At 48.4% G+C, this 143,533-nt stretch overlaps 2 protein-coding genes across 4 annotated transcripts; one reads left to right on the forward strand and one right to left on the reverse strand.

Moving 5' to 3' along the window:
- Positions 1-2,646: 2,646 nt before the first annotated feature.
- On the forward strand, positions 2,647-26,911 carry RSPH9 (radial spoke head component 9). Of its 3 annotated transcripts, none has more exons than XM_074949054.1 (6): positions 2,647-2,985; positions 4,057-4,219; positions 5,143-5,272; positions 6,259-6,405; positions 24,555-24,680; positions 25,812-26,911. In XM_074949054.1, exons 1-6 carry the CDS (start codon positions 2,759-2,761, stop codon positions 25,835-25,837), a joined length of 819 nt encoding a protein of 272 aa, XP_074805155.1. In that variant the 5' UTR covers positions 2,647-2,758; the 3' UTR covers positions 25,838-26,911. The 3 variants fall into 3 exon arrangements, 2 of the variants coding, with proteins under 2 accessions (XP_074805155.1, XP_074805154.1); XR_012638883.1 differs by lacking the exon at positions 25,812-26,911 and adding an exon at positions 10,608-10,704 and having other exon boundaries at positions 2,648-2,985; positions 24,555-24,693; XM_074949053.1 differs by lacking the exon at positions 25,812-26,911 and having other exon boundaries at positions 2,649-2,985; positions 24,555-24,795.
- Positions 26,007-56,730, reverse strand: MRPS18A (mitochondrial ribosomal protein S18A). The gene is made up of 6 exons (XM_074949056.1): positions 56,581-56,730; positions 55,380-55,411; positions 52,256-52,360; positions 40,036-40,159; positions 37,353-37,419; positions 26,007-26,742 (listed from the first exon to the last, which is right to left on the reverse strand). Exons 1-6 carry the CDS (start codon positions 56,684-56,686, stop codon positions 26,598-26,600), a joined length of 579 nt encoding a protein of 192 aa, XP_074805157.1. The 5' UTR covers positions 56,687-56,730; the 3' UTR covers positions 26,007-26,597.
- Between the last annotated feature and the right edge of the window lie 86,803 nt (positions 56,731-143,533).

A 143,533-nucleotide genomic window follows, 5' to 3' on the forward strand; every position in this document is an offset into this window, starting at 1 on the left:
TCCTGGAACAGCCACTGATGGGAGAGGTTGCTTTCAAATTGTTTAATAACAGTGATGGTAACCTTTGACCTTGCTGAATGGCAGTGCTTTTGACCTTTCATTTGTTAAATAATACAGCCACTTACTTCCCGATCCTTATCAGTATTTAGTAATTGGGGTCAGGACAAAGCAAGGCAGAGTACAGTTACCCACCAGGCTTTATTGAACCTGGAAGAATTTCCTTAAGCTATAGATTTCCTTTTCGATAATCTTCAGTCAAGACAGGCAGAGACTGGAGACTGGGTGGCTTAGGGGATCAGTAATGGGATAAAGAGCCTTTCAGCTGTTGGCATCTGGTTTGAATCCAACTGTGGATGATAGTGATAGAAAGTCATTACCACGTTAGGGTGGCTGGCTGACCTAGGTAAACTGAGTTGGAGGTCTCAGTCCAGTTCCTAGTGGACAGGTGTCCATATCATAAAAATCACCATAACAATGGGTGTAGCTGGCAGTCTCAGCATAGAAACCAAAGACTAAATGGACTATGGAGACTGAACTCCCCTCTTACACCTACAGGTAATCTCTCCTGATCGGAATGAGGTGCAATGAGGTAGGCGACAATGTATGTGGAAAACTTGAGTTGCTAGTGTCTGTGATGATCTGAGGTTAAATAGAGGCTGTCTCCAGGGTTAGCAATCTGACCCCTTTCACCAGAATTAACTAAAAATAATAGACCAGATTCTGTGCTGTGCCTCTCAGAAAGCGTATCCCAGAGCTAACACTAAATTTAATAATGCTTGGTAGAGGGACAACTGCGAATACTTTATTTATATAGAAGGGGGAGACCAACCAAACATAAAAGTTATAGGCAGCAATCCCTGGATCACTTTTTTCCCCAGATGTGAGTGTGAGGGGAAATGTGCAAAGAACCCAGGAAGTTAGATTTGATAAGGAATTTTTATATATAATTAAAAAATCTTTAAGTGACTTAGAGCTGTCAAGCTGTGGACGTTACAGCTGTGGACTCATCAATCAGAACCACTGGATCTGATTACCTTTGCCCTCATCTTTCACTCTCTGCATCTTGCCTTAAAACTACAATGTAAGCACTATGGGGCAAGAACTGTTTCCTCTGTCTGCAGAGTGCCCAACACAATGGGGACCCAATCCTGACTGCTGCCTTCAAATGTTGCCATAATATACTAGATAAACAACAATAATATCAGTAAAAATTATACCAGAGGGGGTGGGATTCATGGGTTTTGTTTTTGGAAATGGGGAGGAAGCAGGATGGCACGCCAAACAAGATACATACAACAGTTAGCTATCTTGCAGGTTCACAGACTTACCTTGAGGGTGTACAGCCTCCTGAGGAGGAGATCTGATGTGTATCCATGCAGCGCAACCTGCTCCAACCACCTTCTTAAGAGACTGCTTGTCCCCGATTGCTCAGGGAGTGCTCCACTTTACACAGGAACAGCACACAGGGGTCTGTTTGGCCAGGCTGCCATCTCCAAACTCTCTTACAATCCTTGCTCTCTCCTCCATCACAAGGTGGAGCTACAGGAGAAGCACAGGGCTGCCTCTTAAAACTGCCCTGATTACAGGTGATTACAGGTGTCTGGATTTCTCCTCTCACTGGATCTCCTGGTAGCATTCACTCCCTGCCTGTAAATGGGGGGGGGGGGGGGGGAGTGAGGCTGCAGAGGGAATTCTACTCCTGCCAAGGATTCACCCCACACAAGACAAGAGGGTGCTAGTATAGCCAGTGCTTGGGAGCCCTTGAGATAGCTACCCAAATACACATTGATCCCCTCAGGCTCTCTGAGTGCTCCCCAGCCCCTTGCCATCCTTTGGGGTCTTGGACTCCTGCCCTTGCCTGGGGACCTGCCCAGGCCAGTCATGCTTGTCAGTGCAACTAAGCAGATTGGCCATTTTGTCCCTTGAGCCAGGATGACGACCCTGGTGTTTCACAGAATATCAGGGTTGGAAGGGACCTCAGGAGGTCATCTAGTCCAACCCCCTGCTCAAAGCAGGACCAATCCCCAACTAAATCATCCAATTTCCCCCCTAAATGGCCCCCTCAAGGATTGAACTCACAATGCTGGGTTTAGCAGGCCAATGCTCAAACCAGTGAGCTATCCCTCCCCCCAGTGACAGAGGCCGTCCCCAGTGCAATTCACTGTGTGGCAATGCCCGTTCCCACCCCAATGCTCTCTCTCCAAGTGGGAAGGCCGGGGCAGAGGGGTGTCAGGATTGGGTGGGACAGGCTCTAGGGGGGCTGCCCCTGGCTGAGGTGAAGGAGGGAAGCCACATTATGTCCTGTATGTGTTTCTTCAGGTCAGCTATTCTGGGCAGAAACTGGGGCTGCAATTGATCTGGTGTTGCCATTGCCCAGGTGTCCTTTAGTCCCATGTGTGTTGCTGTTGCCATGGCATCATAGGTGTTGTGGTTGCCATGGCATCATGGGTCTTGCTCTTGCCATGGTGCCACCATCTGCCTCTGCACTGTTTCCATGTGACTGAATTTGATTAATTTTCAGTTTTGACCAAAAATTGCGAACCCCTCCCCGCCCCGAAGTAAAGGGTTAACAAGGGAAGTTCAATTTCTGCTCGCCCGTGACCTCTGACCCCAGCACCCTGTGCCCTCTGACCTCCGAGCCGCAGCAACGGCTCGACTCCGCCCGCTGCGAGAGACGCGTTTCCATGGAGGCGGTTGCCAGGTAACGGGACGCGGCTTCCTGCGCAGCCGGCACCACCCGCCCCCCGGGAGCCCCGCCATGGACGCCGAGTCGCTGACCTACGCGCTGGACCTGGTGGCCGGGGGCGGCGGGGGGCTGAGCTCGGAGAAGCGGGCGGCGCTGCGGGCCTCGCTGCTGCTGCTGCGCCGGGACTATCGCTTCGAGCAGGTCCGGTTCTGGGGCCGCATCCAGGGCATCCGCGGGCCCTATTACATCGCCGAGGGGCTGGGGAGAGACCGCGCCGGGCCCAGGAGCCGCCTCTACAGGTGTGTGGGTGGGTGTGGGTGTGTGCGGGGGGAGGGGCAGGAGCTGTTCATACAGGTCGGGGGGAGGCTGGATCCAGGAACAGCCCATAGAGAGGTGTTGGGAGGGCAGGCAGGGCTCAGGAACTATCCATGCAGGTGATGGGGACATGGGAGGCTGGACTCAGGAGCTGTCCATACAGGGGGGAGGGCAGACTGTCCAGGAACTGTCCATATAGTCCCTGGAGGGGCAGCTTCTTTCCAAGATTTGTCCATGCAGGACACAGCAACGGGTTGTGGGGTAGCCTGGGCGGAAGAGTTACTTCTGCAGCTGAGAGGGGCTGCGGGCGGGGATGAGCTGGTTTCTGTCTTTGCCTCTTACTGTGACAAGACTTTATTATGGTGTTTTATGGTGCTCATCACCATAACATCTGAGCACCCTACAAACCCTTCATGGTTTTCTCTGCACAATTTCCCTATGGGAAGGGGATTTTACAGAGAAGGAACTGAGACACAGAAAAGTGTGGAAGCTTGCCTAAGAGTACGTCTACACTGTGATGAAAGACCCACGGCACAGCCATATCTGGCCTGGGTCAGTTAACTTAGACTCACGGGACTCGGGCTGTGGTGAGTCTAGGGTGACCAGATGTCCCAATTTTATAGGGACAGTCCTGATATTGGGGGCTTTTTCTTATATAGGCTCCTATTACTCCCACCCCTGTCCCAATTTTTTACACTTGCTATCTGGTCACCCTAGGTGGGTCTTTTATTGCAGTGTAGACATACCCTTAAGTTCACACAGAGAAGTCTGTGGCAGAGCTCGGAATAGAACCCAGACCTCCTAGTTCTTTAACCACAAGACTTTTAAAAATGTCTGTGTGATGCTGGCTGTACAATGTAGTATTGAACAGCAGCTTCCATCCTTGCTTTAAGAAGGCAATCAGTTTCTATCAATGCACACCATTGAGTCTCTCTGCATGTCACCTGTTTCTCCAATGGTTCTTGCAAGGTTCCCAGTGGGCTGCATACATCTGAAAAGGAGGGTCCCTGTGTTTCAATAAGCATTGCCCTTTGTTGTGTTTGTGTGGCTGACAGCTTGAACTGTGTGGAGTGGAGTCTTCTGCCACCAGCTACTGAGGAAATGATCACACAGACTGCAGGGCTAAAGGGCCGTTTCCAGGGGGATCCATCTTATGAGTATGATCCCACTGAGAAGAAGGCGGAAGAGAATGAGAGAATATATGAGGAGGAAGGTGGGGTAAGTACAACATTTTCCAGACCTGTCTTCTAAGATGTCCCCTGACACAGTTGTTCCCAGCTTGAACTGAACAAACTTTAAATTGATACTTCTTCCTGGTAATAAACCTATACCGGTTCCCAGTCTGCTGCCCTTCCCAACCAGCTGTGAATGCTTTAATCATCAAGGGAGTTCAGGCTGCTCCAGTACAAAGTGTTACACTTGCGAGGATCCCATCATTCATAACCAATACATGTGTGAGTGGGTGCCATGGAATGGGAGGAGTTGTAGAGAAGCAGGCAGCGCTAACTGGTGCCCCCAAAATATTGGGTACTGTTGCCTTAGGAGAAGAGGGATAGTAGTATTTCAGTCTCAACAGGAGCTCAACATAGCTCACATTTCCTTTAAGGAAATCCCTGTTCATATTGGGATGAACATGCATTTCCCTGATTTCTGTCTCTATGGAACAGCAGCAACTTTCACTGACCACTTCAGCTAACCTTGGAGTTATAAATGGCTTGGAAACATCCTCACTTCTTCTTTCTGTTTATATGAATTAGTTGGATTCATTTCAGATATTTTTATGTAGCATTATTTAACATTTGCATCTTGTCTCATAGCTGTGCCTGACACTTTATATAGAAACTGAACACACAATTGCTGTTGCTTATAATCAAATGGCCAAATTCGGATCTCAGTTATGTCTGGGTTAATCCAGAGGGAAGGAATAATAGCTACTGCCCCAGTGGGTTTGACATGTCTACTCTTAACAATGTTCCATGTTATATTGTTTCACTAAGAATATGTGAGGTATGATCATTCTCATAATCCCATCAAACTCAAGATGATGACTGTATTGTGGTTCCTACATGCACCCTGAGTTTATTTCCAATAAAAGAAACAATGAAAGCTGTGATTTAATATTTGCTTATTTTTCTTTAAAGCCCATGATCAAGGAGGAAATCCGTCTTGTAGCTACGATAGATCAGATAGATAAGGCAGTGGGTATCATCCCACGGGGTGCATTTGTGAAGACCCCGCTTGGCCCTGTCCATGAAAACAGGAATTTTGAAGGTAAATCCACATAATCTATATCAGGATTCAGGTGCATGTCTGTACTTTGAATACAAAAGCAGTAAGAGAGGTTTACTTTCTCCTTTTAGCTGGTATTCTGGTTATTGGCTTGTTCCTCTCCCTTGACTTGGTGAACAGAGACTAGGGAATCCAGTACTGCTGAATCCATTTTGGTTCATCTTATGGAACTGTTAACAGAGTTAACAAAATCACTAATACAGAGTGCATAATTCTGAGAGATGGGAGGAGAAGGACTCCAAATCACCAATGGATTTGATTTGGCTCTGAGTCTCTAAAGTTACTGAGCATAGTTTCCTTTATGCAGGGGTTCCCAAACTTGGTTCGCGGCTTGTTCAGGGTAAGCCCGTGGCGGACTGTGAGACACTTTGTTTACCTGAGCATCTGCTGGTACGGCTGCTCGCAGCTCCCAGTGGCCATGGTTCGCTGTTCCCGGCCAATGGGAGCTGCGGGAAGCGGTGGCCCGGCCCGTGCTGCTTCCCGCAGCTCCCATTGCCCAGGAACGGCGAACTGCGGCCACTGGGAGCTGCGAGCGGCCGTACCTGCGGACGCTCAGGTAAACAAAGTGTCTCATGGTCCGCCAGGGGCTTACCCTGAACAAGCCGTGAACCAATCTTGGGAACCCCTGCCTTTATGCTATGGTCCATGAAGTGTCTAGCAGCATTTGGTAGTTGTAGGGCTAGAGGAATTCTCCCTCTGATTGCAGGGCTCACAGAGAGATTTGTCTTGTTCAGCACCCATTGCTAATCTGGGACTGAAATTTGCATTGCCTGCAAAATCTCCCCCAACACTGTGAGGTCATCCATTTCCAGCAGCTCTCTGATCTTTCTGTGGAGCCCATGGGACAAAGCAGGAGAGAGGCTGTGGTTCTGCTGTGCACTCTGGATTATGAACAAGCAGAGAGATCTTGATATAATGAGTATTTGATCAGGTATAGTGCTAATGGTCTCCAACTGTTCATACTACAGGTCTGTCTCTGACTGAGGCAAAAAAGTTAAATTCCTATTTCCACTTCACTGAGCCTGTTAACCTGAAGAACAGAACACTCCTGCAAAAGGCTGACCTGGACCCATCCATTGACTTCCTGGACTCTCTGGAGCATGATATCCCAACAGGTAAACAGACTTTCTTAAGAGATTAGAGTCAAAGGATGGAAGGAAAGGGATAACCTCCTAGTGGCCTTCCAGATCCGAAGTGGACTAGGCCCAGGAGTTCTGTGGAGCTGGTATGCTCAGAAGGAGCCTTTTGTCTGTAATAATGGTCTCAGTTGAGCCACATTGATTTTCAAAGGAGCTCTGTCCAGCACACAGGAATATTGTGTTTTGACCCTCGCTCAAGAAATCTTAAACATTTACAGTGCCAAGATTCTCCTGATAAATATAAACTGCAGTAGGATTGTCACATCCTTAATAGAGGTAACTTCTCCTGACCCCTATGTCAGCACTCTCCTCTGCTAGAGCTCTGCATTCTCTTCTGATTAGGAAGGGGTCTGTAGCAGCTGGTGCCCTGCTGGGGCAGATAACACTGCTAGCGATAGAGGGTAGTTTATGGGGTTTGAAGTATTTCACACCTCCCATCCCACCCTATATTGCTCTCCTTATCTAAATGGGCTCTCATTAACTCTAAACTCATATCTTTGAGAGGCTGAGTTCAAACTTTCCTTTGATAAACTGTAGTAGAAATGCTGCAGTGTGTAATAATCTGTTACACTGGCAGGATAAAACAAACTACAAGGAGAAAGAGGGACTACACGCATGTGTATATTACAGTGTAGGTGTAGTTCAGATCCCATCAGTCTGGTGGACAGTCTTTATTTGTTTTCTTTAATGTCCCCCAGAAGACTCATTTGGCAGAATCTTTCTCTAAAAAGATGCCAGCAGGTTGGATTTATGAAAATCTTCTGTCTCTGAAACTCTGGCCAGGATCTAGTTCATAGCTTAAAGGGAGAGTGAATCTTTATAAGTCCCACGTGCTCTGCAGATACATTCCTTGTTGCTGTATTAGGTTTGGAAGTTCACCTAGATCTACAAACATGCACTGGTTTCAGAGTAGCAGCTGTGTTAGTCTGTATCCGCAAAAAGAAAAGGAGGACTTGTGGCACCTTAGAGACTAACAAATTTAACATGCACTGTAATCCTTATAAAACATTAACTGCTTCCAGTTTCTCACTCTTTATTTCTGCCTGTGTTTTGCTGGCTTGCTAAATGCTTCTGGCTGGGGCCAAGGATTCCAGTGTGGGATATTCCCTTGTCCTGATGTCAAAAGCTCTTGTTGCCCCAAAAGCCTGGATTTTGGCTTGCCATTTTATCTCCCTTCTAGAGTAGCTATCTGTGTAAGCCTCCCTCCATGGCTGGCAGAGCTGAGAAGTGCCAAGGATGTAAATAGTTTCCCAGACTTTGCCCAAATATATTTTTTACTCAGACTTTCTCTGTCAAAATGTAACTTTTGAGCAGAGAATGATGACATTTCAGCTGAAATTCTGTAAGTTTCAGGAAGTACTGAGTGAGTGTAAACAGGAGTAAACTGTCATTCAACTTTATTGGGAGTGCTGCTACTTGTGCCATGATCCAGAGGTGTAGCCTGAAGACACTGCAAGGGCTTGTCTACATGGCCCAGCAAAGCACACCAGAGGGGTGAGATCTGTCAAGTACACTAATGTGCTGTGCACTGTGACTGCCTTGTGTTGACCTGCTGGTTCTAAAAAGTACCTAGTTTGCATTAAGGTACTCCTGTTTGAAACAGAACTACATCAACGCAAACTAGGTACCTTTCAGAGTGCACCAGCTGGGTCTACATGGGGCAGTTAGAGTGAAACACATTAGAGCACCCTACAAATCAGACCCCTCTAGTGCGCTTTGCCAGTGCCGGGTAGAGAAGCCCTATGTCTGTCTCTGCATGTAGGTCTCCATTGATTTGATAAGCCTATCCTCTCAAATGAAAAAAGGAACAGTGTATGTAGAGATCTGTAGTGTCCACATGTTGTACCTTCTTATTAAAGATCAGGAATATTGTGGATCACCATCCTGAACAATGCTCGAGGGCTGCAATCCCTGCTCACCCTGTGTCTTTCCCACTGGGGACAGTAATCTCTTCTTCTGAGGCTCTAGAGAGTATACCTCTTAATGCTGAGCTTCAAGACATCTTAAATGGCCTGGCGTTGGCTGCACTGCTATATTTGCCCATTTGTCTCAGGTTTTTACTTACATATCTATTTCTCTTCACAGAAGGTCAGGGTTGGAAGGGACCTCAGGAGGTCATCTAGTCCAACCCCCTGCTCAAAGCAGGACCAATCCCCAATTTTTGGCCCAGATCCCTAAATGGCCCCCTCAAGGATTGAACTCACAACCCTGGGTTTAGCAGGCCAATGTTCAAACCACTGAGCTATCCCACCTAGTTCTCTCCTACATCCATTCTTCATTGAGCTGTATGGCTTCATGTTTACAAAGCTTGGCTCCTAGATGCCTCTGAAGAAAGGTAATGAGGAGTCCTTGTGCGACAAGGACTCCTCGTTGTTTTTGCGGATACAGACTAACACGGCTACCACTCTGAAATCTGAAGAAAGGTGTTAATCTTATCCTAGTGTTGTAGCAGCAATACTGTACTGTAGTTCAGGTTCTGTCTGGGTTTCTCTTATAGACCCTTCTCTTCTGGGGTTCATGTTCCAGCTCTTTCTGAATCCCAGGGTACAAGTTTGTAACCTGATGGTGAAACAGTTAGATTTTAATGTAGTGGTTTATATGATATGCTACTTTCTTCCCTAGTGCACCATTTGGAGATCCTTAATGTTAATGTGGGGATTATAATTCAGATTCCCAGTATAGTGTTCACACCATTATATCACATCTCTCTTGCACTGCTGTTGCTGACCCTGTTCAGTGAACACAGGTCCTTCAAGCTCAGTGCTGTCAATGAAGCTGGTACCTTTCACCAGCACTCCAGAGTATGTCATTCCAGGTTGTGAGAACCCAATCTTCATGACTTGCCTATTGCTTCACTGATATGTGTTGTTGCCACCAGTCCAGGAGAGAACACCCTCTGCAGAGGTAACAAAGACGCTCGCATGCAATTCAGCTCATCATCTCTATCAACAGCAGAGTTTGTGAGGATTGAGGTCAAACCAGGAACTGACTGAAGGAGACAGAGTTTAAATCTGGGGCACTGCTTGAAAATGTATCCAGGGTCAGGCCTGTAGTTGTTCTGTGAAGGCCAAGAAATCCAGTACAGTATAACTGCAAACAGGCCCAAGGCAAAGCTGAACAGAATTCTTTACTCATTCTAGAACTGAAACTATAGAGCCAATGCAGGAGGCTGTGCATCCTTAGAGCCTTCCATGCTCCACTAGAACAGAGGCAGCAAGGGCATTGGCGGTTGGCTGAGAGCCTGAGGGCTAATTTGCATAACATATAGCTGATTGCAGCTATCTTCATCTGTAATATGCAATGGCAGCCTGAGACTACAGGTCCCACCATGCAGCTCCTCTTCTGGTTCTTCAGGACTAGGCCATTTGTTGGTCACACCTCTGTGTTAGACATGAAGGTGGCTGCTTTGTAGAGCTCTGGTAGCTACATTTGACCACAGGCTGCATTTTAGCCAGCCCTGGGCTAGAATGTGGGGGTCAAAGAGGGGAGAGGCAAATAACACATTTAGTTAACTGTAGCTACCTGAGGTTACTGTAAATGTGAGTTGTTGCTGTCTCTTCTGGGAAGGCTGTTGTTGCAAATCTAAATGCCTTTAGTGGAGGTGATTCTCAAAGGCAACTCCAGCCCAGGTGCAGCTGAGCACTTCCTAACAGAAGAGTTGGCCATTGTAGGACTTTGTGTGGTTCCTGCACAAATCCATCTTATGTTGCCTGTATAAATCCAGTCACATTCCCCTGCCACTGCTTAGACTATACAGATGATTCTTATAGGATGAGCCCATCAGGATATGGGAACAAGGCAAATGTTGCTGACAGGGTCAACAAGGCATGCAGCCTCTCTAACTGCTTCCCACAGCATGCAGACCAGTCCCAAATAGGAGCTTTGAAAGTTAAAAAGACCAGCTCATGCCCTGGATGAGCATGCAGTTTGCAGAGTTTTTTTCCCCCATCTAAAACTTGGAATGGGTGCTTATTAAAATGAGGGGACAGATAGCACAGGGCAGAGCCAGACATAGTGCAGGTAGATAGTATGCAAGTTTCCTCTGCACAAATCTACCAAAGTCCTTCAATTTTGGCTGCACCCCCCTGCTGTTCCAGTCTTGGGTTCTCCTTCTCCACTCAGCTCTGCCAATGCACCTCAGTCCTGACCTACAGTAACTATGGCCATTCCTGTCCTAGACTCCTTCCACACTGCTCAGCCAACCCTCCCAACCTGAAGCATCGCTGCCTTTCCAGGGCAGGGTCTCTCTTGAGCAGAGATTGTCAAAGCTCAGAGGTGGGTAACCTCAAAATGTATTTTTGTTGCATTAAAAACTGTGATTGGGGTTAAGGTTACCCTCTTTCCCTTGATTTGAAACTAAATAAAACTCCATCCTTGCTCTGCCCACCCTCCACTTTACTGCAGACCAGACCTTTCCCCTCCCAAGATGGAACAAAACCTGTGTTAGCTAATTAGTCAGGTTTCCATGTTTGGTTCCTCTTTGTTTCTCTGGCAGGTGCTCATGCAGCTCTCATACCACTAGTTTATTTTCTAGTGTTTCAGATTGGTCTTCTTTATTCCATTTGAAGCCATCTGATCAGAATAAGGTACATGCTATGTGGTACTTGGCTTCCTGCTCTGCCTCAGTCAGGTACGTTGAAAAGTGGATCAGCTGAGTGGGAGCTGTATGAGTAGTACCCCCAGCCTGCATTGACCCTAAAAACTATAAGAGCTGCTTAAAGACAAAGGAACTGGACCAGGGGATTAAAGTATGAGTTTCCATGTCTAAAAGCAGGCAAGTAACAAGTGTAATTGGAGCAGTCTTATTTTTCATTGAATGCTGAGAATTTATGATGGCTTCCAAATGGATTCCATTTATAAAATGTTTGAGAATCGCTGTAGTGGGAAAGAAGCTAGACAGATATGGGAGACTGGAAAGTTGGAGGCAGAGTGAGGTTTCTATATGAAGTCTAGGAGGTGGAAGGAAAAGCAGCTAACACCAGATTAATAAAACACACAGCGGTAAGAGCAGGGAACCAATTGCAGGGGTGCAGCAAGCAGAGTTCTATAATGGGGTCCCTTGCTGCCCTTATCTTTAGTATAAAGGTGATACCTAAGGAGACTACAGGTCCCAGCATGCTGTATTATCTATCTGTCTAGTTATATGTATATTTCCATAGCTTAGCCAGCGATGCTAATTCTCATGAATGTATTGTGAGTCTCATGATATTTGATGCTTTTCTCAAAGCCCCACCTGTTAGAGGAAAGTGATCGTGTGAGAATCTCATCTCGCTTTTAAAAAAAAAAGTAATTTCTGGCCTTAATGATCATAAAGAAAAGTATGAAAATGTGAACCCTACAGTCTCAAAAAACAGAAAGCAAATAACAAGCCCCAATATGTATTATTTTTTTAAATCTTACAATATTTAAATGAACCTCTTGAATTTTGGAGGCCTCTTTCATGATTTCTGAGCGTGTGGTGGTGATGATACTGATAACCACCATCATGGCCGTCCCTAGGGGGTTGCGGGGCCCGGGACATAGGGACCGAGTTTCTAATCTGCCGGGGGGTGGTCCCCCTGGCTCCGCCCAGGCCCTGCCCCCACTCCACCCCTTCCCCCAAAGCCCCACCCCACTTCTTCCCACCCCCACTCCGCTCCACCCCACCTCTTCCCCACCCAGTTCTGCTCCCTGCCCCGTGCGCTCTGTGTCCTCGCTCCTCCCGCCAGCGCCTCCTGATGCCGCGAAACATTGGATCCGCAGCAGGCAGTAGGTGCTGGGAGGGCGGGGGAGGCACTGATCTGCAGGGCCCACCAGCAGGCAGGAGGCGCTGGGGGGAGGGGGAGGTTCTGGTAGGGGGGCTCCTCCTCGCCCCTCCCACCCACCTGCCTGCCAGCCACTCGCCTCCCCATTTGCCTGCTCACCCTGCTCGTCCACCCACCTTCTGCCTCACCTCCCCGTCCTCAGGGCCCCCCAAAGCACGGGGCCTGGGGTGGTCGCCCCGATTCGCCATACCCAAGGGACGGCTCTGGCCATCATAGTATCTGATCATGCAATTCTCCATTTAGATCCAAATGGCTATGCTGCTGGAGCATTGCATGCTGGGACCTGTAATTTTTGCTGCCATATCTCTGTATTAAAGGATAAGGTTGTCTGGTCCAGTCTAAGCAGAAAATTTGCTCAATTTTATGCATGTTAGGTGTAGCCTTTGAGATTCTGGCAAGACGTCAACGTTGGGCAAAGCTTGGGTATCCTGGGTAACAGCATTTCAGAAACTAGTGCTGAAACAGTTTTTCACATAGCAGGAGGCAAAGGAAAGAAGTTTGGAAAGAGAATGATGATAATTCTTAACATATCTATCGAACTTTCAGTTGACCTAATACTGTACAGATATGAACTAATAGTCACATCGAGGAAAGGAGAAATGTGTGAGCAGATTTCAACTTCATGGGCACGACTGAGAAGTGAAAATTAATGGGGGCTAACTACTGATGGACAGAGACTGTGTACACAAGTGATTGGAGAGGACAGGAAGGGGCATGAGTATCTGATGTGCAAAGAAGGCTTAGGAGGAAGTGAAACAGGAGATCCTGGGGATGGGGAATACAGTTATTTTATGGCTCAACCCCAAGGAAGTAAGTTGACACTAAGAATTTGCTACTGATCACTGGATCAGCTAGAGGAGAGCTGTGAAATTAATGGACATCAGAAAAGGCTGTGACAAAAACCAGTGGGGCAAATGAGGGTGTTCAGCTCCATATCCCTTCGCTGGAGTTCAGCAACAGGAAGTGGTAAATGCAGTGAAAGACTTGTAGAGACGGTGTAGTCTGGCTTTCCTTGCACAAAATGCAGTCTGCTAAAGATGGAGGGGTGTGGGGAAAAGAATCAGTGACACTTGACTAGTCTCTTGGTGAGAGTGAAAGGGGACCCAGTTGAGATGCAGTTCCTTGCAACCTGACCTAAACCCAACATGATCCAACTACAAGTGTTGGGTTTGTGTCAGGTCTTGTCTGAAAACAACCCAAACATCTTGGGCTCAGGTTGTCTCTGATCACCTCCTCCTGCCCAAGCGATCAGTGTGGCAGGGGCTGTGTGTCCTGCTCCGCCCAACTGCTGGCTCTTTGCTGTGCTTTCTGTTTGCTGTGGAGTGTGTGCGCCAATGAGTCGCAGTGCCTCTCACACTGCAGCACACACAGCGCAGCAAGGCAGCAACTGCCAGCAGCAGTAGGGCACAAGGCTGCCACTGCCAACCCCATGGGGAAGAGATGGCCAGAGACAGATCATGGGCATTGAATGTGGGGTGTGGGGAAGCACCCATCGGGCCTAGCCACTGCTGTCTCAGCACATGGGGGGATGAACTGAGATAAGACTCCCTGTGGTTTAACTGCAGAACATATATTAGAGAGTGGTTTTTGAGGAGGCTCCCTGCTGGCTCTATATAGGCAGGATGGACCAAGATGGGGCTCCTTGGCCTCTTTCTATTTCAAGATTCACCAGGGGGATGGGGAGAAGGAGATTACTTAATGGAATCCACATAAACAGAAACTGTTCCAGCTCCTTTCCAAAGTAAGTGTTGGGGGAGCTGGCAGCTACTCGTCCCCAGGCACCACCGCTTCACAAGGAAGTGTTGCTGCCCCATAGTATTCCTGATGCAGCACTGCACATGAAGTGGTTTGTGACCACCACTTGGCCCCACGCTTGTGCGTTACCCTATCCTTAAACTCTCCTGACAATAGCCTGGTGAAATCAGGGATGTAATTGCCTCTGAACTTGGCTTGCACACACTTTATCTGCACACTGAAAGCCAGGACTTAATGGGCTTTGCACACGGAGGAACTGCATTCTTGAGCGGGAGATAGAGCCTCTCTGTGCGTTTGCATCGGCCACGCTCATAACACCATTTTGGTGGTGGTTTCATGGCGGCCTGGAAAGCCCCAGGTGCTGGGAGTGACAGAGCCAAGAGACATGAACCTGCTTTATCTCCAGGCATTAACACAGCTAATTAACTCCCTTTCAAAGGCCCCCCTGGGGTGATTAATCCCTATCAGCCTCCATCTCCAGCCATTCAAAGAGTCTGTGTCTGCTGAGGCATTTACGGCCCCCAGCTAGCCTGCAGAGTGCAAGACAGCCTGTTATCGGGGCTCTAAGACAAATGGCTGCCTATCTCCCCAGTGGCCTTGCAAAATCCAGCAAAGTGCTATGCTGTGCTGGCCACCTACTTTCACCCAGCCTCCCTTCTCTGCTAACGTTTCACAGATGTGACCTGAGCCCACCCCTTTCATTGCTTAACAATAAGCAGCACCACCCTAGCCCTGTGAAAGCTGAGTGAGAGCACTTTACTTTTCAGCCTGCCAAGAGCCACACAGGGACAAGGCTTTTCAAGCTGCTTCACTGAAATCCAAACTAAAAGGCCCATAATGAATGAGGGGGGCAGTGCTAGAAAGAAAAGGATGCTTTAAAGCAGGAGTGGCCAAAGTATGGCCCAAGTTCTCCAATGCGGCCCATAGCCATCCTTATCCCCAGAATAGAAGGGCGATCCTTGGAGACTATGTCTGACAGCCTGAGATACTGCAGCCCATGGGGTTACTTGCCAGTTAGAAGGCTATTTTGGTTAGGGTGACCAGATAGCAAGTGTAAAAAATCAGGATGGGGGTGGGGGGTAATAGGTATCTACATAAGAAAAAGCCCCCAAAATCGGGACTGTCCCTATAAAATCGGGACATCTGGACACCCTAATTTTGGTAAACAAGCAATAACATGACGACACTGGTCAGTACAGCTGATGAGTGTGCCCAGAACTTTTGGGAGCCTCCAGAGCTGGGAATTGGACCCAAACAGCTGGAGCAGTGGGTTACAGGACTTGACCAAGGCACTAGTTTTGGCTGTACTGTACCTGGTTTCCTCTGTTTAACAAAAATCAAGCATCCATGGGGTAAACTGCTACACCTCAGGTCTTCCAGCAGGGGACAGTATGGCATCAGTATCAGTGCTGAGTACATTATAAAAGGAAACCATCGAAAAGTAAGGTTTCAGAGTAGCAGCCGTGTTAGCTATATCCGCAAAAAGAAAAGGAGTACTCGTGGCACCTTAGAGACTAACAAATTTACTTGAGCATAAGCTTTCGTGAGCTACAGCTAGCTCACGAAAGCTTATGCTCAAATAAATTCGTTAGTCTCTGAGGTGCCACAAGTACTCCTTTTCTTTTATCAAAAAGTAAAATGAGCAAGTCTAGTATTGAAGAGAGCTTCAGACTTTTTGTGAAGAAGGTGAGAACAGAGAGACCAGACTGCGTCTGATATATTGACCTGTCAGAGAAGAGCTTTATCTGTCCCCCTTCGGATTAGACAACTTCCAAGAAGGGCTGTTGGGATTTTGCACTAGTGTGCACATGTGAGTGAGAGCATGCATATGTTCAGTTCCTCCATAATTTTCCCCTTCAAAGGCTCCACATCAGCCCTACCCATCCTTCTTGCCAAGTGGAGAGGAGTCTGGAGTCGCTTCAGACTTGTCAGTGCCACTCCCAAGGGAGCTGCTCAAGAGTGACACAAGATGTTCCCTCCTCCTGGAGCTGGGCAGTGCCAGCTGAGGAGTTCCGGACTGGACTGGAATCCCTCATGTGGCAGCGCAGCAGGAGAACTCCAGAGGCAGCTAGCATTACAGTTTTGGACTTGCTGTCCACAGTCTGCTCTGATTTCTGGAATGATGTCTGTTTTCCTTGGGCTTGGGTTCTATGCATAAAGCAGTGTATTTACTATCTTTGGGTCCCAACTCTACATCACTTCAGGGGGCTTGTTTAGCCAAAGGCCTTGGCTGAGTTTATACTGGAGCAGGGTTGTCCATCAACCTTTGGGCTGTGGTGGAGGCTTTCACCGTCCCGATTGCTACAAGGCGATGATGAAGCCAGAGACAAAGAGTCTTTGCAGCAACTTTCCAGGGATTGTATTTAAAGTTCTTTCTTCCTCAAAAAAAAAAAAAAAAAAAAAAAAAAAAAATCCCCACTCAGTCTCCATTTTGGTTCCTGGTCTCTTGTTCATTCCACTTTTGCTAATGCCTTTTTTGTTGACCTGACAGGAAATGCAGGAATAGCCTCTTAGATAGAACCATGTGTTCTGGTTTATCGCCACATAAATCAGTAGCGGAATAAACCTTATTCTGGGGAATGATGAGACATTATATGAAGGTGAAGCGCTAGGGCAGTAACAGTGTTACTGGACGTTAGAGAAAGCTTAACCAAGACAGCTTTTGCTAGGAACAATCTGCATCTGATGCGGCTTCACGTGAGATGTGGCAAACTGTGCCTGCTCCCAGGTTGGCATTGACGTCAGCTGCATTTATATTGTCTCCTAGCTATTTATTGTTTTAATGGCTGCTCAGGGTAGCAGAGCTGTGCTGCATGCCCCACAGACTGCTCGTGCACAGTTAAATTCTCTCTTCCCATCCCTGACCTATGGAATTATCGTTCATTAGTTTGACTTCCCCGCAGTTCCCATCATAGGTGACTGTTAATGCCACAGACTACGGAAGAATAGCTGAAGATTTATCGTGCAAAAATAATCTGGAAGCAATGGGACATATCTTCCCCCTCTGGGGCATGATGCAGAAGGGATGGAAGGAACAGAAATCCTACTTCTTTGGCTGTAGGACTTGTGGAAGAAGGGGAGTCAACATGACGCTGACCTGTCCCTTCATACCCTAGAAACGCTTCTATACAAACATCATGTGGGTTGGGGCTTTGAGGGTTTACAGGATATGTGGCTGCATGGAGAGTGGAGAAGTTTAGGGACGTCACCTTGTGACACAATTCCCTGTTAAACTGGCAAACCTACAGGGAAATTCCCACTAAAGTTAATGCAGAGTCTGTTAGCATGAAAACTCCCAGATTCTGACCCATGACCTCTATTCCTACTAGGAAGGGGAGGGAATAGTCTGGGTGTGTGAGTTGGGGGCGGGGGGAACTTCTGAGCTCCTCTTCTAGTCCTGCTAACTGGATGAGTTGGGAGCTGTGTGAGTGGCTGCCTCTGTGTAACTCTTCCCATCCTACGGGTTTTTTCACAGAGCTGTGAATGGGATATGCAGCGAGTGCACTGAGTCTGGATCACAGTTTGTGCTGGTGCGTGCTAGCACAGAAGCCAACACACAGTCCTTTACTGTAGGATAATTTCCAACATTTGCCCCTAATCCATCCCCTACTTGTCATAACTACATCCTAACAGTGGCCAGCACTTTTTGATCAAGTGAGGTAGAGACTTACAAGGCAGCCATAATCTCCTCTGAGTCAGACAAATATTCTCCGTTGGTTAAGAAAGAGACAGTGACCGAAAATTCTGAGGGGAAGAAGGATCCTAAGGCTGGAACAAAGCTGCCCATTGAGCCTTTTCATCGAACTGTTAATCTTTCTTTCAAAAACGTCACATTTGTTCAGTAACAAAAGCTTAAAAGAAGCTGAATTGAGCCTGAAAACCAGCAGCAAGATTTAGAGGAAGTGTCTTTCATTCAGAGCAAGGAGGGGTGAGAGACTCCTTTTTCTTGCCTGTAACCAATGGGATCACAGGAATCCACGAAGGTGACGGATTAATGCAGGGGCTCCCCAGGTAGATGCTACGTGACTTCTGGCACGCTCCAAAAACGTTTCCACAGCGACCAGCTGAGCAAGAAATATGGAGTGTGACGGAATCCAACGGAAGCCTGCACTTGAGGAGGAGGGTGCTTTGCAACTCTAAAAGATTCCTAAACCCACCATACAGGGCCCACGATGAAGTGACGGGTTGTAGTAATCAAAATCACAGCAGCTAGGAAGAGACTGGCATTGTAAACATCCTACCCCCTCAGCTTTAAGTCTGCTGTTTCCCAGTGCAAGGCTCCATTCCAGATCCCTGTTCCTGAGCCTTTCTGTGCAAAGTCTGCATCCTTCTCTTTGGCAGAAATTCAGCTAGTGGGGGAATTTTAGCCCCTTCCTGAAGAACAGATGGTGTTAGACCAGTAGGTCTAGCTGGGCTGGGTGTGAATCTCACAGGCACCTGAGCAATGTGATTCTGGGAAGCAGGGGCTCCTCCTTGCCATAAGAAAGCAGATACCTTGTTTTTAACTGAAATGCTTTATCTTTTGTAATGAAAAATAGTTCACAATAGGAGAGAAAAATGTAGAGAGAAGGCCGTGAAGTGAAAACTTTTCCCCTAGAACTTTTGGGTGTAATTGCATTTAGGTAACAGGGATGTTGCAGGCATTAGGAACAGGCAAGAACCCTTTTTGGTAACATTCTACTCTTTGTAGGCTCCGCTTTCCTGCCTCTGGTGGGTTTTTTAATAGCATTGAACCTCTGACCAGGCTGTGTTTTAGTTTAGTTTTTATTAAGAAATTTAAACAGGGAATTTTAAATGTTTGACTATAGCTGAACATGTGGAATGCAGGTGGCACGTTGGGCAAGTGGGAGAGATTCAGCTTGCAGCCGGTGAGTGGCATGATGGGGCTAAGCCCCACAGGGAGTAGTAAGGATTTGCTCTACAAAGCTAGTGTGCAATGTGAGAATGCTCGTGGGCATAGAATTCCACCAAGAGCTACAGCGGGGAGCCCTTTCCTTTCCTTATGGCCCACTTCTTTGCAGTTAGCGACAGTGAAGTAGGAGTGTGAAACTCTCCCCAGTGTAGGTTTTTTTGTCACTGGTAGAAGTGGAAGCTAAGGGTGATGTAGGTGTGGATGATGCACTATCAGAGCTAAATGCTTGTGGCTATGAAGGATGTGCGGTTGCTTTAGAAAGGGAACCTGGCCATGCTGTCATGTGTATGGATATTAACATTTGTGCTGTTGACCATGTCCTCAGTTTTCCCCCCAGAAGTGGCAGAATTGCAGTGGTGTAAGGTCGTCTTATGTGTGATGTTAGTGGTGAATGCAGCCACGCTGTTCCCTCTCTAGCCCTAGGACCTTTCCTCCTTTTAAGAGGAGCTGGTGCTGTCATTTTTATTACCCTGTAGGGACCTTTTAGGACATGACGCCTCTGTATCAGAGACGCGTTCCGTATAAAGCTGCCTTTTCTCAGCATCACCCCCAAATGAGGAGCACTGAACCACTTCCAAAGTAGCTGTGCAATTGGAGGTTAGCTTGAAAGTGGCCCATACACTGGGGGAAGCTCTTCTGCAAACAGCATTGTTTAAAAAGCCTCTCCCTCTACAGTTACCGTTGCACACTCCCTGTTGCTCTGTGAACAAGGTTCAGCCCAGAGCTGAGACAGACACGGAGGATGAGACAGGGATTTCTATCTGTGATCGGAAAGTAAGAAGCTGAGAGGGAGGTTGACTTTTGAAATGCAGCCCAGGTATCCTGGCAGCTCTCAAAGGGCCATAAAAGAGGCAGTGGTTTAATACTGGTTGGTTGAGCTTCAAAACATTTTATTGTTTGGAAAGATGTAAGGAACTCCTCAACATTCCTGCCTGTGTTTGGAGGGGCGGAGGCTGTAGTCTGCTCCAAAGAGGGAATAGGAAGCTCCAGATCTTCATCCAGAGGATATTTTTCCCATGCTCTTTCCTCCCACACAGCAGCGCCCTCCCTTCCCTTCTGGAGCTGCGACAGGCAATAGTTTCAGCACACAGACAGCGCTTGGCTTATTTACCTTTGGCGGATGCAACTTAAAATGTAAATTGTCCTTTTTTCCCCCCTTCATTTTACAGAACAGAAACTTAAACTGAGCAGCATTATTGTGGGAAGCTTCTGCCACAAGCCCAGTGATTCTCCAGGCCCCTGCTTCTTGGGGAACCACTGCCTAGTTACTGCCAAACTGTGGGGTCAACCCCAGGTGTATGTGAGATTTAGTTACAGCACAGGCCACATCTGACACAGAACTGTGGCTTACAAACAGTAGTACTTAATGCTAGTAAAAGCCACTTCTTACTATTAATTCTTACTATTAATTCTATTTACATTTCCCCTGCAGTACAAATGATTTTTGTATTTCCCTAGTACCTTCCATCTGAGAACCTCAAAGCACTTATCAGACTAATGAATTAAACCTCAATCTTCCCATGAGGTAGGCTTTAGCTCTATTTTACAGAGAAGGAAACTGAATGAAGTACTGAGTGGAATAACTCACATAGGCTCGTGCTGAGTCAGTGGCAGGAATAGAACCTAGGAGTTCTACCTCTTTCTTCATCTTATACTTTAACACAAGACCAGCCTTCCTCCCAGATGTGACCTCAGTGGAGGGTCGGTTCACAGCACTAGGAAAGACCCCAGCATGGTGTGAATGAAGCATTTAATTTTCTTAATTCTCAGGAGCTGTTGTAATACCTTCTCTCAAAGGGGAAAGAAAGGGATATTCTTCCCATTCGACTGCTCTCTGATCGTGCTCAGATGCTGGTGATTGACTTCTAAAAGAGCAGGCTTAGGGTGATCTATGACACGCTTATTTGGAAAACTCCTGCATGAAAAGGTGGGTTTTGCACTGTTGTATCAAGATGGTGAGATGTGAGCTCAGCCTGCTCTCTGGTGAATGAGAGCTCCATAGTTACAAATCCTCCACGGAGAACACTCCAGCCCCGTGCTTTCTGAGTTCAAACCTGCTCTCTCTCACCGGAAGCATCCTTTTTTGAGTGCATCTCACACAGTGGGCTATGGAAAGTCAGGCTCTAAGATAGCGGAGCCCCAAATCCACTTAAAGCTAAGGACCAAGATGTCAATATGATCTGAAGTTTGATTAGCAGGTAGGGTAGAGCGCAGAGCTCTGTTTTGATGTCCTCTCCTCAAAAGGCAGACAGCCACACAGTTGACCAGTTTCAGTTTCTGAATGGGCCTTTAGCATCAGTCCCAAGTAGAGAGCATTGCAGAAATCCAGTTGGGAGGAGATAGATGCATAATGCACCGGCTTGGGCTGTATAAGGGCGGAATGGCTACAGCTGTCTGACCATCAGAAGATGAAAGAAAGCATTTCTGGCCACATCTATTCTGGCATTTAAAATACATAACAGTGGTAAGCCTGCTCACCACTTTGTGCATGGGTGAAGAGATAATCGTAGTGGATGGTGAGACCATAGTTCCAGGAAATGCATCCTCCCACCAACCAACATCTCCTCTGTCTCGTTAGGCTTGATCTTGAGTCATCTACTTTTTGTCCTGAGCTGCATTTCACAGGGGTCTGAATCATTAGGGGCACTGCATTGTCTGCATTTGTCAAGGCGTAGGTGAAGTGGGGGATCAGCTGCACAGTGGTGAGATGGAAGAGTACAGCATCTCAATTCCTCCAGTGGCCACACAGACATGAAATAACAAGACTGAGTCCTGTAAGACTTTCCAGATGTGAGGGATCTCAGGAAGGAGGAGCAGCTGCCCATCACAGCCCTCAGGGATCTAGCGGAAAGAAGTGAACCAAGCCACCCATTAGGTACAGACTGGGGCTTTTTGCTTGTTCTGGAAGCAGCAATAACCGATAGACTCTCAGTCTAGCTGAACTATGGGCCAGTAGGAGCCTGACAGTTCCAGCTGCTGTCTTTCTGATTTGGGCCTGATGCCTTATAGCTGCTTCTTGTTTGGATCGGGGAGATTTACCAGTAGCCCTTCTCCCCATGCATTTTACCTCTCTCTAGCCCAGGGGTGGGCAAACTCTTTGGCCTGAGGGCCACATCAGGGTTCCGAAACTGTATGGAGGGCTAGGTAGGGAAGGCTGTACCTCCCCAAACAGCTTGACCCTGCCCCCTCCCACTTCCTGCCCCGACTGCCCCGCTCAGAACCCCTGACCCATCCAACCCCCCGACCCATCCAACCCCCCCTGCTCCTTGTCCCCTGACTGCCCCCTCCCAGGATCCCCCCACCCCTAACTGCCCCCCTAGGACCCCACCCCCATCTAACCCCCTCTGCTCCCTGTCCCTTGACTGCCCTGACCCCTATCCACACCCCCACCCCCTGACAGGCCCCCTGGGACTCCCACACCTATCCAACTGCCCCCTGTACCCTGACTTCCCCCTGGGATGCTGGTGGCATGGCAAGCTGAGGCTGCAGGGAAGGAGGAACAGCATGGGAGGGGCCAGGGGCTAGCCTCCCCAGCCGGGAGCTCAAGGGCCAGGCAGGACAGTCCCATGGGCTGTAGTTTGCCCACCTCTGCTCTAGCCATTGCAGATTTGGTGTCGCAACCCATGTTTTCTTCTCCAGGCAGTTCCTGGCCCCTAGCGCTGAATCCTAGTTAACACTCCTGCCACCTCCTCTCTGGTGGGTTGTTCCCAGAATGTCCTGTCAAGTATAAAACAAATAGCAGCTCAGAGCTTCTCACTTCCAGGAGAAACTGCATTTTCACACTGGCTCCTAACCTTCTCAGCAAAGCCAAAGCACAATTAACATTGCAACTAATCCCCACTCTAAAGGTGGAGCCAAGAAAGGCTCAGGAAAATTAACCTTTTCTATAAATCACTCAGAGCTTGGAGGCAGCTCTGAAAAGTGTCCCTGCCTTTCACTTTTCTCTTCTTTCCTCTCACTCAGGACCTACAACAGGGCAAATCTTCCATCTTGGAGCTGGAAATCTTTTCTCTGTCTTCACGCAGCATTCTGGGAAAAGAGTCTAGCTCTTGACCAGTTGCAGATTCCTGTTCCCAAGGCTGCTAGAGGCTTGGATCCAAGGATTGAGATGAGCAGAGCAAATTGCTCCAGGGCTTAGTACTCCACTCCAAGTTAGCCTCCTGAGATCAGCTATATAGCTAGCTCAGGTACCATATAATAGCAGCAGAATGCCAGTGCTGCTTTAGTTAAGGTTGAGAACTGCTTTCTGTTTAAAGGTCGACTTAACTGGATTGCCTTGAAATCTGATGTGCTTCATGGAGACGAGGGGTAGAGTCAGTTATCCAAATTTGGGGTCAGTTGTGTAAGAGGTTCTCAAGAAATAGCCCACTGGAGAGAAAAAAGAAGCAGCTATTTTTAAAGTTGACAGAGTCTACCAACTTTTTTGTGTGCAGACATAGGATCAAACCAGGCCTGTGATCGTGGCCAAAATGGTGTCAATCACTCATCGTTTACCCCGACTAGTGCAAGGCACCCACTAAGCCCTTTGCAGGAACACAACTGAAAACAGTATTTGAAAGAGAGTTTGGCATCTAGATACGCACATACCTAACACTCGTGAGCCAACCAGATTACACTTTGAAGACAGACAGCCCAAGACAGTTGCTAGCCCGCCATAGGTCATCAGACCTGTGTGACTCAAGGGGACATCAAACTTGAACAACTCTGAGGCACTGTAAATTCAAATCTGACACTTGCCAGAAATCTTGGGGGGGGGGGGGGGGGGGGGGGAGGAATAGGCATTGCTACGATCTGCCTCTGTCAAAGGTTTTTTTTTTTTAGTTTGGGGAAATGTAATCTGCATACAGCAGAAAACCCAGAAGGCATTCAAATTATTTTTGAAAAGAAAATAAATGACAGGTGAATGCTTGGGGGAGGACGGGAGGGAGGGTAGGCTGCAGAAATAGAAGAGGAAAATGGGAATGAGTGGGAGGGGAGGGGAGAGGGGTTGAGATGCTCAGGTCATGGGGGAGGTAGGTATTGGGAGGGCTGCTACAGAGGTGCATGTTATGGGTTTAAAGTTGCACAGCTGTGTACCTTACCTCTGTATTTCCTGGTTTTCAGAACTTTACATTCTGGAAGGACACAAAATACCAGCATGCAACCGTAACTTTGCATTAACCTTTTTTTTTTTTTTTTTTGGGGGGGGGGGGGGGGAGTCAGTGGATACACAGACCAAGCAGGCTACAGAGCCCCACGTTAGAATATCTGCTGCCTCCCTTAGCAAATAGAGCCAATAATAGAATCTGCTGACTCTTAGGCTCAGATCACACACCGGTACCTCTCATCACACCATAGCTGTGGGAAAATGCTGAGTGAAACTAGAGGGGAGTGCCTGGAAATAGAAAGGCAGCCTGGAGTGCTAGGGTGAGTGGTGTGGAAGGGTTCAGAATTCTTTGTCCTCCTGGTATGGCAGATCCTTTGATATCCCCAACACCCATAAGGTAGCAGAGTCCCCACTGTGCTAGCTCAGCCTTGTGTACCATTTAATTCACCTCCCTGTGCTAGCCAGGCAGCAACCCATTGGGATCGCTCCTTGATCTTAGCACATATCACTGCAGGAAGGGTGTCTTGCATTTGTGCTGACTCTCAGCAGCCACATTGTTGTTATGTAGGATCCTGGAGCATCCAGCTGGAGAGGGGAGGCAGCCTGGTGGTTCTGAGGAGCTTGCTGTGGCCAGGATTGACATTCTACCACATCCCCATGACTAAACAATATGGCTATATCTACCTTGGCACAGGTGAGAAGAACATAGACCTGCCCTTCATGCTGTGAATTGCCCGCCCAAGCTGAGGATTCAAGGGAAGAGGGGTCACATTTAGATTTTATACTTGGGGATTTGCAGTTATTGTTTGTTCTAATAAACCTGTGTGAAATTCCTGCACCTGTCAGCAGTTTTCTGTGCCCCAAAAAGAGTCCTGAGGATTTCCCTAATGCCTCACTGTGTGTATTCTTAAACCTAGGCCCCATCTGAGCGCTCAGGCATTGTGTGCCAGATCTTATTCCTAGGCAGCGTGAGCGAAGGTTGATTGTAGCATGTGAATGTAAATAGAAAATAAGGCTTCTGTCTTAGTATCAGAAGGAAAAGCTGCTGCATTCTAGGTCTTGCCTACACTCAGGGCTCCACACTCCATCTTGTGCTCGGTGTGGGTGTTGGGGAGAGAAGGGGGTCTCTTTTGTTAAAAGTAGAGGTCCACCCTGCTCACTGCTGGCAGAAGTGAAAGACCCAACTGTACAAGAATCAGTCTGTTGTGCTGGTAAATACTGTGCTCTCAGGTTCTGCCATTCAGGGTCCACATGGCGTACCACTGCACTTGTCTCACCAAGTCATTCTCCCACTATCACACTGATGGCTGATTTGGGTTACCCGCCATAGAAAAGATGCCATGGAAGTGTGTTTGTTCTAGACACAATGTGAGTAGCGATCGTTCAAAGAGAGCGGAAAGGGACAGAATAGGGCGATAGAGCTCCTAGCCTCCATTTTCTGAGAGGCTCAGCTAGAGATTTTACCTAAGGATTCAACACACTTAGAGTCAACACTTACATTTTCCCTAAAGCCAAGGATCCAGGCATCTTGCACTCTGCCTGGCCTGAATCTAGAGCTTCCTTTTCACAGACTCAAGCCCAAAAGGATCATTTTGGTCATCTAGTCTGACCTGCTACACAACACAGGTCATTGACTCTCCCCCACTTCTCTTGTCGATGGTGGTAGATGGTAACAGACGGTCCTGCCTAAGCTAACACAGCACTCACCAGCACAACAGAAGATAATAAAAAAGGGCTACACAGCCTGGGGCCTCAGAGGTATGTTGGATAGAGGGAGACATAGCAGCAATGAACCCTAGTAAATTTAATCTTGCTTTTGCATCAGGTCCATACCTAACATTTTGGAAGTAGGATTGCTCACTAAGGTGAAAGCCAGCTGTGTGTATGAACTGTACAGGAACAGAGCTACAGGACAGACAATGATATATAAGCTCCAACCACACACCGTTCCAGGCAGCAGCTGCAACCTTCACAAGAGTGGCTCTCAGCAAGTTTACATGGAAGGAGAAGAAAGACCAAGGATGTCAATGTGTTTTGTATTTGTCAGGAACAGGAGTTACAGCGAGCCAGTAAATAATGCTAACAGGCACACAGTGAGACACAATCATCATGCCAAATGCCTGCCTGCCACTGTCATGTGTTTTCTGCCTCAGACTAAAGTCATTACACACTACACAAATATTCCACTTCAGCACTGATTAACACAATTTCCATCACTCCTGATGTGGTAGTAGGGAGCAGAGAACTTTTCTTCAAACGTTGTAGGGCTTGGGCCAGTGACAGATCAGATCTGAGAGGTATTCTCCTTCTAAAGCTTCCTGCTGCAAAAACCCTCTTGGGTCGTCACGAAGCAATGATCCGATCCTTTCCTGCTTTTAAATGATAATCAAATGTCAGCCCTTGTTCTACCTGCACAGGAAGGCAATGATGACGAATCCTGCATGCCCCCAGAGGAGCAGATGGTTGCTTGCTCGCTGGAGACAATACAGAATGCTAAAAGGAGAGATGCTTGGAATCAGGGTGTCGCTGGGGCTGAGAAACTCAGAACAAGGAGGCAGGCAGAGTGGCCTGAAGAGCTGTGATCCATTGGCTGTGCAAGTTCCGCTGTGCCTCAGTGATTTAAATAAACAGGCTTCTGCCCATAGTTGATGTTATCCATTAGCAAGGGGTGTCCAACACGGAAGGGGACTCTGCACCACTTAGGACCCCTCTTCCAGATGGGCTTAGCAGATCTGACTGACCAGCGGGTAAGATACCTGTAAAAACAGAAGCAGAAAAGCACCTCAAATTTGAGACTGATAACTGAGAAAAGGCTTTGGCTAAAGCATGGGTGGCCACTGCCACCTTTTTATTACAGAGGCAAGGACTATGAACACCAGAGGACACAGTAAGCAAAGCTCCCCACTGGATCAAGAAGGATCACTGAAAGGGAACACTGCATCCTGGGACTCATAGGCTGTACCTCTCTGTATGGAAGACAATGGCAACTGCCATGAGCTCCATTCTGTGTAAATTAGGTGCAGGCTCCTGGCAAGTTATCCATCTGATCCTGTTTGGCTAAGTTTGAGCATCCAGTTCCTTACTGTATCAAAAGCCAACTCTAAATTCACCCCCCCCATGCCATCTTATTGGGAAGATACCAGCTCCACAGCCAACCTGAATAAGGCAGGCCCAACTCAGTTGAAAGTCTCCAAAGATGTTAGTCTATTTTCATTAGGTAGGCAGCTATTTCTCCTGGGATTCTGGCCAATTAATTACACATAACACACGTTAGTTGTGATGTGCTTGTATAACTGTGTTCCAACATGCTGGTGCAGGAAACCAGAACTTGCAATGCAAAAAGCGCTGGGAGTGGAATTACAACTGCAAATATATCACAAGAGCAACTCCTAATGATTTAACGGACTACACTGGATTTTTACCATTGAACTTTACATCTGGCCACCTTGAACACAAGATGGAATTTCATGCCCAGTGTCAGCTAGCAGGGATCTAATTCCATGTCTGGGAAGCCTGGAGTTTTGTTGCCCTTCAAATCTTTTGCTACTGGTAGGGAGGGAATAGAAGTCCTTGAAGAAATAAGTTCTGTCAGGCAAGATCTGAAGCAAAACTCTGATGTAAACCATACTTGGACAAATTAAAATTTGTAACAGACTGGTAAGCTTTTTGCCCAACAATGTTGTTTGCCCATCTCTGCTGAGTAATCATGTGATCTTAGTACGACCCCCAATCTGTTCCCCACACCCCCGCAAAACAAACAAACAAAAGGTTTTGTTACCTCTTATTTGCATCATGTGTGAATTTAAAGGTTAAGTGCTTTGGGCAGAGGCCATGTGCAATTTATATGTATAGTAAGGCATTTACTACATGCTTGGGAACTGTAAAATAAATCTCACAGTGCTGGGTGGTTATGGACTATATGAAAACAGCACACATTTTGCCAGCACTTTTCTTCCTCAAGGATCCCGAAGAAATTTACAAACAAATTGTGTCTAAAGATCTCTGCTACTGAAACAAAGTTGCCTCTCAGCTGCTTTACAGACAAATAAAGAGATTTAGGCTTTTCGTCCAGGAGCTTACAACTAGAGCAGACATGAACATGTCCAGAGGAGACAACAGGAAGGGGGTGAGAATGGGAGGGAGAGTTGCACATCATAGAATCAACTCACTTGTTCTCATTTGCATACATTGTATTAGTCCCTTTCTATGGTTAATCTTAGGCCTGGTCTACACTGAGGGGGGGGAAGGGGTAAATCGACCTAAGATACACAACTTCAGCTACGAGAATAGCGTAGCTGAAGTCGACGTATCTTAGGTCGAATTACCTCGTGTCCTCATGGCGCAGGGTTGACTGCCGCTGCTCCCCCGTCAACTCCGCTTCCGCTTCCTCACCGCAGTGAAGTACAGGAGTCGACGGCAGAGCGATCGGGGATCGATTTATCGATCCCTGATAGATCGATCACTACCCGCTAATCCGGTGGGTAGTGTAGCTGTACCCTTATACTGGTGCATTAATGGAGTCTTTAGGACAGGAAATGAAGGAGACTCCCATATTCAACTGAAAATGCAGGCAGGATTTAGAGAGACCAAAAGCAATGACCAATTTGGAATTTGGCCAGAAACTGGGGTTAATGCTATTTCTTTTGGGAGAAGTTCTATGGGATCTTTAATGAGCACAAGGGGACAGGGTCCTTATTTTTACATTTCATCTGAACTGCAGCCATCCACCTACAGTGAGCTCTGATGGAGAGGAACTTAACTACAGGGAAAGAGGAGGAAAATCCAAAATTGTTTCAATGCATCACAATGTGCCAAGTGCAGTTTTGGTCACGTGACCATCCACTTACGGGAAAGAGCTCCCGTGATAACAAATGATCTCACTAGAAGAGGGAAGCACAGTGAATGTCGGAGATATACATCAATGCTGTGTGCACGTTTAGACAGCCAGTGGCTTTAAGAAATCCCTGTCTGTTTCCATGTGGGCGCTGGAAGCGCACACCCCAAATCGGCATAGGAAAAAGGATTTAGTAATGGCCTGTTTTTAGAGCTTTTGTTATTTCTCCTTTGAGCAGGTCTAATCCAGCCCTCTGCTCCAGCCCTTTGGCTTCCTTTGGGGACAGCAGGCTGGGGCTTTTCATTTTTAGTTGAAACAGACATTTGGACGCTCTCCCTTCCTGGAGCATAGTTTGCTTTTACTGTTTCTAATGCTTACTTTGTCCAAAACTCAATTTTGACCTATTTTGCTTGCTGCCTTTTACTTTGATGATCCTGCAATGGCAAAAAGCAAGCATCGCCCTGAGGCCCAAGACCTGCCACTCTGGTGCAAAGCACCTTTCCTACTCTCTGCCTAACCCCTTCTTCCCACTGTTTGATGCTAGAATGCACTCATTTTCTATCTGGAAGGAACACAGAGAGGAAGGCCATGGAACCTGTCCAGCACCTGGAGTTTTCAGGCTAATTCTGGTTTCCAAGCACACTGCTTCGTTTAATAATTTGTGCATCCCATTCCACTCAAGTTTCCTTATTTCCCATTACCATTGTATCCAAGCACTAGGGTCCATTGTAGAGGGGTCTTTGCTTTCTCCTACACTTCACACGGTCGCATTTTCTTAAGCACGTCGGTGCTGCCAGGGCAGAGCTTAGAGCCTGACGTGCCTTGGAGTATGGATGGACAAAGCATTCTGCATTCTAAGAGTATTCACAAACTTTTAGCCACACGGGTGCCAAAGGGGGCCATGGCTACCCGTCCTGGGGAAAGAGGTTTGGGAGAGGTGCATGCGGCTAGCCCCACGTCACAATCATCACTACGTAACAATGTATGGTGGGAGTGAGCAGCATGCAAAGCTATTTTCAACCCTGCTAGGTAGTGGCAAGAATGAGAAGTACAAAAACAGCTGCAGTTGGTCACCTGTGGTCTTTGGAGTACCCTGGGCCATCCCAAAGTTCTATGGCGTGTGGAAGTCAGGTTCCAGGGTTCACTTTGTGAGAGGGAAGAGCCTACAAGTTACGTTATCCAGACACTGCTGCTAACACTAAGGAGTGTGCTAGGGTGAGGGAAATGACTTGCACATGGGGCAGCTGTGGACCTGCGTGCAGCTCAAGCAGGAGCCATCCTGGTGCAGCTCAAGGCTGAACTTCTGAACCCTGACTGAACTTTTTCAATCTGGCTCTTGTTTGGATTAAGAGCAGAGGGCTTGAGCCTATGCAGGAAACCCTCTATCAAAGTGCTGGCAGGGTTGCCTCCTCCTTGCCATGCCCCCTTCCCAGGACGCCTCTTAGCTTCCACTCACCTGAGGCTGCTCTGGTTCTTTGTTTTTGAATTAATAGGAAACAGGGCTACAGGCTTTCAATGCAGGTGAGAAGCCACATGCCACATAAGTTAAGTACTGATAACAGCTCCCAGCAAGTGGAAAGCGGTGTCAGCAGGAGACACACTAATCCCAGCGAAAACTTCCTTCTAGGAGTTTAGCAGCCAGTTGCTACTAAGTAATCTCCTTCTTACCTAACCCAGGGTAACTTCTCCTTTCTCCAAGAGACAAAGAAGGGCTAAGACTAGGGAAGAATAAACTGGGAGCTATCTGCACCCAATACTCTGACTCCAAGCCTTATAATGCCTCCTTCTGGCAGGAAGGTGGAAATGGAGTAGTTGTGAGCTCTCCAAATCCAGCGTTTCTACCCCATAATTCCACAGCATCTCCCACTGGCAGAGAGCAGGCCCTGAGAAGCTACGACCTACATTCACAACTGTAATCCCCGTAATAGTTTATGGAAGGGATAATTTCATGGAGTTTTGCTTTAACCAATATTTTGGTCCCGACCAAATGAGCAGCCCGTGCAGCATCCACATAAAAGTGACTCCAGACTCTGCCTCTGGGATGGCCACTGAGCTCAGAACAGCGATCTCCCACACTTGGCCTCTAACAACTTAGATACTAGAAAGGAAGCTGCCAAATTAGTGCGGTTTCTGATCTTGAAAGCAAGGAGGGCGGTTTGGTCTGCAGCTGCTCATGACAGCTTCCCAGATTGTTCTGGTGTGTGTGGCCTGCACACACATGGCTCTGGAATTTTTGAATGCAGACTGAAGTTGCACATGGTACTGGAAAAGCCTCACAAAATCCCACTCTCTCAAGCTGGCCGTTGAAAAGATTGTGTTGCTGTGGCATGTAACTGCTCAGCACATACCCGGTGAAAGCATAACAGAGGCATAACTAGGTGTAATGTGATGAAATTAAGAAAAGAAAAATGCAGGCTGAAGATCAGGGAACAATCCCTGACAGTGAGGGATCATCTCCGTAGCCTGTGGAATCATCTCAAGGAGGCGGCAGAAGCCCTAAACTGGGCAAAACACTAGAAAGTGCCATGTAGGGAACAATTCTGCATTGCCAAGAGGTGGAGTCGAAGGCTTTTCTACAAACATGATACCATGGGCAGAGGCATCTCTCCAATGCGCATTGAGGAGGGGCACAACAGCTAACACACCCTGTTACACTCTGGCCACCAAAACGTGGATACCCAACAGTATTGCTACAATGGGCCCTCAGCTGGTAAAACAGCTAACAGATGGCACTAACAAGCTACTGGCACTAACAAGCTACTACCGTCAAGAACAGTAGCAAACAGGAAGCAAAGGAGATATGAGAAATACAGTGAGAGGTCTCTCACCTGGGCAGTATCCTGCTAACAGGGAGGAGACCACATTCAGCCAAGAGTGCTGCTTAGACCCGGATCTCCTCTCTCTGGCTAGCTGCTAACCACAAGCTATCACAGCCTCAGTAGGTGTATCACACTCTTGCACTAGACCTGCTTCTACTACTGTCACTTCTCAAATGCCTCCTTAGTGTTAAAGCACAGAGGGCTCTTCCAATCCTGGATGCAGACTCCTTCTTATGCAGGGTAGCGTGTGTAACCAAAAACAAACCAGGGCGTGCGGGTAAGGAATGGTGTCCCTAGCCTCTGTTTGTCAGAGAGTGGAGATGGATGGCAGGAGAGAGATCACTTGATCATTACTGGTTAGGTTCACTCCCTCTGGGGCACCTGGCATTGGCCAAGGTCGGCAGACAGGATACTGGGCTGGATGGACCTTTGGTCTGACCCAGTATGGCCATTCTTATGTTCTTACCATTTCCCAATGACCCAATCCTCAGTGCTTGCCCTGCCACACACAAAATGAGGGCAGCAAGAATGGCAACAGTTAGAGCCAACCACATTACTGGGAGCACCTTGAGTGGGAAACGGGGATGCTGCAAGTGACCTGATGGAAAAAAGAGCTCAGATCAGGGAGGGACTCTTATCACTCTTCAGGGAAGGGACCAGTGAGGAGAGGTTCACACATCAGGTAACACCATGGGACCACTTCACAGTCAAGAGGAAACAGGGCTTTTGTTTCCCTGAAGAACAACAGATATGAGAGACACGGCACCATGTATGTGCAGGGAGCATACTTGTGAAACATTTTATGGAGGGACAAAGGGGACAAGGCAGACTGGGGTCGCTGGGTGCTCAACACACAAGTTAGACTCACTGGGCCAAGAGGCCAGTGGTTGGGCAGCAACTCCCACTGCCCTACAACAGAGGTCATCTTGCTTGACTGCATTCCTTACAGTGGCACTCGGCAAGCACAGTCAGAGCGATCACCCAGATAAGATCAGAGGGCAAACCCTGCGCTATGAAACAGGGTCACTTAAATTGACAGGACGAGTGGAATTTGGGCACAGCACGTTGGGAGACAGAACATCCTTTGTGAGATGACCTTAAGTGTAGCAGAGGAAAAGTTCAGGGGCTGCTGCTGTGCAGTCCCCAAAGTTAGTTTGTGAGAAGCCAGAGTCTGACAAGTACCCAATAAACTGTCCTTTGCTCATTGCCTCAGGAACCCTACAACCCATCCCAAGAGCTGGTCTTCCACGCCATCTCAGCAGGTAAGGAAAGAAGGAGCTGCAGATGCCTCAGGAACAAAGACTATCTGTTGGGACTGTTTGTGCAGCTGGCTTTTCACGGGAAAGTCCTTTAATGAACAGCCCTTTGAGAGGCTCCATGAAGCCACTTGGCCAGGGCCTCGATGTAGTAGGTCACTTCAGGGGAGGGAGGGAGAAACAAGGGAGTCTTACATTGGTCCCTCCAGCTGATGCTGCTCTGAGCAGCACTGTTGGGACTCTGGAAGGAACCATGCGTTAAACCTCCTCTGCTTCCCTCAAATGAAGCCATTTGCCTGATTCCTGCCAGTCACACATTGAAGCTAAAGTCCAACTCTTGGAAATAGGATTTAGAGCCTCAGTCCAACCTTTAGCAAAGATGTTGGGCTGTGACTCCTACTTGGGGAGCAGAAAGTCCATGGGGATGGAATGAAACCATTGTTATGCTGATCAGCAAGGTTGCCTTGTTTTTGACTTAATGACCTGCCAGAGGTAGGTCTACTACGAATAGTGACTCTCTTCTGACCCTAGGGAAGGTGGATGGGAATCTAACACCAACCTTCTCATCTCAGGCAGCAGTCCTGAGCCCGTCAGTCCAGCAGCCAATGAGAGCACTTATTCAGTCTAAGCGTCAAGATGACCTACACTGGCTGTTTGAGAAGAGGTTCAAAACACCAAACACCTTCACATCCAGCTCAAGATAACTTTTCCCCTCCTCCCACATGAGCCCAGGTCATCTTCCCTGACACCCTCTTATGGAGCTCTCTGGTGGCCATGTCCAGAGCTAGATAGTCTCTTCCCAGCTCTTTTGTCTAGGGCAAAGAGCCAGACAGACAAGAGGTGGCTGAATGGGCTGCTTATCTTTCAGCACAGGGGAGCAAGGAGAGGAATTTCAGGAGCAGAGGGGGGTGAGCACATATACCTGCAGATAAGATGCTAATATAGACACACTGTCACTCAGCTTAAGGCAAACTACTATCCGCCCCATGGAGAGGAGACTTCACTCCCCACAGAACCACAAAGCTCTGCATCCCTATCGTCCTGCCTCCTGTTCAGGAGATCCACAGAAGGAACTACCATATGCAAGTTCCTGAGACAGAAGTGTGTGTTTCAGGGGAAGGGGGATGAGGGGAAATGACCTGCAACAGGGCAACCATGTGGTGGGAAGGGGATGAGAATCAGGGAGAGCTTGACATAGCTAGGCATCTGAGCAAGCTGTTCTTCTCCAAAAGTCTGCAGCCCTGGTACCCCCCAGGAGTTAGGCATCGCATCACTCCTCACCTCCCTTCCTCTTGGCTTTACTTCCTCATGTCTTCCAGGTCCCATCCACCTACCATCTTCCTTCAGCTAAAGGCCAGAAAGACTCTCTACAGAGCCCAGCAAGTGATCCCCCTCTAGCCAGAGAGAGAGGTCATTGCAGAGTAATGCAAGGTGCTCTGCCTTCCTGGCTGTCCCATGTAGTGCTAAGAGGCCAGCCACGCCCAGCTGAAAGCATTTCAATAGCACAGTCAATATGCTGCAGCAGTGACAGGCAGGGAGAATGTTGTTTTTAACACCATTCACACAGCAGTCTCACTGGGAGGAGTGGGCAGGGAGAGACAGCCAGCACTACAGGAAGAGCTGGTTGAGTTCAGTGGCTACACAGGCTGGTTTTAAGATTCCTGGAACTCGTTCACTTGTTTCCCTCTCTTTGGAAGAGGAACTGCAGGGCTTTAATAACTGGACAGAAAAGTTGCCCGGTGTCATTGCAGAAAAGTTGCCTGTCGGGGTCTCTGTAGAAACTTTTTGCAAGGACACCCCTCAGCGAATCCCCACAGATGTCTCCAAGGCTATAGCAGCAATGCCAAAGGAAACTACAGGATCTCATTCAAGTAGGGAGGCACCTGGAGAAGCCAGGAGGCTGTGCTAGTAAGGACCAGAGCACTCAACACAGCAGTCCCCACAGGGGAAGATGGGAGTGGGGGCTACTGCTCTTGGGGAACTGGTAAATACACCATTGAGCTGTGTGAGACAGTGTCTGCTGAGAGAGGCCAGACCCTTCTGCTCTGCCTCTCACTGCAGAGACCCCCTCCACCCAGTCTCAGGCCCCTCTCAAAGCACAACTGACCCCTCCCCAAGTTGGCACTTTGAAATCCAATAGGCTCAAAGGCAGCAAAGTGACAAGTCAGATGACCTGAGGGGTCCTAATGTTACACCTTAAAGGCCTTGTGGGGAAACTGGTAAAAACTCCTCAACTCTCACTGCACTGAATGGAGGTACGTGAGTTTGCTCAAAGGTCCCGGCCACCTAACTCACTATGGACAGGATCTTAGGTCCCCCATCGCCACAGGATCTGAGCACCACCTACATACTTGTGGATATTTAAGGAACTTCACAGATGTGGGGAAATCAAGGCAGAGAAATGAAATGAGTTGTCCAAAGTCATGCAGGGAGCCCGTGGTTGAGCCTGGAACTGAACCCTGGTCTCCCAAGTCCCAGTACAGCATCTTAACCACAAGCCCATCTTTTAACACTGCTGTGTACCATGAAGGGAAAGGGAGGTGGTGATTTGGGCAGGAGGAAGGAAGTGGTTAAAGTTTTTTGCCCTGTGCAGTGCTGGCTGCTGTTCCACAGAGCAATGTGGGAGGCACAGGTGGGAGTAGGCATGGGGCCAAAGCTCTCACAGTGCTGCAGCAGCCGAGACATGGCAAGGCTCCAAAAATGCAGAGCTTTTTACCTCCAGCAGTTAGAGGAGACAATATCTAAGCAGCATTCCTGAAATGCCCTCATTGCAGTCCCCCAGCTCCTGGCCTGCCTCCCTCAGCTTCATCCCCATCTTCCCCAATCCCCAGCCTGATCTCTCAACCCCAATCCTGCCTCCTTCACAAACTGCCAGCTCCCTCTCAAATCCCAGCCTGCTGTGGCCCAGCTCTGTTCCCTGCCTTCTCTAACTTAATCACAGCCCCAGCTCTGATACCTTTCTCCTCCCACTGAGAGGAAACAAGGGTACTGCAGAGTGAAGCGATAGTGATCCAGTAGAGAACACTCAGATACCAAGTCCCAAGCTTGGTTCTCAGGGGTGCTGTGCTGCCAGATGTATATGGAGGTACCCAACTGAAGAGCCCACAGCATAATTAGCAGAAGTCAGGGTGCTAGCCCTAGAGCCTTGGTCCCTGCAGTGAGTTCTAGGATTCTCTATTTCCTGTCCTAACCAGCTGGGCAGAGTTGCTGTGTGTGATAAACAATCGCTGCACTCCACCCCAGATGTGCTGGATAAAGGGGTTTAAGATATGGAAATGTGAGGTATTATTTCAGAGCCCAATATCTGAGGAGCCTGGGGCCGTATCCTGTACAGTCTCCCACTGTGGAGACCCTGAATGCACACAATATGATCCCTGCTGACAGCACAGCGTGGGTATGTCTACACTGCAATTAGACACCCGCAGCTGGCCCGTGCCAGCTGACTCAGGCTCGTGGGGCTCGGCTGTTTAATTGCGGTACAGACATATGGGTTTGGGCTGCAGCCTGAGCTCTGGGACCCTCCCACCTCGCAGGGTCTTAGCGCCCAGGCTCCAGCCCAAGCCTGAATGTCTACACCACAATGAAACAGCCCCTTAGCCCGAGTCAGCTGTCATGGGCCAGCTGGGGTTTTTTAACTGCAGTATAGGCACACCCCCAGTGGCCTGGCAAACCCCAAAGAGCTGCTCACCAAGTCTCAGCTATAAAGCCAGGCCCAAACCCCAGGAGTCCCAAGCCACCCTGAGATTTGGAGTCTAAACTCTCCCAGCAACAGGCCCATGGCCTCTGGTAACCCCACAACTCTCTAATGAAGGTTCATAAACCGCTCTGACATCTCCATGGAAACAGAGTGTGAGGTCATAAACAGGGGATTAGCACCTCCCAACAGTGAGCGAGGCACAAGAGGTGACAGGGGGTTTTCAGTTCTCCCATCAAAGGTCAGGGGGCTGGGCAGGGGGAGAAGAAGGAAGAGAAGAGAGCTTGTTACACAAGACGGGCAAGCTGAGGGTGAATGACAAACTACAGTCAAAAGGGGAAAACACGGAAAGGGCAAAGAGTGCAGCATGCCTGTAACAAGCTCCTTCTGCCTGCCCTCCTCCACCCACTGTTATTGCCCACCGTGGGCTTCTCCGCATCCTATCTAGCTCAGGGATTTGTACCAGCAGTCCTCACCGCAGTATCTTCCCTGTATTATTGCCAATTATGGGGAAGCCGATGGATTTGAGGGAAGGAGAACGTATCTGATGTGTCCAGCAGTTTCTAAACTCTGTGTGGATGGCTTGGATCAGGGTATGGTTAGTTGTGGAGTGCCTTGAAGTACTGGCAGGCCAGAGCATAGTGACAGAACCTCACTCGTTACAGGTCCTGAATGCAGGCTGACTTCACTGCCTTAGGCTTGTTTGGAGGCAGAAATGCCCTCCCACCTCCAGTCCCCTTAAAGGCAAGAGAAGACTATTTACCTGTTGAGCTTGGGTTTCTTGGAAACATGCCCTTCAGGAATCAGTGGCCTGTGGTTTGGCAGCAAACCTGAGATGGAAAAGGAAAGATGTGAGATTTTGCATTGTTCCCTTGCTAATAGCTACAGTTATACCACTCTGAGATCCCATTACAACTCATAAGATAAGCAGACCGTATTTGGATAGGAGATCTCTGGAGAGAGCCCAAGGGGCTAAAATGGAAAAGGTATTCTTCCCGTTGAGTCAGTATTGAACCAATGCCCTAACACAGGCAGGGGTGCAGTACTGCTGGAGGTGCTGTATTTGAGATGAAACATATAACTGAAGACTTGACCACTTGTGGTCACTAAAGAGCCCATGGTGCTGTTTATCAAAGAAAGAACACTGACATTTAGCCAAATTCCAGCACAAGGATTACAATCTGCCTCTTCGAATTCTCTCTGCATTTTAATTTGGATATAGCATGGGAAAGCAGGCATAATGGCAAGAGCAAGGAACCACTCAGGGGACCTGGGATCCATTCCTGACTGACACCTTGCTGTGTGACCTTGGGCAAGTCACTTTCCCATCTCTGTAAATTAATTTGAAATCCTCAGATGAGTGGGGCTATATGCCAAATATTACATTCACTTCCTATCCTGAACACTTGTGTGTGCTGCTATGCACAAATTATTGCTTTGTTCCATCTCAAAGATCACTGAGACATGAAAGAATAGTTACTTATTGGATCCCACTGACTACATGTTCAGCTCCCTTGCAATTCAAAACCCACAGTAGCTGAGAACTCCTAAGAGCAGGCTTGGAGGGGCAGTTGTGGGACCCACGCTGGCTACATCATCTCGAAGAACCACTATTACGGTAGGGTAAATAACCACTCTCTTTTCGAGAGCGTGTCAATGTGGAGCCCACTGCAGGCAAGAAGTATCTCCTATGGATGGTCGAAATAAAATATATATACTTATGGCATTTCATCAGTAGATTTCACAGTGCTTTACAAAAGGGTTTTTCCCCATTTTACAGAAGGGGGAACTGAAGCAGAGAGAGGTGACACAACTTGCCCAAGGTCACCCAGTATACCAGTGGGAATAGAACCCCGGCTTCCTGAATCCCAGTTTGTTACTGTATCCACTAGGCAACACTGCCCCCATAGAGTTCCAGCTGCAACAATGATTCTAGTGCTGCTCTGCTGAACTTGGCATCTGACCTAGCCGCTAAGTCCAAGGCACAGCGCTTGACAAAGGTCAAGTGGATTACTCTACATGAGATCTCGGACACTGGCACATGTCTGAAGCAGGCAAAACAAGTCATTTAAGCCCTGGTGGAGTGAGCCTTGATATTCAGTGGGAAAGGTTCAGCAGCCAGTGATGGCGGCAAGCGTTACCATCCTGAATCTGAGATAACATATGTATTTGTTCAGTCTCTTCAGGTCTAGGACAAAGATCAGCTGTCCCTTCCCTCTTTGTGATAAAGATGCACTGCAAGTAGAAGCCTCTACCCCTGTACTCCCATGGAACTTCTTCTATGGTGCCTAGATAAACCAACACCACTTCTTTCTGTAATAGGCTCTCATGAGATAGGTCCCTGAAGAGGGATGGGGAAGTGAGTGGGATAACCACGGACATGGTTCCCAGCACCCATTTGTCCAAGGTGATATCAGACCAAGACCAACAAAGTGGGGCAAGCTGGCTCCTGAAAGTAGTTGTCAGCACCTGATCGATTCTGATATGGCCCATGACATTCCCATCAAATTTGCTATTGGACTGAGGAGGAAGAGTGGATGCTGGAGGAGGTAGATGAAGGGCACCTTCTCTGGTACTGTGAACATTTCTATTGTTGGAAGTCCGGTTGTCTGCTCTGGGAGTAAAGGTAAGCCCACTGCCTTTGTTGGGGTTATTTGTAGGAATTCCCACTGGTGAATGGTGTGTAAATCCTCTGGAATCCCAGGGTGGCCTGATTCCTTTAGGGAGGTAGTGCCTAGTCCTCAAACTGAAGAGCTCCATTTCCTCGAATGGGAGATCTTGAATGGTATCCTACACCTATCTTGGTACCCTCCAGGATGATAGCCATGAAGTTAGTCTCCTGATCACAAATGTAGCCATCAACCTTGTGGCTATGTCCAAAGTCTGTGTGGGCACCACCTGCAGAGCTCTCCTGGCAACTGTCTGGCCTTCCTGTATAATTTCCTTCAGCTCCTTCTTAGTGTCTTGAAGCAATTTGGGCAAAAATGGATCACTCTCTTCCAAGTCAGGAAATTGTTTTTGGCAAATTATGCCTGGTAATTTGCCATATGTAGTTGCAGTGAAGCCAACAACAGGCTTTTTGCCTGAACAGATCCAATGTTTTGGGCTCTTTGTCGTCAGGAGTTCCTTTCACTGACTTGGATTTTTCTTATACTGCTGTGACTACTAATGACTCATAGTTTAGGTGGAAGGAAGAAGACTCAGAATTCTTTAGGGCCACTGGGTAGCGTTTCATCACCCTTTTGGAGGTTGGTAGAATGATGGCCAGATTTTACCGAAGGGCTTTGGGCACTTGGTAGTAAGGGGTCCCAAAACAATAAGAGCTCACTGGCAGCTGTTATTCTGGTGGCTGCGGTGGTGCGGAGGGAGGAAGGTGTGTTCCCTCCCCAAAGTGGTTACTACTAAATAAAGGGGTCAGGGGCTTGTTCCCAGAGAGGACTCATTACCTGCTCGGTGAGCCATTTGTATGCACACTGCAACCTTCTTATGCTCCTCCAGACAAAGACCTGTGATCCTACGGGGCAGCATCCCTCCATCAGAACGGATGAACTGACTCAGCAATAAGACATCCTAAGGAAGCAAGGAAAGAAGGTAGAATGATCAGTGCCAGAGCTGTACCAACAGCTACAATTCTTAGGTGCTGACACTGCCCCAGTGCAACGTATGAGAAGTTCAAAATTATTCCTTCAAGTGTATATTACCTGGCATTTTGTCAGCAATGAATTTCACCTGCCATTGTGTAGCCCAGAGGTTCTCAAACTGGGGGTTGGGACCCCTCAGGAGGTCGCAAAGTTATTACATGGGGGGGTCGCGAACTGTCAGCCTCCACCCCAAACCCTGCGCCTCACCTCCAGCATTTATAATGGTGTTAAATATATAAAAATGTGTTTTTAATTTATAAGGGGGGGGTTGCACTCAGAGGCTTGCTACGTGAAAGAGGTCACCAGTACAAAAGTTTGAGAACCACTAGTGTAGCCTATTGGCTTAGCTTTGTTAGGTCCTCTGAAGTTCACAGCCTTTTATAGATTAATTAATGTAAATCATTGTGTCATCTGCCATTTTTGCCATCTCACCATTCGCTGCCGTTTTCAGACTACGTACCTAATATAATCTGTCGAACATCTAGATATACAAAGATACAGTTTTACAAATCATGCAGGAAGATATAATTTTACACAATGTTTTTGACTGAGTGGAGAGCTGATTTTTAGCTCATCAGTATCTGCGTACACAGATGTTAGCGCTCACACATTAGGCCACATCTGGGTTTTCCCCTATAAACTGAGTGCAGGATTGTCCTCTACTGTCTATTCCTCAATTCTTTATCCAATTTCCCAAGGTGAAGCTTCTATCATGTCCCTTTGGGATGCCCAAAGGGGGATTAGTCCAAAATCTAGTAGATTTTGTCAGCAGTAAGCGCCTCATAAGAGAACTGTACTGTAACTGGGGAAGTCCTAATAGAACAAACCTTCAGCCCTTTGGCTGCGTGCACATTAGGAGGGACTGTTAGAGCAATGTCAAGGAAAGGAAGTCTTGTTACCAGAGAGCACCGAGAGCAGGTTGTGTGTTCAGCCAGAGTTCAGAGATCTTTGTAGACTTCACTGCTGTTGACCTTTCAGATTAAAAGCTACAGAAGTGCAAAGCATTATTTATAAAACACAATTTAAGTGGTGTATCTTCCGGATCTGGTAACACCACATAACTGCGATGACAGAACTTTAGACACAGCAGCGGCAGCTGCTGCACTGGGGTCCATTAGCTGTGCAAAGAGCACAGCCCAGCATTCAGATATCTTTTCCATTTCCACACGCAGCACAACAAATTCCAGCACACCGCTCAGACCAATGCAGACACACCCCTTTCACATGCTGATATCATGTTATCCCAAGAGTCCACTGGAAATGCTTGGCTTGTTTTTCCCAATCTGCTGGAAGTTTCCCACTGCCAGACTCACCATGCTAGTTGGGAGTTTATGTCTCTGTTGCTGCTGTAAGTATTTCCATATTTTGGATGGAAGGCACGTGTGCATGCGGCTCGCAGCCTGGAAAAGACCTGTCAGTAGGCATTCCCCATGCCCAGCCTGAGAGAAATCAGGGCCAGATGGAGAAGCACAATACACACCCCCATACCTGCTGGTGCAGGCAAACAAGACCTCTGCTATTGGCTGAGCCAATGCAAAAGCCAGGATATCCAGCTACCAAGGTCTATATCCCACACCCATCACTACGGTATTGGAGAGACTTGATTCTGAAATAAATGGACTGTAGCACTGTGTTCTGGGAGCTATTGCTCATGCTAGACCCTCTCACAAGCCCTGTTGACATCAACAGAAACTGAGTCTAGAGCTTTTTTCAGTCGCACTTTCTTTACTACATAAGGGCACTTGTGCCAGACTATTCAAGGTGCCTGCCACTGACTCCTCCTCATCTACAATTCCTCTTCTCTGGCTCCATTCTAACCCTTTTTTTCAGATTCAGTGCCTTTTAAAATTAAACATTTAGGCAACTTAATGCTGATACAAGGGGCCTGACCAATAACTGTGGAGCGATGATTTATCCAGACAACAGGGACAACATCCGGAGAGACCACCTAAGGACAAAAGGAAAGCTCAGTGTCCATGTCCCAGCCAATCTCTGGCCTTGGCACTGAGGCCACTACAAGAGGGCTAATAACTGTCAGCTGGATTGGTGGAAATTGGACTGAGATCTGCCAAACAGTCAAAGGGCAATGACTTTTGGTCACTGCTGATGTGAGCTGGATTTGATCGACTGACCCAGAATGAGACTCCACATCCCTTTCCCCAGCTCTTTCAGCTATCCAGTTCTCCATGTTGCCAACACCTTGGCTCCCCCACCCAATACTGAAAGAGCTCACTTCCCAAAGGGAGAAGAAGGGTTCAGGTAGGGTGCGTTTGGTCCAAGGGCCTTCTCACATTACCACCACGCCCTGTGGGGTCACCGGGCTGATATCAAACGTTTCCATGCAAAGAAAGAAAAAAGGGGAGGGGGAGATGGATGCTCTTTATCTATTGTGCTGCCAATCAGGAGAGCCCATGCCCCAGTGTTATCTCTGCCCAATGCTGTCAGTACCAATCAGCTTCTCTCTTGTGACGGTTATTTCTTTACTGAAATCTACGTCCCACCTTTTCTGCCTTACAAATTATGCTCAAGATCATTTGGCTTGAAGTGCTGCACACTGGCGAGAATCTTACGACGACTTCAGAAGGGTCCTAAGTGTAACGTGCTAGGTGCCTCTCCCAGAATTCTTACCCAGATGCATCTCACCCCTAAGAAGAGGTCGGACAGAGACAGCCAGTTTTGGGAGGATGGGGAGGAAAGCTGAACAAAAACGTAAGGGGGTTAAAGAAGAAAGGAAGTCTGGCAAGGTTACATGTTGCCGTCATGTTCCATGAAATTAACTTTCTGTGCTAGTGGGCAGCCAAGACTGTAACCACAGATTTGCTTTAATCACTGGACAGCTCTCAGGAGAGGTTGGACCCAGATTCCCACCCCTGTAATCTGTAGCATCTGATGAAAACAATTTGGACGGAATTAATCTGGGGCTAATGGACAAAGGCTGCAATTCGGTCTCCCCTGTGTGCTGCCAAAGTACAATGACATTTACTGCCTGCTCAGACTAATGGTATTCAAAGCAGAGAAGGGGAAAAAGGAAATACGAATTTACTTTTCCCTACAAAGGGTGGATAAACTAGATAAAAAATATAAAACCAAGTTTGAACAGCGCATTCCCTTCATTGGGTGGCCTGCTGAAATGCAGCACAGACCCAACAACTGCAACACCCTTGAGAACTAAGACTGATTGCTAGTTATGCACATTTCATGAAAATCTTAATTCACTCTGAGAACAGTTCTGTTTGTACAACAAAACAAGTATGGGTCTGTACCAGACATATCTGCCAGTTGTTACTTTGAGATACGTAAGAATCAGTTTTCTTTCTTCTATTATTCCTGGGAGCTTTACACCATTCTCCAAGCATTATATATCAGGTATATTTGGGGGCTGAGACTTCTAGGTTGCAGGTTCTAATCTAGCCTAAGGTTGATAGTAACTGAAATTGGTTTTCATCTCTAATGGCCATTAGGTGACCTAGGTGAAATGAACTAGGGTGTCAGTCAATTTCCTAGTGGAGAAGGGTCCGCATCACTAGAGCCCTGCGCGAACACAAAATTTGTATCTGCATCTGATCCACAAAAATGGTTCATGGATATAAAGGGGATATCTGCAGATTTGCAGGGCTTTACAAACAAAATCTGTATCCGCAGCCAATCTGCAAAATTGGTCTGCGAATATCCGCGAATTTGCAGGGCGCTACCCATCACATAAACCACTATCATAATTGGCACTAACTGGCCCAATTGCAGGGAACCTCAGTAGAATCCAAGGAATGAATGATCAATGGAGGCTGTCCCCCTCCGGGGCAGGGTTGAGGAACACTGGTGAGGAGGCCAGATAGAAGCTTGACCTGCCACTGCCCGCAATGCCATTTTCTGATTCATTAAGAATCTGTTTATCTGACACCAAAACTAAAATCACTCATTGTACCACTGCCTCGGGCTCCACTATCAGAGTTGTTAGAGAAGTAGTAGTCCTGAGGTCATCTCTTCCATCCCCCCCAGGGACTAATGGAAGACTCCCCTGTATTATAGTGCTTTATCCAGTCCAATCGTGTGTGCCCCCAGCAATGGGGCTCACATGCTTTCCTTTGCTTTACAGCTGAGTGGTATTTCATATATCCCTAAACTGTAAGGCCAGAAGGGACCATCATGATCATCTAGTCTGACCTCCTGCACACTGCTGGCCACAGAATCTCACCCACCCACTCCCGTAACAGACCCCTAACCTCTGGCTGAGTTACTGAAGTCCTCAAATCATGATTTAAAAAGACTTCAAGTAACAGAGGCCACAAGACTTCCCTGAAACAATTCCTGTTTGAACTAGAATCTCTCTTTTAGAAAAAACATTCAGTATTGATTTCAAAATTCCCAGTGATGGAAAATCCACCAGAACCCTTGGTAAATCATTCCAATGGTTAATTACCCTCACTGTTAAAAATTTCAAATTCTTTATTTCTCAAGCACTCACTACTGCTTTGGCTAGGAAGCATAACTGAGATTTTTCTGGGGGCGAAAGAAACATTTATTCCACCCAAACACTTCAAAATTTGAAAAACCATGACTGATACAAAGTCTAGACACATAAGAGACATACTGAAAAAAGAGACTATTTACAACAGAACTCACGTTACTCTTCACAACTCCAATCAGTCCCACTGGAGTAAGGCACACCTCCAGCTGTGGATTTGTCATGATCCGCTACTGCTCTGATTTACCAATCCACACCATCCCCTTTATCTCTTTCTCCAGCCTCTCCTTTGATTTGCAGCAAGAGAACTGGTTATATAATCTAAGTTCAAAGGCCAAAATGACTGCCATGATGGCCTACATTTCCCAGCCTGCTTCCTGAGACCACGAATGCAAACTTTCACACGATGGCTCCTGAGATTCCAGCCACGCTTCTTAAAACAAGGTGAGCTCCCCTGGTGTTTAGTTTTTACCTCCTTCCAGAAGATCAGCATCTAAGGGCCAAACTGAATGCTAGTATGGGGCAAACTGAATAGCTCAACTACAAGCACACTGACCAGCCGAGCTGAATTACAGCCAAAATCTTAAAAGAGGATCATACCTTTCATCCAGTGATGGGACCTACAGTCAACTCTGATACTAGAACTCTACTCTCAGGCTCTAAAGCCACAAACAGCACAACGGACTTACCTACAAGTACCTCTGTGCTTCCAAGAAGCCCTTTTATTCCCACCAGTGGCAGAACCTCCCACCACAGAGAGCACTAGAAAGTGATTCCTAATATTCATCTTAAATTTCCCTCTGCTTAATGAGGTCTCACTGCTCCTTGTTCTACCCCTTGCTGACAATACATGTTTGTCCCCCTCCCTTAGTGATCGAAGTGTTTTGGATTACTACCTATCCAGACTTGGGTTAGAGTGTGGGTGCTGGGGGTACTGGTGGCCTGTGCTATACAGGAGATGAAACTAGATAATCCTAGTGGTCCCTTCTGCTCTTAAACTCTAAAACCCCATTTTATTGCTGCATTTGATAGGCTGAATCTTTGTTATTTTCCACTGAATGCATCCGATGAAGTGAGCTGTAGCTCATGAAAGCTTATGCTCAAATAAATTGGTTAGTCTCTAAGGTGCCACTAGTCCTCCTCTTCTTTTTGTTATTTCCTGGCTCTCTTTCCAATACCCACAGACTACAGGGCTGAGGACATTAGAAGTCTACTGATTTTTAATTTCTCAAGGCTCTTAAACTTCGGTCCATGAAACACTTGCTGGTGATCTGATGAAAGCTAGTTGGTGCTGGCTCCTTGTTTCCAGTTGCTCAGAGTCACATTAAAAAACTAAAACCACATTACATTCTTTCCTAATGTTACTTTTCTGTGTAAGCAATTGCTGCAGTTATATATTCTGTAATAATGAACTGGAGAAGAGTTCCTTCAAGACAATCTTTGCATTAAAGTGTGGGCAGCACTATGAACTAGATAAGTTCATGGAGGATAGGTCCATGAGTGGCTATTAGCCAGGATGGTGTCCCTAGCCTCTATTTGCCAGAAGCTGGGAATGGGTGACAGGGGATGGATTACTTGAAGATTACCTGTTCTGTTCATTCCCTCTGGGGCACCTGGCATTGGCCACTGTTGGAAGACGGGACACTGGGCTAAATGGACCCAGTATGCCGCTCTTATATTCTTATGAAAAAATCTGATCCCCATTATGGATAGTATTTTTCTATCCTTGGTGTTTGCAACTCCTCCCAATTTAGAATGATAAATTTGCAGATGATACTATTTCCTGATTCTTCTAGATAATTACAAAGACCAGACCAGCCACTGGACACTTCTCGCAATCATTTCTTATTGCACTCTGCTCATTGTGTGTTCAATCCATTGATAATGCTCCCACCCTAGCCAATTTAATTTCTACAATATTTCACTAGACACGATTAAATATTTTATTGAAGTTTAAATCTCCCACTTACTGTGTCACCTGCTCGGAATAAGTTTTCGTTTGACATGATTCTTCATAACCCCTCAACACTACTTGTTGCTCCTGCTTTGAGCAGGGGGTTGGACTAGATGACCTCCTGAGGTCCCTTCCAACCCTGATATTCTATTCTATTCTAAGTTCCATTATCTGGTGAGTGCTCAGTGTGGTTCTCCCCCTTTGTTTGTTATATAACTAGGAATAGAGGTTAGACTTCCCAAAGAGCAATTGCCAGGACCATACTTCCATTTCTCGGATGTTTAGTAACTCATTCATTATTTTCAAATCCTTTGGTATCTCCCCAGTTTTTTATGCCTTCTCAAAAATAACAGCTAACAAACCAACTGCTCCATTAGCAAATTCAAGACCCTGGAGAGTTGCATGTGATCCTGGCATGCTGGTGTGTGTATAAGTCAATGTCTCTAAGAATTTCCTTACCTACTTTTTTGCAAAAGCTTATTCACAGGATTGTCATCACTACCCAATTATTCAAACTTCTTTTCCTTATTTTTCTTGTTATGGATACATGTGAGTAGTTCAGCCATATTAGAATCATTCTGGCTTTCAACCCCCTCATCATTAGTGGGCCTACTTTCTCACAAGTATTTATTTTCCTCCAGATGTATTTGTATCTATATCCCCCTAATCCCACTGGCATTAACTTATTCTGCATTTTTGGTTGCCTTATCTTTTAACTGTGCATTCTTGTCTGGTTCCCTTCCTTTCTATTTCTAGTACAGATTTTTTTGTTTGGTTGTGGGGTTTTTGGCTTTATTTTTTAAATAGATTCATAGATATTTAGGTCAGAAGGGACCATTATGATAATCTAGTCTGACCTCCTGCACAACGCAGGCCACAGAATTTCACCCACCACTCCTGCAAAAGACCTCTCACCTATGTCTGAGCTATTGAAGTCCTCAAATCGTGGTTTAAAGACTTCAAGGAGCAGAGAATCCTCCAGCAAGTGACCCGTGCCCCATGCTATAGAGGAAGGCGAAAAACCTCCAGGGCCTCTTCCAATCTGCCCTGGAGGAAAATTCCTTCCCGACGCCAAATATGGCGATCAGCTAAACCCTGAGCATATGGACAAGATTCACCAGCCAGATACTACAGAAAATTCTTTCCTGGGTAACTCAGATCCCACCCCATCTAATATCCCATCACAGGCCATTGGGCCTATTTACCATGAATATTTAATTACCAAAACCATGTTACCCCATCATACCATCTCCTCCATAAACTTATCGAGTTTAATCTTAAAGCCAGATAGATCTTTTGTCCCCACTGCTTCCCTTGGAAGGCTATTCCAAAACTTCACTCCTCTGATGGTTAGAAACTTTCATCTAATTTCAAGACTAAACTTCCTGGTGGCCAGTTTATATCCATTTGTTCTTGTGTCCACATTGGTACTGAGCTTAACTAATTCCTCTCCCTCTCCGGTATTTATCCCTCTGATATATTTATAGAGAGCAATCATATCTCCCCTCAACCTTCTTTTAGTTAGGCTAAACAAGCCAAGCTCCTTGAGTCTCCTTTCATAAGACAAGTTTTCCATTCCTCGGATCATCCTAGTAGCCCTTCTCTGTACCTGTTCCAGTTTGAATTCATCCTTCTTAAACACTGGAGACCAGAACTGCACACACTATTCCAGGTGAGGTCTCACCAGTGCCTTGTATAACGGTACTAAAACCTCCTTATCCCTACTGGAAATACCTCTCCTGATGCATCCCAAGACCGCATTAGCTTTTTTCACAGCCATATCACACTGGCAGCTCATAGTCATCCTATGATCAACCAATACTCCAAGGTCCTTCTCCTCCTCCGTTACTTCTAATTGATGCGTCCCCAGCTTATAACTAAAATTCTTGTTATTAATCCCTAAATGCATGACCTTACACTTCTCACTATTAAATTTCATCCTATTACTATTACTCCAGTTTACAAGGTCATCCAGATCCTCCTGTAGGATATCCCTGTCCTTCTCTAAATTGGCAATACCTCCCAGCTTTGTATCATCCGCAAACTTTATTAGCACACTCCCACTTTTTGTGCCAAGGTCAGTAATAAAAAGATTAAATAAGATTGGTCCCAAAACCGATCCTTGAGGAACTCCACTGGTAACCTCCTCCAGCCTGACAGTTCACCTTTCAGTAGGACCCGCTGTAGTCTCCCCTTTAACCAATTCCTTATCCACCTTTCAATTTTCCTATTGATCCCCATCTTTTCCAATTTAAATAATAATTCCCCATTTGGCACGGTATCAAACGCCTTACTGAAATCTAGGTAAATTAGATCCACTGCGTTTCCTTTGTCTAAAAAATCTGTTACTTTCTCAGGTTGGTTTGGCACAATCTACCTTTTGTAAAACCATGTTGTATTTTGTCCCATTTACCATTTACTTCAATGTCCTTAACTACCTTCTCCTTCAAAATTTTTTCCAAGACCTTGCATACTACAGATGTCAAACTAACAGGCCTATAGTTACCCGGATCACATTTTTCCCTTTCTTAAAAATAGGAACTATGTTAGCAATTCTCCAATCATACGGTACAACCCCTGAGTTTACGGATTCATTAAAAATTCTTGCTAATGGGCTTGCAATTTCATGTGCCAATTCCTTTAATATTCTTGGATGAAGATTATCTGGGCCCCCCCGATTTAGTCCCATTAAGCTGTCTGAGTTTTGCTTCTACCTCAGATATGGTAATATCTACCTCCATATCCTCATTCCCATTTGTCATGCTACCATTATCCCTAAGATCCTCTTTAGTCTTATTAAAGACTGAGGCAAAGTATTTGTTTAGATATTGGGCCATGCCTAGATTATCCTTGACCTCCACTCCATCCTCAGTGTTTAGCGGTCCCACTACTTCTTTCTTTGTTTTCTTCTTATTTATATGGCTATAGAATCTTTTACTATTGGTTTTAATTCCCTTTGCAAGGTCCAACTCTTCTTGACTTTTAGCCTGTCTCACTTTATCCCTACATGTTCTGACCTCAATAAGGTAGCTTTCCTTGCTGATCCCTCCCTTCTTCCACTCCCTGTATGCTTTCTGTTTTTTCTTAATCACCTCTCTGAGATGCTTGCTCTTCCAGCTTGGTCTTCACCTCCTGCCTATGAATTTTTCCCCCTTTCTTGGGATGCAGGCTTCCGATAGCTTCTGCAGCTTTGATTTAAAATAATCCCAGGCCTCCTCTACCTTTAGATCCATAAATTCTTCAGTCCAATCCACTTCCCTAACTAATTTCCTTAATTTTTGAAAGTCAGCCCTTTTGAAATCAAAAACCTTAGTTGCAGATTTATTTTTGTTAATCCTTCCGTTCAGTTTGAACTGAATTAGCTCATGATCACTTGAGCCAAGATTATCCCCTACAACCATTTCTTCCATGAGGTCCTCACTACTCACCAAAACCAAATCTAAAATGGCATCCCCTCTTGTCAGTTCAGCAACTACTTGATGAAGGAATCCATCAGCTACCACATCTTGGAAAATCTGAGCCCTATTATTATTACTAGCACTCGTCCTCCAGTCTATATCTGGGAAGTTAAAGTCTCCCATGATCACACAGTTTCCATTAGTATTTACTTTATTAAAAACATTAAAAAGGGCTCTATCCATATCCAAATTAGATCCCGGCGGTCTATAGCACACCCCAAGCACTATCCCAGGGGAGGCTCTAATAGTTTTCTTCCCCAATGTAATTTTTGCCCAGACGGACTCTGTCTTATCCATTCCATCGCTTCTTATTTCTTTACATTCTACCTCATCATTGATATACAATGCTACTCCACCACCTTTACCTTTATTTCGGTCTTTCCTAAACAGCACATACCCTTCAATACCTGTAGTCCAGTCATGACTACTATTCCACCATGTTTCTGTTACCCCTATAATATCGGTTTCACTTCCTGCACCAGTAGCTCTAGTTCCTCCATTTTGTTACCTAGGCTCCTCACATTGGTGTACAAACATCTTAATTTTTGCTGTTTGGCCTCACTGCAGTTTTTGAAAAGCCCCTTGTAATACTACATTCTCCAAGTCTTATTTACCATATTATGGATTTTCAAAGGCACTTTTGGGCCTCTATTATAGGATTCTCTACTGTCTTCCCCCGGTGTATTTTAAAAATTCCTCTCTAACCTTCTCACACTAGATTTCCCCCCAAAATACTTGCTGGAAATCCATCTCCTTCTACTGACAGGAAAGGGGTTTCAGACACAGAAAGGCTCTTTTTGCGGACACTTCCATATCCAGGCACAACTTTGTGTAAAACAATTATTGGTCATTTGTCATGTTTCTAAACACCTTCCCCTGCCCACTTCCCATTCTCCACCATCCAGTTATAAAGATAACTGATGACAATGAGAAGCCTGCAGTGTTTGGAGACATTACATCTAATTCCTCTTTGGGAACAACTCAAGCTTTCTGAGCTACCAGGAATCAGGAATAGGCTTGAACAAGCTGACTAGCAGCGGGTTTACTACCTAGAGTCCAGTTGGAAGACTGATTCAATGTTAGATACTGGGGCTCATTAAAAAGATAAATCTATTCCAGATCATATACTGGATGGCAAGAGATGCATGTTTCCAAAGTTCTGACATGTCCTATCCCTTCCTTCCCACTGCACACAAACTACTCCAGACCAGATATGAACAATCCAAAGAAGGGCTGTGTGGTAGGCAATGTTCCCTAACCTGTGCATATGCGCAGTCACACAGCAATCTTCCACGTACCACACATCACAAACCATGCTACTCAGACCTTTAACTCTGCCCTCCCCCACCAACCAGCTCCAGTTACTGCCTCCCATTGGCTGATTGTTTGAGAGCTGAGAGCCAATAAGGTTCTGGCCAAGGCTCCCAGCAGTAGGCAGGGCACACCTCCACCAATGGGGAAGAAGTAACCAAAGCTGAGTGTCTGGCTCTGGAGCCCATGCGACAGGGCACACCACTACTCTGTCACTCATGCAGGGCAATGCCCCATGCCACCTGGCTCTGGTTACTGCCTTCCCATTGGCTGTGGGAACTTGGAGCTTATCTGACTGTGGCCGGCCTTGCGCCCCCCTCCCCCCGCCGGCCCACAGGTCAGGACACACCTCTACCAATGGGGAAGCAGCTACCAGAGCTGGGTGGTGTAATGGTTGAGTCCCTTCCCTGCTGGCATGATGGAGGAGCAGCCTGCCAAATTCGAATGGCGTTGCGACCCGATGCACACGTTCCAGCTGCTCCCAGTCTCTGCCTCCTCTCTGTTCCCCCATGGATGCAGGCTCCATCATGTGAGGCTCTGTGGAGTTTGTAAACCGCTCAGTACAACGAAAATTTAGAGGACACATTGGTAATAGGACAGTAGTTAGCACAGGACTAGCCAGCTGTGCTTAGATGCTGTTCATCTAGGCTAGTTGTGGCTTTGTAGGAACTGCTCTCGCACAAGGGGGTTTTCACTAAACCTTAAGGAGGAGGAGATAGAGCTGTGAATCTTTATTCTGCTCAGGAAGCTAAAAGAATGTCAGGCTGTGCAGTTTAGTAGCAGCATAATGACTACAGCTTTGAGAATAACATTCAACTAGCTAAGTGTCACCACACTTACCTCATAATTGTATTTGTGCTTCAGGTTCCAGCGACAAATGGGACACTGACCAGAAGGGTTAGGAGGAGCTGGGGTTTTGACATCTTCTATAATTTTGCCCTCAATCTGGGAAACAAGTCAGAGGATACACTGATCAGATGAAGAGCCCAGAGTTCAGGCCTATATAGACTTATCGCTCAAGTTCCAACAGCTTACTCAGCCCTGTATAAACATAAGAGAGTCCCTGTACTTGAGCTGTTTATAGTCAGGTACATACAGAACAAGCATTTCAGATGTACATAGGAGCTGGTACAAGTCCAAAGAGTCATTAGGGCCTGGTAAGTCTTGATCAGTGGATTTGTGTTGAGTAGTGGAGAGCTCGATTAATTTGAATCCCTCCTATTTTGCAGATGTTTCATATTACTTTGTAGGTAAAAATCTAGAGAATTCAGACTGAGCTCTCTGCTTCTGCAAGTGCAAGGTAGTGTGTGATGGGGACAAATACTTAGAGTTCTCTGTTTGAGTTTGGTCTGGTGTCACACAGTGAGGTACTAGCTGTTGGGAATATTTCATGCCACAGCCTGTGTTTTGGACCCATGTCCTTCTTGCCCGGTGAAGTACTGTTAAACCACTGTGGGCAGATTCTCTCAGTACACCCAACTTTTATTAAGGAAGCTGTTGTACAGGTGGCTGTCTCTCAAAAATCATTGCTTGATATTAACAATCTAGCCAAACATAGGCCAGCATCTAGTATTCTGTTCTTTGTCAGTCTGGGTGTAGACCTGGTGACATTAAACACTGCACTGGCTGCTTTGATAAATGATTCCATCCTGGTAATAGATAAAGATGCATCATCCATGTTGATATTATTATATCTATCAGCTGCCTTTGATATTGCTGACCACAAGGTGTTGTTGACTTGTCTGTGAACCCTAGAAAAAGAGCCACATGCCTTTCAGTAGCTTCAGTTTCATCTCTTGGAGAAATTTCAGAATGTATTTTTTGGCTCCTCTACACCTGATTACTCTTATGTGGGTTTCTATGTGGTCACACCATGTGTTCATTGTGTGTACTGGGCCTGCAGAAGGGCTAATAAGGAGGCATATGAGTTTATGTTTTCACGGGCTCATGAGACCCAGCACATTCTCATCCATACATGGTAAATACCTTTCTCAATGTTTGATAAAGATTGGCATACAGATAAGGGCTAGCTGTCTGAGGCGGAATCCAGAAGAGACTGAAGTGATGTTGGTAGGATGGGTGGAGCAATCAGAAGATATGAGGAGGACTAGGTCTGCCCCTTAATTGATGCTGTGTGCCCACCACTTGTTGTGAGTTTCCATTCTGTGGATATTGATGATCTTCAGTTGCTGTTAAGAAATTATGTAGCAGAAATTCTCTCTTTTCCCCCCCACCATCTACCTCTCGCCAGGAGTTTGTGACCATTTCTTTCAAATAAGGATCTTGCTACTGTGATCTACGCTATTACCACCTCAAGTCTAGTTTATTGAGAAGTGCTCTGGATGGAGCTTGCAGATTTCATTAATCCACTTACATGAAAGTCCCTTGTTTTTGAATGGAGACACTATTAATAGGGTGTTCTCCCTGAGGGGCTTCCAACGTTGGAATTCGTTTCTCCATTTGGGCTGAAATAGCATTAATCTTTTGACCTTCTGGGCTTGGTGCTAGTTCATCTTTTTCTCCAGATTTTTGCAGAAAGGCATGCTGAGTGCTGGTGCATATGGACTTGAGGGTAGGAAAGAGAGAGACTGTCATCCATCCCCCAATTCCATGGCTACTGATCGGTTTTACTCTTGTTGGTACAAATATGTTAAAAATACAATCAATCAGTTTCATATCAAGGACAGAGAGACCTGGATAGACCGTTTATGTTATATAATGAAACAAATCTAAAAACTCTGACCCAGTAAGGTGCTCAGATTTCAGTCAATACATGATATCTAATGTAAAAATAACCAGAAAAAAACCCCAAACTTTTTAGGGAACACACTTTTTGGTAAGTGCTATCTTGCCAAACTTGTCTATACATCAATAGCAAGCAAAGAAAGGACAGTTGTAGGCCACCTTTGATTTCATCCAGTCACTCCTACTTATACCTGCTGGTAATATAACAAATTGCTCTCCTTTTTGGTGTTTGCCTTCATCCTGATCTAGAAAACGGACATGATCTCAAGTCCACTGAGGGCCCCAATGCTTAGGGATGAGCTGGAAGGATTTTGGCCTGCTAAGACCACATAAGCCTGTGTTCTTGTTCTAAGAAAAGGGTGTAATGAACTTGAAACCAAAGAAAAATCCCTGTCTGGGGTTCGAAGGACTGCTCACCTGCCAGAGTCCATTTTGGAGTTAGAATGATTTCTGGTAAGCTTATTAGTATGCATGTAGGTTCTTCTATGGTTTTTAATGTTTTTGCTGTATTGCTTTTACCTTAAGAATAAACTGTGCTTGCTTAGAAAGAGCTGTGTAGTATATTAACTGTGGTAATTACACTGTTAACCACCTCTAAAGAGAATGCAAAAAAAGCCTGTCTTCTGTTGGGGATATCAGAGTTTAAACTGTTCAGCCTGGAAATACCCCAGTCAGAAGGGAGAGAGATGAATGCCTCCACTGAAAAGACAAGGCTGGGGAACCAGAAGCCAAGAGTGCTACAGGTGCTGAGTTGCGATAACATTGGAAGTCCCCCCCCCAGCCAGGACTTCCAATGTTATCAGTCACATTGCTGGACCATAACATGGGAGCATTTACAGCTACATGTGATTCTGACCATCAGAGCTTAGGATCTCATGCTGCTTTCATCCATGCGAGAGAGGAAGACCCAGAACTTTAACAACCCAACTACCCACCTGGGTTGCCCGAATTCTTAATACACGGTTACATTTGCATTGCATTCGAGCCACAGAACATTTACTAAGAGTAAACTGCAGTAAGCAGAAAGAAATCATGTACTGTATGTCCCACCTCCAGACAAAATAAGCCAATGTGACCAAAAAACCTCCCAACAACTTCATCCCTGAAGTTTCTAAAGAAAATGTATTTCTCCCCATGCAAGAAAAACAAACAAACAAACCCAAACTATGTGGCTTTAGAAGTAGTGTGTATTGTGACTTGGAAAAAAGTAGTAACTTACAACGGTTGTACTTCCTTCCGTAACTTCCACAACTGTAGAAATAAAAGATGGAAAACCAGGTCAGACATGTTCAAGCTGGAACTAGTGACTTTCTTTTAATCAATAAACTGAAATTATGTACAAACAAAACGTGGTGGACAGAAGTCTGGGATGCAAGAGAAGAGTGTGACTCCCCAACAAAGCAAACCCGAGGTACGAAGACTGTCAAAAGTAATGTTTACTGGTGGGCAGTGGGAGGCAGAGCAGAGGGCAGGCCTTTCAAACTGGGGACCTCTCATTGCTTAATTTTTACTGTTTTGAGTATATCTGTGGTGTGTTCAAAAGTTTTATGATTTCCGTATCATCTGTGGCTAATTGTGTTCAAGGAAGTCAAGAGACCCTCTTAAGTAAAAGCAATCTGAAAATGTCAAGCATTTAGGCTGCCTCCAGAGTTTTTAGTTCCTCTATGGTTAAAGTCTGTGTAGAGAGGAAAGAAACTTCCTTGCCCTTCTGGCTGTGACAATCTTCAGACAGAAAACAAATACCTTGCTTTGAATCTGTGAAACTAAAAGTGCAGAACTGGGATTTTGGAAGGTCTCCCATTCATAGCGATGGGAAATTAAACCTGAACCGTAATTACTGCAACTTTAATGGCAACACAATTATTTCTATTTGTTTTAGATGTCGCATCTCATTGCAGTAACTCAGTGGTGGACAATCATCAGTGGAGCGTATCTGCACCCCACCCTTTTGAAGAAGGGAAGCACTATCCCCATCACACATCTGGGGAACCAAGGCAGACAATGTGACTTCTCCAAAGCCACGCAGAAAGCCTATGTCTAAGCAAGCACCTAGCTCGGGTCTCTAGAATCCCTATCGCTAGCCCCACCCCTCGCTGCTCGCTCGCTCGCTCACAAGCCGACCTTTGCCAAGCAGCTCGGAGGGGAACAGCCCCCTACAGGTGCCAAATCGGGCTAGCTGGTGTGGCCGATGGGCGCCTCCCGGCTCTGGGCCCAGACGCGCTGCCAGCAGCAGCAGCGGTAGATTTCACCCTGACAGCCAGGAGCCTGCAGCCCTTCCCCGCCCGTTGCTCCCCCCGCGCGAGACCCGCACCCCTCGCTCCGACCAGGGCCGGCAACGGAGCGCCGGTTCCCCCCGGCTCGCGTCTCCCGGCGGCGGCGGCAGCAGCAGCGCGGCGCCCCCAGCCGCCCCCCGGACTCACCCTGCCGGAGCGCGCGGGCCGGAGGCCGGGCCCAGCCGCCCCCCAGCCCCAGGAGACCGGAGACCAGCCGGCTCCAGCCACCGCGCAGCAAGCCGGGGGCCGCCATCTTGGGAATCGGACTCGACACCCCCCCTCCCGGCGCCGCGCGCCACTTCCGCTTCCGGGGCGCGCAGGCGGGAAGAGGGCGGGGAGCAGCTTGCGACGCCGCCATCTTGGAGCCAGGCCCAGGCGCAGGGCCGCTCCCCAGCCCCCACAGAAGGGACGGGCCCGGAGCCGCGGCTCTCATTTGGGAACCTTAGAGCCAGGGGCGCATCCCGGCCATGGGGGCCGCAGCACCATCAGCCCTCGCTGGGGCTAGCAGAGAGCTGGGGCCACCCCTACCGCGGGGCCCTGCCAGGAGGAGCTGGGTCTCCAGCTCCATACACGCGCCCCGCTCCGCGCTAGGGCTGCCCCTGGCTGGGTGTGCCCAGGGCCCGCCCGCCGGCCCGCCCTTGGAAGTCGCTGTGGGGGGACGCTGGGGCTCAGCATCAGCCTGCCTGGCCTGGGTTTTATAGCTCGGAGGTGGAGCCCTCAGCTGGCAGAGGGAGGCCTGGCTGCAGTTAGATCAATTGTAAAGTTCTCTGGGGGCTTGGACCCCCCTCTTGGATCCCCTCTTCGCACAGTTGAGACCTGGTGCTTGATTGGGGGTCTTAGGGAACCATGTAACAAATAATAATAATTAATAGAGCCTTTTCTTCATACCTATCTCTGCATTTTTTCATCAGCCCCCTGGCAGAGAGGCATAGAAATGTAGGACTGGCAGGGACCTCAGTAGGTCATCTAGTCCAGTCTCCTATACTCAGGGCAGGACTAAGTAAACCGAGACAATCCCTGACAGGTGTTTAACTTCTTAAAAATCGTCAATGATGGAGATGCCACAACCTCCCTAAACAATTTGTTCCAATGCTTACCTATACTGACAGTTAAGTTTTTCCTAATGTCCACCCTAAACCTCCCTTGCTGCAATTTATGCCCATTACTTAATTTTTCACCCTTCTCCTTGTAATGACTTTTTCTGTACTTGAAAACTCTTATGTCCCCCCTTAGCCTTGTCTCAGGGCTATACAAACCCAATTTTTTCAATATTTCCTCATAGGTCAGGGTGGACTTACTTTCTCCAGTTTGTCCATATCTTTTCTGATATATGGCCACCAGAACTGGACACAGTACTCCAGCTGAGGCCTTATCAGCACAGAATAGAATGGAAGAATTACTTCTCATGTTTTGCTTACAACCCTGCTGCTAATACAGGAGTTCAGTACAGAATTATGTTTGCTTTTTTTGCAACAGTGTTACACTGTTGACTCATTTTTATCTTGTGATCCACTATAATCCCTAGATCTCTTTCATTAATACTCCTTCCTAGGCAGTCATTTCTCATGGCATCTTACTGTTCCCTCTCCCACTGCCTCAGGGAGGAGGCGGAAGGAGAGTGGCAAGGGTCTGACTGATATTTATGGATATGATTTTGTCACATTTTATTCCGAAAAATGGATGGAACAGTCATGGTAAAAATGTACAAAATCAAGATGTGGTCATGTGGGGGCCGAGTCCAAGCCTCGCGGTGGGAGGGCTAAAGCTGGAGCCGAAGAAGGCGCAACCATCTGTTAAACTCATGGAGTCTGCGACCTCCATGACCAAATTGTATCCTTACTGATGATACAGGAGATATAACATGGATCATGGGGACTTTATGATAAACATTTCTAGGCCTTTACTACCTTAGATCAACCCTTACTAGGCTGATCAACGCCTTTCATTTTCAGTATTTGTGATGCCTTTTCAGGAGTAGTTTTCTTAAGGATTGATGGCTAAGGGGTACTACATCTCTTGGGGAGCAATAAGTTCACTTACAGGCTTTCCCACAAACTTAACTGGCTTTCTTATGGCTATTTCAGCAGCATGAAAATTCACTGGGAGCAATGTCCTCTTAAAACTAAAAGGATGAGCAAACACTACTTAAAAAATCCAGCCATTCAGTTGAATTGAAGGTCAGGAATCCAAAAGCACATGCAGGATACCCTGTTGATGTTTCTAGCTAAACTGCAACTCTGTGTTCTTATTACTGCCTCTCCACCCCTATTTGTTACACTTATTTGTTACACCTTATCTTAAATTGGATTATAAACTTTTTGGGGCAGGAGAACCATATCTTATATTACTTTATACAGTGCCTAGCACAACAGGGCACTGATCTTGATTAGGGTGTTTGGGTGGTACCAGAACACTAATAATCATCCTGTTGGCCTTTGGAACAGGAGAGCAGACCAGGAACTGAATGCAAGGCTCTCCCATGGTGATGCAGAACACTAGCTAAGAGCTAGTCTACACTAGAAGTGCTCTGTGCTGACAGGAGAGAGCTCTCCCACTGACACCGGTGCTTAGGTTGGTGTAACTTACATCGCTCAGGGAGGTGGCTTGTTCACACCCCTGAGTGACATAAGTTATACTGACATAAGTGGTATTCTGTACAAGTCCTGAAGGATCTTTCCAGAGAACAAGAAACTAAGGCAGTGATTGCATCCAGGTCTCTTGTGTTATATACAAAATGGACCAGAGAGAACGCCAGTCACAGAAGACTCCTACCAGACTACTTCCCCTGCCTCTGATAAACTTTCCCAGTATACCTCAAGATACCAGACATATACTCCATGGCCACACCACAGCAGTTAACCATCTGAAATCGCGGAAAAGCTTCCTAGGTGTAATGGAACCGCTTAAAAAAAAATCAGTGATGGCTGCATGACTGGAAATGTGGCACAGACAGCTTGAAATACTTCACAAGGATGTCAGAATGCACATTGACATTGCTGAATGCCTTCCCATGGCCACAGAAAAAGATTAGTCAACCTGGAGATGTTTAAATTACTTCCAAACAAGAGCTGGTAGGTCAAAAGTCAATATGCGGAAGAGGGGCTATTCCAACAGTCCAGACACACGTGGCTGCAGTGAAACACAAACCATGGAACATCTGTTGGTCTGCCAGCTCCTGGAGGAACCATGCACCATGGAATATCTTGCCAGTGCTACAGATTGGGCATTCGTGCCTAACACTGGAAAAAAACCCTATGATTATGATGGAAGGACATGAGAAGAAGAACAATATACCTCTCCCCTGGGAGGCCTCTTCCAAGTATTCCCCTTGCATCCCACCTTTTTAATATGATTCTTAGAGCCCTTGTTAATTAGTATAAGGCTTTTAAATTGTTCCCTCTTGCTTTGTTATGCAATATGGCCATCTCTAGAAGCAGGATGGTCTTTAACTTCTCTAAACTTATACCTAACAGCTATAAGAGACGTTACTGATTTCCAGTCCAGGGATATTTTCAGCAGTATTGGACACAGTGATGCCCCACTTTTGTGGGGGTTTTCTTACTTTTTTCTTTATAAAGTGAGCTTCATGCTGGTGAAAGAGGTTAGCTGCAGGAAGCTGATAGGTTATTGAATAAACTCTCAAATCCAATATATTCAACTTTCCTTCTCCTAGCTGGCTTGCCACAGGTGGCAGAGAAGGCAGACTGTGTTTCAAATGGGAGGGAGACCAACAGTTGGAAGTACAACATTGGTTCACAAATAATGAAGACAAGGAGGCAAATGAGGCTTTCCAGGAGCTTCACAGTATCTTTTGACCTGGGGTAGGGATGTTAGAGCAGCACTAGGGAGAAGTCCTACAGAATGAGGCTAATATGGTGTTGCAGATACAGTACTTAATTTGTTCTCCTTGACCTTCCACCCAACTCCATCTTTCCAGAGAAATTTAACTGGCACGTAATTTAATGCAGGAAAGAAGATTATCTGTCTTCATAACAAAGAGAAACCTTTGGGCAGTCTGTTTTCTTTTGTTTACTTTTTATGATCAGAGAGCATTTTTGACAATAACTGTTAACAGTGTAGATCATACAGTCCCAAGGATACAAACAAAGTGCCTGCCAATTTGGGTAGAAGCCCATCCTATCTCTCTGAGTTTGGAAGTTTGTCATATTTCTGATTTCTCACAGTTAATTTTGAATTTGGAGCAGTGACCATATTTGTTTCTCTCATCAAGCCCTGGTACTCAGGGGAAAAGAAAAATAATGTTGGATAGTGTCTATGTGTCACAAAAGGAGAAATGAAAGAGGTTCTCCCAACAGACTTCTCTTAAAGCCAACAGCCATATAGTCTTGGGCTGTGACCTTGTCAGCACTAAGTAGAATCAGGTGTGATCAGTACTTGGATGAGAGACTTCCAAGGAAAATCGAGGATATTGCAAGTGATGCTGGTAATTCAGTAGGGGATGTTTTTTCTTTCTTTCTTTTTCTTTCTTTTTCTTTCTTTCAACTGAACAATTATACTATTGTGTGTTTGGTTGGGTAGGGCAGAGGCAAAGAGGTGGCATTTTTTGTATGAGACATAAAACCAAGTTTCTTACTGTTTGTAATCATTAAAGATTTCATCACACTTTCTCAAGGAAAGGGTGTTCCTCTTCGTATTGTACTTTGTAGTGAAAATATTATATTTTGCAGAAGTAAAATATTAAGTGAGGCTTTGTGTTCCCTTTTTTTATTGGCTTCTGTTCCATTCTTTGTCCTCATCTGAGGTATTTAATCTATTGTATTTTTATGTTGATTGTACTATATTACTGCTTTCTGCTTCCAGTAATAGAGAAGCTGTTCTGGTCCCCTGGACTGCCAGTGCTAATGGATGGCATGTGTCTCCCCTGCAGCAATATCTCCATGTAAATGGCAGGACCTATTCCTAGGAAGGTTGAAGCAGTTCCAACTAACCCTGATCAAAGAATCATAGAAGTTAAGATTGAAAATCTTATAAGGCCATCTAGTTCCCACACACAACCCTGGCCAGTGCAGGTTTGTTCCCTATGGGACATTTTCTGTTACTTTCCATAAGAGGTCACTGCAGGTCAGTATTCAGAGTTTGTATCCAGAAAGCTCCTGTGAAAGTCAGGAAACCTTCAGAACTGAGCAACAAGTTGGTTGCAAAATACTACTGTCAAGAATTACAAGTGGTGTTGTAGCTGTGTTGGTTCCATGCTATTAGAGAGGTCAGAACCCAAAGAAGAGCTCTGTGTAAGCTTGTCTCTAGGACCAAGAGAAGTTGGTCCGATAAAAAGTATTAACTCACCCATCTTGTGTCGCCACTGTCAAGAAGGACAGGTTTCAGAGTAGCAGCCGTGTTAGTCTGTATTCACAAAAAGAAAAGGAGTACTTGTGGCACCTTAGAGACTAACCAATTTATTTGAGCATAAGCTCAATGAAATCAATGCAAGTTAGAAACCCAAATACCTTTGTGGCTCTGGCCCGTAGTAACTATCAGTTATTTACTGTTCATCAGAAGTGCAGCTCACCAAATAGCCCAACCATCCAGAGCCAGAGTTCAGAAGCCCTTCTGAGAATTGTACAGTAACCCTGATCCGTTAGGGGCCATGGGTTACTGAAGAAGCTCATCTCACCTATATCTCATCACTCATATCTCATCTCACTTCAGGTTTAGTTAGCTGGATGCGTCTTCGTAGGTGAGGCTAGTCCACTCCATAAACTGATAACCTCCCTAAATGTCCAGATTTGTGCACAACTAGCAAGTAATTTGCTTTTTATGAAGTGGAGCTGAGGAGATGGTTTCTGAGACAGAAATAAGGACGTTGTGGGAGAAAGGAAAGGCAAAGGAAGGGAGAAAGACAAGAAGGGAGATACTGGGGAGAGAGTAGGGCAAAGGGAGAAGAAGGCGGCACCATGATAGGAAACTGTCACTTCCCACTCACTTGAAAACAACTTGTTTATACTTCCAAAGTTTCTTGCTTTTCCCAGGGGATATGGTTATTTTTCAAACTAAAACAACAAAGTAACAATTTAATTACATTTCCTTCCAAGATTTCAGGCTAAGTGTAAACAAGTAAAATCCAGAGGGGAAATAAATCCAACAACTTTTTGCAATAGGACTTTAGCCTCAGGTTTTTTTCTTACTATCCCGGCTGCTACTGTCCATAACTTTGCTATCTGTGGCACTGTTGTCACCAGCTGAAATTCCTCAGATAAATATTTCTCAGGTGGATTTTTTTAAAATTGCTCTGTATCCATCATGGCTTTTGACATTTTGGGACGTCTGCGTATGGGCAAGTGGATGTGACAGTTACAGTTGAACCACTTACACTGAGAATCTTGTGTTTTGTCAAGTTAAAATCTATGGCTTGTCTACAAAGGGACACTCATGAAAATTAATCCAAATTAACATTTTAAGTGGATTAGTTAAACCATATTAAATCAATGTGTGGACATTATTATTCAGAATTAAAGTGGCCTTTGGTTAGTTTAATTCACTTTGGAGGTGAATTAAGATAAACAGAATTAAGGGCAGTTTAATTCTGAATGATGGTTTTTACATACAGGTTTAATGGGGTTTAGCTAATATACTTCAAATTCACATCTTTAGTTAATTTATATTAGTTTTCCTGAATGTCCCTAGGTAGACAAGCCCTGGCTGCATGGGAGGATCACAGAGAACGGAAACTCGGCAACCAACTAAGGAACTCCCAAGCAGGATCTTTAATATCACCAGAGTTGATGAAGTTTCGCCCTTCCCCAACCTAGGTGAAGAAGGAATTTTAACAAACTAACAATGAAGAAAGTTGTTAAAGAAGAGTTTATAAAGGCCCGCTCTAGAACAGCAGTTGCTGTGCTGTAGTATGTTCAGCTTTGTTCAATGTTATCAAAACATAAGCATCATTCATTTTCAATGAAATAGAAAGGTTACTTGGAATATAAAACGATGCCTGTGCTATGTGACCTTGTGATTTAAGACATTTCCATGTCCCTTGCCCTTTTCACCATGAGCTGTCTGTGACTCCCTAAAAAGCCATGATAAAGCGCCCTTGCTGATGATATTTCAGGGAAGTTCTGAACAAAATTGGGGCTGGGTTGTGACAAATGTCCAGCTGTACCTCAGCAATGGGTGAATATTTGGGATGATCTCGGGAAATAAGCAGGAATCCCTCTGCCCTCCACACGTACTCATACATCAATGAATTTCTTTTTCCGGATGGATAGAGTCCAATGTGTGTTTTTTATTGTGGAGAGCCTGGGAGGTCTAATACCAATAGTCTCCCTTAATGCGCTTATGCTATTGACTGGAGTGGATAGACTGTAGCTGCTGCTGCTTCTCTCCGGTTATGACTAAAATATAAAATATCTCGGGGCAATGTGAGCAAAGCCAATGATTAGGGCCCTACCAAATTCACGGCCACGAAAAACTCATCATGGACCATGAAATCTGGTCTCCTCCGTTAAACCTGGTCTTTTGTGAACTTTTACTCTATACAGTACAGATTTCATGGGGGAGACCAGCATTTCTCAAACTGGGTTCCCGACCCAAAAGCGGGTTGCGGGGGAGTCGCATGATTGTTGTAGGGGGGGCCATGGTATTGCAAACTTTTACTTCTGCACTGCCTTCAGAGTTGCGTAGTTGGAGAGTGGCAGCTGCTGGCCAAGCACCCAGCTCTGAAGGCAGCACCCCGCCAGCAGCAGCGCAGAAGTAAGTGTGGCAATACTATACCATGCCATCCTTACTTCTGCACTGCTGCTGGAGTTTGGGACATAAAATTTTAATAGGATTTAAATCTGAAATTTCACAGTGTTGTAACTGTAGAGTTCCTGACCCAAAAGGGTACTGTGGGGGAATGACAAGGTTATTGTAGGGGTGTCACGGTATTGCCACCCTTACTTCTGTGCTGCTGCTGCTGCTGGTGGTGCTGCCTTCAAAGCTGGGCGCCCAGCCAGCAGTCGCTGCTTTCCAGCCGCCCAGCTCTGAAGCATAGGCACCAACTCTGTGGGTGCTCTGGGGGTGGAGCACCCACAGGGAAAAATTAGCGTGTGCTCTGCACCCACCGGCAGCCAAGATCCTCCTCCCTTACCTCCCCTCACCTCCACCTCCTCTCCTGAGTGCGCCGCGTCCCTGCTTTTCCGCCTACCTCCCAGCGCTTGCCACTGCCAACCAACTGTAGCAAGCTCTGGGATGGAGGGGGGAGGAGCAGGAACGAGGCGCACTCAGGGGAGGAGGCAGGGAAGAGATGGGGGTGGGGATTTGGGGAAGGAGTCGGAATGGGGGCAGGGAGGGTGCGGAGTTGGGGTGGGGACTTTGGGGAAGGGGTTGGAATGGGGCTGGAAGGGGGTGGGGCGGGGTGGAGTTGGGATGGGACCGGAGGCAGAGGGGAGGTGAGCAGCAGCACCTAAGTAAGGGTGGCAATACCACGATGCCCCTACAATAACCTTCTAACCCCCACCCAATACCCTTTTGGGTCAGGACCTCTACAGTTACAGCACCATGAAATTTCAGATTTAAATATCTGAAATCATGAAATTTATGATTTTTAAAGTCCTCTGACCAAAATGGACCGTGAATTTGGTAGGGCCCTACCAATGATCCCCTAACCTTCCTTTTAGTGGACTCCTTTACCGCTGCAGAAACTGCTTCACTGAGTATTTAATTTGGAGATCTCTAGGCTTCATATTCCCATTGTCTGAGCGCGAGAGGATCCACAGCCCCATGCTCTGAGTAGAAAAAGTTCCATCTCTCTCTGCCTCTGAGCAGCAAGACACCACACATTGCACTAGTGCCAAGGTTTGCACTCCATTCTCTTAGCACAGCACAGGATCTGCAGCCCAGTGCCAGGACGCAGACTCCCAGACTCTAAGTGCAGCAGGATCTGCATAACTAGGCATAGAGTCAGAACTGAAATCCTTTGCAAGAGTGAGTGCCAGCTGGACTCATACATTGTGAGTACATCTGAAAGACAAACTACAGAGAGTCCTATTCTCCCTCCATTTAGTTGCACTTCTTTGGAATGGAGGAAACCCATATCATGCTCTGATATTGGAGCATCATGGGGTATGTTGGAGAAACCTCCTGCAAGGTTTTCCTCTGATGGCTGCTCCAGCCAGATGGCTTCAATCTACTGACCAATTCTCTGTGCTTTGTGTGAGGTCTGTATGCAACTTAAATGGAGTCTGTTCTCAGCTAGTCTTGCCTTTTCCCTAGGTCTTGCCCCAGTAGCAGAGCCAGATTTTGTAACTAAGGCGAAACAGGAGGAGAGTGAGTCATTGGCCATTTTTCAATTGAAAAATATGCTTGAAAAGACACCATACATATACCTAAAGGGTGCCGGAGTTCGGTGGGGGGGGAAGCCACTCCCATGGGCCCCCAATTGGTTTCAGCACTGCTTCCTTGCCCCCTCCCCCACCAAACACACTGACCAGAGCCTGCTCTTCACTCCTTTTTAGGCATATTGAAACATTATGCTGGTACCGTATAACAAATATCTCAACTGTGTCCCAAAGCCCTTCACTTCTGGAGAACTCAGCCATCAAAGCCGCAACTTTGTTTCTCTGAGCAGTGCACACTTAGGATCAATCACCTCATGGAAGTTGTAACTACCAGGAGGCTGTTCCTTTTTGCTCCTGTGTTTTCCTGATGGTTAGAAGTCTAAGACCATGACACTATCGGTGCCACCTGGGCTTGATGCCATCACGCACCAAGCTGAGTCCTGAGATAAATCTGGAATGGACAAAGTATGTTTATCTGAACCTAGAAATCCATTTGCAGATCCTGAGAGAACAGGATTTCTTTCCAGCTTTTTGGTAATTCCCTGTATTGCTCAATTCAGAATGATCTGTGAGAAAGGCTCTTCTGTGTTTTGGTAAATTTCTGGTAATAGATGGAATCTCAAACAACTGTGAAAGTTGGAAAAAAAATAACCATTTTTTTTTTAATCCTAGGAAGGTTGGGTGGTTGGGCTGGTATTTTGGGCAAAGATTCAGGTTGGTTGGATTGGAATTCAGGTTGTTAGGCTACTCAGATCAGTTTACGCCATCCCTAATTATTGTATGTGCTTTCTGTTTCACAGACTCTTGCATTCCAATTTTCCGCTGAACATTCCCTAAGAGAATACCCAGAAGGGGACTTATTCTTTCATTACCTAAGGGCCTGTGGTAGGTGTGGAAGCTGCGGTGAAATGTGGCACCTCTGAGCCTCCTTGCCAGTCAGGCGAAAACACTACATGCTATTTTATTTCTTAAGGCTTTTAAGTGTGTCTCCCAGGCAGGTGGATTCATTCTCTGCGGGGGAATCAGAAGAAAAGGATTGGGGTGTATTTGGCACACCTGGGGAGGAGGGATCATTGGTGGCTTTATGGCACTTCTCTACTGATACTGGGGACTACACTGGCCTCTGACAAAATTTAGAGCAGCCTCATGGGCTTTGAGGGGCCACTCCACTGGCCAGGACCATTAGAGTGCATTGCATTTTCACTTGGCCCTCTCTCCCACTGTCCTGTCTCTCATCTCTCCCTGGGAATAGCTGTGAGGTTCTATGGGGACTAGAACCCACGTTGCTGGCCATGGCCTCTATGCCACTACCCAGCAGCCACAATAGGGCCATATGCATTATCACATACAACCTGTGCAAATAAACACCACAGGAAGTACCATCTTGGAAGGCTGGACTGACAGCTTCCCTTGTGGCCTCTGATTGATTCAGGTGCCCTATGTAAGCCCACAAGCACTTCCAAGAAGTGTCAGTGCAATGAAGTGGACTCTGCTGCCAGTCATAGTGATAGAACTGCCTCTTGGCTTGCTCTCGGACTCCTGACCCCAGCTCTGAGTCCTGGTTCCTGACTCCAGCTCTGACCTTTGGCGTTGTTCCTGGCCTCCGACCACCCCTGTTATGACCACTAGGCAGGACTGCTGAAGCCCCGTTGGTGACAGTAGGATGAAGTATGTATGTTCATGCGTGTGTGGGGGAAGTTTACAAGAGTTTCAGGATACTGCCTTGTGCATGAGACATCAAGATAGGACTGCACTATCATCATTATTTATATAGAGACACAGTTGTACATAGTGCTCTGCAGGTATACACGGCAAGTCAGGTACTCTACCCTAGGGAGCTCTGGGGTATAATCTTACTGAGTGAATCAGAAAGGAGGATGAGGCTGCTAGGAAAGGAGAAAGCTGATACTCGGCAGAGATGAAAACGAGATACTGAGGACCAGAGAATTTAATTGGGTTTTCCTAAAACACACAGTTCTTTTAAATTTGTCCAGACTGTAATGGCCTCTTTTTAAGAGTCTGGCAAGATAACAAAATTTTAAATCTCTTTGCGACGGGAAGAAGAAGCAGAATGATATTCCGAGCAGTACTCGAACTCTGTGTCTCTGGGACAGAGAAGAGGAGATGCAGTGGAGAGGGAATAAGACTCTTTTGAAGAATCACAAGCACAAGTCAGCACTAAATCAGCTCAGCTGCACCCCTCGCCCCCACATCATATTCTTTGGTTGCCATTGGGGAGAACTCAACTCATCTCCAGACAAGATTTTTACTTGAGTTCATATTTATTTCCTTTTTTACAGATGTGCTGTCCAGTGATGGATGGGGCATGTTAACCTTCTGCTCTTCACACTCGGTCCACAGCTGGCTGGAACCTCAGTCCCTGCACCACTGTGCAGTAGCTCCTGAGCTCAGTGGACCCACAGCCCTGCTCTGGAATTGTAAACCACACTGTTGGGAGGGAATGTTGTGGAAAGTCTCAGCTGGGAGGTGTTTTACTGAGGAGAGGAGGTTGATGCTTGTGGTTTATTCTTAAGTGGATATTCAGCCTCATGACAAACCATAGCACAATAAGCCATTTCCATCTGATGGCTGTTTGGCAGCCCATATGTGAAATGATTTGGGTGCGGTTAGTTGAATTCCTAGCATCACCCAAACAACCTAGCAATTGGCTGTCATCATTCTCCTTGATAGTTTCATCAGAGAAGGCATGGATTGAACTCGTCACAGAGCTTCAACTCCCTAGGGTACCGAGAGATGGGGCCTCTGACACCCTGGAGAAGCTGGTGCTGTTCCTTTTGTGTCCAGAGAGGCTTTCATTTTCTAGGGCAGTGAATTCAACAGCATGCAGTTAGCAAATGATTTACAAACACAAAACAAATGGTGGTGTTTGGCATTATGTAATGGCACTTTTTTTCACTTGCAATGCAGGAGCTTTTAATGCTAGCATGCTGAAACTAACGAAATTTAGGTTAGTCAGGACCAGGAAGGGCTTTTGAGGAAGCTCAGAGGGATCTAACCAAGCTAGGTGAATGGGCAACCCAATGGCAAATAATGTTCAATGTTGGTGAATGTAAAGCGGTGCCCACTGGAGGAAAAAACTTAAACTACTTATACATATTACAAAGTCCTAAATTAACTGTATAAATGCATGAAAGGGACCAGAGCATCACTGCAGACATCTCAAGGAAAACCTTTGCTCAGTATAACGCAGCCATGGTCAAAAACACAAACAAGATGTTTGAAGGCATGAGGAATGGGATGGAGAATAAAACAGAAAGTAATATAATGCCATCATATAAATCAATGGTGCAGTCTCTTTAGGAATAGTGTGTGACGTTCTGGTCATTTCTCTCAAAAAAGATACTGCACAATTAGAGAAGGGCCATGATCATGATCACGGAAAAACTCTCACATGATGAGAGATTGAAAAGACCTGGATTGTTTGTCTTTGAAAAGTGATGAGGAGACGATGAATGGTCCAGAGGAGGGAAATTGGAAGCTTCTGTTCTCCTTGCTTTGTAACACAAGAACAAGGGGACATTCAATGACATTAAAAAGTGACAAATTCAGAGCTGATAAAAGGAAATCCTTTTTCACACAATGTGTGATTAGATTGTGGAACTCATTGGCACAGGAATTTGTTGAGATTGAGAACTTAGCAAGGTTCAGAAAGGGATTGGACATGTATATGGCTGACCAATATTTAGAGGTATAATAGTTACTGCTAATAAAAATGTTGGAAGGGATGTTAAACTTGATGCGTTAGGGTGTAAACCCTATCTCTATTAGAGATTAGGATGAGATGTAGTGTGTTGGGTAGATTATCCCATATCTGCCTAATTGTAGGGTTCTTACATCTTCCTCTGAAGTGCCTGGTGCTGGCTAGTGTCAGAGATAGGACAATCGGCTAGAGGGACCGCAGGTCTGAACCAGTGTGGCAATTCCTATGTTCCACAACTGATAATTATGTCTAGGGAAGACATAACATGGAGTAGGAGGCGATGCAAGTCAGGACTAAGGTGCATTGGAACGCTTGTGTTGTGGAACCCAGGACTGCAATAGCAGGGGATGTCATAAATCAGGACTGAAGTGCATTAGCAGAGCTGAATTTGGGCTCATGACTAGAACAGCACGGAGGGGCTGCAGGTCAGGAATGAGGGGCATGGGCAGAGCCGGGGGGGGGGCAAGGCTAGGATAGTGGGGGGGCTGCAAGTTAGGGGTGAGGGGCACTGGCAGAGCTGTGTGTGGGGAGCCCAGGGCTGGGATAGCAGGGGGGTTGCAGGTCAGGGGTGAGGGGCATGGGCAGAGCCGTAGGGGGGGGAGGACTGGGATAACGGGGGGCTCTAAGTCCGAGTGAGGAGCGTCAGTAGAGTTGTGCAGGGAGTGTGGCGCCCAGGACTTGAAATAGCAGGGGATGCTGCAGGCTAGTGTTGAGGTGATTTTTTTATCTTTCTTTTTTAGATGCAGGGATTTGAAAATCTTTTCTGTATTCTGAAGTTTTCCTTTCAGGATTCGAAATCTGTGAGCAGCAGATGATCCTGACGACAGTGGAGAGGAATACTTGGGAAAGTTTACTTAAAGGAGGACAGGTTAGAAAAACAACCTCTCTCTTCACTGCTTGAATCAGTCAGCATGACGCTGACGACGACACAGCTGGAGGGGAATGCAGCAGGCTCCTTGGTCCTGAGGCAAAGCAGCCCACGCAGTCAGTTAATGTTAGGAGACATGGATGCAAGTCAGACGATCAAGTGTCCATAAGCATCTAATCAAAGCAATCCTTTTGGTTCCCAGCTCTGCCAAGGGAATAAAGGGGGTGGGGAAAGTGCCTGCTGAGTTTGAAAGAGGTGCTGCAGGACTGGGCTTGTCTCCAGGATTGTCTCCAGGGTACTCTTGCATGTCCCTCTCTGGGACTGTGTTATTGAGCCGTTAAGTGATGAAAAACTCTTGGTCAGGAAGGCGCTCTCTCTCTCTGCAAGCGTCTCCAGCACCAAGGGGCACTGATAGCTGGGCTCAGTGCAGTCAAGGGGCAGCGAATATTCTGGGCGGGGGGGAAGTGGCTGAGAAGCTGTGGAAGCCTGTGTCCAGGGGGCCTGGGAGGTCAGTCAACTGGCTCTTGGCTGGTAGCCCAAACCAGGTGGCTGATGTTTGTGCTGGGAGCGGGAGGAGGGCATTACTGCAAATATTTTTACACATATTCACACTGGCTTTGTTGGTGCCCTTTTTGTGTTCCTTTTGGGGGAAATCCAGTCCTGGCCAACACAAGGTGTATGTAACACTTAAATCCCACTCACTCCCTCTCCTCAACACATTTGTGGATGCCATGATGTTCTGGCACAAGCAAACAGCTGTGGGTGTCAAAGCACCATTCTTGACTAGCTCATGGCTTGATGGGTACCTCTACGGACAGGGGGACCTGAACTTCTTCAGAGCTTTAACACCATAACATCCTCTCCCTTTTGCCCCACTCTATGTCATCCTGAGGAATGCCACCTGGGAGAGCTTTCCTACTGGTGATGTCCCTTGGGCCTCCCACTCATGGTTTGCTTTAGTTTGCAGGGGAGAGGAGACGTATGTTCCTTTCCCAGAGCTCAGCCCGTCATCCAAACCAGTGGGAGCCTCTTAGGACTAACAGGAGCTAGCGCAAATCAGATCTGATCTGTTAGGAGCTTTACTGAGCTGGACTTAATTTGAAGTCACCTGCCCCTTGCCAAGACGGTCAGAACTACACTGAGCTGGTATAATCCATGCTGAGCTGGTCTTGAAGGAAAGTTACTTCCTCACTGAACTGGTAGGAGCCATTCAGGAGAATTTGCTTTGCCCCGGACAAACCATGCTGGGCTGGTATCCTCTGAGAGTTGCTCACAAATTACACCATCCAAGCAAGACCTTTTCTAAAGGGCCAACTCTGGAGCCTATAGTTTTTCTATAATAAGTGGCAGACTTCATGCCGCTGAACCTAAGGCGCGGCTGGGACTTTCTCTGCTCATAGGCTCTGTCTGAATCCTTTGTGCGTTCAGCTCCACAGCTTGGATGGTGGGTTCATGTGCTCACTAGAGTAGTTCCAGGAAACTCTGCTTCTTGGTCTTAACGCTCAGAGACAGTCATTCTCCTCTCCACCTTCTGGCCCCCCTCATGAAGGTTTGTAGAGGGGTGGGTCTGACCATAAAGTTGCTCACAACTGGAGCACAGGAAGCACAGTAACCTAGAGGCTGCAGCCAAACCACAGAATCCAGTAGGGCTCAGCCTGCCAGCCATCACCTGGACGTTAAATGGATTGCACCTGGATTTCCTGATTGCAGACACTGGAAACCCCAGACTTCAGGGGAGATGGAAATACATCTCGTAAGAGGAAGAGTTTATGTCCTGAAAACAGTCAGTGGGGGATGTGAAGGAGACAGGCAGGTAGATTTAATTGCTAGCATGGGATTGGCTAGAGAAGGGCTATTTGGAGAGGAGATGATGGCATTAGCTGATATTTGGGACCCTTTGGTAACACTGCAATAGATATAATAATAAATAATAAATTAATAATGTTTGCATGTTCTTGTATGTCATAGCACCCACAAACGTAATGTGGGGTGTGAGAGTATATCATAGATGCAGCCATGCAATTATGCGTGTGAGCATGTCCTGCTGTGTATAGTTGTGTGCAAGTCTGTGAATACAGCTCACACATTCTCCCTAGCTACTTTGCTCCTTCTCTGTTAGGCTTGTAACCTCCTGATGATTGTGTAAAGTTTCTCAGGACACTTCTAGGCTGTTACAGCATCGTGCTCCTAGGGGTTAGGACACTAGCCTGGGACTCAGGAAACCCCAGTTCAGTTCTCTGCTCTGCCACAGGCTTCCTGAGTGACCTTGAACAAGACAATTAGTTTTTCTGACCCAGAGCCTCAAAGATATTGAGGCATCTGATGTCTACTGATTTCCATGAAAGTTAGGCGCCTGAATACTTTTGAGGGTCTGGGAGTCAGTGCTGATCTGTAAAATGGGGATAACAGCATGGCCCCACTTCATAGGGGATGTTGTGAGGAAAAATACATTTAAAATTGGGAGGTGCTCAGATACCACAGTGATGGGGGGCATAGAAAAATCTAGATGATAGGTAGATCCAGTATAGTGCAACCCAACTCCCTTCAACATTTCCGGCCTTCAATCCATTGTACTATTCTTCTGAGTAGGTTTGGCACTAGTACTTTAGAAGGGTGGGGGATGGAGGTGGATGGAGGGAGAGCTGTAGTAAGTAATTAAATTAGCCACTCACCATAACATTTGCGTTGTTTTAAATATCCTTCCCTATGTTACTAATGACATGTGAGATCATGCACATGGAAAGAAAGTTTAAAATCTCAACAACTGTAGAGTATTGAGTCTGTTTGTTTACTTTTTGCTTTTTCTCATCCAGCTTGGACAGGGAAACCGTCTTGATCAGCTGTTCCCGTTCTTGGTTCTCTGGCACTTCAATGCCATCAAACTGGGGCTCCAGAAGAAGCAGACCTTGTTCCTGGTCCTAGTGGAAATTCCAGTGGACCTTGTTAGAACCCTCAACTGGTCTCTCTATGTGATGCACTCATGTTTCCCTTTACACTGAAATCCCATTCATAGTGCAAACTGCGGTGCTATAAACCAGCACTGATTGCATGTCCCAGTCCAGTGGAAATTGCATGCTATAAACCAGCATGGACTGCATGTCACACAATCCAGTCTATTCTGTAAATATGGTAGAACCTAGGCCAGACATGGGAATGGATGGAAAAATATCTGGGATTGGGGGAATAGAAGACAAAGCCTGGAGAATATACACAGTTGTTCAGAGTCCTGTTTCCACTTTGACCAATTTGCATCACTCAGTCAGTGCATACTATCTGGAATCTGACTGCAAGTGGCCACTAGAGATTTCCCCTGGTGGAAGGAATCTCTCAGCTGGCATAAAGCTGGCAGAGATGTCTCCTGCACCGGCTGCCCCCATCACCCTGGTCTAGGGACATCTCATAGGCAAGGAGAGAACATGGCAAAGTTCTGCTTTGTTACACTGATTCTGCACTGGTGCAAGATCCTATAAAGATCATACATCAGTGGCATGAGCCCGGACTGGCATAAACCAGCCCATAGGATCAGGGAGTTGAAACTGGCTCCCAGATGCCCTCAGCCTTCCTCTGTGCTAAGCAGAGCTTATATACATGGGAGACTCTTTAAAAATATCTGTATTTTTCAGCTTCAAACAGTGCAATTCTCTTGGATATAATGTAAGGGGACCTCATCCCCATCAGGGTGAAGATGCTGTGGGATCATGTCCAGTAGAATTTGACCAGCCCCGTTCTGGATTCCTTAATTTCCCCTCCCACAGATTGGAGAGTCACTTCCTGACTGAGTTTCTGGCCGCCTGCCTGAGACCTGCAAATAGGGGATCTGCCCAATCAGTCTTGGGGGGCTATCTATCTATCTATCTATCTATCTATCTATCTATCTATCTATCTATCTATCTAAAGTGACTCCCTCTTTCTCTTCCCTGTGGCTGGGAGAATGAAAATTCAGCCTGTCTGGGGCTGGTTTAAAGTAGCACAAGAGATTCAATTATGGCAAATCCCCCTCTGCCTTGATGTACACACACACACACTGTGCTCACCCAGCCCACCCCCCGCAGCTACGTATCGTTCGTTATGGGAGAGACACCATTTGCCCGATGGCCTGCAACCTTTCATTGGCTCTGGAGTGCAGGAGGGTGGAGGCAAGGTTCTCACAGGGTAAGAGGAGGGTTTATTGGCAGGGCGGTGAGGGGAAGTCATTGGATCATTCTGAGCTCTTTCATCCACTCAAGTCTTCTTTGCTTAGCAGGATTCAGTTTTTTGGGGGGCTGCGGCAGAGAAACAGCCCATTCCCAGATGCCACCTTTGTTCGCCGTCCAAGCAACCTCTTCACAGCTCTCTAGTGACTTCTTTTGCAACCAGAGTGAAGAGGGCAGCAGGGCCCTGACCCTGCCAGCAATAAAGCCAGTAGCATTGTGCTGCCCTGGCACCTCCAGGGAGCCCCGCACCACTTCTACCTGAATTGCTGGAAAGAACAAGCTACATTGAAAGCCCAAGGGCCAAGAATACATGAAATCTGTGGATAGGGCACGTGCCACAGGGGTGCTCTGTTCCTGAGGCCAGTGTGGAGGACACTATGGCCCATTCCTCATGAGGCAGAACGTGGCAGTAGGTGCTGCTGTGCCAGAAGGTTCTTGACTAGGCTTCCAGGCCTCTAACAAGAGACTCTGCTCCTTTTAGAGGAGATCTGGGGTATGTCTCCACAGCAAGCAGCGGCCAATGGCAGCCAGGCTCAGAGCCTGTTGTCTACAGACTTGAGTTCACGGGGCTTGCCCTACGGCACTCAGAAGTGCTGTGCAGACCTTGGGGCTCGGGCTGGCGCTTGGGCTCTGAAGTTGGGGCTGGGGGGCTTCAGACCCTAAGCGCCAGTCCGAGCCTGACCATCTACACAGCTATTTTTAGCACCATATTGTGAGCCGGAGTCTGTAGACCGAGGCTCTGAGGCTCAGTGCCGTGGGCCGTGGCAGGCTGTGGAGACGTACCCTTCGAAAGAGCTTCCCGCCCCAAAGGCTGAAGTGTAGAGGGATGGGCCTGGCTTTAAAGGAGCACATGGAGCTTTAAAGGAGAAAGCACTGAACTGGCTCCACGTGGCAACTGTGTTTTGGAACAGGGCTCACCAGATACTGTGCCCCAGAAGAATCCATTAGACTTAAATGTACTTAAAATCCGTGTGCAAAATGCTCGGGCAGGAAATGGGGTTCACGGCTTCAGCATATGAAGGCACTGTAACTAGGGTCAATATTTGCTGTTACTCAGCTTTCCCGTGATTCACCCATGGCTTTGTGGCCCAGATGAAGCAAGATCTGTCAGGCAGATGTGTGCACAAAGCGAAACTACAATCTCATCATTCACTGTGCACTGCTCATGCTCCATAGACAGCACTTGGCTCTTCAGTTAAAGGGCTTCTGTCCCCAACCTACTGCGGCTTGGTCCCTGTCTCCTGGTGGGAGAGCTCTGCTCACTTCTCCATTCTCCCCTCCCCTCTCACCTTAAAGCTTCTCAGAGCCACTGGGAGGTGAGGCCCCGTTGAATAGCTGCTACTTGGGGAAACACATCCCTGGAAGCCAGTACAGCAGGGCTGGAATTAGTCAGAGACATGGGGTTGCTCAGTGCTAATGGCCACTCTTCTCAGCAGGACATTTATGAGGCCTTGGCTTGTGTGGCTGCCTCCACTTATGAGTGAAAATCAAAACCAGATTGGTGTCCCCCTCCTAGCAGCAGCAGCCTGGTGCGTTCCATAAATCCTGCTTTCCTGCCCCTCTCCTGGGAACTCCATCCAGTAAATGGATTCATTATATGCAGATGATTTTCTCTTCCTTCTGCACTGGTTAAACAAAGAGCCTATTAGACACAACATGGAAACTCTCACACTCTCTCTCTCGCACTCACACGCCCAGGGAGAACATGAAAACACCCCCAGACATTGAAAGCTCTTTCACACTCTCCCGTCCACTCCCGCCCACCATCAGAAAACACACACCTCCCTCTTGTTTGCTGGCCTGCATGCACACAACAGACATGCAGACCCCTTCGCACACAAACACGTGACTGTCTATAGTCACCAGTCTAAACCAAGCAGTGCTGGAGCCCCCAACCCCTACAGGGTGCAGTATCATCCAGAGAGCAGCGCAGGTGAGAGCCTCTATTCCTGTGGGTGTGCTGAGTGGGTCAGTGTCCTTTTGCCCACATGCCTGCTGTGCTCCGTAACATCATTTAGTGCCAATGGGTTGTGCCTCTGGTATTGGGTAGGAGCCAGGTCTGTTACTAGCCGTGTGTGTGACAATATAACCACAGGAGCGGGCCAGCGGCCGAAGGACTGGCGTTTTACTGCCAGAGTTCTTGCCACAGCTCTTCTTCCAGATCCAGCAGAACTAGGGAGCGAGAAAAGGCAGAGGGCTTGGGATGCAGGGACTGGTGAGAGCCCTGAGTGCTCGTCTCTGCTACCCAGCACCATTCCAGTAGGAGGTAATGCTGCATGAGGAAAGGGCTGGAAAGCACCACTCCTCTAACAGAAGAGCTCTGCGGCTTTGGTTAACCAGGAATCCAGATCAGCTCCTGCAGCCATGCACCTGGATCCCTGCCTTACGGGTGTGGGGTTTGGCCATGTCAGATCCACTGAAGCTCACCTGGAAGGGGTGTGAGTCGTGAGGCACTCACAGCAGTGACTGTCCCACTAAAGCCAGAAGCCTCAGAGGAAAGGCAAAGACATGACACGGGGGTCCAGTCTGGTGGGAGATGGGAATTCAGCTGGATCTATCAGCTCTGCTCTCCTAAGTCTCCCCTAAAGCCCCTGTGACAGTGTGGAGGAGGCAAGGGAGCCTTAGCAAGGACATCAGCAGGGCTTTCACAGGAAGGACAGACAGGTTCCTAGGGGACAGACAGGCCAGACAAATAGCCAAGGAAGCAAGACTGGAGCTCACTCTGCCCACCACCCACTAGGTTCCTATGCACCCAACAGGAAGGGGAACACACTTTCCATTAGTTTGTCAGGTTCTGGGGGGTTGAATGTTTTAAGCAACATTATTTTCAGGTTCTTCAGTTCCCGGCGCTGCCCCGCCCCAGCCCAGCACATTTGGCGTTCTCAGCTGAAAGAACGGAAAGCGGGAAGCAATGGGGATGGGAAGGGAAGGGGCTATTGATGGTCATACATGATAGCATACACCCTCACATCCCATACAGTATGCCACAGCTCTTGTGAGAGGATAGCTGGAAATGATCCCCTAAGCTGCCTTCCTTGGGTTAAAATCCTATGGGGGAAGAAAAGGGGAGGGAGAGAGCTAAAACATCCATCCATCCTCTTTGTTTACCTACCGTGCCGACCACCCTAGGGTTGCCAACATTGTATTTCAAAAATAAGGGCCTGTTTTCTTACAGCCCCTGCCCCAGCTCTCCTCCTGTTATTATCACCATCATCATTATTATTAATAATAAGCTGTACTCACCTATGTTTGCCAGGGGTATTTCTTGCTGCTTCTTGCAGCCCTCCTCCACTCCCGATCTTGCTGTACAGAGATGAAAAAGTAATGGCTGTCCCTCTTAATAAGGGACTGTTGGCAACCTGACCCACCACTGTGGTAGCTGAACACCTCCATGGTATTTGAATGCCTGGAATCTGGATGCTGCTTCCCACCCGGAGGGCCTGATTCCAGCTACTGAGCTGCTGCCAAGCCCTGGTTGCAGGGGTAAACATTCCTTTCCCTACCGCGGGCACTCGGAAGATATGGGCAGGGCTGGAAGCCTCAGGAGTCACTAAAATTAGGCTTATAAACCTTGAGCCAGGGAGCAAGATGAAGAAATGTAATGAAGAGGGGAGAAAAGCACTGATGAGGAACAGCCCCCAAGGGGAGAGTTTCCAGGAGCTGAGAGGCACTTTGTCGGAGGAGGGTTTAGAATTGGATCTGAGCTGGCTGAAAAGAGCAGACTGGGGAGAACTGCTTCCCTTGAATCCTTGCTCTACTGTCTTCTGCTCTCCTTCTGTCTCTGTAAGTCAGAAGGGCTAGATGGCCCTGGAGGGGAATGGCAATTAGGCTAGGAGGCGGTGACACAGCCAGCCCTGCAGCTCAGGGTCAAGCGCACAGGTTAGGATGTGAGAGTGTCTAGTTCCACTCTCTGCTTAATCATAGCCATCATACACTCTTGTTAGCATAGATGCTAGATCAGCAGCGGGAGACGGGCCAGAAATCCCCAGTGTATATGCACCCTCTGAGAACTGAGCTGGATGGTGGGGGATGAGGAGTTCGTTCCTGCCTTTGAACACTGCTTTGCCAAGTGCCAGCTGGGAGCTTTTGGGTAGCTTTAAAAAGCTCCCAGAGCAGCTGAGCGTCTCACTGAATGGCAACCACAACAAAGCTGCCCCACTGAGGCGGCAATACTAGGGCTTTGATTTGCCATTGGCCAATACCCTGTGGAGCCAGCTGCGCCAGTGTGAAGTGGGTGTAAAATTCTCCCAGATCAGAGCAGTCGCCTCTTCCATACCCGCTTTGCCCTGGTGTACATCACCCTACAAGGGGCAGGGCGACCGAGAATCAGCTGTTACGGTTTCACCTTGCCACTGATGTATCCACCCACCAGTTCAAATAGTCCCAGGGGATTATTCAGCTTGCAGCCACTTGTGCTGCTGTTGCTGGTTGAGAGGCAAGGTTGTGCTCACTGTATTATGACAGAGTGTGGTCCGGAATAAAGCAGCACTGCAATCAGCCTGCAGCGTTTAGACTGCAAGGGGTGAAACACCAGGCTGTGGCTTGTGGACCAACTCCATGTGCTTCTTCCTAACAAAAGTCCCTGTAGTGTGGGTCTTCTTTGATTCATTCAGTCTTGTTTCTCAATTGCCTGGGGGTTGCAGGTTGGTCACAGGGCTGGGTGTGCGGCACACACACAGAGGAAGCTTTAAACCTCTGCCCATACAGTAGGTAATATTAACTCCTCAAATGCAACCTTGCCTGGCTATGCCCAGCAGGAGCAGAGAGGTACAGAGGAGAGGGATTCATGCGGGAGCCCTTTGACTGACACTGCCCGGGTGCTACTAACATGGGCTGTCTAGGGGCTGGAAAGCGTGCTCCCTGGAGGAGAGGGACGTGATGCCATGAGATCCAGGCATTGTTCCGTGTGCGGAGACGGACGGGACAGGTCCAACAGAATTGCCCTAATGATGCAGAACTGCTCAGCACTTCATGTGCTTGTTTGGAGGTGAGTGACAGGAAATGGTTGAGGAAGCAAAAGCGGCAGACTCAGCGACCCAAGGGAGAAACTGTTCCGAGTGCTTTGCAGGGATGGCTTGGCTCAGATGAGAACTCAAAAATTGTTACTTCTGAGGCCTGGCTCTCTCCCTTTCTGTAACAGTGCCCAGCTCTCCTCTGTCCTTTTGATGTGAGCTCCTCCTTTCTCAGCAGCAAGGCTCCTCTAGAGAGAGCCAGCCAGATGGCCTGTTGCCCTTCCCTCTGGCCTTGTGCACTGGGAACCAGCAACCCTCCACTGGGGACCTGGCAGCTCTTTGCAGGGGCCCGTAAACCATTGTTTCAAACCTTCAGATCTTGGGTTTGCACCTTGGGATAGGACAAGGGTTCTTATTTCATCCAAACCCAATTGCTCATCCCTTATCAGTCTGGAGATTTAGCAATAAGGTCTGTCAGTGCAGCACAATGATATTAGTTCTGGGCAAAGTGGCAAGCCCAAAGCACTGTAGGTAATGCAGCACAGAGCACCCTGAAGATGCTAGAGGCATGTCTAAACGTGGCCCAAGGATCGTGTGTGTGTGTAGGGGGGATGCATCTCTGCACTGGTGCACAGCCAGAACAAAGACGGGAGGACATCTCTGATGTGCTGGGGCTGATGGTCACCAGACTGGCTCATGGAGCACATTAGAGAAGCCTAAGGGCTGCCTTAACTTTTGTCCCCTAATGCCATAATCCCTATGAGCACTGTGGCAGCAGGGAATTATTGGGACGTAGAGAAGCTCCAACCATGCCTCCTCCTGCCCAGCCCCTGCATGCCCTGACACATCCCCAGCTGGTGGGGACAGAGCTAGAGTAGTTGTCTCTGCACCTGCCCTGTGCCAGGGTAATTCATCAGGAGGGACCTGGGCCTGCTTTGCAGCTACATTAGCTGGTGGAGCCAACATAAAGTGACCACAGTCCAGTGACGAATTATCCCTGCCCCCCTGGTAGTTCTGTGATGAGGCCTGGGGCTGTTCATCTGTTTAGCACAGTCCGTGGAAGCTACTCAATTGCACAGTGCCAAATGTGGATGGCTGCAATCCACTCTGTCACGCAGCCTTGGGGTAGCCCGCAGGCTCTCGGTAAGCTTTCACAGCAGCCCCTTGTTGGCAGCCAGCCCCCAAGCAAGCAAGGTTTGGCCACTTCTGGTGTAGCTGGTGGTGTGCAGACCTGTCAGGTTTCTGTCCTAGGGCAAGAAATTCCCCAGCACTGGCTGAGTCTCTTAGGGGTAAATGTGTCACTGAGGATGGGCATTAAGGGTTTCCCCCTGCTGGATACGTGCAAGTGAGTGAGCAGTAAATAAGCATAGGGAGCATACCTGACCCCATCAAACCCTATAAAATAAGCATGGCTGGAACTGGTCATTACATGGCTGGAAGACGTCCAGGGGAATAGCCAGATGTTGCAAGAAGTGGTGAAGGTGATTTCATAGGAAGGAAGTTTTCCTTCTGAATCACTGCTGAATTAAGAGGTGTTTTGCAGGGAGTGATATTGATTGTTCAGTAACTGACACTTTCCCGTACTAACTGAACCCAATGCCACCAAACGGTGCTCGGGTTAGCAGGGTCAAGGAGGCATCATCTATTATATGAGAGATAAATCCATGGGCCTGATCACTTATTAAAGATATTGGGGAATTTTTCACTGGAGTTGACGTATTATCTGCAGTGTCCTGGCCAAATTCCACCTTCAACGCTTCCATGGTGCCTCTTCCTGCAGTTTCAATTGAACAACGGGATTCTTCTTCACTTCTTTCTCCAAACTGTTCTATCTAATTAACCTATCTATCACTTCAAATGCATCCCTCTCTGTGGTACATAGGCACGTACAAAATGTCCATACATCCAGTTTTTCTCATGGAGGGCATTCCCTCTCTGCCATTAGAGTGAGCTAGGTTTAGATGCTTTTGAGGCTGGTTCTAGCATCAGCGTATTCCTGTCTCTGCAGGGCTGAGGTGCCGATCCTTTCTTTTGGGCTGTTTCCATGGAAGGCTTTTGCACAGAAGTGAGTTTGCGTTTCACTCCAGAGATGGTAAAATCTGGGCTCGTCTGGCTTTCTGTTGGGCGAAGTCGAGGTTTTGCTGCTGAAAAGCCTTGCTCTGGGCCCCACGGGCTCCACACAGGTCACTGTCAGACATGGGTCCTGTGGCTCAGAGCTGCTGCAACATACTTAGGATCATTTAAACGTCACCATTAATTGTTTCACTGCTGGCCATTTTAGCAGCATTATCCTGCTTCTGTGCTCCCGCCACAATCCCAACCAGCCTCCCCAGGTGCCAGCCTCCCTCCCCACCAATATGCCCTATCAGCTGCCCAGACCTCCAGCTTCCTCAGCTCCCTGGTCCCTTCGGTGAAGCAATGATGTATTTTCAAGCCAACGTCCTGCAGCACATTGAAAGTGTCAAGGCAGCATAAACACATGGAATCTGATATCCAACTGAAGAACAGCACGGGGACATGGGAGTGATGGTATTGTTCATTTTCACATTTCATTCAATACAAATCACCACCTTTTCACAGAACTGAAGATGCCAACGAATTTCCAGCTGGTTGTCCCAAAGCACTGCAATAACCAGGGCGTCCTGCCGCAGAACTTGTTATACTTCCATGGAGCACGTGGGGCAGCTAGAACAGCTATTACTCTGGTGAGCAAATTGGTGCAGTTTGAGGCTTTTGCACAGCGGCAATGGAGTCCTGTGAACAAGCAACATATGGAAACCCTTGTGCTTTCTAAACTCAGACTGTCCCTGGCCTACCAGCTGCTCCAGGCCTCTGCCAAGACCGGCAGAGAGGATGATGTCAGGGAATTGCTCTGCGTGATTTTGGAGAGCAGTGACACGCACACAGATCAAATCAGTGATGACGTTTCCAGACCTGCCTGGAGCTGACTTATCAAGGATCACCCCATGGCCCTGTCCTGTCAGACGCAGACCTGGCAACAGTGATCCATGCAATCATGACCTCTAGGCTGGATTATTACAACTCATTATAGCTGGGAATGATGCCAAAGAAATTGAGAAATCATCAAGTGATGCAAATTGCATCTCTCTGTATGCTGAGCAACACAGGTCACTGAGAATACATCATCCTGGTGCTCTGCTCCCTGTTGGCTCCTTTCCTGAATACAGTGGCCCAGGTGGGATCTCTGTCTTGATGTTCAAATCCTTCTTTGAGACTGGCCCTATCTACCTGAGGACCACCTCTCCCTCTGTGACCATAACAGCTACATTCCACGCTGGAACTATGAAGCTGTCACTCAATAGTCTCTTGGGTGCAGGAGACAGCTTTGGCTCTAGAAAATGGAACTCCCTCCCATAAGAGGCAAGAGACCATGGGCTTCACCATGGTCAGCACTGAGCTCATCTGACTTAGTAAGCTCATCACACATATGCACAGATACACAAGGACAAAGCCTTCATCCTCTCCAGCTGTTCCTGCAGACAGCAAAAGGGGAGAGAGGGTGTTTTCTTTTCCTTAATGTCTTTATTTGAAGAATCCACAACATACAATCACAGGATTAAGCAGTAAATACAAAGGGGTAGTACACAACTGGTCCTTCAGAGAAATGCTGAATCAGTCCCATTAGTTATGGTTCATTCACTTCTTGGATTTTGGTTGTGAGGCCATGTAGAGAGCTATCAGACAGTAAATGGTCCCTCCTATCGTTAGAGCCATAGTGGTCCGATAGCAGCTGTTCATGAACTCCTCGTTTGAGATGTACTGGCAATCCATCAGCCTTCCGAAATAACTTCTGGAGGTCCGGCACCTCGTTTTTACCCAAATAAGAAACAGCTGCTGGCGAATCTGAGGCAAGTTTAGTTGGCGTTCCAAAAATCAGAGCTGGTGATTCTGTTGTTTTCTTTGTGTTTGGGACACGCTCTGATAGCATGCTGAAGAGCGCTATGTAAGCAGCGAGATAGGTGTTTGCGGGCTGGCTTTGTAGAGGACAGTTGAGAACAGGCTGTGATGGGACTGAAGCCCGAAGAGCACATGTCTGCACTGTCCAGGCTGTACAAGGACATCCAGAGAACAGGGTGCTGGAGCACACTAATGACAGAGGGACACTGGAGAATACCAATAATAGGGGACAAAGCATTGGAGGGCAAAGGCATTGAGCAGATCTCACTTAGATCCAGTTTACCTCAAAGCCTTTTTTCAGCACTGCTTCTCCACCCTTCCACTGAGAGGGTACCATGTACAAAGCCAGCCCAGTGCTGAGCTGGTTGGGCACATGGCCTGGGAAGGCCCTGTGTCCCGTTCGCTACTGGGCAATGTATGTGCATGAGGCTAGCTCTGTATCGTACTGGGTCCCTCAGCAACCTCCACAGCTCCCTTTTGTTTCAATAAGTGGGAGCAAGAGTTCTTGCATTTCCAAGTAGTGTTGCCTAACAGCTAGAACAAGACTCCTGTGTTCTGTTTCCAGCTCTGGGAGGAAAATGTGGTCTAGTGGTTAAAGCAGGAGACTGAGCACCTGCACTCCTAGCTCCATTCCTTGTTCTGAGTGGGGTTTAGTGGCTAGAACAGAGGACTGGGAGTCAGGACTCCGGTTCTATTCCCCGCTGTAGCAGAGAGTGTAGCCTGGTGGTTAGAGCAGAGGACTGGGGGATCAGGACTCTTGGAAAGAGAGAGACTGTGATGTGAAGAAGCAATCATCAAGGAGAAGCCTGGACTTGACCTGACTGAACTCAGTCCATTCTTAGCCTGAGACAATTTTGAACCCATTCTTTCCCCTTTCAGATCATTTCCCATTATGGATAGAAGTGGAAGAAACGACCTCATTGCCTGCCTGAGTAAACGGATCTCACTTATTCCTCGGTATTGGTCAGGGGCTGTGGTAGGTGAATCAGAAAGTGGATTTTTCAGAGGTTGAGCGCCAAGCTACACAAGGAGAGAGAGAAAAAATGAAAAGAGAAAGTAAGGCGAAAAGTCCAGATGATGGAGCAAAGAAAACCGAGTCAGTGCCAGACGTGCCTCAGTGTCTCCGACTCCCCAGGAACCAGAGGGTTCAGGGAGTCTACAGATGAATAGAAGGGAAACCTCCAGTTTGCTCTGTCCACAGAATTCAGGCTGCAGGGGAGAGCAAAGCAGGGAGAGCGTGAAGGCCCAAGTGTGTGCGTGTGTGAAGGGGAAGAGGCCCTGCTTCTGGCACTGTGACAAAGGAGCAGATGTGTTACTGCAGCCGTAGAGACAAACATGAGTAAGGCCTGGTCTACACGCAATGTTTGCACCTATTGCGCTATCGAATTATACATGTAAAGGAGCAGCTGTACCAATACAAGTGCCCCTATAACTCCATCTATCGGAGGGCTGTGGGGACGGGGGCGGGACATACTGATTTAGCTATATGGCCTTCCGAACATATCTAGGTAAAGGGATACAGACTATGTGTAGATCAGCCCTAAATCGTGCTTGTCCTTGTTAATGTTCTGTATCTAGCCAGGTGGCTGGTGCAGGGAGACAGCTGGCTCTGAGGACTGTCTCCTTGGCTATGAGTAAGGAGGAAGGACAGGGATAGGATCATGAAGGACTGGCTGGCTGGAACAGATCTCTCTTCTTTGAAAGCAGCCTGCAAAAACTCACCCCCATTTCCTGGGAATGAGGGGTGGGGTTTGTTTTTGCTTTCTGTTTCCTCAGGTGTATTCAGTGCTGGCAAAAGGTGCTGGCTTGATGGCCCTGGAGACTGCAGAGCTCTAGTTATTCCCAGAACAGGGTCCATATGGGTAGCGGTAGCCCCTGCCAAGGGCCCTCAGCCTCAATCTGGAGCAGACAGCACATCCTTTCTGCCAACAGGGCTATGGCCCAGACCATCCTCCCACCCAAGCTTCCCCAGCATACTATGTCACTCAGGAAGGAGGATTAGAAAAGAGTGGGGGTGGGAGCATATTTTTGTGATCTGACTTTGCCTGAGCAGCCTGTTGGTAGGAGCGGAGAGCAGACAGTGCCTGTCTTGCCTTCCTCCGAGAAGGCAGCAATCATGGGATTCGCTGCCTGCCATTCTTTGGCCCCAGACAACAGCCTCCCCCGGAGCGAGTCTGCAACTGGAAATGGACCCACTGGGAAGTGCACAGCTGGAATCTCCCAGGTTAGCCATGTCAGTGTCTTCTAAAATTCTGCTCAGGGGGCATTCCGAGAGACCTGGAATAGCATCATCACTGACGCGGGGTGGAACATGCACGTACAGTTAAAGCTGGGAGGACTCCATCTCCAGCAATTCATCCGCAAGCTGTGGCCTTTTAGACATATTTCTTCTTTTGGGGAGCTTCCCCTAACAACCCCCCCCCCCACACACACACCCAGCTCCCTGCACTCAAGCTCACAGCAGAACAATGCCCAGTCTCACCAACAGAATTCATCTGCAGAGGGCCAGGTGCTGAGACCTGGAAGCTCCTGGAAGCTCCACCTCTCTGTGTCCAAGCTCCACTGTGTGGAAAGCGATGCCAGACTGCAGCTTACTCCAGAGACAGCTCTTAGGAAATGTATCAAAGATTTTCTGGGCAACAAACAAATGATGTCATCCAACTGTATGGTTATCAGCCTTGTCTGTATCCTACTTCCCAATAGCATGGGGCGGGGGGTGTCAGACAGGAAGGTTTCTGGGTGAGGGGAGATAGAGGAGAAGGATGGCATGGAAAGGTAAAGGGAAGAGAGGTTCTGAAGAATGAAGGACAATAGCTCTTTGTGGCTATTGCCACGTCATTCCTATGCTGTTTTGCTGGCACTGTCTTCCTGGAGATCCAGCACAAGACTCCTGGGGATCAGACTAGGTTTCCAGTAACTGAGGATGAAAAAACAGTAGATACCAAAGTCTCCGGAAGATTGGCTTGGGGTTACAGATGACTTGGGGGTCCTGTAGCTGGGAACAGCTGGGTCTCCTGGGGTTGTTGCTGGGCGTCCCGTGATCTGGAGTTCTGAGCAGCACACTGTGGGCATGGAGCTTCAACAGTGACACCCAAAATTCTTTCCCCCCATCTAATCACTCTTCCGTTATTAGTTCCATCTATGGGATGTTAGATGGGGTGGGATCTGAGTTACTACAGAGAATTCTTTCCTGGGTATCTAGCTGGTGAATCTTGCCCACATGCTCAGGGTTCAGCTGATCGCCATATTTGGGGTCAGGAAAGAATTTTCCTCCAGGGCAGATTGGAAGAGGCCCTGGGGGTTTTTCGCCTTCCTCTGTAGCGTGGAGCACGGGTCACTTGCTGGAGGATTCTCTGCACCTTGAAGTCTTTAAACCATGATTTGAGGACTTAAGTAGCTCAGACATAGGTGAGAGGTTTATTGCAGGAGTGGGCGGGTGAGATTCTGTGGCCTGCATTGTGCAGGAGGTCAGACTAGATGATCATATTGGTCCCTTCTGACCTTAATATTTATGAGTCTATGGGACACCAGGTAATTAGAGGTCTAACTGACATCAGAGTTCCTCCAGTCATGTCCCCAATCCAGAGCCTATCCTGCACTTGAGTCCAGTGAGCCCAGACCCTGCCTCATGGGTGCTGAGTTCCTGGTTGTGATGAGGCTGAGCTGGTGAACTGGGGAAGCCAAAGAGAGCTGAGGTTACAGACTGACCCTCTGTCTAATCACTCCACGGACATGAGTAGGCACAGACATGTAGTCACTAAACAGAGGCCACATGCCTTACTCACCACTGAGTCACAGGAAAGTGGAAAATAACAATCCCCTTCTAGTAGTGTGAAGGATGTGGGTCTGCTCTGAAATTATTTATGAATGCTGCATGTGACCTCGCTCAGGGAATGTTCACTGCATGACTCTATTGGGTTAAATCAACAGGCTTGCCTCTTGGGAAACAAGCAGGAAGGTGAAACAACCATGCAAGATCAGATGCCCTTCAGCAAATACTTGAGGGTTGTCACAGTACAATGGCAGAGCTGCTGGCCTCGAATAGACCGGCTTGACCTATCCCTGAGCCCACCAAACTGGTTTAGGGCAGCAGGGCCAGAAAGGTACGGAACTGAGAGAACAAAGAACTCTGGCTGGGTCAAAAGTGACTCTCCATCTAAGAGGTAGTTACTGTTGGGGATTGTTGAGGCTGGCAGCCAGGACTCATTGGGTTGCCATCACAGGGTGGTAGGGCTATAGGTAAGAGACATGCATGTAGAGATTCTTATGCTTTGTTCCGACTGTTAAGATTAAACAATACTTTGGTTTTAAGAAAGCTGTCTGGTCTCTATATTCACCACTGGTCACAGACTCCTGAAGGGAGGAACCTAGTCGTACCTGCTGGGCAACCACAGTCGGGGCACAGGATACTGTAACCCCAGGGCCAATTGAAGAGTGGGAGAATAGCATGATTCTACTTTAGGAGAGGTAAAGGCAGAAGGCCTGACACCTGAGGGGGTGCACTCAGAGACCAGGAAGGGGCCTGTGGGCCAGGTAGCACTGCAACCATCCCAAGCAGACACTGTATTTTGTTTACATTTTGCTGAGGGGGGGGGGAACCTTAATTTTTTTTTTGTCAGGCTTCTCTTAGACCTGCAGGCAAGGCTGCTGGGGGGCCTCACTGAGCCCCCATACTGTCACTAGAGGCATCTTTCTGTGGGTGGAGCATCATGACAGAGGTGGCGCTTGCAAGAATGATGTCACTACAGTAGCCAGTCAGTTCCCCCCACCACTATCAACCTTGCATTTCACCTTGCCCTGATCAGGGCCCATTCTTGTGTGCGCTGCCATTACTAATGATCATGATTAGTATTTGTATTTCAGTAGTGCCTAAGAGCCCCAGCCGTGAGCTGGGATCCCATTGTGCTAGGACCTGTACAGACACTGACCCAACGATGGACACCGCCCCAAAGAGCTGACAGTCTGTCATGATGCTGCTCCCTTGGGCCCTATCTGTGGGGTTGTTCACAAGGGCTCTATCTATGGGGCCTGCTGTCAGGGGTTCATATATCAGGCCCATTCCTATAGGACCCTGAGTGAGGCTCAGTCCTACAAATTCTGCCTATGGTGTTCGCTCCCAAAGGCTTCACATAAGCAGTCCAGTCACATGGGCTCTGCATGTGAGGTCCATTCCTATAGACTCCACAGTCAGGAGCAGTCCCATGGGCTCCATATATGAAGCTCACTCCCATGTCCTTCACCTATGGGGTCTGCTCCCAGTTGCTTCACTGCAGGTCCTACTACCATGAGTTCTTCACTGAGCCTCGCTCCCACAGACTCCTCGGGTTCCAGAATCTCCGTCAGTGAAGCATCGTTAGAGGGACACGTCACTGCTGCTCCGGCCGCCATCTCTGCTCTACTCTGAGCAATGGTCATTCCACACAGCCACGCCGCAGTGTGTTTGGGCTGCCAACCAGAGGCAACCAGCGAGGCTGTGTCTCTGTCTTCCTCTCTTTGCTGCACTAAACACACTATAGGGAGTCCAAGTCATGGGGTGGAGACAAACAGAAACAAAGAGCTTGTCTAAAGGCACTGGACTGCCAGCATAGGAGACCATCCAGCTCCTGCCCAAGGGAGAATCAGATACTCACACAGAGTTGGGGGTGGGGGGGAATCAATGTGGCATGTTTAGAAAGAGCAGTGATTCTTTCTGACCTCCCCAAGGTCTGGATACTGTCTGCCAGTGCTGGCAGCTGTGCCCAGCCGTGTCCATGTGCTGCATTCCCCTTCCTTCTCTGGTGGGACTGAGAAAGGGTCCCGAGAGAGTCCACAGCACACATGAGAAATCTGCTGTGTCTGTGGCTTTTAAGTTCCATTGTGCAGTTCACTGAACGGCGAAGCTTTGGCCCAGCTGCCATATCAGAGTGGGAACGTTTGACTCTTCCTTCGCACAGGGGCTGGCCTCTTGTTTGTTGCAGCAAGGGGCAGGGAGTGCTGCAGAGGTGAATCCTCTGCCTGGTGAACAAGCGTTAGTGGCGTGTCCATGGGGGATCCCCTCCACTCCCCTTCAGACACAAGGAGAAGCTGTGAGGCAGAACTCGGAAGGAGGGGATCGCTGGGATCCTGGAGAGCTTTCACGGGTCATGAGGATGTATTCTAGACGGTGCTATTACACGACTGTCTTCACCCTGACTAATTCCAGTTGCCTTTAGCCGGGGCTGTGTGGCTGGCCCAAGACCTCAGGGGGAAGCTGTCTGAGCTTCCTGATGCAGGGGTGAGTCCTTCACTGACTCCTCAACTATACAGGACCTGAAGGCTGTCTCGCTAGCTGCTGTCTGGGGACCTCCCTGGCCATGACTGAGTCCAGCCCACACATACATTCTTCCCTGCCTCCTCCTCCCCAATACCCAAGCATCTGGCAGCTGCGGCCGAAGCCATGGTCCAGCTGGGCTTTATGCAGAGTTCCCAGCCAATCCTATTAAAGGCCCCAGCTGCCAGGCCCCGTTTAGTAATTCACCTACCAGCCCAGCCAGGATGGCAGCCATTCAAATCCTTGGGTACAAGTGGGCTGCTTTCTGTATCCGTTGGCAGTTTGGTGCTACGCAGTGCTCTGGCTGGGATGTACCATGTTAACCCCGCTCCTGGCTCTGTGCGCTCAGGATCAGCCCAAGGCACAGCCCCAGCCCTCAGTCTTCAACCAGTCCTAAACCCCCATCTTCACCCAGCTTGTGTTTCTCCCCACTGGCCTGCACTGTCACTCACATCCCTGTCCCATCCCCACCAGCGCTACTCCCCATAGGCTTATTAATTATCCTGGGAGCTGTAGGAAGCTGTGTGCAGCAGCTGGAGGGTGAAGAGGAGCCCCTAGGAAAGAGGCTTTCAGATGAAGGTGGATAATGGTGCAGTGTGGACTGAGCACGGCTGGAAGCCAGGATCTCTTGGGGCTCAGATACCGTGGTGGCGGTGGGCAGAGAAATAGAAATGACTAGACCTCTTAGCATAACTCTGTGGCTTTGGACGAGTTCCTTCTCCACTCAGTTCTTCTGTGTCCCCGCGCCTGCAATGAGGATAATACCCCTGACTCCCCTCTTGGGGGGTGAGGGCTGTTTAAGGCATTACACATCTGTGAGGTGAGAGAACAGGTGCGGAGCTCTGGGGGGATGGCTCAGGGCAGAGTTCTGCTTCACTTCAGAACAGCCTGACACCTGCTACAGATGCTCCCACCCCCTCCCTGCTTGGCAGGCAACATAAATGCACCATCCCGCCTGTCCCAGACCACCTTCCTCAAGATCCTGACCCCACATCACAGTGTGTGTGTGTGTGGGGGGGGAGGGTAACAGGCCTGAGCGGGTTTCCGATCCACTTTTGCACAGATGTGACTCCACAAGGGGCAGGGGAGACTCAGGCCCCTTGTGCTGGCTGCTGCTGTGGTTTCAGGTCTCACCTGAATGATGTGCCGTGGACTTCAAAGAACCAGATCCCACCCAATGCCTCCAGGCCCAGTCTGCCTTTGTGACAAGCAAGGGGATGGGAGGCTGGAAGAGGGGAGAGGGCACTAGATATTGGGAAGGGGAAAGAAGGTGAGGAGAAGGGAGGGATAGGCTAAAGTTGGGGCAGGCGGTGCACTGACACCAATACCGTTCTCAGCTCTGGAATGGCTTAGCAAAAGTGGGCCAGGAGCCTGCTGCGTTGAAATTTTGGATTCCCAGCATGGAATCTCAGGCTAAGAGTTTGGAGGTCAAGGAGCAATTACCCCTGACTGGCAGGGTGTGATGGGGACATTCACAGCCCAAAGGCCTCAGTGCAAAGAGTCGCTCTGCACCAGGAGAGACTGGATGGTGTGTGCGACAGAGGGTGGGGGCTGGGCCGTTACTAAGCCTGGATGATTTAATGCCCTCTCATCGGTCATTAGCCTGTTTCAGGGGTGAGTGGCTATGCCATTCTCGGGGAAGTTTTTCTGGGAGAGTTTTGCACAGGAATGAGGCTTTTAACTCAGCAGGTGGCAAGATCTGTGCTCATCTGGATTTCTGCTGGAAGGAAGCTCAGCTGTTGAGGGGCCGCTGCTGAAGAAGCCCTGTCTGTAGCCCCACAAGCTTCACTGTCAGCACCACAGTCCCTATAGGTTATAGCCACCATCCTAGGTTGAGGTGAGAGCTCTGGTGTTGAAGTGCTGCCATGTTCCACCCCAGAGCTGGCTGCAATTTACCACCTGAATGTGTGTGCGTGGTATTCCCTTGCTCCCCCACAGCGATGGGATGTTCCAGTTTGTCAACTTTTTTCCTGGTTTCAATTAGCCGCAATGAGGAGAGGGTGCAGAACCACCTCTTCGCCCCTGGGGTACATCTAGCTACACAAAATGGGCTACAGATACTGTATGCAAGATCCTATCCGTCCCAGAAAAGAAGAGATGGACCCGTACAGTTTGAGAGAGCATTGAGTGGAAAAATGACATGCGGAAGCCCTTGGATTTCCAAAACTCAGTTTGCCCCAGACTGACACCCACCCTGGTTGAACAGAGCACAGAGCAGGATGTCAGGGATTTGCTCCAGGAGAACAGTGACCCATACAGATGGAATTAGTAATAACCTGCCACCCCCACTCTCATGTGATTTAACCAAGTTCAGAGGTGGGAATAGAACCTGGGGTCCTGATGCTTACTCCCCTGCTCTCACCACTAGACTGCATGCCTGAGCTTACACGAATGTGTTGTTGATGCTGCCTTTTCAGCTCTAAGGAGCTTGAAATGTTTGCTCTTTGAATTCTACAGTGCCCCAGAAGGGGCTGCAGTGAACTAATCCCACATGGGGGGGCTTTTTCCAGAGGATTTCCATGGAGCTCATGGTTTTGTGGTCCCCGGGGCAGACTTGGCCAATCACTCTGAGGTTTTCTCCAGCTGCCATGACACAGGCTTGCTCTCTTATTGGGTGCTGCAGCAGCCCAGATGTTGCATTCGCTGGTGAGAGTGAGCTGAGTCAGGGAATGTCCAGAAACGTGCAGCCAGGTGCTTTCAAATGGTACATGAACAGACGTTCCACTGCAGAGTCCTGTTGAGTCTGGGAATCCTCCGTCCAACTCTGCACGTAAAGCAGTCTTCTGGCCACCCACCTGCTGCCTCCTGTGTCTGAATCACAGAGGTTGAGTCCTGGTGGGGGGGGCAGAGGGAGCGCGGAGGCTACGACTTCCTCCTCTCTGCTCTGTGCAGCACCATGCACCCTGGCAGACATGAACAGCCTGGCTGCCAATGGTTGGACATGAGTCCATGGGGCATGTCTCCCGATAAGCTGGGGCCCTGGGAATCCCTGGAATGGGAGGTGGGGACATGGGCGCATCCAGGGGAATTGTAGGTTATTTTAAATAATGAGTTGAAATGATCAGGGCCTTGACGTTGATCCCCTCCACGCCCCCAATAGCTCAGCCTCTTTGCAATACTGTAAAAATATTTATAAGCTGGGAGGGAGGGAACCCCCCAGTACCTGGGCTTTGTAAAGCACCTGAGTGCTGTTCTGAGCCAATGGAGGTCCCTGTGGGCCTTTGCCCTCTCCCAGAAGGGCTCTACCCCTGTATTTGTCTGCTTGGAGGGGGCGGGGCCCCAATGGCCTGCTCCCACTCTGGTGTGCTCCAGAAACAGATGGCAGGTCTGTACCCCAACCTCTCGGGCATCTTTAGAAGACAGCAGGCTTCTTCCCACCTCTCATGGTAATTTCAGGAGGCATCTCCCCCACTTTCTCTCTACTTTGGGCTGGGTCCCTATTACACCCATCTAGATTCTTCCTTGCTCCCACCCTGTTCCCCAAGTGATTCTGTCTGCCACACACAGGTTCTGGAGGGACTGAGAGAGGGAAATAACCCACCCCCTTCATTCTAGGCACTGCAGCTGCAAGAGGAGGAGACCAGCCGCAGCTGCAAGAGGAGGCAGAGGGAGGAGGCAGCAACCCCCAGTCTGTCTCTCAGCACAAGAGTCTTAATAGAGGGAGGCTGGCTTTGTAGGAACCTCCCTCTCCTGCAAATGTATAATCTTCAGGTTACGGCTGCTGCCATCCCAGCGGCTGTGGGCCCCTGACACCAGTGTGCAAAATCTGGGTCAGTCCCACACCAATGATAATAATACCATTATTGGGAGACTATGGCAAGCAATCCCCAGGGAGGAAAGGATTAAGATATAGGCAGAGAAGCCTATGGCTATGGCTCCAGCTTCTGGAGTCATGGGATTGGATCAGAATGAGGGTGACTCATGCTTTTGCCCCTGCCTTTCTGGGAGGAAGGAGCTCCTCTGTTACCTCTACTCCAAATGGGGAGGGAGAGTAGAGTGAGAGGGGACCTGCATCATGGGGTGCCTAGGGCCCCAAATTGCCTAAATCTAGCCTTGGAGGGGAGGGAAGGGGTGAGGAGAGGAGGCTCAGGGACTGCCCTCCCATCCTTAATACCTTCCCCCAAGACAGTGAAATCACAGCCCAACCTGCCAGCCTATTAGCCAAGGGGTGCTGAGCTGGATCCCCCTCATCCAAGCATGTCAATATCTCTCTTCCAGTGAAATGGTCACAGATGAAAAATCTGAGTCCTCCCGCCCCAACTTCTCCCCTGCAGATGCCAACCATTGCCTCCCTTCCCCTCCCCAGACTGTCTACACTCGAGGGGAGTTTATTTCCTGCCTGCAGCACTCTTTATCCCTGGGAGACTGTTACAGGGTTAAATTCATGCCCTAAAGGTGTGTGGCAACAGCAGGCAGCAATAGCTATGCTCCCCTGGGAGCTGCTCCAAACCCTTTAATCAGATTTCCACTCCTCTGCTGGCTCAGGTGGGGCCTCTGTGGATATGCTAGGGAAAGGTGCTTGGGCTTGTCTAGGTTGGGTCCATTGGAAGTGGAGGGATTTCAGTCGCTTCCAGCAAAGAGCTGCTTGTCCCATATTATTCTGATGGAGTTCAGGCGCTCGGCACATTCCTGGGCCCTACAAATAAGGGGCAAGGGGAATCTGGGTCTGTAGTGAGACAGTGCCTGTTAGTGCATGTCAACTCTAAGCACCACTAGACATGATCTGTCCCGTATGTGAGTCCTGGACATTGCAGCAACCATTTGTCCCATGGGGAAAGATCTGGGCACTCCATGGGCACTTGGTGTAACCATCAGGTCGGATGAGTGCCAAACCAGAGAGATAGATGGACAGAGGGGAACACGTGGAGGGAGAGAGAGAGTGAGAGATCAGACAAGCTATGGAGCTTTGTCTCCTTAGAAAGACCTTTCCATCTCCCGTTCTGTGCGCCGGGGTGAGGCACTGGCTTGAATCCCATCCCTTGAGTCCTCACTCTATGTTGGTTGAGATCAGGCGTAGTCTAGAACTTCCTAATAACGAGGGGCCTATGAGGCTTGGAAAAAGGCCTCCCCCAAGGTTGTGGTGGAAGCCTCAGTGCATGAGTCATTTCAAACTGTGCTGGACTCAATACTAGAGAGTAAACTGCAGGCAACAGTCGTCTTCTGGGCATAAGGGATGGAGCAGCTGCGACCTACGAGCTCTCAAATTTCTCTGCCTCTGTGATCCTCCAGGCTGAGCTCACCAGGCGCAGCAACCAGCAGTCCGGGGTTCGGCTGGGTCCCTGCCAATCACACCGTGACCCAGCTGCTGGCTCATCCCTCTCTGGGGTGGGGAAGGGTGTGTGTGATTTCAATAATAAGGTTTAATCAAAGTGCGGGAAGACGCCGTTTCACAGTCGCGTGACTCCTGGGGGTTGTGTGGCTCAGTCACCCCTGGCAGGCAGCAGCTCCACTGTCTGAATCATGAAGGAATGGCAAGGAGTCTCAGCTCAAATTAAAGATTACTCTTTAATTAAAGATTATGTCATGTGATGGAACCTCCAGGAATACGTCCAACCAAAGCTGGCAACTGTAGCTCAGCTTCTCAGATGGCCCCTGATTTCCTGGTTCCTGAGGTATTTGCTGGCTTCAGCTGGGACCTGGAGGGGTGTGGAGGGAGCACTGCCGTCCGAAGGAGCGCGTGAACCTTTGCTTCTCGTTGCCAAGATAGTAACAGGGGGTGCAAGAAGTGACAGACAGGAGAAGATTGTTCTCTAGCAGTGTTTGCCCCAGGCTCACAGCCCCAGAAGCTCTCTGAATTCCAGCATCCAGGTCACGGGCCTAGACTAGATGGGAAGTGAGATGAGCGATCTCCACTTCTCCTTCACAACACTTCACCATGCTAGATGGGGGCTGTGATGGGCTGGGTCACAGAAACCCCCTTGGGACTGTCACCTGATGTGCTGAGACTACCTCTGAGCCCATTTTCTCTGCCACTTTGGGCCGCCAGAACCCTGCCTTGTTGAGCCAGATATGATAATCTGCTGCAACACAAACACAGGGTCTGACAAAGCTGCAGACTTAACTGAAAACGGCTTAGCAAGTGCTCCTGTCTGGGTGCTAGAGACACCCAGTTCCCAATGGGATCCAAACCCCAAATAAATCTGTTTTACTCTGTATAAAGCGTATACAAGGTAAACTCATAAATTGTCCGCCCTCTATAACACTGATAGAGGGATATGCACAGCTGTTTGCTCCCCAGATATTAATCAAAAAGAAAAGGAGTACTTGTGGCACCTTAGAGACTAACCAATTTATTTGAGCATGAGCTTTCATGAAAGCTTATGCTCAAATAAATTGGTTAGTCTCTAAGGTGCCACAAGTACTCCTTTTCTTTTTGCGAATACAGACCAACACGGCTGTTACTCTGAAACCAGATATTAATCACTTACTCTGGGTTAATTAATAAGAAAAAGTGATTTTATTAAATATAAAAAGTAGGATTTAAGTAGTTCCATGCAATAACAGACAGAACAAAATAAGTTACCAAGCAAAATAAAACAAAACAAGCAAGTCTAAGCCTAATACATTAAGAAACTGATTACAGATGGAATCTCACCCCCAGAGATGTTCCAATAAGCTTCTTTCACAGACTGGACTCCTTCCTAGTCTGGGTCCAGCAATCACTGACACCCCCATAGTTACTGTCCTTCACCCTCAAGAGATTCCTGAAAGAAACTGGAACGAAGAGGCCATCTCTTGAGCCAGATGAAGACAAAATGGAGAGGCTTCCAGGGCCTTTTATATTCTCCCTCTTGTGGGCAGAAACCCCTTTGTTCTTCTGTGCAAAGTCACAGCAACAAGATGGAGTTTGTAGCCACCTGGGCAAGTCACACGTCCATGAATGACTCAGCTTTTTGCAGGCCGATGCCATTGTTTACATGTTAGTTTAAACGTTTCCAGGAAAGCTCAGAAGTGGATTGGCGTCTCCCAAAGTCCATTGTCAGTTAAGTGTTTATTGATTGGGCACCTTCTGAGAATAGTCCTTTCTCAAGAAGCTGACCAAATGCTTCACTGAGGCTACTTAGAATCAAACACATTGAGATACAAGTACACAGCCAATATTCATAACTTCAAATACACACATACAGACAGGTTTCAGAGTAACAGCCGTGTTAGTCTGTATTCGCAAAAAGAAAAGGAGGACTTGTGGCACCTTAGAGACTAACACATTTATTTGAGCATAAGCTTTCGTGAGCTACAGCTCACTTCATCGGATGCATACTGTGGAAACTGCAGAAGACATTATATACACAGAGACCATGAAACAATACCTCCTCCCACCCCACCTTGATGATCACTTTAGATAAGCTATTACCAGCAGGAGAGTGGGGTGGGAGGAGGTATTGTTTCATGGTCTCTGTGTATATAATGTCTTCTGCAGTTTCCACAGTATGCATCCGATGAAGTGAGCTGTAGCTCACGAAAGCTCATGCTCAAATAAATTGGTTAGTCTCTAAGGTGCCACAAGTACTCCTTTTCTTTTTACACATACAGACATACAGCATAATCATAACCAGCAAACTACAACCTTTCCACCCCACTTGGCCTCCTCTATACAAGACCTGGCGCCACCAGAGGACCCTGGTTGCAACAATGATCTATACGGTCACAGTTCATGTCAATAACATCACAGGTGCTACTTAGGATCAGCCCAGGCTGGGAACAGAGGGGGACAGGACTATAGCCAGAGGTGAAAGGAAGCTGGTACGGGCTGGTACGGTGCACCAGTAAGACAGTGGCCGCTGCTACGGGCTGGTACACAGCTGACGTTAAAAGTGCTGCTGTGGCAGTGCTTTAAGCACCGTACCGGCAGGGCTGCTGATGGGGTCTGGGAGAAGGGGCAGCTGCCCCGGGGTCTGGTGATTTAAAAGGGCCCAGGGCTCCTGGCAGCGGCTGGAGCCCCGGGCCCTTTAAATTGCTGTCAGAGCCCCGGGCGGCACAGGCTGGGCAATGCTGAAGGGCTGGTTGCGGGAGTCTGGCCCCAGCCCCGCCCCTTCCGCCTGAGGCCCCGCCCCTTCCAGGGCTGCAGAGCCCCCTGCTCACCTTGCCCAGGAGCCCAGCCGCCCTGCGTACTGGTAAGTCCTTTAAGTTACTTTCTTGTAACTGACTATAGGTCACTGATGGAGCAGGATGGGTGGGAGAAGCTTGCACCGCACCTACACACTCTACACTTGGCTCCCTGCAGCCAGCATCAGTCACCCTTTATGTTCTAAAACACTGCAGGTGACCACCACAAGGGGAGGAGGGAATGGAAGCTGCCGGTTTTAATGGTAGATGTGGACATTGGCCCCTGTGTGTGTGATACAGGCTGACGGGGCCTGATCTCTCCATTTCCTTACAGTCTCTGCTCCATCACCCAGGGCGCAGGCTGGCCTCACTTCACATGGATTCTGCCCAGCACTGGAACCACCTCCAGGAAACGCATTGGACATCGAAGGCACTCATCTCATTTGCAGCATGTCCTGGCCTCCAGAGTCCCCAGCGTATGGATGGCATGGTTACTGCTTCATTGTGCCGCCCAGGCCTGGGGACTGTGGACACCTGGCTGAGCTCAGTTCCCAGCTACAGAAAGGATGTAATGTCCTATCTGAGCTGCTGATCTTAGTGATCCTCACATGGATTCCCCTCCCCTCCCTCTACTCCAGTGCAGGGACCAAACCACAGGGAAGCAGGGGAGGGGGAAGGGGTACTTTGGCCCAAGCAGCACACAGAAGCCAAACAAGCAATTGCCGGGGAAGGCCTGTGTTTCTTGTGCCGTGGCGTGTCTGTTTACAAACGGCTCAGCCCTGATTTTAAACAAAATGGAGAAGTAATAAAAAAAGAACCTTGGCGAAGAGCTTTAGCAGAACATGTGTCAGCGTGAATGTGATCCCCACTTCAGGGCCTTGCTGCGAGATCACTTGTCACATGGATTACGTTATAGCCCTGGTTAGGTAGCAGTACCACTCTCTCTGAGTTAAAAGAAAAGGAGTACTTTCTTTTTGCGGATACAGACTAACACGGCTGCTACTCTGAAATCTCTCTGAGTTGATTCCCTGCGGGTCATGTACACCGCAGGAGAGCTGAGTGCTGTGACAAGCTCTGGAGCTGGCGTGTGGGGAAGGTCACTAGCAGCCTGTGTGAGATCTCAGGTGAGCAGCATAATCCCTGATCTCCTGGTCACTCTGGCTGACATTTGGTAGCATCCCTCAGTGCGCCTCTGTCCATTTGCATGTGCTGCCTGAGATGGTGTGACCCTGGGAGTCCCCCAGTGGCAACTGGCAGAAGGTACACCACAGCAGAACTCACATCAGACCTGACACACTCATTGCCCCAACTCAGTGCTGTCAGAATCTGTATCCCAAAGGTGTTGTGTAAAGTATCCTGTGCAAACTGGTAACAGGCTGGTCCCGATAATCATCACTTGATGTATGTACGGGGTGTGTACAAAGAGTTATAAATGTGTGCTGGAAACGTGTTTGGCAGGCAGAGCATGAAGCCAGGCCTGCCCCAGACAAAGGTAAGTTTATTTACTTGTCTGACCAGCTTGATCGCCGAGGACAGTGACAAGTACACTGACGTATAAGGGAACCAAAGCCAACAAGCTAACATCACACCAAGGGATGGAGTCTGCACCCCAGGCCACCTTCCTGGCTCTTGAAACAGAGACAATGAACTCTGGGCTAATATAAAAGGGGCAGAGACATTCGAGGCATCCATCAGCTAGGGGACAAAGGAGAGCAGCATCCTTTGAGTCCATGAAAGATGGATCCTCTTGACCTGGGAGGCAAGAGTAGCTGGACACTGGACTATAGGTGAGAAACCTGCTTAGACAAAGATTGTAATTTGCTAAAATTAAGTTTTTGCCATTAGAAAGTGTGTTTTGTTTGGGTTTTCTTGTAATCAAACCCGTTTCTGTTATCCTTACCTATTATCACTTAAATCTCTTCTCTTTGTTAATAAACAGAGTCTTATTTCATTACAAACCCTTCCCAGTGCTGTGTATTGAACTGGAGAGTGAGTTCTCAGCTAACCGAACAGGCTGATGTACATACTGTCTCTCTGGAGGCAGCAAACTTAATAACTGCTAAAAGAAAAGGAGTACTCCTTTTCTTTTTGTGAATACAGACTAACATGGCTGTTACTCTGAAACCTGTCATTAATAACTGCTGAGAGTGTCCAGCAAGAGGGACTGGGCATTGCAGAGAGAGAGCTAGGAGTGGGGGTCCACCGTTTGTTACCTGCAAGGCAAGGTTTGGCCTGGCAGAGTCCTGTAGAGTTTGCTGGCAAGGCCGGCAAGCTGGTATGTCAGGGAGCTGACACACAGCTTAGCAGCAGTGAAGCTCTCACTTGCTGAGGATGAGAGGGATAACAGTGGCTTACAGTTCTGGGTACCCTAAAAGAAGCATCGCAGATAGTCTTTCTCCGCAGCTGGCAGCAATCAGTCTGGGCCCTGGCTAAGCACTACTGTCAGGGATCCAGCCTGCCAATCCTGAAAAGCTGCAGGTTATGGCTCTGGGCAGCAGCAGGCTCAATGTGTGGAGCTGAGAGTGCTCAGCAGAGTCCAGGATCTGTGGACACATCCGGTAAAGTTCACTGAGGCTGGGAAATAGCTCTCCTGAGGCATTTTCCCATCATCCTCTGGCTGATCGTGGGCCTCCTTAATCCCTACTGGATCCAGATGCAAAGCTATGGCAGCAACTGAAGATAGCTTCAGATGGGAAATGAAAATGCCCTGTGGAAACTAAAGGGGTTTAGTGTGGCAATCATGAGCCTTCTGAATTGTGTGTGTCTGTCTAGGACAGTATTGCTCAATAAGGGGGGCTTTGTGGGAATAGTGTGTGTGGGGGAGTTTTACACCTTCCTCTGAAGTACCAGGATTGGGTGCCAGATTAAATGGGTCAGCAGGTGGGGTCAGCAGGTGGGATCCCAGAGTAGGGAGGAGAGGGAATCAGGGAATGATTTATTTCTCCAGTGCCCCCAGACCACTCATCTGCCTCCATCATGTAGCTCTGTGTGACTGAAGGTTGTTCCCATATGTCTCTGTTTGGCCCCCGTGTTGTCATTCTAAGCACAGGCCGAGGACGGAATGAGCCAGGGAGGCTGAACTCCCCAAAACCCCAGAGGGAGTCCCTCCAGGTCAGAGTTGAGAAGCAACAGTGACTGGTCTTGCGTAGGAAGTTGTTGCTGTTGCTGGACTTCCTCTGAGGATAAATAATGGAGACCAGGCCATCAGTCTCCAGGGCTGCTGTTCTCACTCCTTAACTACTCTTATTAATTCACTTCCCTCACACTGTCCCAGCACAGTTTGCTGTGTTCTGGCAGGAAGAAAGCTGATCATTAACTCCTGCGCAGTAATTTCCTACACAGCATCCTCAGCCATCCACCGTCATTACTGGGCATTATCATACAGTAGTGGGTACCAGTGCTGATTGCCCAGTTGTAGCCTGCAGGGCAGGGAAAGCCCCAGAGGGAAATGTCAACCAATGGAACGTTTTATTTACAGCTTATTCTACACAGCCCTTTCACAAATGAATAAACCTAACAGAGCACAGCTGGCAAGGCTCTTGCCATTTAACTCAGTCCAGATGTGCAGTCACATGTTACAGATTCTAATTAATGACATCTCGGAGGAAATCCCTCAGGATTCTCTAGTGACAGGGAAGGGGGAGGGGGACCTGTAAAGGGGAGTTGACACCCACTGCCCTGAGGCTGCTGCCAATATCACCCAGTGAACGCCCAGTGGCAGGACCTCCACTTGCTTGCTGTAGCTCCTCTGAGGCCAACAGGGTGGGGCTGGTTTTGGAGAGTCTGACCCTGACCCTTGAGCAGAGCGAGAGCGAGTTTGTGTAAACATCACAAATGAAAGGTCCGGAGCCTCCCCCTCAGATTCACTTGTCCAAACGCAACAGGAGCTCCAGGAAGGTCTGAACAAATTTGGGTAAAACTTGTGTGCGCTGGACCAGAGGTGGAACCCCACCCCAGGATTTCCCCGCAGAACTGTAAACAGCAGGCTAAAATTTGTATTTGCAAGAATTTCCAGCTACATTTTGGGACCAAAGAGGTTCAGATACATCCCAGGACTTGCCTGCTTATGATCTGAATGGAACTGTTTGAGGATCTTCCTCTCCCTAAGTCTTCATCAACTCCTAAAACCAGTTGCATCTGCCCAGTGCACCCCTCTCTCTATCTTAGGTATTTATGTAGCCTCTATTGGTATAGCGTCTGAGCACCTCAAACTCTTCAAAGTATCTATTGTCATAACTTCCCTGTGAGGTGGGCAGTGTGATCATCCCCTTTTTACAGACAGGAAATTGAACACTGCGGGTCTCACATCCCAGGTTAGTGCCCGAGTGGCTGGATGATACCTGCTTTAAGAAACACAGCCACACTGGAGGTGTGCTTGCCTGGTAGTTGGGTGAGTAATTTGGGGTCTTGCTGTAGGTGCCATCCTCTCTGCTCCTCCCCACACACACCTTTCACATCTGCCTCCTGGAGCTGTTAACGCTGAACTCTTGCTGATCCTAGGATTAGCCATATCACAGCCTATCTGATAAAGTTCTCACCACCCCCTGTTCTATCCCAGAATCCCTGACAAACTCCCTGCGGGGTCTGGAAAGACATGCCCCACCAGATGAGGCAGGAGATCTTTAATGGATGGGGGATGGCAGGAATCTGAGAGAGCCCCTGCTGGGTAGCAGTAACCAGAGAGCTAATCCTTGAGTCATATGCCCCTGATAATCATCTCCCAGAGCACAGGAGGAGCTCAGCAGACCACCAAGCTGCCCAAAGGAGGCAGCCCTCATGACCTCTTGTGCCTAGAGATACTCTGGCTGCCGCTGCCATTATCCCCACCTAGTGCATGGACAAAATAAAGGTAAACCATGTTTACAGATCGGGCCGTGTGGGAAGGGCAAGGGGAAGCCTGGCAGCTCTGCTCACATGCCCACTGGCAGCTGCAAGTCTCTGCTTTGCCTGCAGGTTAAGGCTGATGCCTATAGGATTAGCCTCTCCTTTATGACCTGAGCATCACTGGAGGTGAGGCAAAGGGAGATGTAATCTCCATGTTTGCTCAGTCCTGAGCACCCCCCACTTGCCCCAGAGGGACCCCACTCTGGAAGGGAGAGAGCTTCAGTCTCTCTGTTTGCCTCATAAACCTTTCTCCAATCTCACCTAGAGTGGCTGGAGCAACTCACGCAGGCCCCTCTGATGGTGTGAAGGTCACCCTGGTGCACCCCTTTTCAGTCAGGCATGGTGCTGCAGGTGAGCCCTGCCTCACTTCCATTCACCTAGGTTATAGACAAGCCCAGACAGACCTTTTAAAAAAAATATTAAGACACAGCCCCCCCCCCATTCAGGGGCTGCATTTATTAGCGATAGCCATAGGCACAGGCAGAAGTGCACTCAGATACACCCAGGGATATCTGTCTGGACTAGTTCCACTAGCAGGCTCTGGCTCCTTCCTTGGGAAGACTCTTCTTTCCTGTGCTTGAAAACAGACTGTGGTGTGGGAACCCTTCCTAGCTCCTTGTCAGGGTTACCCCCGTTTCAGTCCTTCCTTAGCAGGATCCCCTGCTCTCCTCTTTGGAGCTGGGCTACAGGAGTTACTGCCACGCTTTCTGCTTAGTCAGCTCTCCTCCCTGGAGCTGGATTCTGTCTGACAGATTGGCTAGTCCTTCCTAAACAGGAGCCCTCCTCTCTAGAACCGAGTTGGGGATTAGCCAGCCGTGAGGCCTTTTCCCCCAACTGGCACTTTCCCTTATTGTGGCTTCTCAGCAGGCCAGCCTTTCCCTGCTGTTAGTACCTCCTACCATCTACTTTGCTGTGAAAGGAGTCAGCCTTTATACTGGTTGCCTTCTCTCAGCTCATCCCCAATTGGTTAGGTGAGAGGGGACCCTTGCCCCGCCCTCTGTACCCAGCTCCTGACCGCAGGCCCTTAAAGAAACAGTAATAGGATTTCCTTCCAAATACTTCTTAGTCTAGGGACCACTTCCTCTCCCCCAATATCTCTCTGGGCCCTATATGATCAGACCCTTTAACCTCTAAAAGGGCCACTCCACATGAAAGGATGGACTGACCATTAGGCACCACTACCCTGTCACAGCCCCAAAAACCCAAATTAGGATTTTCCAGAAAAGCCCCAAACAACCAAAACCAATTAATGTTTAACCTAACGTAGGTAAGAATGGCCTTTGTCATTTCTTTGCTTCCTTAGCTAGGGTTGCCAATTTTGGCTGGACATATTCCTGGAGAGTTCATCACATGACATAATCTTTAATTAAAGATTAATCTTTAATTCCTGGAGACTCCAGGACTATCCTGGAGGGTTGGCAATCTTATCCTCAACATGAACATTCGAGGCCTGGTGAAGAGTGTGACAGTAGGGTCCATATATCCACAGGAGCAGCGTTTAGCTCCCCCAGGTCCAGCTGGGTAATAGCTGATGTTGTGGGAATAACAGAAATCACGACATAGTCATGCTGTGCTTGTAGCGTTGAGGCGTGGGGATTGATACAAATAAAAAAAGAGACTGGCAGAGACGTCTCCCACTGATGAACAAGGCCTCCAGGCAGCGTGTACCCCACGGAGCAAAGGACAAGACGCAGGAACAGCCTCGCAAAGGAAGACCCCCCCGGGGGGTTTGAAATAGAAGGCAGACATTGACACCAAGGGAGCAGTTCTGATTTACCTGTGCTAAGGATCTGTCCCATTGAGTATAGTGGAATGGCGCTGAGTGATCCCAGCTGGGGATCTGACCCACACAGTATAACAGTCCCATGCCCCCTGTTAAACCCTTCAGCCTACCACAAAGGGCCTGATTCTCCACTCACTCTGGGGTGAGTCCATTGACTTCCATGGAGTCGCTCCTGATTTTCACCAGTGTGTCGAAGGGCTTGTCCACATGTTGCTGGCAAAGTGCATCAGAGGGGTGTGATTTGTAAAGTGCTCTAACGTGTTGTACTCTGTTAACATTTGAAACAGGACTAAATTAATGCAAATTAGGGACCTTTCAGTGAGCCAGCAGGGTCTACACAGGGCAGTCAGAGCGCAACGTGTGTGATTTCTATACTCCTCTGGCATGCTTTGCTACCTTGTGTAGACAAGGCCTAAGAGGAGAATCAGGCCCAGAGACTGGATGGAGTCACCTGAGCAACACATGGTACCCTGTCATGCCAGTAAAGTGGTTGCAACTGAAGGTCAGTGGCCCATTTGTGGTCTCTTGACACGCCCAGTCCCTTGCTGGGGGGATGTCAGCATTGTGCTGGGGTCAGCTGCACACAGAACATGATCTGACCCAGATTTATTTCAGCCCAGCCTGGCGGAACTGCCCTTTCCCCTGCCTTTACCGTGCCCCAAGCAGAAGAGGGTGAAGCTAACTCCATCCTCCCTGGTGCTGGCAGGGAGGGAGCCCCCCTGCTCAACCGCAGGAGCTGTCTGGGGACCATCCAGAACAAGCAGTGCAGCGTGAGCTGGCAGTTTGTTTACACAGGACTCCCGTCACCTCTGAGCTGGGGAAGGGCTGAGCCACGTGATGTCAGTACAGGGTGATGCCTGGACAGGGGAAGAACAAACAGGCACTTGAGAAAAAGAGGGCTGATAAAGTCACATCCGGGCCATGTGATGCACTATGCGTGTGCCGGATGTTTTGGTTCAGGTGTATCAATCAGGAGAGCTCCGAGACTGGGGATGTGAATGGAGAGAGCGGAAGAGGTGGGGTGTTGTGCTCCTTCCCCGGATAATCTGCCTTCCTTTCTTTATCACACACATAGAGGTGACGCCTTGTACACTTTGCATGCTTCCTTTGACTCAGCAGCCCTTGTGGCTGCTCTGTTGGTCTAGGATGTGACTCAGGCTGACACATCCCAGCTCAGAGCCCTAAGTAGGAGACTCCAGCCACTACATGCCTTTTGGTTCCTAGTCCCAGATGCCCAACAACCCGCCCACATTGACTAACACGAAGGCACCATCATCACCTGTGTCTGCCAGCGAATCAGAGCCCTCCTGCTGGGATCACCAGTCAGAGAGGCGGGACTGGGGTGCTGGGGTTTCCATTCTCCATCCTGTTCCCTCCCTGGGGAGGAGCCACTGATTGACCTGATCCTCTCATGTGTTATGATGAAACCATACAAGCCAAACTAGCTAGCAGGGAAAAAAGAAAGCATAGCTGAGCGAGAGGTGAGTTTGCCATTGAGACAGATGGATCAAGCCCCCTGCTGTTGCCTCTGGGATTGGAGGACAGGCTGTAGCGGGCATGGGACTGTTTCGAAAGTGCCAAGATCCTCCGGTGATGGGCGTAGTGTGAAAACCCAGGTAGACAGACAGATGGCTAGATGGAGAAAGGGACAGACAGAAGTAATTGGAGATTGGAGCCAACTGGGAGAAAAATGCAACCTAGGTGAAGAGGGTCTGGGTAGCTTGGAGCAGCCAGGGACAATGCAATGTCATGGGGACAGATATGGTAGGCCCAGAGCCAGTGACACAAAGGGCATGAGAGTGACACAAAGTAGCCCTGCAGCATGTATGCTGACTGGCCTCAGAAAATCCTGGAGCTCTCACAAGCAGAGCGAGTTGTTCTGGACTCTGTCTGTGGTGTCATCAGCTGGCCAGGAATTCTGGGAGGTCTAAGCTTCCTCCCTCCCTGGGGCTGTTCATGCTGAGCTGGAAGAGGGAGAGAGAGAGTGAAGGAAGGTGGCAGACAGAGCAGTCTCACCCCGGTTGGGCCAGCATAGTGTTGACAAGCTCAGTCCTCCTCAGCTGAGTGGCAGGGAAGAGGAGACCCACAAACGAGCTCCCAGCATGCGCTGGGGTGGGGTTCTACCAGTAGACCCAAAACACAAAAGGAAAAGTTTCCATTAGGAGCGGCACCAGCTGGCACCCTCATGGGCTGCTTCGGCAGGGAGGTCAAGGACTGAATGGGCCGTGAAGAACAAACCCCCCTCTTCTCTCCTAGGGACTGGAATAAGCCTTGGAAGCAGCCTGGCACTGGGCCTGGTCAGGCTCTAATTCTAATGGAGGTCTTTACACAAGGGATTCCCAACCCCCACCCCCTGAAAGTTCCCACCTTTGCTACCTTTGCTTGGTGAGAGTGGACAGAGTTCCTGGTTTTAATATCTCAGCGCAGGCTTACAAAACACAGTGCCTAAAATGCTGGTGGTCTACCTACACTAGAGCTCCCATCCATACTAACAATGCTGGGAAATTTGGCACAAACAAACCTAGTGTAGATAAGGCCAAGTAGTGTTCCGCATGCACCCGCTCCAGCCAGGGGGAAGCCACGCTGACATCAGTGGGACACCAGAGGTTGTAGGGAGCCATAGAGGCCCTTGAAATTCCAGCCACCCCTTGGGATTGTCTGAGCTTCTCTTTCGCAAGGTGTTTAGATCAGTTTCCCAGGGTTGCACTCACTACAATAACTTCATTCCCTGTAGCTGCATTCCCGCTCCTGCCCGACACACCTCAATTCATGTCACTGTTTTGATACTTCTCAGCTGTGCAGCAGAATCCCGACCTGGCAGGGATAGGGAACTCTGCTGGGGAAGAGCAAGCCAGGCCTGAGGGGGAATCTCCCAGGCACTTGGGATGGGTTGGACTTGGCATCTCTCCTGTGGAATGCCTGAGGTGAAGGATTGGCAGGTTGCATCTTGACTGGAGATGGCAGGTCTAGTCTGCAGACTGGAAACTCAAGGCACTGACAGTGCAAACACCAGAGCATGTTGAATCACCTGTTCCCACTGCGCTACTTACTGCCCTGTGGGGGCCTGTAGGCCAGGTACCTAGGAGGAACAAGGTGTCCTGCTTAGCTGAGACAATGGAGCTCCTTAATGAGAAGAATGAAGCATCAGATGGAAAGAGAGGCCAGGGTTGCATTGGAGAGCTCCATCTAATGTGACCTGGTGCTGCTGTCACAGGGGCTTCCTGTCAGAGCTGGGATGGATAGTCCTAGGGAATCCTCACCTACAACATGGCAGTCCTATCTGGCCTCCTCTTCACCAGAAAGAGGGCAAGAAACTGCAGGGAGTTGAGAAAAGGGCAACCAAAGGGGCTAACAAGTCAGGTGGGCGTGAATAATTCGGACAAGCCTAGTTTAACTATGACTAAGGGCGGAGACGTGACTACTAGTCTGCCAAGGGTGTAAACCCCAGATGAGCAGAGGAGGTGTATGGGTGGACTAAGGGGGTGGAGCTAGGAGAGAGAGAGGTGAAATTACACAAAGAAACATTTAACCTGGACATCAGCAAATGTTCCCTAATGGGTGAGAAATCTATGAGGCTATGGGACTATCACCCAAGCAAGGAATGGGACCCATGTAACCCAAGGTGTTGAAAACTGGACTGTATAAAGTATGGGAGAATAGACTGTATGGGATCCTGTCCTCACTTCCAGAACAGGGAATGGACTAGACGGGACCTTGTGGGGCTTTTCCATCTCCGTTACTATCCTGGTGATGGTGTGGGAAAGGGAATTTTACTTCATGGGGCTTTTTTTTATTGAGCCTGGATGGTCCCAGAGCAAGCCCCATGGGATGAGGAGAAAACAGCAGAGCAGGGGAATCCTCTGAGCTGGTGAGAAGAAAACCGCTGGGAAAGGGCACAGCCAGCTTACATGTAATGCTTCATTCATTGTGATCGAGGCAGGAACTGATCCTGGGAAGGAGAGGAGGGGAGAGTTTTCCATTCCCAGCAGGGTGATGGACAGGGTACCGGGAGCTGGCTTTGTTCAGAAGTGATCTGCACCTGGATCTCTGTACTAATGGTAACTGGTACCTGCTGCCTGAAGCGTCTCTGGGACTGAAGGAGGCTTGCTCTCATTTGCATCGGAAAGGGCCTCCTGTGACCGTTGCACTCACAGTTTGAATAGGTTCCAAGGCTCCTTTTTTATCATCATAATTATTTTTTAATAAAGTTCCCCGATGAGCTTCCAAGACTTGTGGCTGAGGGGCCTGGGAATCCACTTCCTCCCATCCGCCACTCAGAGTGAATTCCAGGCCAGCTCAGAGCTGCGGGAAGAGAGGGGAACTGAGAGCCATATCTCTGAGGAGGGGGTTAGGGTCAGGGCACCAGCATTTCACCTCAGGAGATGTTCGTCTCCATCATAAAATCACTACACTTTTTAGGATCGTTATGAGAGGGCTACGGTTGGGCTGGCAAAGCTACAGTGCTATTCTGAAAAGGAATAAGGGGCAACGGCAGAGCTGTGTGTGGGGAGCCCAGGACTGAAATAGCAGGGGGCTGCAGGTCAGGGGTGAGGGGCACTGGCAGAGCTGTGTGTGGCGAGCCCAGGGCTGGGATAGCGGGGGTGGTGGGAGGAGCTGGTGTAGGTCAGGGGTGAGGGGCACTGGCAGATTTCTGCAATGGACTAAGAGCCAGGGATTAAAAAAAGTAAAGAGGGCAGAGAAAGAAAAACTATCCCTAGTCTGTAAAAAGCAGAGGGAGAGCTCGCCCTCCTTTCCTTGATCCAACAGAAGAGCATGTATGGGAGCTGGGACTTGGCCGTGGCCTACGATTGGTTTGTTTCACACCATTCAGAGACGCCATGCAGAGCCAGGGAGGCGATAAGATGATACCTGGCAGTAGTGGGCACAGCCTGCAGCGCACCCTGTGTGTCAGAGCACAGGGCCCTCCAGAGAAGGGGCCAGTGAGTCTATTTGGAAATTGCCCTTGGATCCTGTGTGAGTTTATGAGCCCTGGGGAAGGTCTGTGGATAGCAAATCTTCATTCACATGTTGAAGGCTGGAGAAACACTCCTCAGTGTTGCCTTGGGCCAATGGCTCATCTGAATGTCCCTAATGCCCTTGCTACAGGATCTGAGGCCTCCGAGAGATTCTGGTTTGCTGGGGATATGGGGGGTGGGAGAGGGTGCTCAGAGCATCCCCTTTACCAGAGTTTCTTCTTCCTCTCTGCTCTTTCCGTTTGGGTTCTTCACACTTTGGGCTGTGCCTCTTGCTTGTTGCTTCCCTGCTCCCACCACCTCCTCACTTCTTCTGCCCTTGGGATGCGCCAGAGGGAAGTGTCTGATGGTGATGGGAGCATCTCTGCTGCCTCTGCCTGGGAGGAACTGAGGAGACCATCAGATCACAGCCTGATGGGAAGGGAGGAGCCAATCCACACAAAGAAAGCAGGGTCACTTGTGTCCCTGTTATAGTCCGGAGAACCACCCTTCCTTCTCCCTCACCTCACACCCTCTCCTCTTACAGCTTTGAGTTGCTTTCAGCTTTCATTCTCCCTCTCTCCTCCCAGTGATGTGCTGAGGATAAGACCTCTCCCCTGTCTTCTCGGCCTCTCTCCTCCTTTCCCTCCACTCTCTATGTTTCTCTCCCTCCATCTGTGAGACTGAAACTTGGCAGGACTTTCACAGACATGGTCAGTCATTAAAATGACCAACGCAAGGAAAGGCCAGAGCACAGCTTGAATGGAGGAGGGTGGGGATCTGCTATCAGCTGCTCCTTGTGAGTTCCAAGTAGGTAGGGAGTGAAATTCCTTCTCTCCTCCTTAACATCTGGCCCCGTGCCAAGCCAAACTAGCTATCAGGGAAAAAAGAAAGCGTAGCTGAGCGAGAGGTGAGTTTTCCATTGAGACAGATGGATCAAGCCCCCTGCTGTTGCCTCTGGGATTGGAGGACAGGCTGGAGATGGTGGGGCATGGAAGATGGGTATGGGCAACTGGTTTTATCGAGGTGCTGTCCAGATGCTTCACATTGTGACACTGTCGAAGGGTAGAGTCTGTGAGAGAATAAATGGGAAGCTGCAGAGGGGAGATGAACAGGCCTTTGGGGAGACAATCCGCATTGCCCTCTGAAACGAGCATGCTGGCACTGTATGGTGCACGCATATGTGTGTGTGCATGCATGCACTCACTCACATGTGCCAGCTAGGTGTCTGAGTGCACGTTTGTTCACTGGGGTGTCTACTGCTTTGTGTGTGCCTGCCTGTGCTTTTCATGTGCAGGGAGCGATGTGTTTTCTGAAGGGAGAATCCTTCTAGAAATCCTTTGTTCAGTTTTGATCATCTCAGCCCCAAAAGGGCAGAGCAGAAATAGAAAACAGCCCAAGAAAGGCAATGGAAACACTGAGAAGGATGTAGGGCTTTAATCCAAGGGACATGGGGGAGATAGGGGCTGGGAAGTGTGGAGAGGAGGTAAGGGGCAGACAGCATGCTTGGGTATAAAATAATTAATGGTCTAGTGAGGATCAGTCAGGCACAGTTCACCACGTCCCACAATACACGGGGAATGGGGCGTGGGATGAAATCAAAAGGCAACAAGTTGTAACCAGATAAAAGGAATTGTCATGCAACTGTGGAACTCTGCCAAACAATAAAGATTCAGAAAGGATTCAATGGTTATATCTTTATAAAGCTGTTATATTTAGCTGCTGTATCCAGCATCCGCAGTGAGATTAGCCAGGATAAAATTGCCAGGGTTACTAGACTCATGTGTCAAGGTATACACTGATCAACAGCTTAGAAGCTGGGGTGTGGAAGAACACATGTCCTCCGCATTCTATATTGCACAGTTAGTTGTGCCACCAGGGTGTGGAGGAGGGATTATGCTTCCTCTGAAGCATGTGGCAACATAGATTGTCAGTGCTTTGGGGCAGGGACCGTCCGTTTGTTCCATGTCTGTGCAGTGCCTAGCACAACACGGTTGTGGTCCATAACTATCGCTCGTCAGCCGTATGGAAATACAAATAACAACAATAACTGGTCCCTGCTGGAGAGTGTGTTCTCAACTAGACCAGGTAATGGTCTATTCCTGTCTAATGAGGGCAGGATACTAGACTAGAAAAACCAATTGTCTGTGGTTTGTGACGAGCCGGGGTTCTAGGCTAGCTAGACCAATGATCTGATCTGGTATGGCAGGAAGGAGGTTACTGGTGGCTAGGTGGCCAATGCCAGTGTTAGCTTTTCTCACTTGAAGCCAACACTGCGTTGAGAGCATTTCTGACAGTGCAGAGCCCGTGGCTCCAGTTCCCCACCAGCAGTGGTGGCAGCAAAGCTTTGGGGTGTCGTGGTTTTGTTTATGCAGCTTCTAGGGGAAAGCCCTTCTCTGGCTAGCCTCCCAACCTGCCATCAGGCTTTACAGGCACTGGCCACCACAGGGTCAGGAGCAGATATGAGACAGAGCCAGCTGCTTCCAACGGTGAGTGCCCCATTTCAGGCTTGAGCAGAGTGAGGCGAGGAGAGCGGCCTATTCTGAGCAGGGCTGTGGGCAGCATAATGGGATTCCCCTCAAATAAGACAGATCCCAGGGGCCTGAGGAGGTGGTAGGAGAGTAGCTTCCCTGTCATCATAACCCCTCTCATTCCCTCAACATGCCAGACTTTTGGGCGTTGTCCAGGCATGCGAGGTTGTCTCACCGCCAGTCATAGCGTAGCGTTGGGATCTAGTAAGAATTTGACAGCGTCCTCTCTGTGGGATCTTGGGCAGCCTTGGCCTCTCCATCGCGTTCCCTCTGTGACTTCATTCCTTCACCAATTATCCATAAAAGAAACCAAATGGGAAAGAATAACCCTGACAGGCCTTGGAACCCACCGTCCTCTGAGAGGAAAGGAGTTTCATGATTGTTACTGGAATCTGCTGGAGCAGTTACCAGAAATAAACCACTTCTAATCAAGGCCAAGCATTCCCAGACTAACTGCCCTGACAGCTCAGATGGAGGCTTAGTTAGCTAGGCCACCTTCCTAGTCCTTCTGCTTTCTGGCAGGGAGATGTTCTGAAAACAACCAAAGCTGCAGTGTGACAAGGACAGAAGAGAAGATGGGAAAGACAGACCCCAGTATGCAGATGGGCATGGCTCCCCCCAGAAGGCTCCTGCATGGGCCCTCTACTCTTTCGGAAGGGAAATGCCTTTTCTGAGAACTCTTGGGTCCTGTACGCATATGGTGCCTCCTGCTGGTGTACTGGGAATTAGCTCTACTTCCAGCCTTGGAGCGCCCTCTGCAGGCCGGTGTCCCAATTATGCCAGGCCCCCGTGTCCTTCCCAGACCTAGTGCCCCTTGTATGCCAGGGTGCTGCCCCCAGCAGTAACTCCTCACTTGCAGGGTCTCCCCACCCAGGGGAACCCTCACCTCGCCTCAGTCTTTGGCTACTGCCCAGTCACTATCTAGCCCCCGTTCACTGGGGCTGACTGCAGTATATAAGCCACTCATCACAGGCAAGGGGGTTTGGACCTGATGCCTCTGCCTACCTGTGGGTTGCCCCCTGCAACCCCAGTACCTAACTGGCCTTCAACTGGGCCACAGCCTGGGCGGTTTCCAGGCCAGAGCTCCCCAGCTCCCTTGGTCTTCCCTCAGCCCTGCTCCACTCTAGGCACTTGGTTAGGCTCCCCAGCAGCCAGGCCCTTCTCTCTCTACAAGGGGAGGGGAGGGGGAGGGGGAGGGGGAGGGGGAGGGGGAGAGAGAGAGAGAGAGAGAGAGAGAGAGAGAGAGAGAGTCTGTTTGGACTCCTGGCTCGCAGCCTCTTATAGGGGCCAGCTGGGCCTGATTGGGGCATGGCCCCAGCTGTTGCTGCCTCCCCCAATCAGCCCAGGCTTCTTGTCCCCAGCCACAGCCCTCTCTGGGGCTGTTCTAAGCCCCTCAGAGCAGGAGCGGGTGTTACTCTGCTACAGGTCCCAAGACATGGTGATAAGTAGAAAGAGAAGAAGCAATTTGTGTTTCACAAGTACTATTGAGACTGGGGCTAGGAGGTCTTTGAAATGACAGGGGGACTGCCCACAGCAGGCCACAACTCTCTGAAGAGACAGGGCTGCCCAAAGCTGCAACGTGGCTGCAGGGTAAGTGGCACTTTAGCCAGGTGCCTCGTCAGTGTCCTGCATGGTGTTCAATGTAATTAAACTATATGTGTGTCTCTAGAAATTTCTGTGGTCCCCATCTCCATACTGTCTGAGCCCTACACAGACCGTAAGAGACTTGTTCTCACAACACCGCTGTGAGCTGGGCCACTATTTATCATCCCCATTTCACAGAGGGGGAACTGAGGCCCTTGCCCCAAGGCGCACAGTCAGTTTGAACCAAGGTCTCCTGAGTCCAGTCCCTTAACCACAAAGCCATGCTTCCCCCTGCAGTCTCTGAGAGATACCTGGTGCGCAGGTAAGGGCTGGGAATGTTACCTATATACGTCATGCCCCCATTCTCCAAGGGGCACCAAAGGCTTATAGGGTCCGTGAGTGAAGGCTTTGGAAGGTTCTTGGAAGAGGAATCCGAGCCGGGAGCTCCTAGTTGAATTGGGATGGAGTATTGAATACTCAGTATTCAGCAGGGAATGTCGCACAGGGGTGGCCAGTGGAGGCAGACAATGAGAGCACTGAGCTCCTGCAGTATCAGCATCATCCTCACTCGAGGCATCCACCCGCCCATGTCTAGGGTGGGTAGGTAGAGCTGGTCCCTCACCAAGAGAATGATCAGATGGAGGTTGCACTCTTCTCTGCCCTGTCTGACACTAGAGCAGACTGCATCAGGGACAGGCCTGGGGAGCCCTCTCCTCACCCAGCTGGAGCACAGACCCCAGTAGCAAATGCTGTCCCACCCTGGGCCTGACTGACAGTTGTGCATCCCTCAGAGTGGGCTGTGGCTGTTCTCATTGAATCTGCCCCCTGCCCCCTCTTGGCCCTGTGCATTCCACCTCCTAGCGTCTCTCCCCGGCTCCTCGTCAAGCGGCATGCTGGGACATCAGTTAGCTGAGGACGCGGAAAGGAGGATGAATTCTGCAGGCATGACAGGCAACAGTGATGAGCTGAGCTCTGTATGGGTGCAGAGATTGGGCCAAGACCATACTCCTGGTGGCAAGGATTGGGAGCTCCCATTGTTCGCTGAGTACCCAGTTGCCTTCTGAGGTGCTGTATGCTTCTCAGGTGTCTCGATCCTTGGTGAAAGCAGAGCAGAGAGAGAGGTCCGGGGCAGAAGCTGAGAACCTGTCAGCAGCACACTATGTGCTATGAACACAGTCACCTCAGCCTGCAGTGGACAGGCGTGCCGAGTCAGCCATCTTGGCCAACAGCCTAACCTCAAATAACAGAACCAGTTGCCAGGCAGTGCCTGGTTTTCTATCTTGGAGTCAAAGGGAAGGAATGCAGCTGGCTCTGTGTGGTGAGGCTTCTGATGTTCTGAAGGTCTGCCCCCTCATCCCCACTGAAACTCAGCCTGGCCCAGAAGCTGTGGGCAGCCGGACAGCGTGGGGGCTTGCATTCTTCTTGTCTTTACGTTAATGGCCTCTTCCCAGAAGGGGGAGGAAGTCTCTGACTGGGCAGCCCAGGACAATAAACCTCAGACTCTTGAGAAGGTCTCCATCTGAGCTGGGCAGAGAGAGAGACTCTCTGGGGTGGGGTAAAGAAACCCATGGCATTTGTGAGTTAGATGAGTGTTAGGACAATCTGCCTCTCTCCCCATCCTCATCCCTCACGTTGAACTTCACATCTGAAGGTTTCACTTGCGGGTGGCAAGATGATACCCCATCAGCGGAAGGACACCTCATCCTCATCCTGAGGGATTATGGTAGAGCAGCAACAACCTCTCCTCCAGATGAGAAAGGAGGTGGGAATTCTCTAAAGGGACACTGACTGCTGAAACCTCATCCTTCTATCTGGCAGCTCTTCCCCTGCTACTGATCTGAGACGCTCCCAAGAATTCCAGAAATTAGAGAAAAACATTCACACTATTTTCCCAGTTTGTTCCCTCTGTGTATTTATCAGCACTCTGCATGTAGTCACTTTCCTCTGTTGTTTGTGGGGGGTCTTTCATACACCTTCAGGGGAGAGAAAACCTTTTAAAAAAATATATGTGACTAACCTGGGGTCTCAGGGTAATGTGTAAGACCTGAAATGACTTCCAGCTGTCCTGATCGCTTTGCAGGCCTGGTGTAGCCCTATTTCCCATCATTTATCTGTTCTTTGTCTTTATAGATTATAGGGTCTTTGGGGCAAGAACCCTGCCTGCTATATGTCTGTACAATGCTTAGTGTGCTATGATTGCTCCTGTAACAAAGAATTAGACATAAAATAACCATAATATACTCATTTTGGAAACTGACTAGAGTTCAAATTGATGGTTTCCCTTCACATTTAGGATGGAAGCCACAGACCCTGAAAAAACTACAGCTGGTAGAAAACCATTTGCTTAGCAACTCATGAGTCTTGCTCCATTCTCGTAATTGTCTCCCCATTGAATACAGAGTCCAGTTCAAAGTCTCGGTTTCAAAGCCCTCCATGAGACCGGCCCTAGCTACCTCAAAGGTTGTGTTGCAGTACATGACCACGACCTGCTGTGACAGCAGTGTTCTCTCAGAACAATGAATCAGCCGGCTGATAGGGGAGGCTGGTGAGTGTGGGAGACAGAGCTTACACAGGAGCAGGAAAAGTGCCATAGAAAAGCTTGAAAGCATGAACCAAGTGTAGCTGATGCTGTCACACCTGCCTGAGTCTGCACAGAGCCTAGATCAATACTTCTGAGAGGTGTGAACTATCCCATGCATCTTAATGGGGTGTTAACTCCAAGACCCACTGCTCTGGGGAGCCCAGCCAACACCATCCCAGCAGAGACCTCTGTGGGTGGCAGACGAATGGTGCAATGGACTCAGCCCACCCATCTATGTGGTAAATACTTAGGGCCCCCTCAGCTTCCCTGCCTCTCTAGGGAGTGGGGCAAAGAAGACCTCCGCTGCCCCCCTACTGCTCATGAGGGGATTGAGGGCTTCTGCTGCCAGTCCTAGAGGGAACAGGGGGTCCTATGCTGCTGCTGCTGCCGCCCCTGTCTCTTTGGGAAAAGAAGGTGCCCCTCTGCCACTGCTATTCTAGGTGGGGGGTTGGGGCCACAGTGCAAATGGTGGGAACATGTTGGGTGTTGCCTTAATGCAGCCCTGACTGCCCCTGTCACTTAGGGTCATACACCTCAAGCAGCAGACAGCTGCAAAGAGCCAAATCCTGTCCCCAGTTACTCCTGTGACACTCTAATTCCATCAAAGGCCCTGTGGATGCAGGGATGTGACCAACTGACATTGCTCCTCATAGTTCTGGTGCCAGCCCCTTCAGCTGTACCTCACCCTGTCTAAAATCCATGACAGTCACCTGGAGCCTCGGGTTCTCGAGGTCCTGTGAAAGCTGCCGATGCTGGGAGGGAGCAGCTCTTGCAGGGAACAGCCGAACACCCTGTGCACTCAGCCATGCACTTTTATCATGGAGGTCCCACCCCGGGAGAGGACCTTGACACAAGCAAGGAGGGAGGTGACCGTGCATAAGGTCAGAGGTAAAAGTTCAAACTGCCCACTGCCATCTGGAGCTAAACACTGTATGATTTATGCATCATAAAAGGTAACAAATGCCAGCGTGGGGCCCAGGAGAGAAGGTGGTGCAGCGTCCACAGGGAGGGGTGAGGGGTGCTCCTTTCTCAGTCCTGGTGACTGATCCAGTTACTCTAAGGGGAGTCACATGCACTCCTCCCTGGCTGGGGGCTGGAGGGGAGTCTTGTAGGATCAGTGGAGGCCTTCAGAAGTGAGTGGCTCCATATTATGCTTTAATTAAACCTTTCTAAAGAATCTGTTTCAAACCACACTGCTGAGTGCTGGGTTACAGAAACAGCCAAGATCTACACCCAGAAAGGGTGTGGCAGCTTTGTGCTCCAGCTCCAGAGAATCTGGATGGAATTTCCCATTGGCAGAAGCACCAGGTGCAAAGGATCTGGACCCTGCAGGGAGATTTTATGGCTGTGTTAATATTGGGAGCTGGGGCATGTCATGAAGAGGCTGATCAAACCCTCCCGATTGCTGGAATGGCTCTTATTCTACAATGTGTGCTGGGGAGGCCAGAAGAGGCAGGGGCTCCCTCTGAAAATTGGGTCAAGGATCACGGAAAGAGTCACTTTCTTCTAAGACTTCCTGCAGAAGCTTCCATGGGCTGGAAGTGCCATCGGCCCTGTGTTCTCCATTGTCACCCATGGAACTCTGTGTTCTTAAGGGGCATTTTTTATGTTGCTTCCCTTCTCCCTCTGCAATTTTTGTCTTTGTTTCTCCATGTACCCTGCTTCCACACTACGTTCCGGCGGGTGACTTGCATTCTCACCTGTCAGTTGCACTGCCTGTTCCTGAGTTAGCTCTCACACTAACTGTAATTTTTCTGCAAGTGCGTTGTTTAAAATCTCAACTGCTAGACAATGTAGGATCTGGTTCCTTTTGGACCCTTTTGTCTGGGGTTCTGTGGCTTTTGCATTTGTATGCATGTGCTGGGAGAGATCAAATAGCTGAGCAACCAAGAGCAGGGAAAGCTTCTGATGGGTCTTCCTGGAAGGGGCTTTCATTCAGTATTGCCCCTATTCCCATAAATATCTGAGCACCTCCATCATAGCTCAGGCACATAGGCTGGAATGACCCTAACCAATGCAGGGAGGTTCATTATAGTGATGCCGTGTCTCCCAGTCCTGCCACAGTCTGGTCTGGCTACTTCAGCGGTCATTGTTTTCAAAGCCCTATGCTAGCTTTCATTAATGCTCACATCCCTGCCTCATAAGGGAGGTCCGTATCCTCCCCATTTTACAGATGGGAAACTGAGGTACAGAGCTGCAAAGGGACTTGCCCAAAAGCCACATAACAAGCCAGTGACAGAGCATATAGGCATTAGGCCTCAGGAGTTCCTGATGGTCAGTCCTTTGCTCAGTTCACTAGCCCACACTTTCTGTTGGATTCAGAGCCCGCCCCTTCTCCCTGCTCCTGTGGCAGCTGGGACAGGTGTGATGGAGGAATGCACATATCCAAGTGGCTATCCGTGCTGTGAGAGGAGCTCTGCACCCACAGAGAATTCCTACAAACCACTGGCTTCTAAGCAGTGGTTAGAGGCAGAGGTAGGGACTGTGGCTGGCTGAGGTGTGTCCAGCATGCTGCAGCTATGCCTCGGGGACTGCACAGCCTCAGAGACAGAGCTGCCTGGCAGCACTCCACTGAATCCCAGCTTCATCCATTTCCCTGCTGATGGTGATGTCCCAAGGGAAACATGGTCTGAGGATCACAGTCAGCCTATGATAGGGGGCAAGGCACTTGCCTTCAGTCCTGGAGCCTGCATTTTCCGCTCCAAGAGCATTGTGAGCAATGCTGCTCTTATTTACAGACATATTAGAGAGCTGCTCTGTGTGAATGGTGTGGTGAAGCTTGTCCCTAAGGGTAACTTCTGTGGACTCTGATTCACCACTGCCCTGCACCCTGGGTGGCCATTTATACTAGTGCAGAGAGAGTGTAACATGCTGCCATTTTTATCTGGGAACATTTTATCTCCACTTTGCACTCACTAGCCTAGATGTAAATGGCTCCACGAAATACAGGGCAATGACGAATTGGGCCTTATATGGCCCTGGGCATTAGAATAATAGAATCATAGGGTTAGAAGGGACCGCAAGGGTCATCTAGTCTAACCCCTTGCCAAGCTGCAGGATTTGTTATGGCTAAACCATCCCAGACAGATGGATCCAGCCTCCTTTTGAAAACCTCCAGTGAAGGAGCGTCCACAGCCTCCCTGGGCAGTCTGTTCCATTCTCCTACTGTTCTCACAGCTAGGAAGTTTTTCCTGAGATTTAATCTAAATCTGCTATGCTGTAGTTTGAACCCTCTGCCCTGTGTGGCAAGAGAGGACAACTTTTCTCCATCTTTTTTATGGCAGCATTTCAAATATTTGAAGACCACTATCATGTCCCCCCCATAATCGCTTCTACAAACTAAACATACCCAGTTCCTTCAGCCTTTGCACATATGGCTTGTGTTCAATCCCTTTGATCACCTTTGTTGCTCACCTCTGGATCCTTTCCAGTCTCTATACATTGGTGACCAAACTTGGACACAGTTCTCCAGCTGAGGCCTAACCAGTGCCGAGTAGAGCGGTACTATCGCCTCCCGTGACTGGCATGCGATGCCTCTGTTAATGCAGCCCAAAACTGCATTTGCTTTTTTTGCAGCAGCATTGCATTGCTGACTCATGTTGAGGTTGTGATCCACCACAACTCCAAATCCTTCTCAACAGTGCTGCTGCCACGCCAGTTCTCCCCCATGTTGTATTTGTGCATTTGGTTTTTCTTGACTATGTGTAGCACCGTATATGTGTCTTTATTGAATTTCATTTTGTTGTCCCTAGCCCAGTTCTCCAATTTATCAAGATCCCTCTACATTTTAGCTCTATCCTCCCAAGTATTGGCAAGCCCTCATCAGCTTTGTGTCATCTGCAAATTTGATCACTCTTCCTGCATCCGGGTCATTAATAAAGATGTTAAATAACACGGGGCCCAGAACAGATCCCTGTGGAACCCCACTTGAGACCTCTCTCCAATCTGACATCATTCCATTAATAGCTACTCTTTGTTGTGGTTGTTTAACCAACTATGTCTCCACTGAATGGTAGCTCCGCCAAGCCCACGTTTCTCCAGCACGCTTATCAAATGTCACGTGGGACTGTGTCAAAAGCCTTGCTGAAGCCCAGGTACAATATGTCCACTGCATTCCCCCTATCCCTCAAACCAGTTACCCTGTCAGAGAAGGAAATCAAGCAGGTCTGACGTGATTTGTTCTTGGTGAATCCATGCTGGTTGCTCGTTACTACCCCTTCATCCTCCAGGTATTTGCAAATTGAATGTTTTTTACATTGCTCTAGTAGCTTTGCAGGTATCAAAGTCCGGCTGACTGGTCTAGAGCTCCCGGCTCCTCTTTCCCCCTCTTTTAAAAGATGGGCACCACGTTAGCCCTTCTCCTGTCTTCCGGGACCTCTTCTCTCATCCATGAGTTGGCAAATATTATTGCCAATGGCTCTGAGATTTCTTCAGCAAATTCCTTCAGCACCCTGGGGTGAACAGATTCAGGCCCTGCTGATTTGAATTCATTCAGATTGGTCAGAAGATCTCTGACGTGTTCTTTATTTATCCCGAGCTGCATCCCTTCCCTTTATTGTCTGTGGTAACTTCGCTAGGCGTCTGGTCACCTGTTATTTTTTGTGAGAAGAGTGAAGCAAAGTAGACTTTGAGCAGCTCTGCCTTCCTATCATCTTCTGTTACCAGCTCACCTCCTCCATTGAGCAGCAGACCCACACCGTCCTTGATCTTTCTTTTTTGTCTGACATATCTGAAGAACCCCTTCGCTATAACGTTCCTTGCTAGCTGCAACTCATTCTTTGCCTTGGCTTTCCTGATTTTGTCCCTACCTGCTCATGCTATTCCCATATATACTTCTGCGCCCAAAATCTAGGCCCGTAACTTTACTAGGGTGTTTGCTCCCAACTTCCCTACCTCTGCAGGGCACACAAATTGTGCACGTTCTCTCTCTCTCTCCACACACATGCACACACACACAATGGTAAAATGCTGGCTGCCTGCACTGAAGCGGAGAGGAACATCACTTAGCTTCCAGAATACTCACCTCTCCATACTCTCCCTCCAGTCTCTGAGTCACCTGAACATTTTTCATTTAAAAATAGGTATTCTATTATTTGTAAAGACGAGGCCATTGTCTGATCAGAGCCTAGAGACCAGAGATCGGCTAGACAGGGAGCGTGTTTGGCTTTGTGAAACCTCAGCGCTCAAGGCAGTATTGTGCAGGGCCCAAATCAGCAGCGGTTCAGACCCTGGCCCCTTACATCCTCATCCCTGACAGGCTGGTCATCAGAGTGTTCATAATCGTCTCATCATTTCCTTGCTCCCCCTCCCCCCGCCTTCCCATCTATTTGTTGTATCCGCTAAATGGTCTTTCATCTTGTACCTAAATTGTGAGCTCTTCAGGGTGGGGACTGTCTTTTTTAACATTTATTTGTACAGTGCCCAGCACAACAGGGCCCCGATCCAAATAACAGCACAGATAATGAGTGTTAATAATGCTGGGAGGCGGGAAGAGAGACTTGGATAAATGGTTCCAATCTGGGCCCATTGTTAATGTGGCTTGAATTCCTCTCACTCCTAAGCATCAAGACCAGGGAATGGTAGTAGGGACAGTGGCATGTGGATAGAGGAAGCTTGTCCTCCTGCTGCCTGGACTATACCTGCCCTGAGGATACACAGGACTCGTCAGTCTCCAGAGCTGTCAGTCTAGCATCAGAGTCACTTGATGAAAGCAGCTGCAGCAGATGGAGCTGTGTGTGAGCAGAGAGTCCCCTCTTTGCTCCATTCCAGAGGCCTCTGTCTAGCCAGCTCCATCCCTCAGGTTACTGTGCCCCATTCCTCAGTGCTGTCAGCCCCCTGTCCTACGCAACCAGCCCAGGCCCTGAGACACAGCAAAGAAATGACCACCCTCCCCCATCCTGAACTGAGAGGGGTGACAGGATTTGTCACACAACAGAGGGTCTGTGTGGCCCACTCGCTCCCAACGGGGTTGCTATAGGAAAGAGTGGAGGCTGGGGAGAATGTGTGGGACCTATTCACACCCCCAGTCCTAATTCAAAGTGTCCCTGAGGCAATGTTTGCCTGGCTCGCTGTGATTGCTGCCCGAGAAAGGGCCCCGAAGGGGGGGAAGCTCACAGGGGCTGGGAGAAATATTTGCCTTGAATGGAAGTGACTTTTAGAGATGGAGAAAATAAGAAAGAGCCCTTTGAAAGAGGGAGATGGGGGAGATAAAAGGGGGATGGTGCTGGGGGAGTCAGGCCACAAGTGCGCCCCTCTATGGGAGTTTGGCCGCAAGAGCAGCTTCCCTCCATGGGCATCCAGCTCGGTGCAGGGCTGTATTAGCTTTCAAACCCAGAGGGCCCAATCCAGCAGCTCCAACAGTCAATGAGGCTGCACCCACTTGCACCAAGGTTGACCCGAGCTGGAATCAGACAGGTGAACAGCTCTGTCGCGCATTCTTAATGCCTTTGAGCCAGCCAGACTCCTCCCCAGTGACTCTGACCAAACTGGCCCCGATGACTCAGAGGTGAAAAGCTTTGTGTCCTGCCCCAGCCCTGCTCCATCCAGTGCCCTGTCCCCTTTTCCATCTGGGTTTGAAAAAGTGGTTTGAAATGAACAGTCCCCTCTTGTACTGAGGTGTTCCCCCGTCCCTTCCCCTGTGACCATGACACTGAGCCGGCATCTGCCACCAAACTCCCAGAGAGCCAGCAAAGAGGGGCCTGGTTGACAGAACTGCCTAACCTGTGGGTGACAGTGCAGCAGGGGGATTGGAAATGCAACCCCCTCCCCCTTTTTCACTTCGCCTGCAAAGTGCCCCATGGGAGGCATGTGATGTATGAAAGGTCACGGAAGACAAGGGCCTGCAAAGGGGGGGGTCATCTCTGGGAGTGTGGCGGGGTGGGGGATCTTGAGGCTCAGGGCTCGTCTGGCTGGCTGCCGCATTCTTCACACACCAGCGGGAGCTGGTAAGCGCCTGGGTGTCCCTGAGTTAATGAATGGGTTCAGGCATTCAGGTGTCGAGGCAGGTTGAATAGGTCACCTGCCTAGAACAGGGTCGCCTTGTTGAATGAACATTGCCAGGATTCATTCTGGGGGCTAGAACGATAACTCATTAGGGATGAAAATGTCAAATGTGGCTGCTGACTTTATGCGTCCACTGCTGGGCGTCCCAGATTTTGGCTGCCTCCATTTTTGGGTGCCCAACCCCCCAGACTGGAGGCCACCAAAAACAGGGGCCACTTTTGGAGAACTTTGGCCTAAATATTTACTATTTATTATTATTTGTATTGGGATAGGCCTCAGGAGTCCCGGTCATGGGCCACATCCCCATTGTGCTACATGCTATGTACAAACACAGAATGAAAAGATGCTTCTGTGTTGCCATGGGTGCTGGGAACGACCACTGTAGCCATCAGACAGTTTTCATAGGAACATAGGGATTGCCAGACTGGATCAGCGCAGGGGCCATCTCGCCTAAAATCCTGCCTCTGACAGTGGCTAGCAACAGCTGCTTCAGGGGAAGGTGCAAAAAACCCCTGTAGTAGGCAAAGAAGAGAACTTGGGAGCAGCTGATCCTAAGGAAAATTTCCTCCTGACCCAGTAGTTAGAGGTTGGCTTAAGCAATAGGCTTTATATCCTTTCCCCAAACTCTTGTTTATTTCTTACTGTTTAAACTCTGTATGTTCCTGTTATCTCCAATGATTTTTCATTCTTCTCCCCTGCTCTCATGTGCTTGGAATTGTAAGGACCCATTGACTAGAACCAAGGTCTGTAGAGCCTAGGGTGGCTGATAGTCCCTCAGTACCATCAGAAGGCGCTGCAGAAGCACACCCGGGGAGCACTGTGGAGAATAGGTGCTGCAGGAAGTACCACCCACAAGACCTGAGTGACAGTACTCTGCAGTCCTCTGCTTGGCCCAGTGCCCCTACTTAATCCCAGGGGTGGCCCCCAAGAATTTGTCTGGGCAACCATACAGACTGTGGCTTGTTACTATGCTGAACTTTGCCTAGTCTTTTGGTCTCTGACTCTGGCCTGATCCTAACCCGGAACTGCCTCTGATCGCCAGTCTCTGACTCCAGCCTGACTTTGACCCAGATTACTGCCTCTCGATTCTAACCTGGTACTGCCTTTGCTTTCCAGTCTCTGACCCCGGCCTGACTCTGGCCCTGACTCTTGTTTATGGAACCTGACCTTGTGATTCCTCTAACTCTGGCCTGGCAAATTCCATCCCTGGTGGGCAGCCCTCAGCCCATCTGCGACCTCTGGGCAAGGCAGCCTACATCCCAGTCCCTTACGGGAATGCTCTGAAACAGTCACTGTTTGGAATGAAATTTTCCACCCTCTGGCTTGGCCTGAGAGTGGATTTTGTTTTGGAAAATCCCGTTGCTGATTGTGAGGTCTGGGAAAATGAAAAGAAACTTTCATTTTATATAAAAACCCCCCCAACAACCCCAAGCACGTGTTTCCGTGAGCGACAGCCCTGGCTGGAGAAGAAACTTGGCAAAGGAAAGGCACTGAGGGAGGAGGTGGAGAAAAAAACTCTGAGCATGCCAAGCCGCCTAGTTTCTATAGCCTGGCTAAATGAAGCCTCAGCCTTGTCATGCCACGAGCACTCTTCTTGCTGGGCTTGATCAAGAGAGTTAGGCAAGGAGATTGGCTGTTGCAGCAATAGTTTGCAAGAGGGAGACTGCAACCAAGCATAGGAATCAATGGGCAATTTTCATATGCCCAGAGGTGCCACCTTACAATTGGAGTTTAATATATTTAAGGGAGAAGAGACTAAGCAGAGAGGTGGCAACACATAGAATATCAGGATTGGAAGGGACCTCAGGAGGTCATCTAGTCCAACCCCCTGCTCAAAGCAGGACCAATCCCCATTTTTTGCCCCAAATCCCTAAATGGCCCCCTCAAAGATTGAACTCACAACCCTGGGTTTAGCAGGCCAATGCTCAAACCACTGAGCTATCCCTCCCCCCATGTGGAGATGACACCAAATGATTTAGGTTAGTCGAGCCCGATAAAGACTGTGAGGAACTTCAGTGGGACCTAACCAAGCTAGGTGAATGGGCAGGTGAAATTCAGTGTCACCAAATGCAGGGGAATGTACACTGGAAGGAATCACTTGAACTATTCATACACATGACTAGGTTCTAAATTAACTGTGACTACTTCAGGGAAAGACCTGGGCATCACTGTGGACAGCTCAATAGAAACCTCTGTTCAATGTGCAGCTGTGGTCTAAAAAGCAAAGAAAATCTTTGCATGCATAAGAAATGGGATGGAGACTAAAATGCAAAACACCATAATACCATTATATAAAGCAATGGTGGGGCCTCATCTGAAATTATCCATGCAGTTCTGGTCATACTATCTCAAAAAGATAGTGGAGGGGGTTTTGCACTGGCAGTGAGAATGTTTAGGAGCTTGGGAAAAGCTCTCATATAAAGACAGATTAAAAAGACTGGGGTTATTTATGATTAAAAGTTTTCCCATTGGCTTGATTTGGACCAGGAGTGAGTCCTGTACTCATCTGTCCATTTAGATTTTCATACTATCTCTATTCCTATAGAATCTGAGAGCCCTACAAAGAGATCACCACTGACAGAGGCTACAAATATAGTTTAAAACATTGCTGCTTGTGCTGTGAAATGTATGTGCTAGAGCAGTGTCTCATGCCCTTTTCAGGCTGGCAACCCCTTATCTGAAGTAAAAAATGTTCATGACTCCATCCCAATTACCATGAAAGTAAGAGTAAAAAAGAAGTATCAATGCTAACAATCCTAAACCTGTATAATTTATTTGTGGGTGTGCTTTGAGAGGTTGACAGAGAACACCAGACCTTGAAGGGTAAGGGGCAAGTGAGATTTTCTTTGCTTTAGCTTGTAATAAAATTTTCAATGCCTGGCATCTGGACTGCTTTTTGTGAACCTCCCCTGGCCTCCCAAGGGTCATAAGTCACCAACTGAGAAACATTGCACTAAAACATAGAGTGTGTGCAATGCAGTGGAGTTAACACTGCATTTAGGGCCTTCACCTTTGTATTTCATTACAGCAACCTGAATGTTGCCCTGCCATAGGGTCTATTGCACTTAATTCTGTATTAATATTTACCAAATGGTTCTCCCAAGCAGTTTTTGGAATTTCCCTGCAGGAGACTAAGATGGATGATGCAGACGGGGTCACAGGGCTATAGCTCCCTTTTGTGCTCATGAGAAACTGAGGGCGTTCAAAGTTTGTTGTCATTTAAGCTCTAGTATTTTTTCACATTGATTGGTTAATTTAATAATGGCCAAAAATATTTTCCCTAGTAGAAAAGCACCTCTTTAAAGCTCTGTTTTAGGTGACCCAGAGAGGTTCTGCATTGCCTCCAAGCCCTTCGAGAGCTGCAGTGGATAGCATGGATTAAGGAACTAGGTCATATTTCTAAACTATAACACACACGGTTGTGCTGCTCCAGCTGGAATATCTGTAAAAGCTGGAAAAGCAATTCAGAGCCCTGGAAAGGGATTCTATTGGATGTGCTCTTCCCAGAACTGCACACAAAAAAAAAAATCAATCTAGCTGTGCAGGCGGTAGTGGAAGGACTTCAAAAAGCCTTCTGTAAATCAACAGGGCAGGCTGAAATCCAGTGGGAAAGGGAGAGCTTTGCAAGAGAAATCAATAAATAATGCTAGTCATTATTCTGCACAGCATCATTCCCAGCTTCATGCATCATAAACTAGAACAAAAATAATAACATATTGCAATTCTTCTTCATCCCAAAACACTGCTGGGAGAACCTCACCCTCCACTGAAGTGCAGCCACTTCTGGGTTGGGACACGGCAGCTGGTCAGTATCGCACAGCAACACTGAACAATTGTATAAGACAGGAAGAGAGAAAGAATCTTGTAACCATTTGAAACTGCCTTAGGGATTTGGGGAGACAGAATGTGCTCATACTACAATACTACATTTCATATATAGGGAGCAATCCGGCAATGGGCAAGGAGATGAACTGGATTACTTGACAAGACATTTTCACCCCTAGACTTTATGATACTATACTAGTTACTCAAATCATACTCAGATCAGGCCAGGACACCAGAATGAACATCCTGACTCTTGTGAGAAGTGCCATGAGATTGGACCACAAGTGCACAGACCGTCAGCTTTACACAGCACCTTCACCATCTTGATGCCCCTCTGCCCCAACTTGGAGTAGTAGTTTAATACAGGCTCAGAAGAAAGATGAAGAGCATTTTCTGCCCCACAAGGGAGTTCCTTTGAATTGACCCATCCAAGCAATGAAGGGACCCCGGCCCATTGATGTATTGTGTTACCATCTTCTTTTCGTGTTCTAAAGACAGCATAAGCATGTATAGTGCCTTCCCCCTGTCATGTATGGTCCAAGCCATAATGTGTTTGGATGTAGCAGGCACAGCAGACTCCCCAGCGTGGGAAATTCCAAAGAAGCAGTTTGCTGTAAACCACATTTTCATTTAACTAGTCTAAATATATTCCAGCTTGAAAACACATACTTAAAAATAACTTACAGAAATAGTTAGTTGTGCTCCAAAGAGAACTTGCCTGCTCAGGTCACAGGCTTTGGGGATGTAACATACAGTCCTCTGTAAAGGCCCGAGCTGCTTGTCTGCTCTCTTACTATTAAGCAAGTCATTGACTCTCCTGTTTCCAGGATGTCATTGATTCTCTCTCTCTCTCCTAAAGTCATCTCCTACCCACTGACCCTCACCCCACTCTCAAGGTTTTCCACTGATGATATCAAGACCTACACTGGTTCGCTTTTTCAATGTCATAATCAATCATCACCTCTCTCTCAGAATTGCAGGTTCTTTCTCTTGCATTTCAACCTAGTTGCCTGGTATCAAAACCTCTTTATTGGTTCCATTTCTTTGATCTCTGTCTATGTGCCTGTCTTCTCCTTGGATTGCAAGCTCTTCAGGGCAGATCCATCTTTTCTTTATATGTGTGTGCAGTGCCTCTCACAATTGGGACTGAGGCTGAGATCAGAGATGGGGGCCTCTAGGTTCGATTGCAACCCAAATATAATAATAATAATAAACTGTGTCCTCCAGTCTCAGGATTTTCACCTTCTTTTTCTGAGTTACCATTAATACTCTCTCTTTCTCTTATGGCCTTATCAACCAGGGATCTGCTGGCCTGGGGACAGCAGGTGTGTGTGACCATTGCCTCCTGTACACATCCCTGTACCTATATAAAAGTAAGGCACATTTCTTGATATAGCATCACATCAAGATCAGGTCAGGTAAGTACTTCCTTCATGTGATATAAAGCAACCTGAGAGCTCAGTGCAGATGTCCCCCTGATAAGTGTGTGTCTGTGTGTAAAGTGACCACATGTCCCAGCTTGTCATATGATGTCTCAGTGTCCCAGGAACCAGTATACGTGAAATGTCCTAGTTTTTCATTTCATTGGTCAAAATGTTTGTTTTTTAAAATAACTGCTGAATGTTTAATCCGTATGTAATGCTGCACTGAGGCATTTGTCCAGTGTCTAGCGTGAACTAACAGCCCATTGGAAGGTTTGTTCAGTGTGATGAACAGCATTTGGACTAAGAGACAAGTCAGATGTGGGAGGACACCATCAAAGCTGTATTAGCATTCAGTTTTGTTCACTGTTTCACGTTAAAGCTATTTAGAACACAACATTACTGGAAAAAATGATGCCATCATGTGCCAACAATGCCCCTCTGCCATATACGTTGGCCAAACCGGACAGTCTCGACGCAAAAGAATAAATGGACACAAATCAGACGTCAAGAACTATAACATTCAAAAACCAGTTGGAGAACACTTCAACCTCCCTGGACACTCAATTACAGACCTAAAAGTCGCAATTCTTCAACAAAAAAACTTCAAAAACAGACTCCAACGAGAAACAGCAGAACTGGAATTAATCTGCAAACTGGACACCATTAAATTAGGCTCGAATAAAGACTGGGAGTGGATGAGTCATTACACTAACTAAAAACTATTTCCCCGTGCTAATTTTCCCCCTACTGTTTCTCACACCTTCTTGTCAACTGTTTGAAATGGGCCATCCTGATTATCACTGCACAAGTTTTTTTTCTCCTGCTGATAATAGCCCACCTTAATCAATTGGTCTCATTAAGAGTTGGTATGGCAACCCCCATTTTTTCATGTTCTCTGTATATGTATATATCTTCCTACTGTATTTTCGCCTGCATGCATCTGATGAAGTGGGCTTTAGTGCACGAAAGCTTATGCTCAAATAAATTTGTTAGTCTCTAAGGTGCCACAAGTACTCCTCATTCTTTCTGCTCCAAGAAACACTCATGTCTTGCTGTGGAGTTGGAAGCTGGTGGCAGTGACATTAACACCTAATAAAAAAAATCACTAGTCTTTTGTAGAACACTAAAAAGTGTCACCACAAATGATTCTGTTTTTGATTTTGAAAATATGGTTAGTCACCTTAATGTTATACCAATGAGTCTGCCTTTGTATTGTGCTTTTCATCCAAATGCATCCTACAATATTGTACAAAGCAATGGAAACAAACATTTGCCCCACAGTGAAATGCAGCTACCTCTGGAGCAAAACATAGCAGCTCTTTAAAACAGTGCACACCCAAGACCAGATAAAGGTATAGGAACTACAGGCCCATGCTTAGGGCCTGGGCTCCTGGAGTCATGAGATTAAATCAGAATCTCAGCTTTCACTTTTTAATAAAGTAAGGCTCTAGCCCTTTTGGTTGTGAAGAAAAGCTTGAGAACCAGAACCAGCTGTAGACGATGCAGCCATATCTGTGACCCATCTCAGTGGGGTGTTAACTCCAACACCAAGTGCTGTGGAGAGCCCAGCCAACACTGCCCTGGTAGGAGACTCAGTTTGAAGCCATGGGAGAAGAGTGCAGTAGGCCTGGATCACCCACCCAAGCAGATATGTACCCCAGCAACTGGGATAACACACTCCCCCATGTTTCTGCTGCTCCCTAGTGGTGCATGCTTCTCTGGGTAGGGAGGAGGATCCCCTGGCCACCACCATTCCAAGTGGAGGGCAAGGCTGCAGGGGCAGAGTCACAGGGGCCTCCATGTTGTGATGCATATAGAGCCTTGGACAGCCTTAATCTGGCCCCTGTGCACAACAGTGTTACACAGCTGTTTAGGATAACAAGGCTGAAAATGGAATTTAGCCAGGACACTGCTGCTGACAGCTCAGGTCTTTGAAAAGTGCCTTGAGGCATAGGTGCCAACTTTCCCCAGCGCCGGTGGGTGCTCGTGCCCCCCCCGGCCCCACCCCGACGCCACTGTTTCCCTGCCCCGGCCCCACCCCCATTCCAAGCCCTTCCCCCCAAAGTCCCCGCCCCAACTCCGCCCCCTCCCTTTCCCTATTGGACCCCTCCCCAAATCCCCGCCCTGGTCCCGCCTCTTCTCCGAGTGCACCACATTCCCCCTCCTCCCCCCTCCCTCCCTGCCATGCGAAACAGCTGTTTTGCAGCACAAGTGCTGGGAGCTAGGGGGAAAAAGTGGGCATGCAGCGTGCTCACGGAGGAGGCGGAGTGGAGGTGAGCTGAAGTGGGCTGGGGCAGAGTGGAGAGCTGCTGGTGAGTGCAGAGCACCGAACAATTTTTCCTCCGTGGGTGCTCCAGCCCTGGAACACCCACAGAGTTGGTGCCTATGCCTTGAGGGATCTTTAACAATCACATGTAGTCAGGATACTTCGTTGTGCATTGCAGCCAAGGAGCAGCACCCTCCACAGCAGAGGCCCCCTAGAAACCATGCCAGTTGTTGGTTCAGTATGGATTTAGGGGGAGGGACTATTAATCTCCAGCACATCTTGATTGCAGAACTTTAGTGGCCTGTGCAAGTCTCCCATGCAAGCACTGGCACCTCCTAACACTTCTCAGCTGTCTGGGATCTGAGCTGAAACTTGGCATGATGGCAGAACACACAAGTATGCGTTCTGGGGGAGTACAAGCCATTTTTTTCTGCCCCAATGGGTAGAAGAGGGCTTGGGGAGTTGCATTACCATGGCATGTGGACTGACAATGAAGCCTGCATTGAGATAGTAATCCCCACCCATCCTAACATGCAAGTTCTCAGGGCTCATTTAGCAGTTTGATGCACTTCCCCTACACTCATTGCATGGCAGTCAGCAGTGGCTGAGAACCAGCACACTAATTTCAGACAGAACCAGTAGGGGTCACAGTTGGTCTAACAAATTCCCACACCATCATTATAATCCACCCTGCCCTCACACCCGAAGCAATTCACCATTGATTGACTGGTTTTAAAACCTCTTCCTACTGAACAGCTGCAGCAAGTCAAACAAGCTCAACCTTCTGGCTGCTACTTGGTGTTGCACACTTTCCTGGAAGGAAGAATTAGCTGTGAATATGCTGGTGCGCCTTGCCTGGAGGTTCATGGAGTGGTTTCATCCACCTTCCCCTGCAGCTAGCTGGCATATAATATATTGCTGTTAGGGAGGGCACCCAGTCTTCAGGATGTGGACACATTTTCTTAGTGTTATCCCAGAGGACTAACAATAGATCTTCCAGAGTAGAGGGTTTTCACACACCCGTATCATTCTCAGAACTCCCCCCCACCCCCCACTCATATTTCTCCCCCACAATCCCTTGCCAGAGACAAAGAAGATTCCATTCGCCCTAAGATGACAGAGTCTTGAGGTGGATCACTTGGACTCCACCCCTGCTGTGTTGTACGCTGGTGCACATACAGCTTGTCCAGAAAGATTGTCTCTTTGACTCACGGTGTGGATGGATCTGCATCATTCTAGGCTCTGTTGGGGTTGCACACTGCACAGTACTGGCTCGGGCTTTCCATAGCTGAAGGAAATGTGCTCTTGAGCAGTGCAGTCTTAAAACTGACCAGCCGATGTCCCTGTTCAACTGCAGCTCCACTGAGGAAGTTCCTAGTGTAGTACAGTATATGCAACCTTGATCTTTATATGGCTCTTAATATAGAGGTACCTGGGACTCCCCTCCAGTTATAACAACAATCCTTGGGGTGAGAAGAAAATGGGACTGGGAAGCCCTATTTCCCCAAATTTGTAAATGTGCCAAACCTAACTTTTCAACAGCTTTGAGGATCAGGTCTACGGAGAATGGATATTTGCACTGGGTACCAGGTGCTTACCGAATGGTGATTGGAGGGTTGAGCTTTGCATGATGTACAAGCTCTCTGTATATCACAACCGTGCGTTGTCACAACTGGCGACTTCTAATTTCTCCGTTGGGGCTTGTCTACACAGGGGGGTTAATTCGCAGCTCTTTGATGTGAATCAGATAACTCGCACTACGCAAGCCGCGCTAATGGCATGCACATGGAATGCCAGTGCTGCCTTTCAATTTGCATCCTGTGTACTGCATACTAAGCGTGGAGGATCCTCAGAGGTTATCCTGTGGTCCTTTGCTATGCTGCGTAGCACTGGCCATCCAGAGATTTTTCTCACTAGTGCTTTTTGGGATGCATTGTGGAAGCCAGGTGGTTCAAATTTGAAAAAAATCCCATGTGTCCATTGTCTCCACCCCATGCTTCCTTTCTGGGTTGGCTAGTGCCATTTTTGGATTGCTGCTGATTGGCATGGACCCAACACTGCTCTGCTGGCAACCATGAACACACCGAGGCTGCTTGGGCTGTATTTCAGCCCTCAAACCGAGATGACTTTGGCTTGGGCTGTGCCCACTGCCCCATGGAGCAGATGATGTGGCAGCACTGGCAGGAAGGAAAGGTTCAGTGGCAGAGGAAGTGGGATGAGGGCAAGGATGAGGAGGACACCCAGAAGTGATACTAGAGGAGCTGTTCCTGGAGCAGCTTCACACAGGGCAGCACCGTTTCTGGGCGCGGGAAACCCGAGTATCAGGAGGTGGGAAAGGCTTGTTCTGCAGACCAGAAAGACCAGCAGTGGTCAGAGAATTTCAGGATGGGGAAGGCACCCTTTTTTCGAGATCTGTGCTGAACTAGTCCCAGCACTGCAGCAGCACCGTACCAACACGCAGTGCCCAGATCCGTGGAGAAGCGGGTCGCCATTGCCATCTGGAAGCTGGTCACCCCAGATTGCAGACAATTCGGTGTGGCCAGATCGACTGTTGGGGCCATTGCCATGCAGGTGTGTGGTGCCATGAGAAAGGTACTGTCCCACTAGGTCATAACATTTGGTCATGCTCAGGAGATTATTGCTGGCTTTGCACGCATGAGGTTCCCAAACTGTACTGGGGCAATTGATGTCCTCCCCACCTGCAGCAGGGTACAGACTTTATAAACAGAAAGGGTTATTTCTCCTTGGTGTCCAACAGGCTGGTTGACCATCACGGCAGGTTTACAGACATAAAGGCAGGGCAGTCTGGAAGGGTTCCTGATGCTAGGCTCTTCCAGAACTCAGTGCTATTTAAATTAATGGAGAAAGGACTGTCTGTCTCCTGGAACACTGTGGACATTAATGGTGTGACAGGTTTCAGAGTAGCAGCCGTGTTAGTCTGTATTCGCAAAAAGAAAAGGAGTACTTGTGGCACCTTAGAGACTGACAAATTTATTTGAGCATAAGCTTTCGTGAGCTACAGCATCCGATGAAGTGAGCTGTAGCTCACGAAAGCTTATACTCAGATAAATTTGTTAGTCTCTAAGGTGCCACGAGTTCTCCTTTTATTAATGGTGTCGAGATTGCTCCTATTACCCTGGGAGACCTGGCTTATCTGCTGATACCCTGGTTAATGAAGCCATTCACAGCCCTTGGACAGAAGGACCTTTTAAACTCCCGACTCAGTAGTTGCAGAATGGCGGGGGAGGGTGATATTGTTTGTGGGGTAGGTTGGAAGCGGCAGAAAACAACGTTCCAAGGATGTTAGCCACATGCTGTGTTTTGCACAGTATTTGTCAGGGTGAGGGAGAAAGCCTTAACGACGGGTGGGAGGTCGAGGTGCCGAGACTTGCTCAGCGGTTTGAGCAGCCACCAAGGCGTCCCGCAGCAAATGAAAACAGCTGGGGCAATATTGTCAGGGATGCTTATTGCTCTTATTTTGCGTCTCCGGCCTGAAAATGTGCAGCTGCACGTCCAGCTGTTAAACCATAGAGCGGGAGGAGGGGTAGGGCGGCTTATGAGCTGTACAGTCTTGTTTCTGGGTCGTGGAAGCGGGGCGCTCTGGCAATCCTTGTATTACTTTGTGTCTTGGCCTAGGTGCTTTTGTGAAGCCCGGTGAATTATTTTTGTTCCATAGCTTGTCTTTGTTAAATGTGTTGATGACTCATTAGGAATGAATCTGTAGTGATTTTTATGATGAAACAACATCAATTACGTAACAAACAATAGAGCTTTATTTGAGCTACCGACTAGAACGAAACCTTTAGTTCAAACAATAGCGAAGCAAAAACTGGAAGTGCAACAGTGCCGTGTGGGGCAGAAGAAAACATACGTGGGGGAGGGGGGGGAGGGGCGGTGCTTAAAGTCACAGGAGAGTATATGTCTTGCCTCTGCCTCTTCTTGTTCATGGGCCTTGGTATTGAGTGGTGAGGCTCAAAGCTATCGGAGGCATTGCAGAGCTCAAAAGAGCTGGGCTCCCAAGTGTGACTGTTCTCACTGCCCTGAACTTGGGTCTGTGAAGGGAATGGCCTGAGGGAGAACTGCTGCAGGGTGCAGTGGGGAGGAGTTGCTGGGGGTCCCCGTATCTTGCATTCTCCAGAGGCTGCAGAACATGGCTGGATCCCAGGTTTCGACTCTGCAGTGCCTGCTGTCCCAAAGAACCTTTCCCTGCAGGAGTTGCCTTTGCCTCTCCCTGCCTTTGGCCATGGTGGTGCTGTCCTTGGCCACTCCACAGTTTCCCTGGGGGACTCCCTCTCTGTTTCCCTCTCCATCCTCGGTTACTGCCTCCACCTCTCTGCTGTTTTCCGTTTTTCTGTGGGACTCTGCAATGATGTTTGCAAATGTTTCATCCCGAGTTTTCTCCCCCTCAGGTTAGCCAGCCGCTCAGCCACAGATAAAGGCCCTGTCTTGGAGGGTCTGGCTGCTGCAGGTGCTGTGGCTGTAGGAATAGGAACAAAACACAAGCGGTTCTTGTTCATATTCTAGTGAGGCTATGATAGTGTTTTTTAACGTGCATTTCTGACCTTCTCACCCTGAGATTCTTCCAGGTCTTGGGGGAGCTTCAAGATGGTAAGTGGTATGTGCAGGAGGAAGCTGTACTGGGATTTTTGTCTATGCAGTTTATGCTGATTGGCTTTGCCATTGGAGAAAGGCTGTGGAAAGTATGTGTGCACGTGCGGAGGACGAGATGGGAATAATGTTCTTGCTCTGGGTTGGCAGTTTTGCGGTGCCATGGAGGTGCTGATACGGTGTTGGAGGGTTAGCGGGGGGCATCCGGGGCAAGATGGATGGTCATCCCCTTTAGGCTGTCTGACTTTCGATGGTGTTACTCTGAGGCGGGTATCTAGGAGACAGAGAATGACCTTCTTCAAAAAGCCAAAAGGGCAGATGACCGAGATACACTGTGAACTGATTCACCAAGATGGTCCCCCAGAAGGAGTGGAAGGGACTTGTGAGCAATACCGGGGGTATGATGGTGCAGTTATCCCCCATAATGTCGGGACCAAAATCAAGCAATTTCTCCATCTTAGGTAGGGTCCTGCACTGATTGTCTGGAGCATTCACTGTTCCCAGGCTTTCTCTGTATAAGCCTGTGAAGAGCCATTAAGAGCTTTCCTATCCCCAACGTAAAGCCCTTTTCCTGCAAAAATGCATGTTATAGGGCATCTGTACTTCAGTGGGGAGCTGTAGTCCTTGTACCTTTCTAGGCATGCAGTATCCATGTCTATCTCATGTAAACCGAGAATACGAACCTAACTATTTTTTCTGTAATCACTGTCTGAAAAAACTGTTGAATTTCACACAATTGAATGTTTTTATTATTTGAATCTGCCATGGTGAGTGGGGTAGAAGCTTTGGGTTGCCAACTTTCTGACCGAACAAAACCGAACACCCTTGCCCCGCCCCTTCTCCGAGGCCCCGCTCACTCCATCCCCCCTCCCTCCATCGCTTGCTCTCTCCCATCCTCACTCACTCGCTCGTTTTCACTGGGCTGGGGAGGGCTAGCAAGGGTCCCTTTTCGACTGGGTGTTCGGCTGAGAGCTGGATACAAGAGGCTATACTATGCCATGCTGCTGCCCGCCATTTTGAGCTGACAAACAGCTTCATGGGGCAGCGGTGTTCACTGGGCAGGACAGATGAGGGAAGGGAAAAGGAAAACAGGTAGGTGGGCATGTGCCTTCTGTGTCATGGGCCTAAAAACGGTCGATAGTTGGGGCTTTAGCATGAGACAGGGACCGATTGTCTGGCTGGAGTAGCTGCCATTTTGGGAATGTATATGGAAGGGCCCAAGCGGACAGGGTGAGATGAGGAAGGTGGGGTCCTCTGACTCGGAAAGGCTCCTACCTCACATCCACTTAAAATGGCTGTGGGCCATGGGGCACGCAGAACAGAACTAGCACAGTTGTGTAGCACAATAACAATAGTAATAAACTGTAAAGAGAGGTACTTATATGCCGAGGTTCCCTCCACAGGATCTGCCTCCTCAGGCCTGGCCTGGGTTGCTGGCTGGGAATCGGGCTCGATAGGACTGAGGGTCGCCTTCTACGTGGCTGGCATCAGGGTCCCGAGTCCCAAAGCGATGCTGATGCTCAGGGACAGCTCTTCATTGGCCTCCTCACGCTCCTCCTCCAGTGAGCCTTGCTGGTCATCCTCATGGGTATGTGGATGGGCAGAGAGTGAGCAGCATGTTCCACAACCTTCCTGGGTTGGGTGGGCATGTCATGGTGCAAAATCCTGTCCAGCTCTTCAAAAAATGGACAGGTTGCATGTCCCCTGCTGGATTTTTTCGTGTCATCCCTAGTTTTAAAGTACATTCTCCTGAGCTGTTTGCTCTTTATCTAGCACTGGCTAGCATCCTGGCCATGGCCTCTCATGGACATCTGCTGAGTAGTGTCCACACAAAGATCTTCATTCTGGTGACTGGCCCCAAGAGCTTCCTGATCATCACCTCCCAGGACAGTGCCAAGCAGCTGTGCAAGGCATATTGGCGGGCTTCTGGAGTAATAGCACAGCAGCGCTGATATACGTGAATCCAGGAGTAAATGGGCAAAATCTGGCTCCCTGCCAATTTTTATATGGTGGAGGGGGCATCTCTGGCAACACCAGAGCACAGAAGGGCACACAGGTAAACAAACCGGTCAGTAATGGTTGCCTGCAAAGCAGTGTGGGATAGCCATTGGAGGACTGCCAAAGTAGTGCACAGCAGTATTGTGTGAACACAAACAATGGGCTGAAATAAATTGATTTGGAGCAAACTTAGTTCACTTTGCAAGAGAACTCCCGAGTCTGCAATAAATGTGGAGTTAGTGCGTTGTAATGAGCTACCTCATGCCTGTGCAAGCATTTTCAAACCGTATTAACTTGACTCAATTTGGTTAAAACCCCTGGGGAGACAAGCCCTTTGTTGTAAATTTGAAGGATTACAGAAGAATGCGGCTCCTTTTCACTATCCCTTCATTTCTCTCCTCCTCCTCCTCTCCCGCCTCTCTAATGTCAGGGCTAGTTTGCTCCCGAAACCATTCTGATCAACTCAGACGTAATGCTGTGCACTAGGAGAGTCGTGGGCAGTGGGGATCGACGTTGTGGTCTCTGAAGATAAGCACACGGGCCTCTACAGCTCGCACTAAAAGCCTCTACTCTGCTAGCAAAGGCTGTAGCAGACTGCTCAACAGCCGCCACATCTTGCTCTGCCACCACTAGAGGGTGACAGAGCGCCTCACTGAGTGGGTCACAAACTCCCCATGGCTTGAGAAGCTTGTCCTGTGCCTCAGAGATTCACCTAGCTTAATAATAAAATATTATTATTAATAATAATAATACATGAATAAAAGTGGTGGTGAAGAAGCAGGAAGGTCCATTTAAAGTCTGTTTGCCTGGACCAGGGATGAAGGCTGTATTCTGGGACTTATCATCTTAGCAGGCTGCACCTGCATATCAGGGAGCAGGCTGGCTGAGACCAGCTCCCTTTTATGTAAATTGGGGGCTGCCCACTGAGTCCTGGGAAGTTATGAATGTATCAGTTCCTCGTCTGGACTCTCCTGAACTGGCTCTTTTCAGAGGGGTTTGCCAGCAAAGTTTTCACCCAGAAATGTGCGGGAATCCCCAGGGGTTCCCTCAGCCTGGGAGTCTTTCCCATGGAGGTGTGTTGATGGGTGACTTCCTCAGTGCTCTGTGCAGAGAGGAGAGGCGGTGACGTGTGCCGCTCACACCTCACGCACTCAGTCCTCAAGCTCCATGGCTGCTATTGTGCTATTGTGCTATTGTGTGCTATTGTGCTATTGTGCACTCAGTCCTCAAGCTCCATGGCTGCCAATGGCAGTGAAGGCCCGGGAGCGAAGCTGCTTTCCCCTGTGTGGAAGGGGAGATCCTCGTTGCTGGCCAGGGAAGGCACTTCCCACATCAGGCTGAGCTTGATATGCCATGGTCGCCCCGGCATGTCTCCCCCTAACACCGGGCTGCAACTGTAGAGCCCCGATTGGCAAATGCAGCCTCTCTTTGGCATTGCATCAGATTGCAGGCTGCGTTGTGCAGTGTTATGAAGTATGTGATGCAACTGAACTTTACATAACCTGATGCAACATGTACGGCAGTTGTATAGGTGGGTTGCAATTCTGGGTCCGCAGTGCGCATATAGTCTCTGCATGTATACACATGAAAGGCAGGCAATGGGGTTTGACAGTAATGCTGCCTCGGGGAACTCCAGCTTTCTTATAATTATTCTTGAGTTTTAAATAGCCAGATACATTTGCTGCTCAGGAAGGAGAAAGGCGGAGAGCACGGGCAAGATCTAGGCATAGAGCAAACGGGGACTGTGCAAACTTCCTCCCCACAGCCCTGCCAAAGCCTTTCACTCTTGATTGCAGCTCCCCCAGCTATTCTACTCCTAGGTCTCCAACACAGCTCTGCCAAGGCCCCTCACTCTTGACGCCCAGCCCACTGCATGCTATTGCAGTCTTGGGCCCCCACCACAGAGCTATGCTAACACTTCTCAATACTGACTTTCAGCCCAACTGGCTATTTCTGTCCCGGACTGCCCCCCAGCTCTGCGGGTGCCCTTCAGTCCTGATCTGCAGCCCCCTGCTATTCCAGCCCTGGGAATGGTCTGAAATAGCTTCCTAAAACAGACTGTCATGATTTGAAATTCAAATATTGGTCTGTCCAGTATTGCCGGTGCCCTATAAATACCATAGATATAGAGAGGATATCTTGAGACTTTATGGGGCTGGAAACAAATGCTGTGAAGCACTATATCTTTGGAAAGCCTGTAACCTCACCTCTCTGGTGATATGAGGATGATGTTTCTGGCCATGGCAGGTTGCAATATATTAGACCTTAAAACTATCCCTGGTCCAGTATTGACTATTGCCCATTCTGGGCCTCAAGCCAGGGATAATTCTCCATCTCTGTTTTTACCTTAACCATACCTGGAGTAAAAGAAAAAACACAGTGTTTATGGTAGAGTCTTTTTTTGTGGTGACTTAATTATTTATTTGTATTTCCATAACGCTTAAAAGCCCCAGTCATGGGCCAGGACCCCATTGTGCTAGACACTGTGCAAGCACTGAACCAGAAGAGGGTTCCTGCCCCAATGAGCTGCTCAGAGGTGTGACATGTGTTATGTAGAGCTCAGTAGAGCTGAGTAAGTGGGCACAGTGCAGGTGAGAAGGCCCAAGGTGCAGGACAAATGGAAGGTATTTCAGAACTTCAGCAGGAAAAGCACTTCAGTTTTGTTACCTACCTATGTATCTATCTTAGGGCTTTGTACTGCCACCCATCATTGCAATATTTGAGCACTTCACACATTAACTAGATTGGCAACAGCAAAGTCCCTGGTGGATTTACAGAGTCTTCTGCCTCTTCTCCATCACCTGCTTATGTGCTTCATGGGTAGCATTATCTCTCTATTCAAGAGAGGGAGAGATAATAGACAGTTCCAGATTTTCTCTCTGATAAGCCTTCTACAAGAATCTTATAGGTGTTACTTCAAGTATCATTCACCTTTCCCTTCCACCTCCAGGGGAAGCTATTTCTGGGCATCACCTGAACTGCCAAGCTTGTACAGAAGATGCCACTAGCAAGAGCCAAGTAGTAACTACTTCTGAAGCTGAAATGGGCGGGGAGGATGATGAAAGCTGGCATCCTCTTTCCTGACGTGCTTCTGTACCTGTGACTCACCTTGCAAGAGTTTTCAAAGGAAAATGTGACCGCAGCGAGTGATTTGATGCCTGGGTTTTATGTGTGAAAGCATTTTCTTTCATGCTGCCTAAGCCAGACCATAATGATGCAACGCTGCAGGTGAATTTCCACACCTCTGCAGACTGGTGTATGCCAGATCCCAGTAGGGAGGCACAGAAAATGTCCTCTCTGTATGGTAGATGGAGCATGTCTTCCCCCTCTCCTTTCCCTCTGCAGTGCATGGAGAGTGCTTCCCTTGCTGGACAGGGGACATTCCCCCCACTAAGGTGCATGGAGACCACTTCTCCCCCATCTCTTTCTGGCCTCCAGAGATGGTGCACAGAAGGCAGTCCCCAACCTATGTGCAATGTCTGGAGAGGGCCCCAGTGCAGTGCAGAGACAGCTCTTCCCTTCTGGTATGGTGCATGGATTGTTCTCCCACTCTGCATTGAATGAAAGGCATGTTCCTTCCCCCAGTCCCCCATGGTGTAATAAGAATGCCAGGGAGAAGTCTAGTCTCGGGTGTAGAGCCAGGAGAGCTGGGTCTCTCCTGGCTCTGTCACTGGCTCATTGTGTGACCTTGGGGAAATCACTTAACCTCTCTGTCCCTCCACTTCCCACTCGGTGGAGTGGGGATAATGGTGTTGATGGAAGCACTATGATTTCTGCAGAAGATGCTGTAGAAGTGCAGGGTCTTATGAATATTACCCCTCCTGTAGAGCACAGAGAGCACTGTCTACCATACGGGGTATGGAGAAGGCCTGCTCTCTTCCATACTGCACATAGAAAGTGCTCACCCCCTCCAATATATATCCCACAGAAAACATGGCTCTTAGAAAGAACTTACCTCTATATGGCCCTTAGATCTGGGGCAGAATTTCCTGAGGGGAATAGCTGTCCAATGAAAGGCCACATTTTGGGAGACTAACTTGCTGGCTGAGTACATGAACCTGGCAGAGAAGAGAGCATAGAAATGAAAACCCGGGGACCTGGAGGTGTGAAACGAGGGTTGCATGGGGTGTGCAGGATGGTTCCGCCCAAGCGGCCGACAGAGACGTGAGGTTGCGGGACAGAGAGGAATAGGGGACACAAAGTCGATTGTGTGGGGTGGGGGATAGGCAGGAGCAGGGAGCACAGAGGAACCTGTGTGGTTGCAAGAGCCATATTTACTTTATGTGTGGTAAGGAGGAAGTGACCCAGGAGTGCCGGCATAGTAAAACCTACAGTGTTAACTCTTAAGGTGCCTCCAAGCACAAGAAGGGCAACTCTTCCTGCCTGGTTCGACCCTGCAGTATCCAGGACTTGATGGATGTGCTAGGCAGTGCCCATCTGGGCTCAAGTCAAAACTAGGAGATTCGGACAGTTACTACTGGTTCTATCAGAGGGGGTATGCTGGGGAAAGACTCCTCTCCTTTGTAGGAGCTCTCACTAGAGATGGAGACAATAGGCGGAAGGAAGCTTTGGCTTCGCAGGTAAACATCCAGTGCAGATATCAGCTGCACTGGATGTGCAGTGCTTTGACCTTGAGCTGGAATTCCAGTGCCCAAGTACATGATGTTGACCCCAATCTGAGGTAGGCCAGTGTTGGTGCACTGCCAGTGCAGGTGCCTTGCCATCTGTTTTCCCCGGCAAGGACCTGACACCTCAAACCAGACACACACCCAGCATTGTGTTTGGAGGAACTTTCACTCTAGAGAGGACCCATCCTGCATAGAACTAGGAGCAGCTGCCATTTAGATCTCAGGATGTCTGAGATCAGTTTAAGGACATCCTGGGAGGATCAATAATAAATCTGGCTCTTTATGCCCTGGCGTTTGACAGCCTCCAAGGAGTGAGTCAATGGTTAACGTGACTAGCTGAAGCACTGAAGCAGAATATATTGTTTCCCCCATCACTCTGACTCAGTTGTTACCTGAGAAGGTTTGTAAGTGTCTGGCTGCTAGCCCAGATCAGAGGTAATTGCTAGTAAATTTCAGTTCTGTTTTAGGAACTGCTATGGTTCCCATGACTGGAGTAACTGAGTGCCTCATAATCCTTAATATGTTGATCCTCACAACACTGCTGTGAGTTAGGGAAGCACTATTATCCCATTCAAGGTGTGTGTGTGGGGGAACTAGGCACAGAGAGACGTACCCAAGGGCAGACAGGAGGTCTGTGGCAGAGCAGGGAACTGAACGCAGGTTTCCTGAGTGCTAGGTGAGTGCCCTAACCACTGAACCATCCTTCCTCTCTATGTGCCTGACTCAGGCCTTTGCAAGGAGAGCCCTGCACAGAGAAAGCAAGTGACAGACCACAGGGAGTGTCTAGGATGGGCTGCTGGTCACTTGTGGGGAAACACATATTGGACCTAGTGTACTGTGCCTGCAGAAGGCATTAAAAAATACACAGCCTGTACACCTGGGAGGACATGGGTGCTTCCCCAGATAGAGTCTAAAAGGAGACAGTATGCCACACCTAACTGCAACAACCAGCGGTGGCTGTGGGGCAGAGTGAAAAGGAGGCCATGGGTAGGATAAAAGTTCACGTGGCTACTTGGGGCTGTGATGTGTATATTGTGATGGTTCCACTATTAAATACATGCTCTGTATGTATAGATGTGTATGTGTGTGCATCTGTCTATCTTCAGTGCATGGGAAAAGAGTAGTCTCCCTTTAAATAGGCTGTGAGCCTTCTTGTGATATTCACTCAAGTCTACGATTTAGAAGCCTCCGTTACTCAAGCAGAGCAGCAGTGTTTATTTGTAACTAGGCCTTGCAGGTTGTGTATACTCTGCAAACATTCACTCAGATCTCTTCACGTCCAAGTGGTTCCTTCGTATTTTCTTTGATGTGTAAAGAGCAAAACCACAACATTTGGTGATGAGGAAGGGCGCCTAATCCAGGAATGCTGTGAGTTAGAAAGTGACTGCAGAGGCTTAGCAAAAGCAAAACGAACGAACGAGGAAACTGCAGCCTAACCACTCCTATTAAACCAGATGACAAAGCATTTGCTGAGATTGTAGGAATTTTACATAATTACCTCTCCCCACAGTCGTTGGTGATTGCACAGCATTTATGCTTTTGTAAATGGCATTAACGAGAAAATGAAACAAAATTTGAATATGTGGTTGGATTACACAAATTAACAGAGCATTGCCAGTTTGGAGAGAGTTTATATGATACATTGAGACCTGCTAGTGGGAGGTATTGAAAATAAAGGAATACAAAAACGGTTATTGACTCAAGCTGATTTGACCTTAAATCGTGCTCCAGAAATTGCCCTGTCAACGGAGACAGCTACTAAAGATGCCAGG

Source organism: Natator depressus, chromosome 3 (assembly GCF_965152275.1).
Source record: "Natator depressus isolate rNatDep1 chromosome 3, rNatDep2.hap1, whole genome shotgun sequence".
Classification (NCBI taxonomy): Eukaryota; Metazoa; Chordata; order Testudines; family Cheloniidae; genus Natator; species Natator depressus.

Coding starts and splice junctions, on each gene's coding strand:
- MRPS18A (XM_074949056.1), bottom strand. CDS start 56,686: ATGGCGGCCCCCGGCTTGCTGCGCGGTGGCTGGAGCCGGCTGGTCTCC. Junction 37,420..40,035: donor ACAAATGGCTCACCGAGCAG/GTAATGAGTCCT, acceptor TTTCCATCTCAG/GTTTGCTGCCAAACCACAGG. Junction 26,743..37,352: donor AAGAAACCCAAGCTCAACAG/GTAAATAGTCTT, acceptor CTGTTTTTACAG/GTATCTTACCCGCTGGTCAG.
- RSPH9 (XM_074949053.1), top strand. CDS start 2,759: ATGGACGCCGAGTCGCTGACCTACGCGCTGGACCTGGTGGCCGGGGGC. Junction 2,986..4,056: donor CCCAGGAGCCGCCTCTACAG/GTGTGTGGGTGG, acceptor TGTGGCTGACAG/CTTGAACTGTGTGGAGTGGA. Junction 6,406..24,554: donor GGAGCATGATATCCCAACAG/GTAAACAGACTT, acceptor GTTGTTATGTAG/GATCCTGGAGCATCCAGCTG.